This window comes from Pecten maximus, chromosome 5 (genome assembly GCF_902652985.1).
Source record: "Pecten maximus chromosome 5, xPecMax1.1, whole genome shotgun sequence".
Taxonomy (NCBI): domain Eukaryota; kingdom Metazoa; phylum Mollusca; class Bivalvia; order Pectinida; family Pectinidae; genus Pecten; species Pecten maximus.
This window is the reverse complement of record NC_047019.1, coordinates 7,728,529-7,850,424: the sequence shown is the minus strand read 5'-3', so window position 1 is coordinate 7,850,424 and position 121,896 is coordinate 7,728,529. Positions and strand designations below refer to the sequence as shown.

At 37.3% G+C, this 121,896-nt stretch overlaps 4 protein-coding genes and 2 long non-coding RNA genes across 10 annotated transcripts; all 6 read right to left on the bottom strand.

The window, feature by feature from the left end:
• Positions 1 to 3,220: 3,220 nt before the first annotated feature.
• LOC117327027 lies at positions 3,221 to 8,296 on the bottom strand. The gene is made up of 2 exons (XR_004532563.1): positions 6,866 to 8,296; positions 3,221 to 6,834 (listed from the first exon to the last, which is right to left on the bottom strand). It is a non-coding gene; the product is annotated as an uncharacterized LOC117327027 (long non-coding RNA).
• A 24-nt stretch (positions 8,297 to 8,320) lies between these two features.
• On the bottom strand, positions 8,321 to 73,798 carry LOC117327025 (putative N-acetylated-alpha-linked acidic dipeptidase). Of its 5 annotated transcripts, XM_033883838.1 has the most exons (21): positions 73,642 to 73,798; positions 72,600 to 72,727; positions 29,175 to 29,360; positions 26,875 to 26,943; positions 26,066 to 26,222; positions 25,237 to 25,365; positions 24,364 to 24,489; positions 22,964 to 23,138; positions 22,459 to 22,555; positions 16,150 to 16,239; positions 15,340 to 15,425; positions 14,631 to 14,750; positions 13,987 to 14,069; positions 13,363 to 13,494; positions 13,073 to 13,161; positions 12,547 to 12,640; positions 11,598 to 11,728; positions 10,318 to 10,442; positions 9,713 to 9,794; positions 9,090 to 9,182; positions 8,321 to 8,714 (listed from the first exon to the last, which is right to left on the bottom strand). In XM_033883838.1, exons 2-21 carry the CDS (start codon positions 72,692 to 72,694, stop codon positions 8,525 to 8,527), a joined length of 2,349 nt encoding a protein of 782 aa, XP_033739729.1. In that variant the 5' UTR covers positions 72,695 to 72,727; positions 73,642 to 73,798; the 3' UTR covers positions 8,321 to 8,524. The 5 variants fall into 5 exon arrangements, with proteins under 5 accessions (XP_033739729.1, XP_033739733.1, XP_033739730.1 ...); XM_033883842.1 differs by lacking the exons at positions 72,600 to 72,727; positions 73,642 to 73,798 and adding an exon at positions 69,086 to 69,970 and having other exon boundaries at positions 8,325 to 8,714; XM_033883839.1 differs by lacking the exons at positions 72,600 to 72,727; positions 73,642 to 73,798 and adding an exon at positions 53,287 to 53,342 and having other exon boundaries at positions 8,325 to 8,714.
• On the bottom strand, positions 66,237 to 66,809 carry LOC117327026. The gene is made up of 2 exons (XR_004532562.1): positions 66,673 to 66,809; positions 66,237 to 66,642 (listed from the first exon to the last, which is right to left on the bottom strand). It is a non-coding gene; the product is annotated as an uncharacterized LOC117327026 (long non-coding RNA).
• Positions 73,799 to 77,554: 3,756 nt separating the features above from the next.
• Positions 77,555 to 90,004, bottom strand: LOC117326739 (organic cation transporter protein-like). The gene is made up of 8 exons (XM_033883461.1): positions 89,862 to 90,004; positions 86,048 to 86,264; positions 84,757 to 84,817; positions 82,888 to 83,056; positions 81,871 to 82,083; positions 80,862 to 81,088; positions 79,686 to 79,867; positions 77,555 to 77,974 (listed from the first exon to the last, which is right to left on the bottom strand). Exons 1-8 carry the CDS (start codon positions 90,002 to 90,004, stop codon positions 77,768 to 77,770), a joined length of 1,419 nt encoding a protein of 472 aa, XP_033739352.1. The 3' UTR covers positions 77,555 to 77,767.
• An 11,705-nt stretch (positions 90,005 to 101,709) lies between these two features.
• LOC117328539 lies at positions 101,710 to 103,958 on the bottom strand. The gene is made up of 4 exons (XM_033886072.1): positions 103,802 to 103,958; positions 103,106 to 103,243; positions 102,803 to 102,849; positions 101,710 to 101,894 (listed from the first exon to the last, which is right to left on the bottom strand). Exons 1-4 carry the CDS (start codon positions 103,875 to 103,877, stop codon positions 101,853 to 101,855), a joined length of 303 nt encoding a protein of 100 aa, XP_033741963.1. The 5' UTR covers positions 103,878 to 103,958; the 3' UTR covers positions 101,710 to 101,852.
• A 1,569-nt stretch (positions 103,959 to 105,527) lies between these two features.
• LOC117326738 lies at positions 105,528 to 108,293 on the bottom strand. The gene is made up of 5 exons (XM_033883459.1): positions 108,125 to 108,293; positions 107,445 to 107,582; positions 107,141 to 107,187; positions 106,241 to 106,275; positions 105,528 to 105,534 (listed from the first exon to the last, which is right to left on the bottom strand). The coding sequence occupies exons 1-5, from the start codon at positions 108,198 to 108,200 to the stop codon at positions 105,528 to 105,530; spliced, it is 303 nt and encodes a 100-aa protein (XP_033739350.1). The 5' UTR covers positions 108,201 to 108,293.
• Positions 108,294 to 121,896: the final 13,603 nt, after the last annotated feature.

Genomic DNA, 121,896 nt, shown 5'->3' with positions numbered 1-121,896 from the left:
AAGAAATGTGGTATTTTACTTTCTGATTCTTTTTGATGTGTTGACCAAAATAAAATATTTTAGTTTACAGCAAACAATTTTTCTTCCTACAATTATTCAAAGTTATTGATTTAACCTAGTTTTGGTATTGGTTTGACCTAGTTTTGGAATTGATTTGACCTAGTTTTGGTATTAATTTGAACTAGTTTTGATAATAATTTGAAGTAGTTTTGGTATTGATTTGACCTAGTTTTGGAATTGATTTGACCTAGTTTTGGTTTGGTTTCAAATAGTTTTGGTATTGATTTGACCTAGTTTCAGTATCAATTTGACGTAGTTTTGATAATAATTTGAAGTAGTTTTGGTATTGATTTGACCTAGTTTTAGTATCAATTTGACGTAGTTTTGTATTGATTTGAACTAGTTTTGGTATTGATTTGACCTAGTTTTAGTATCAATTTGACGTAGTTTTGTATTGATTTGAACTAGTTTTGTATTAATTTGACGTAGTTTTGTATTGATTTGACCTAGTTTTGTATTAATTTGACGTAGTTTTGTATTGATTTGAACTGGTTTTGTATTAATTTGACCTAGTTTTGTATTAATTTGACCTAGTTTTGTATTAATTTGACCTAGTTTTGTATTAATTTGACCTAGTTTGGCAATAACATCATGGAAACATAAGCGTAATAGGCATTTTTTTTTTATTTCTTCAGATAAGAAAATCACCCGTCCTAAGCATGTCAACCCATAAAATTATTAGTTGTTTGAGTGCAACTAACACTACTAACGCCTTAATGCCATATATTACAAAAGACAGGGAGTATGTTAAAGCTGAACTTCTGGTTGAATAGTTTTATTTGTGTACTTTGCGCACGTGCCTGTTCTATATCAAACAAAAACACATAAAATCTTTGCGTGCAGGCAAAATAAATGCATACCCTACCATGTTTGTTGACACTTTAGACGCAGTCGACCGGTGGGATCGATACTGGAGCATAAAATAAACTAATTTTACGAGTTTTATACCGTCTGTGGAATACTGAATACCATCGCGTACACTGTTTGATTACGTATAGAATGTCTGCAACGTCTCTTTAGCTATTTATCAATGTGTGTTTGACATGAAACACCAGTCAATCTTAAACAAAAAGACGTTCGCAAGAAGTGCCTAGAAATGATACATCAATGTCTCTCATTTCAGCTAGAGACCGAAAATGCAAAGTTAGGGAATTGACTCGTATTGATCATCAAGTTTAGATTAGAATTCATGGATCGTTGTTAATTGAACATTGTTATGTTGAGTACGTGTATACATATAAATGTTTTATATTATTTCAAGTATCGTAAACGAAATGTTCGGCGCCATGGCTGATTTCAGTACGTTCTCATATTACTAACGATGTATATTTCAATAGAAGCCAAACAAGCATGGTTATAGTGTGATGTGGAAATTTAACCCCTGCTCCGATAGAAATGAAAACCAATACAAAATTATTCCACAAATGTTAAAATGTGTAGAAAAGCAAGCATTTTACAAAAACAAATGATCATACTTTTTTTGTAAACTCCGAAATCTGATCTGGTGTCAAACTTGATGTTATGATACTTTAGTGCGAATATGACCTAGATCTGTTTAGGGTTTCAAGAAATATATGAAGTACACACGATTTTGACTGTAGAAAATGTTGACTATCATCCTTTAACTAACCTTGACCGACAACCACAAAAATAAATACCAAGATGTGAGAATCAGAAAGAGGAGAATGGCGGCATTGTCGTGTATGGGTAAAACTGGCACTCGCTGAATAAAATGGTGAATGAAAAGAGGAATCGGTACCTGAATTAAACAACTGTCTAGATTTTGCGCAAAATTACCGTAAAAACATACGGTATTTGTATACGATATGCCTTTTTTGTATATTTTTCTGATATACGAATGAAGGAATGCCCTTTAACTATGCCATGTAGAACTTTGTTCAGCTTTAAGAATGCAACAGACATTTCCAAGTTGTTATTTACTTATATACGGAAGTGAATCATTGTTGCATTCGGGGGGCCGCGGTGGCCGAGTGGTTAAGGTGTACCGACACTTTAATCACTAGCCTTCTACCTCTGGGTTGCGAGTTCGAAACCTACGTGGGGCAGTTGCCAGGTACTGACCGTAGGCCGGTGGTTTTCTCCGGGTACTCCGGCTTTCCTCCACCTCCAAAAGCTGGCACGTTCTTAAATGACCCTGGCTGTTAATAGGACGTTAAACAAAAACAAACAAAACAAACCAAGTGTTACATTCGGCATAATACAAGAACCTAAGGGGTAAAATCGGGGATGACCTTCCCAATAACAACACAACGGGATCTCGCAATATGACTCGCTTAATACAGCCTCGTACTTTTTCCTTATTATTTTTTTCAATACACTGAAGTTAATGATATATGATAACAGAGAAAAAAATAAGTGAAGTATGTATACATGGAGGTTTCAGATACCAACTTTTGCTTACAGCTTGTAGTTTCGTGCAACAGGGTGTTGTTATTCAAGTTTGACTCCCTTGTTGTGTGGTACAGTACATTGGTTGTACAGATGTATATTATTTTGAAAATAGTCAGCAATATAGGTGTCTTTGTTTCATGTGCACCTGCATTATTATGTCAAATTACATGAAGAATGATTATGTGACGTTTCATAATATGTAAATAACATTCGTTTGCTTATCTGCTATTATATTTGTATAATGATATACTTATTGAATATATTATGTACATAATATATATTCTGGACTACTTTCTTCAACATCTGTTAACGATTATTGCCAACGAAACAAATGACTGTCTATGTCATCATATGATCATGTTACTGGGGAATATATAGTACATTTGTACTATGCATTGGGGTGGTGTTGGTGAATGGTGGTTGCTTGTTGTAGCTGGTTGGTGTGGGTGTGGGTGATTGGTATGGGATTGAGTGTGGGTGATTGGTATGGGATTGAGTGTGGGTGATTGGTATGGGATTGAGTGTGGGTGATTGGTATGGGATTGAGTGTGGGTGGTTGGTATGGGATGGAGTGTGGGTGGTTGGTATGGGATGGAGTGTGGGTGGTTGGTATGGGAGTGCGTGTGGGTGGTTGTTGTTGAGGGTGTCGATAACGGAAGAACCTGATTAAAGTTTTCGAAAGTGACAAAAAGCCTAGTTATTGTGAACCAAAACCGATATATGTATAATAAAAACAGGACATGTTACGTACTAGTATACTTTTTAATCGACTCATATTCTGGATTTCATTCTTAAAGAGATCACAGTTATCCCCAACACTTAATACACACGCCACACATAAAATGTTCATACCTATATCACATCACACATATGTGCATTTGTAACACATAGTCTTGTCCCATTTACATTACATGGTCAGTTCCAATCACAGAGCCCTATAATTTATTTGGCGCTCGGGCGCGAGGACTGATATGTATCAAAGCTTGATATGAAAAAAGATATCGAAATTACAATGATACAACTTTTACACTTAAACGTCAATACAAACTTTGATTACAAGAAATACACTAAAACTTCATAATCTGGCTGGTGATTTGACTGCGAGTGTTTTGTTTATACATCACATACGTCACTCAAGACTTAGATTGATGTCATCCCTGTGATTCAGTGATTGATGACGAGATGTAGTGAAAACAGGTTCAGCGCATGCTCATTGGCGACATTGCATGGTTACTAAATAACAGTATGCCTTCGGCGAATTAGTTATCGACCGAAGGGGGAAATGATAAAAATAACCAAGAAAATCTATATTGTTTGTAGTTTATCTAATAAATTAATGTAACTGTTCCATGTTCTATGTCTGTATGTGATCATTTGTATTTACTTGTGCCCGGATAGATGGGCGAATTACCTCGAAAATTCGTCAATTTACTTGTCTGTACTGTTGTTATCACTTCATTGATCATGTATGTTAATTTAGTAATACACATCAAGCGGAGGTCTGTTTATCCTGTAAGGCCCCAGTACCTATATTGGACCATTACATCTTACTTACTTTAGATATATCTATCATTTTTGTCCTACACACAATACAATGATCTTAACCTCGACAATAGATTTTTTGTGTGACAATGATGAAGCAAATGTTTATTCTATCGCTAGTAAAGTGACGTCATAACTGGTTACGTCACAAAAAATGCGATGAAAAGTTGTGTTGTCGAGTTTTTTGTTTTTCATTGTATATTACTTCGTCCGAAGGGATCAGGCATTCCTAACAATTTTATTATATATATCTATATATACATGTAGGTATAATCATATAGTTGTTAAAAAGCAATTAATTATTGATGGCGGATAAACTCGTTCTGGAAATAATAAATATCATTGATTATATATATTAAGATCATATGTACATCTACTTAATGTAGTGTGTAGCAACAAAATTATATTGAAAAATATCAAATGTTATACATAATTAAGAAAATGTGCCATTGATATTGTAGCAAGAAGGATGGGGTACAAATTATGACAACGATGAACACACTTGGTTTGATGTTCAGCATTACCCACACTTAAACATATTTCATTTTTACTGACTGCTTACATTCAATTACACGATTATTGAATTTAATCATTGAAATTATTAATTTACATATAACAAATGACGTGGATGTACAATTATGCATTGGATTTAATCATACACGCGACCGTGACTGTATATTTCATACTCATTAAAGCGACTATAACTGTAGATTTCATACTCATTAAAGCGACTATAACTGTAGATTTCATACTCATTAAAGCGACCATAACTGTAGATTTCATACTCATTAAAGCGACCATAACGGTAGATTTCATACTCATTAAACGAATGTTTTTTCGTATGAATATGAAATTCTATAGATATCTGTTTACGGATTAAAATATTCTTTTTCTCTCAGGACCTACCGAATTGAAATGTTATAGTTCTGTTCTAGTTTAGGTATTTATAATACATGGTTGAGGACCCTTTTTAATTTTTCTTATTAAGTAAAATTCTTCGTTTTAAGACATATATGTTTGAAAAATGTTACGACTGATAAAATTTTCCTACCGTGATTTTACAGTTATAGTCGTTTAATATAAGTAGTATAATTTTGTATTGACGTTGGTATTCATTGCTATGTAAAATTGTAAAGGTTTTTAATATGATAATTCAATTAATCTTGATCTACATAACTAGATATTTTATATAAAATTGTGCTATAAACGATATCGGCGATCTCTTGAATGGAATTATGTATACATAATTAATAAGAAACACATTATTTGACAAAATAAGATACATTTTGATGTACATAATTATGCGCCTTCACATATGTGACAAATATAACAAAACAGATGAATGTCATATTGTCAGAACGTAACGTAGTGAGAATACATCCTTTGGAGTAGCCAGATTTCTATTTGAACAAACCAGAGTTTGAAATCGAAAATAACCCAAAATATGGTTTCAATGTCTTGATTCACATCAAACTCAAGTAGAATATCTCATTTCAATAGTTAAAGATATTTAGCATGGGTAACAATTTTATCCAAAAATAAACTTTTACCCATTGGTATGACCTTCCCGTTAACAGACTTAACCACACAGGCATCCAGCACAAGACATACATCCTGTCAAGTCAAATTTCAGCTTAACCATTAGGCTAATGTCTAACCAGAAGACGCAAACTCTTCCGGGGCAACTACTTCTATTCTTCTTGTAATTTTCAGGAGTCTTAATGCAAAGATTATGTTTATTTTGCCCCCATTCAATCGTTTTGAATTTTGATCATGGTTTATGATTTCGGTATGCTTTGTTGCTTTTGTTTATATTTTCCCCTCGTTAAATCGATTTTGAGTTTGAATGGTGGTTTCCTTATGAAGACGGTGTACTTTTGACCGAGACGCAACTATAATGTGTTTTGATCTTAGTAACCCGGGGCAGCATTACAAAATGATACAACATAAAAAATAATAATTTGAAGAAATTTTCCAGCTGCAGATTTTGGAGAGATAATAAGATTCACAAGATGTAAATTTCATTTTTGTGATATTAAGTTACTATGAAGTAAGGTTCAAAACAAATTAATAAATGAAAATTAATGCTAGACCACTTAGCAACTGTTATGAGGAGAATAAAAAATATGTCAACTTCGTTAGTGGATAGTAAGCCATTTCCAAAACTTTAACCATGAGTTGGAGGTAGAAACCTGGTCTTATTGTAAGGGACAGATCGTATCTCTTACAAAAGACGCAAACGACATCTTAGGCAAAAATTTAAATAAATTATATTAACCTTGCAGCTAATTATGAAAGTAATGATGGTCGCAGTAAGATATTGTTTAAATAATTATAATATAGCGGTATACATATATTTATGTATCAAATTGTCATTTGGAATGAATAAGCGCATTTAGGAATATATACATAAAGAATAAAAAGAATAATTTCAATAAGCAAATATGACTACATATTTAGCACCAGCATAAATAGTAAATAATAGTAATAAACAGTAACAACTGTAAAGTATTCATCACATCAAACAACAAATAGTAGATAAAAAAGGACATTTATCCAAAGTGTTCTTACTGTAAAATACCTATATTTCGCGTGTGATTTATTTTCGCGTTGATACGCGAGTAGAATCAATCGGGAATTAAAATCCATTCTATTTTTTGTACGAAAATAAGCTATCGATTACCGATAAAGGTCTATGGCAAAGTTCATTGCTCAGCTTTCTCATCATTCGCGAATATAAAGAAATTTCTAGACCAGACCAGCGTTCGTGAAATCATAATTTCGCGAATATGTATGGTGAGGTAAGTTCGCAAAATGAAGCTTTTGCGAAATTTAAGTGCTTTACAGTAACAACACAAGCATGATGCTTTGAAAATAAATCAATAGGTAATATACCTTATTATATTCATAATTACGGATATCTTATCAAAATGAATAATTATATGTTATTTATAAATATGAATTCGATGATCTGTATACAATGATTAAAAGAAGAAAAATCATATAATGTACACATCTTTAAAATGATAGCTGACACTTCTCTTCGTGCGATTTAAGTACATTCATTTGATTCTAAAGCAGCAAAATTTGCAAATAAAAATACAAGAGGTCCAATGGTCCGATACTACATACTTCGAGAATATGCCAGGATATCGTGGTAGTTATGACAACACAAAACAAAGGGAAAGTTCAGAACCGTAGTTCGTCTATTCACACTCAAATGTTATCTTTAATCAAACAAAATCCAGTGCCTATCAAACTTAAATGTTCAAGGCCAAATTGGTTAGGATCCATGAACGAGAGATTCTAAACTAGCAGCATGACGGAGGCAGTGTCATTGCATAAGCTTACGAAATGAAGTCATAGCAAAAATTACAAAATTATCCACCAATAGCATTTACATAATTATATCACAGATATGTGTCAATGTAATGTAATAACCCTATCGATGAGTCTAATCAATGACGTCATTTCCTGCCAAGAAAGTCGCATGAACTGCTTCTGTGACCGTTCCCATAGTAAGAAGTCCCATGACATCACAACTTGGACGTTTTGGTTACACACATTCAGTTTTCAACAAAGTGTCGATTTTGCAGTAAAGTGGATAACTGGAAATTAGCAGCATCTATTATGATATACAATAGTCTTGTCATGGGTATCGCAGATTTTGTTTACACTGCCAATACCACGAGTTCGACTGTATAGAGCACTTACAACACATACATATTCAGCAGGAAAATCGAACTATCACATATTCCAAATTTCAATACTTTCGAGAACTCGATTTATGAAAAAAAAATACATCTAATTTATCATAAAATGTTTGTGTGTTTAAAAGCTAAAAACAAATAAAAACATGTCGATAAAAATTCAGGCAAGGTCAACCTATTCATAAAAGTTTTTTCTAGTATTCTGAGACAGCCTATATAAGTAGATTGAAAAAAGCAAACAAACCATGTTAAAAGCATTTCGATGCAGGTGGGATATTACTGTGGGTAAACGTTTTCATCAATATGATGATTTCATTATACTACACCGGTAAAATGTAATATATACGTCCTCAATCCTTGAATTATTCCTCATGGAATGACGGAGAAATGTTCCATGGTGTTCAGATTGTGATGACGTTTACAGGTGCTCAAAACTGAGTTACAACGTCAATCATATCGCGGGAAGATTAATCAGGATATTTTCCATATTTTGTTTATTACTAAAATGATTTTTTCCGATTTTTTTTTTTTACATTAGAATGAATAATAAACAATCTCTCTCTCTCTCTCTCTCTCTCCTCTCTCTCTCTCTCTCTCTCTCTCTCTCTCTCTCTCTCTCCTCTCTCTCTCTCTCTCTCTCTCTCTCTCTCTCTCTCTCTCTACATGATTTAAAAACATAAAAAAAAACATATAATCATATATATTTATCAAAACATGAACATTGTAAAAACAAACTATTAAAATTCATAACTATTACGAAATTGATCCACTGTACATAAAGACATGAAACGGAAGTAGAATTATAGCCCTATATCATCCAGTGTGTTTGCTGCCGATTGGATGGTGTATGTGGCAACAGACACCTGCTGTTTTAGCAGACTCCATTTGTCCGTCCTGTTGTTTACCTGGATGTCATGCATAGTATCGACAACTCCCGGGAAACTGTTGTCGGAGTAACTATCGTAAAGGCTGGGGGCAAACATAACGTGTCTGAAACATGAGAGAAGACGATTATTCAAAGCATTTACAAGCCTATAAAACAAAATGATTAAAATACATGTGTTGTTCGCCTGCATGTCTGAAACTGTATTACTAAGGCATCGCTCTACTCTACTTGAATTTTAAACAATGCTCCCTTTCCTATAGTAACCCAAATGTCTATTTTAGTGTTCTTCTCCTTAAGTCTTTAACATTACAATTGTTTGCGATAAAGATTTTTACTTCAATTAGAATGGTAAACATTTTATGTCGTATTTTATTTCGGTGTTTTTAAACAGTGCATCAGTTCACGGTTGAAATAGTTGCCTTGGTAGTGACATCTTGGTTACATTAAGTTGTGTATAGATAATAAATAAATTAACATACTTGTATATCCTCCTCTCCGGAAGACCTTCTGGATCTATGAACGCTCGCTCAAACTGGATCATTTTATCATTCAGCATTCGGATAGAGAGCGGACTGTAGGTATTAAGTAATTATCAAACAATTAATCGGAATGTATATTGTATATACTGTGTACATGATTATCGGCACTTAATTTACTTTCATGCTAAAATAATGGTGCTCACTCGACCAAGATGATATGAATAACATTGCATATCTCATTACATGCATGAACACAGGCAGTAATATATATTTATACATGTTGCATAAATATAATATATACTTTTGAAATGCAATATCAAAATTTAAGAACTTTATTAAAAACTGATAAAATGTATGTGTCTTTTGCACCTTCTAATCTAGATTTTGGTATTTCTTTTTATTAATTTCGGGTTTCCTTTTTAGTCGCATCCTATCATTAACACTTTAAGCCCTTATCATCACTGACGATTCCTAGAACGAGGAGACACCTGTATGGTGCAGTATGATTTGTTTTCTACTGAATCCTACACTCAGTTTGTATCAGAATGCTAATATTTTTGTAACCATTGCTGTTTCAAATTATAAAACGATTACGTATTTGGGAACATTACGGCGTGACGTACCTTGTATCATTCAGAGACTGAATCTTTTCTTTAAAGGCCTTTGTGCTTGCAGTCAAGTTCGTTACTGCTGAATCAAGAGCCTCTGTATATAAAATAAGATGATTAAATCAATGTTCCACTTTACGACACCTAGACAGAAAGAAATATTTGTAATATATTCAAAAGTAAACTTTATTTTACAACATTGCGAAACAAGTTATATTAACCGATTCTTATCACTCTTGTTGGCCAAGAATCGCATAAGGGGTTTTAGTGTTGGAGGAAAACGCAGTTCCATAAGGAAACCAACGTGGTCGGGCAGGCTCCCCCTATAACTTTTCACGTCCGACATGGGAATCGAACCCTGGTCGCCTAGTTGAAATGCAAGTGTGTTACTATGCCGCCCAACTACACATAAAAGTGTGTATACAGTCATTAAAAACTCGACAACTTGGCTAACAGGCAATGCAAGGAGGTGTAGATAATGGTTGAAATATTTATTTCTTATAAACTCACATGATGGATTTTCGATATATACTTTGGTGTAACAGTGCATAATATTCATATTTCAAAGAATAACATTTCAGCCTATCAATAATTACAAATTTCATTACATTCGTACTCACGTATGTTAACATTTTGTTGGCTCCATACTTCGCTGAAATCCTTTTTTAAACTGGAGACAAATTCTTGGATCGCAGTCGCATACCGGGTAGGATCGAACGGCAGAAGTTCCACATTAGAAAGGTCCCTGGATCATATTAACATTACACAAATAAAATACACGTACAGCCGAACATCTTTATCTCAAAGCAAGCTGGGTTATGGAAAACAAAAGAGAAACAACAAAAAAACAATAAAAACAAAACCAAAACAAACAAACACACTAAAGCTTCGATATATCCATAACATTCGGGTCAACGGAGTTTATTTTGCAATTATTTTTTTACTTCGAGTTAAGCGGGGTTTACGAGTTATCAGAGTTTGAGACAACGAAGATTGACGATATTTAGATGAGGGTACCTCTCCATATGCTGTAGTGAAATAACAAATACCAAAAATCTAAGTATTGTACTCCAGACTGTTACATTTAAATAAAGATAAATCAAGATGAACATTGAGCTTACCTGTGTGTCTACTGTTAATAATTATTTGATTGATCATTTCTAAGAGAGTTTACAGTGTGTAATGGTATAAATATCAGGAACAAACTCAATTCGAAACACAACCGAAAACCCAATTAGCGTAGAGCTGACCAAAATAGAATAGCACAACTACATGTATTTGTACGCAAACGTGTCTCTTATTCAAAGATATCATTATTTGCGATAAAGTTGGTGTTTTGGTATCATGAGAACTAAAGGAAATATGCGAAAATTTTATATACGTGTGGAAAGAAATTTGTTTCCTGGCTGGGTTAATCGCTCCGTGAACAGGTAGGATAATTTTGAGGCGGGGTATCATTGTAGTAGCTGGTGCCTACCACCCAGAACAATTAGAGTAGAGAGTAATTAGAGCGTCGAATCACGCACCTCGGATCATCATCTGAGGTTACGTGGCCGGCGTTCTAACAGATAGAGCATCTCCTGACCATATCGTGATACAGGAACCAATATTACTTCATAATTAAACATATGTTTTTGTTAGTATTGGAAACACGCATGCTACTTCACTGTGAATTAATTTCATGACAAAAATAGAATATCGAAGAGTAAAATAAACCGTCATAACTCTAAATCTTTTAAATAAGGCAAACTGTCAATATATCTCCAAACACGAGATGTATCAACATGGCGACCTTTAAATATGAGAAGAAATCAAATTTTACTTGTAATAGAGGATGAAATACAATGCAAAGATGTAGACTGTGAAAAAAGATGATACTGTTTGTGGTTACATAACTCACCATGCCATGATGGACCACATCTGGGCCATAGCTAGGGTATAGTTGAAGTTCGGATCAATAAAGCGAGTGAACATCTCGAACGTCTCATAGGCCGAGTGGTAGGTCGGATACGACAAAATATCCCATCTATTCTGGAATTCCAAAGTTAATGACGATTTGAATACAGTCTAGAAGCCGTGGGCAAATGAACACCTTACATAGACACCGAACAAGACAAATGTATCCTTACAAAGATGCCTAACAAATTATTTATGGCTTTTTTTATCATTAAATTAAAAAAAAAAATGTTGGAAAACCGGATGCGATATTTTTTTTCGCTGCAATTTCCGAAAGCTCGTTCGACTTTGGTTTCCATTTACATAACTCCAATCCACTTTTTCATTTCCGTTATACGATTTGGCGGCCCCTAAAGGAGCAACTCAACCTTCCACTACCGCCAAGTGGATATCGCTGAAAGTCTATTTTCATTTCCACTTTCTTTTCTCAATATAAGTAGTTAACATAAGTAACAAGAAATATCTTAAAAAAGATAAACGACATAGTTTAAATGCTGGTAGTTATAATGTAAAACTGTTTTTGAAATAAATCAACGAACTAATGGGTTTCAGCACGGATAACAAAATTATATCAGTTTGAATCATTTTTGGTGATGATAAGACTGCATTTGAATCAGGAATATGATTTTATTAATGTCTCATTTGAAAAGATACATCGACTTATTCAGCTTGCATTCAATCTTAACTTTGTTTCGTTTTTAACTGCAGATCTGCATTTTGCATCTACCGCTACATTGACATATTTCATCTTGACCAGTAACGCCACCTGTCGCGTCATATCCGGGGCCAAAAGAATATTATAGGCTATGCCGAAAAAGCCAATATGGCCGGATAACACAACACGTCACTGTGTCCGTGTCATGGCGATGGCGCGTAGGTAAAAGTATACTTACTTCGTCGTACGTAAACCACATGTCGACGCTCGGGACACCTGCCCGTTGGTAGAAGGTCGCCATATCGCTTCCAGATCCTAAACTGTAGTAAACACTGCAAACACCAGTAACAAAGTATCTTAATATGTATTTTAAACAAATATTATCAATACGAAAGTATTGGTCGAGACATGAAAGCAACACAGACATATTGAAGACAGCAGAGGATTGCTTTGTTTTAAATATAAAAAAAAGCTTTTCATACAAATCAGGAAGAAATAACTGTCCGAATTGACCTCATATCGTTATTTTTAGAATTCCATAGTTTCTTTTTTTAATTATTTGTTAACACCTACGTGGACATAAATTTGAAGTTTAATATAATTGACATGTTAAATTGATTGACGTCTCATAAACGTAATGTTACACTTTTGTGACCACATAGGTCATTATCTGATAAAGGTAGTTAGAAAAACGAGCAACGAAACGCCACACATATGCAGCAATTTGGATAAGTTGAGAGCGTAACCCTACACGAGTTGTCTACCTTGGTTCAGTTCCGGCATTGTTAGGTGTTCGATCGTTCCAGACATCGTACAGTGTCTTAAAAGGAGTGTTCTTTTCGGGATTTGGTACCTTGAGAAAACAATGTGACAGTATTTAAAATAAGCCTTAAACAACACAATGAGATACCTTTGTCCTAATACTGTACAATATGTATTCAGATGAAACAAACACCTTCAGTTAGTCATGCGATAACAATTAATCCCACTCTCTTGATTTCTATTTTATATACAAGAATATTACCCTATATAATCCGATCTGAAGTGGACCTACTTTTTTGGCGGATTGATACAATGAATCCTGCAGCAGTGGACTGGTACCTGCTGTGAGAACATACGGGTAGTCACAGGCGTAGTCAACGTTGAGGTAAGCGACGGTGCGTTCGTATAACACTTTCATGTATTCCTGTTAAAGAGGAACACAGGTCATAAGAATCATAGTTTAATCATAAAAAAAATATTTTTTTACGATACTGATTTCATTTTTCAAATATTTATTTGGTTTAGGTTGAAAATTTCAGAAAATGTTTATATCAGACCTGTATCGGTCATATAGTCTTATTGTATACCCACTTCACGGAACACAACCCGATATGACAAAATATGAGCAATATATATACAGTGGAACTTCGTTCACTCGAACTCGACGGGACCACCAGAAAACTTCGAGTTATTTGAGTGTTCGAATTAAGCGAGTTGTCATTTTTGGTGCAAAGTTTGATAAATATTTGTCAACATTATATAAGCATTATAACTCCGCTCTGTCGCTCATCAGTAATATGTAAAGACTGGTCAATACATGTAAATATATATGTAATATTTCGTTCTGTAACTCGTAGTTTGGTGTAGCTTTGCCGATATAGTCTCGATAAAATGTATATAAAAAGGATGAGCTCACCTCCACCCATTCCGTGGAGCCTATCAGGCCGTGCTCCTCTGCTCCCCACGACCCGAAAACTATTGTTCTGCGAGGCCTTAAACCTACAACACATGGTACAGTATAAGAAATATTCGTACATATGTACATACCACAAATGAAGTCAGCACACACTTTTTGCGAAAATTATATTCCATATCATATCAAAACAGTGACATTATTTCACTTTACCGGTATATCACATTATGTTAAAACAGTGATATTATTTCACTTTTTATCACATGATGTTAAAACAGTGATATTATTTCATTTCATATAATTTCAAACAGCGATAGTATTTCACTACATTTCATACAATCTTAGAACAACGATATTATTTCACTCTATTTCATATAATGTAAGAACAGCATTATTATTTTACTATATTTCATATAATGTAAGAACAGCGATATTTTTCACAATTTATCATCTGCTAGCAAAGTAGCATTACTTCATAAAATTTTCCATGATTTTACAAAGAAAGCACACCCAATATTCCAGATAATACCACGATCGATTTCGATCACGTATACGTATCAGTTAATGACGTCAAGGTAAACTGACGTCATTTATTAATTATTGTCACTACGTACAATTATAGTTTGATAACATAATGATGTACATACCTTGCTTTAGCATGTTTCCAAGGACACGAATGATTTCCGTGAGGGCGGCAGATCCGGAAAGTGGGTCAATAGCTCCGAAAACCCAGGAATCATGGTGGTTTCCCAACATAATATAACGATCTACAAAAAAATAAAAAAATAAAAAAATAAAACAAATTAAAAAGATAACAATTAACAAATAAGACCCCTTTGTATTGATTTTTGTATGAATTCAATTGTAATTCGACATTATAAAATTAGCATTGCCAAAATCGAAAGTCTTCGTGTGTGTTCCATCAATAACCTTGGAGGCTACAGACAGGTGCAAGATTATGTCAGGAAATCTTACATTTTGTTGGCATGTAGTAATTAATTCTTGTTGTAGATTATGAATCGTAATAATAGATTTTAAAATGAAAAAAAAAATAAACAGAAAGATTTATATCTAAGAGGAATGAGTCCCTGTCAGTTTATCACTGTTTATAGAAAACATATTATTGGGAAAGAAAATCCTAGTTTCAAAATGGAGGCTTCCTCATACGCCCGAGGTCACGTGACGGGAGTCACATTCACGGAGCTCTCAGTGCATTTATAAAAGACCCCATCTCGAATCTTGAGGAAGCAGGTGTTTGATGATTTCCGAAAGAGAAAATGTCAAGAGAAATGTCACCAAAACATCGAGACAATAATTATATAATATAAAGACATTACTGGTGAATCAATGTCATACCTGGTTCGACCTCCCCGCGAATGTAGCCGATCACGTTCCTAACTGTCTTTGTCTCCTCGAAGTTGTTTACGGTGAGACGAGCTTTTCTGTAGAAAATGAAACCAGTGAAGTTACATTATAGTGGAAAAAGATATTCACTACATTTCTACATGTGTAATATCGAAAATATTTATTCTAGAAAAGTGATATTTTTCAATAGCGAAATATATCAGGGTTTTTTTTATTTGACCAATCAAAACACTGCTTACAAATGACAATGGGAGAACCTGGTCGATTTTAATTTGCTATAACTGTAACGAACAGAATACCAATAATATCTTCAGTAATACCATACGCACGAGTCGTACAATATATTTGGTATTACTGAAGACACTGTTAGATATCATCTATGTTATAATAAACTCGACATAAAGATCACTCCTGCGAAAAAATTAAGGAGACACCGACTTTGATAAATCATCAAATTTCACTGAGAAACTAGACTTTTATTTTGTGAGCAAAATCACGCAATTTTCTACAGTTATTTATCATTGCCAATTATTGTATACCTATAGTACTATGATGTTTGTTTTTTTTCATTTATTTATTTATTTTGGAAATCCATATAATCATGCTAAAGCAATACATGTCTCCAATCAGCCCCTGCTAAAAATAGTAACAGTGACCTTGACCCCAAAACCCTGAATCTAGAACTTGACCTGTAGCTACGCATATTGAAGTTACTATACATACCACCTTTCATCAACATATCCGGTGAGGGACACATGAAATATAAATATTGATATATAAATGTCAGTAAAGTATACGTACAACGTGGAGTTTGTAAATCCAGGTCCAAAGCGGTACGTTATTGGTAATCTGCCTCTCCATGTTTCGGGAACTTCCGGCCCAGTCATTGCACTGTACACAAGTAGAACATGTTATAGACAGACATAACTAATAATAAGGTAGTGTGACGTTTTCTTACAATAAAACACGTCGAGATAGAGATACAAACATCTGGAAGAAAAACAGACTGAGCCTCCATCAAACATATAAGGTAAATAGACTGTCATTGGCAATTCGTTTCAGATATCTAAGTAACATTTATATTTTTTATATCCATATTTCACAATCATGAGAGTGATTCTCGATCTGCGGTGATAGATTTGTAAGATGGCGAAAACGAGGCTTTATGGGGAGTGGCTGGCAGATTAAGTATCTTCTATTCTATATATAGTTCTTGTTGGTCCTCTTTTGACATTGTACTGTTGTTGTGACGTCATTAGGGTAGGGTAAGGGAATATCACACAAACAGAAATGATATGAATACAACGGTCCTGGGTCATAAAAAAGGAAATATCAACCTAATTAAGCATTGATGTCATTTTTTTTAGTTTCATCGGGGTATGAGACAAATTTTGTTTGCAAACTGTATGAATCCGCGTAGCGGATTCTTACAGAAGTTTGCAAACAAAATTTGTTTCATACTCCGATGAAACTAGAAAAATAATTGACATCAACGCTTATAATTAATTTCTGAAAATGATTTTCTAATTTAAAACATTTTAAAACGTTTTATGTACAATTTTACTGGTTTAAAATGGGATTATTTTTCTCAAATCAATACGCAACGACAATTGTCGTATTGTGACGTCACATTTTTCGCGCCATTCTCGGAATTTCTTTCATAGAAGAATGAAAAGAATTTTTCGACCAATCACATTTGAGTATATACCATAAAAACAAAGAAAAATTAATTATTCAAAGATACAACTAGAACATATGTGTTTGTATACGACATCGATTATAGTTAAACCTCATCTCCTCTCCTTCCCCAGTGTCTTTCACTTGATTTGGTTAATACAACTCAAAACATGCATCCCATAATTGCCATTTTATTGAATGATGTATTGTGATAAAATTTCAACAATAGTTTACCAACAATTTAAAACATATTTTGTAGACAACTCAAAGATGACACACGAGATATTTCTAGAAAATAAAAAAATACCAACTTTTACAAAGCATACGTCTAGAGTAAGCATGAATTAAATGTGAACAAATGAAAGAGTGGAATGAAGGAGATAGAAAAGGTACAGGAAATTGTTTAAAAATGGTGTCACAAGTGCATGAATTCCTAGGTAGGCTAGCTTCCAGCACAGATAGAGACTGGACGTGTTTCAGTTCATGATCTAAATATGGTGACAAGTGGTGTGTGGAAACTGTGACACAAAGTCATTATTGTCCAAATACAGACGTAATGCAATGATCACACTTACATCGTACAACCAATTATCCTAAACGTGTCTGTTGATCAAAGTTTGGTATATTTACTGAACCGATCGTCGCGAGCTCTCAATGCCGAAAAATCATACTTGCACGGCCTATGACATCGCCACGCGAAAATATATTTTCATCAAGACTGACAGCGCGAAAATATCCACACCGCGAACAGTTTGGAGGCTGACTAAGCGAAAATTTCAACGCACGAAAATATTCACTTTTACAGTAGCATATCCAGTGATATTTTCACAAACCTATAAATCACTATTCTAGTGCAATTAAACTAAAGTAACCTGATCATTTGATGGTATGAATCATTGTCAATTATTTCGGCAAAGTATGCGAAAAATTGCACATACCAGGTGAATTTAATCAACTCATATGGACCACATAAATTATTTTATATTGTACCCTAGCCGTCATGTTCACAATTGTCTGTATGCGTAGCACACAGTAGGCGGATTTGTTTGACCAGATTTGACTCTATTAATAGCATAAACGCATACACACACTCATTTTATAAAGGTTTGTAAAATATCGTCGGATTCATTATCTAGATTACCATTAAAGTATGTGGAGATATATATATTATAAGAGATAAATATATGATATGCAGGTCTTCATTTCAATATTCATCAACAGTCAACACATACACAGGTAAGTAGTTTTTATACTGTACAGTTAATACATTTCATTGGGCTAATATTTCGCGGTTGTCCCAGTCGTAACTAGTTCGCGGGTGTTGGTATTCTATACTATTCATGTAAACACGCCTTGTAAACACTCTGCATAATTTCGCGCTATATTTGATAACCGCATATATAGCGAAAATGAATATCTCGCGAATACTACCAGCTATGCAGTAATACTTGCGCGAGTTTTGGCATTTCTTCGTTTGACACAATTAGAATGTTCTTAATGATGGTACTCTTTGTTTGTTTGACCACCCAATGAACAGCCAGGGTTATCCTGAGGAGGGATCTCCTTGTAGTAGCTGGTGACTACCTCACTGAACAACATACGAGAGTCCCGTCGCATGTCATCCAGAGCAATTAGGGTAAAATTTCTTGCCCAAGGACACAACAACGAAAGCACAGACCGGTCCGCTTCTCGACACGGGTAGAGAGTTTACAATCATGGTGTAACTACGATTTGAAAGTTCAGGTATTGAAATGATATTAGTTGATTGATATTAGTTGATTGACAAGTGTAATCAAAAGCTCAAAATATTGAATAAAGGTTTGATAGTGCGCAATCTAATTTAAATTAGGCTTGTAATTTCCACTCCTCTACGATACTCTACGATACTCTACGATACACTTCAATACATACTTTAGTGTAATTAAAAGCTCAAAATATTGAATAAAGGTTTGATAGTGCGCAATATAATTTAAATTAGGCTTGTAATTTCCACTCCTCTACGATACTCTACGATACTCTACGATACACTTCAATACATACTTTAGTGTAATTAAAAGCTCAAAATATTGAATAAATGTTTGATAGTACGTAATTGACAACAAGGAACATGTAAAATAGCATTTAAGTGGACACAATATCAAAACACTTCAAAGAAATGGAGAGACAAGATAAATACCACTTGAAGGAGACAGCAGGAAGAGAGAAACAAGCCACGTGACCTTACGTCATATGCTTGTAAGAGGGTAATCAAGGAGCATACTGAATCAGGAAGACGTTTGTGACGATAATTATGATACTATACGTATGTGTTAAAGCGCGTCAGCGTGCACTATGGGTAAGATAAATGTGGAAATCCCCCTTATAGAGACCAACCAACCAATTGTTTTCCCATAGACCTTAGTGTTAACGTTTTGGGTTATTTCATTCAAATTCTTGAATTGAATATGACGATTATGGCTTATAAAAAAAGTTTAGGGTCTGATATAACACCTTATCAAAAAAAAAGTTGGGTCCTTCAGCTCAAATTTTCTCCAGGGTAGCCATTTTGAAAATAGGTGAATTTCGCAGTAAAAATTCTCAAAAATCTTAAATGTTTACCTGTTTACTATTATTACGTGAACTTTTGGGAAAAAAACCAATCGGACTTAAGAAATTTATATCAACATTTCTTATTGATAGTTACCTATCAGGCTACATATCTATTTTCTCACTTCATAACATAGTGGCCAATCAGTGGCTGCCAGACATTTTATCCTTGGCTCAACGTTCTATACACAGGGGCTGTTTCAAAACTATATTTTTTCAATAATTTTCCTGTTGACACGAAACTTATATTTGTACAGTGGTACCATTGTTGACTGTCACGGGGCTAAGTACAATAAGGACACAACCAATTGTTTGTATGTTGTGAGTAAATATGTAGGTCATTTCATATTCACAAACAGGAAGTCAAAGATTTATATATAGATTACGCGGTTACTTCCTCGACCAAGGTTTGTGGATAGAGGGCGATATCTCTTTGTCATTGGGCATCGCGTCATTTACAAGATACTTATTACAGGGTATCGTGATAGAGGTCAAACCGCAGGCAATATCAATACAAAGGTCATTCACATATAAGTACCTCAAATGTGTTTCGAAGGACATTCCTTTAGCATATAATGCGTTCACTATTTGGCGATAGCGTATGCATGTTACGATTAAGAACGAGACCCTTTTAGTACCTTGTACTTGTCAGTAACATTATAAAAATCTAAAATTAAATATAGAAATAATGTATTTAGTTTTTTGGAACCTATATATAAACAAAGGGAATTCATTGGATCCGCAATGGTTATTTATTCTCGTGAAAAGAACAATGTTCATCGAAAAATGAAGGGGGGGGGGGGGGGGGGGGGGGGGGGGGGGGGGTTACATCATTATCCTGTTTCCTTCTCCTTCTGAGATATCATATTAATGAATTTGTATTAATTAGTTTCTCAAATCAAACGGTCATCTGTTTTCACAAACACAAATCATCTGAACTTGATAAATCCCCGTTCTTTTTCAAGGAATGAAATCATTAAACCGCTGTAATCTGATTGGCTAATGATTCACTATTTGTAATTTTCTATTTTTATTGTCATTTCCTCAAAACTTAGTTTGAAGTGTTTCATATATCACACAATCATTCATATCTTCAAATCGTTATGTTGAAATTCCTTCCTTAACTACGGTGTAGTCACATGTACTATCAAGTAAGATACAGCCTTAACTTATTGGTCTTGTGACAAACTCATAATGTACGTAGATGTACATGTATATAACTAAAGACAATGTTCCACTTCTGACTAATATATACATACATATGCAGAGAAAAGTTTCCAAAATTTCAAATGAAATTCAGGAAACCAGTCCAAGATTTCCTCTGGTCACTTACGAGGCGTGATAAAGAATATGCAACTTGTTCCGTAATTCTCTGGTGGAAATGAAACGAATGTTATGTTCTGTTTCAGACGGAAAAAAGAGAGTTGTCATTATGGTTAGATTTTGGATGTTTTTAGATATTTCTTTTGACCTATTTCGGGTTTTGCCGTCCCCTTCTAAATACCAATACTTTGATCGTTTACATCACAAAACAACTCCAAGAAGGACGAAGCAGCTATATGATGTCCTAACATCACTGACGAGTTCAAGAAGGACAAAACAGCTGTATGATGTCCCCAACGCCACAGACGAGTCCTAGAAGGACGAAACAGCTGTATGATGTCTTTAAAATTACTGACGAATCCTAGAAGGAAGAAACAGCTGTACAATGTCCCTAACATCACTGACGAATCCTAGAATGACGAAACAGCTGTAATATGTCCTTAACAACATTACTGACAAGTCCTAGAAGGACGGAACAGCTGTATGATGTCACTGCCATCACCGACCAGTCCTAGATGGATGAAACAGCTGCATGATGTCCCTAATATCACTGACGAGTCCTACAAGGACGAAACAGCTGCATGATGTCCCTACCAGCACTGACTGGATATAGAAGGACGGGACAGCTGCATGATGTCCCTAACATCAATGATGAGTCATAGAAGGACGGACCAGCTGCATGATGTCCCTAACATCACTGACTAGATATAGAAGGACGGGACAGCTGTATTATGTCCCTAACATCAATGATGAGTCATAGAAGGACGGACCAGCTGCATGATGTCCCTAACACCACTGACGAGTCCTAGAAGGACGGAACAGCTGCAAGATGTCCCTACCAGCAATAACTAGATATAGAAGGACGAAACGGCTGTTTGATATCCCTAATATCACTGACGAGTCCTAGAAGGACGGAACAGCTGTATGATGTCCCTACTAGCACTGCCTAGATATAGAAGGACGGAACAGCTGTATTATGTCACTAACATCAATGACGAGTCATACAATTGTAGAAGGGCGGTACAGTTGTAATATGTCCCAAACAACATTACTGACGAGTCCTAGAAGGACGGAACAGCTGTATGATGTCACTGTCATCACTGACCAGTCATAGATGGACGGAACAGCTCTATGATGTCACTAGCATCACTGACGAGTCCTAGAAGGACAGAACAGCTGTATGATGTCCCTAATATCACTGACGAGTCCAAACAGGACGTAACATCGGTATAATGCAGTTTGCTTTAAGGCATTACTGAATCTCTCATTCTTTTTATAGCACTTTGTTATAGTTATATGATAACTAAAACGGTAATGTTATCACTCCCTGATTTACTCCTTGGTGATGTCACAATACGTTTGACGTCATGAATCTATGACATCACTATTGAAACAATTTGAACCTGTTACTAATGACGGTCGCGGTATGTTTAATTACACTAGTGGTCACAATGTATCCAAATGGTTTTTAAAACTGCTATATTCAAATAAATGCAGTTCATATAAATGACATATCGGTCTCACCCTAAAAAGTGTTTTGCGTCTCCGTAGCCAATCGGCTGTGCAGGAATGGTGGAGTCTGCGATCCAGCTTTCACTCTTCGGAATTCGGTATGTATAGTCTTCAATGGAAATGTTAATTAAAAATACAGCTGATTTTATTGATCAAACCTGGGACAAAATAAAACGAAATGTCCAATATTTGTCGATTTCCTTATGACTAGATAACTTGAAATGGTGACAAACCAATGGTATATATACTGATTATGCTGTTATTATAATACGTTGTATACATCAAATTATAACGATTATTTTTTGACATTTTAGGCAGGGATTCCAAACCTTTCTTAAGACGGTTTAATATTCGATTTTATTATTACAATACGAACTATAAGTTAAATTTGTACCAAGTAGAGATTGAATCTTCGACAAATTATAAACATTTATTGGGTATATTTTTTTGTTTGTTTGTATGTCCCTCTGTAAGTTTAAAAAATAGTGACTCAACTTGTACAAGATTATATTGTTACCTTTTGCGGGATAAAACATGGTGAGCATGTCTCCATCGGGGCCCGTAGTTCCTCTCTGAACCCCTGACCCGGGGAGCCACCAGCTGTTGGGGTAGGTAGTATTCCCCATGTTGAAGTCTTCGGGGTCCGTGTACATAATTATACCGGTAGCGTTGAACTGCTGGGCAATTTTTACCTACAAAAATCCCTTTTCATCAGTTTCATATATACGCATTAGAAAATAATTAAGCACCTAAACCGAAACAACCCGTTTACCACTGTAATCTTTTGTTTCTTGACAACACTCCTTTAATCTATTGTTTATTGACAACACTCCTTTAATCTATTGTTTATTGACAATACTCTTGTAATCTATTGTTTCTTGACAATACTCTTGTAATCTATTGTTACTGACAATACTCCTGTAATATATTGTTATTGACAATAATCCTGTAATATATTGTTTATTGACAATACTCCTGTAATAATTGTTTATTGACAATACTCCTGTAATATATTGTTATTGACAATACTCCTGTTATAAATTGTTATTGACAATACTCCTGTAATATATTGTTATTGACAATACTCCTGTTATAAATTGTTATTGACAATACTCCTGTTATAAATTGTTATTGACAATACTCCTGTAATATATTGTTATTGACAATACTCCTGTTATAAATTGTTATTGACAATACTCCTGTAATATATTGTTATTGACAATACTCCTGTAATATATTGTTATTGACAATACTCCTGTAATAAATTGTTATTGACAATACTCCTGTTATATATTGTTATTGACAATACTCCTGTAATATATTGTTATTGACAATACTCCTGTAATAATTGTTATTGACAATACTCCTGTAATATATTGTTATTGACAATACTCCTGTAATAAATTGTTATTGACTATACTCCTGTAATATATTGTTATTGACAATACTCCTGTAATAAATTGTTATTGACAATACTCTTGTAATATATTGTTATTGACAATACTCCTGTAATATATTGTTATTGACAATACTCTTGTAATCTATTGTTTCCTGGAAATACTGCAGTTATCGATTGTTTCTTGACAGCACTCCATAAACCATATTTGCACATTGATATAATTCTAGTAAGTCACTTTAAACTAAAAAAAAATTAACATAACTTTATTTAATTTTCAAATGTGACATGATATATAGTTGATTGACTGATGTATTCAATAAAACCGAAAGTTGTGTATATCACATGATACAATAAAAGTGAATAATGTGTCCCAAATACAGTTCTATATCAAAGACATTATCAGGAAATGAAGAGACAAATATTTAGAGAACAGCCCCGAGGAAGCTAAAACAGCTGATCGGGAGGAGTACCAGTACTATCTGAACATGCACGTGCGGAGAGTTGCCCGGATCACCTACCTTGTCACCGCGAAAGATTCTGCCATATCTGGCAATGACAATCTTTCCTTCCACGGAGATAGATTGGTTGTCTCGGAGGAAGACGAAATCTTCGATACGACCATAGTTCACGTACACCAGATCTCCCTGTTACACGTAATTTATAAACAAATCATATCATGGAGTCAAGTCGGCCACCACCGCAATGGCCGTTTGCGCAATTTATCGATGAAACATGTTGCAAAGATGATTTGAAATTTGAAACAATTGCGACAAAGCATATTATAATGCAATGTACCTGTTATGTGAATATGGTATTTCAAATAACACCGGTACATAACTACAGCGAATATCTCTGGACATTTGAGACGAGTTATGTTCCTGGTATTACATTGTGCATTTGTATGTGAATGACAAAGTTATTGTTTATTAATACACATAAGAACATTTTCCATGGCAATTATTACTTTTTAATGATTGTTGCATATTAAATTATACACACAAAATATATTCCATTCATCAGGGACCCCACCCCCACCCCTTACACGCCACAACGTCTTACCCCCTCCGCCCTCGCCTCGCAACACAGTCCTACTTCGGCCCCATACCCCCTACCCCATCACTCAGTCTTTTTTTTTTATCTCCGCTACCCCCGCCAGACAGTCTTAACCCGCCCAATATCTTGCCACATAGCTTCACTTCCGCTACCCCGCCCCCTTCCCCGTCAAACCATCTAACCCCAGCCCCTTGCTTTCGCCCCCTCCCCCCACTTACCCCTTCCCTCCATCCCTATCCCTTACCTCCGCTACCCAGGCACCACATCCTCCTTGCTTTCGCCCCCCAACCCCCACCCCCACCCCCCATTAACCCCCTCCCTTCATCCCTATCCCATACCTCTGCTACTCCAGCCACGGCGAATGCATTGAATGGAGGGACAACTTCCGTGTTATTTCCCTCCGCATCTAGCGGCGCCTCAAATGTAGCAGCCTGAAACACTACGTTATCTTGTGAGATCAGTTGTACCTGCAAAAAATATCGTATTCCACTATGTTTCACGTTTCATAAACACAACAAGGTCGCTCAAGGACGTTACATACATATATGTATAGTATATCAGTGTTGAAATCAACCAAAGAATTCGTCTGTTACGTAGGAGCGACTTAATTACTGACAGTTCTAACTAAACCTCGTTATCCCGTCAGAGGTGATTATGAACGTCCTGAAATAACTTCGACATATCTGGAGTATTCGAAATATCTTGAGTATATTTTATATAGATTTTTTACTGTTTGAACTGAATTTTACGAGTTAAGCTGGGCCTTCGAGTTATAAAAGTTTGACAATATACCAGTTGCTGCAATTTCTCTGATGGCTTTTCGGGTTTGACAGACCACAGCAGCGTAACGCTAAATTTGAAATCATTTAAATCATTTGTCGCGAGCCTTCATGTTTGTCGCCACATACTCCAAAGATTTATTCCGGCTCCCAAGAAGTATTTTACTTTACATTATAACTCTAATACACTTATACAGGAGTTTGTTGATGCATTTCAACACTTTCACCAAGAACTAAACATTTAGAAACTAACGCTGACGCCGGGTGACACCATAAGCTGCCCTCTATCCGAGAGGCGAGCTAAAATAGCGTTTTTACAATACGGTCTGTTGATTCCTTCTTAATGACGTCATTGTGAATTTTTCTCAAAGATGTGATACCAACTCACCGTATTGGGGTTTGTCCGGTTCGGATATGACATTAAAACGTCATACGGCGTTACTCGTACCATGTCCAATCCGCTGCTACGCCATTCATTGGCTATGATATCGATTATTTCATCGCCTCCTGCAGTTCCGGACATGCGCGGTCGACTGGTATATCGTCTGAAAAAGACGGAACAAGTATTAGCTTCCCCCAAAGCAGTATTTGTTAGTAAGCAGTTAGAGTAAACATTGAGATAGATATGTATGTTCAAGCTGGCGTAGTTATGCTGAGAATATATTTATGAGATATATGGTTTGGTATCAAGTGCGTTCACGAGCGGACAACTGTTACCCTGCTAGTTGTTGGTCAGGTGGTAATGTAGAGTTTCTCTCATACGCATATAAGCTATCTATTTCCGACATACGCAAACCAAAGTGCCACCGTGTGTACAATATCAGAACAGTGCCTGACAATCCCGCTCAAACATTCGGATCCCTCAGATTTTATCAACCAGATTTTGTTTGCAAATCAGTTCCCAAATGGTACCTCTACGAATGGTGACGTCACAGACAGCAGATAATCAATCAGTATGAATAGAGAATGCTAGCGAGCCAAGCAAAGTATAAAGACTATTTTATCCATGTGCAATCCCCACAATACCCATGGTACAGCGGCCAATCGCCCAATATCTCTACCCTTACCCCCAATCTCCGGGGATACCCCAAGTAGGAAATTATATAGACCACATTTTAGACAGATTTCAGTTGTCAATCGAATAAATACAATGTAATACCATTTATGTTTTACGCTGGATATTTGATGATATCTTACCTGAGATTCTCCTTGATATTATTACTGTCCAAACTTTTCAATAACACGTCGACTGCATTTTGAGTTTGTCTGCAAAAGAAAATATCGGTAAAGACCTTACTGTATAACATGAAATCTTCATGGTGTAAACATCTTCGTGGTGTATAAAGCTACGCAATGTATAAATCTGGGCGGCGCCTACATCTTCATGGTGTATAGATCTTTGCGGTGTATAAATCTGCATGGTGTATACATCTTCGCGGTGTATAAATCTTTGCGGTGTTGAATCTTCTTGGTGTACAAAATCTCCTTCGTGTATTAATCTTCTTGGTGTATAGATCTTCGCGGTGTATAAATCTGCATGGTGTATACATCTTCGCGGTGTATAAAGCTTTGCGGTGTATAAATCTGTATGGTGTATAAATCTTCTTGGTGTATAAATCTGCATGGTGTATAAATATTTGCGGTGTATAAATCTTCGCGGTGTATAAATCTGCATGGTGTATAAATCTTTGCGGTGTATAAATCATCGCGGTGTATACATTTTCGTGGTGTATAAAACTTCGCGGTTATCACGATATATAACTAAACAGCGTGCAACCAGTGCTTGCTTTCTGGTAGATCATTACTCAGCCTATATCGATACATGTAGAACCACCAATATAATATTTATTTTTGCTTTCTGCTCTTTCAGCGTTCACTACATTTTATTCATCGCGAATCCGACACGACAGGGAATAATTCAACGACGTCGCCACAAAACGGCAAAGGTACATTTGTACATCCTTGTGTTAAGGAATTTGTAATGTAATTCAAACTCAAAATCAACAAAAAAGAAAAGGTAATTTGGTGTGGTTTGTTTTTGTTTATCGTCCTATTAACAGCCAGGGTAATTTAAGGACGTGCCAGGTTTTGGAGGTGGAGAAAAGCCGGAGTACCCGGAGAAAAAACACCGGCCTACGGTCAGTACCTGGTAACTGCCCCACGTAGGTTTCGAACTCTCAACCCAGAGATGGAGGGGTGAAAGTTTACTTACATTGTATATATAAAAAAAAAACTCATGAAAAAGTACAGGTTTGAGTGTCATTGAACATGTCGAGGTCCCGGTGGACAAATTGGCGATCGGTCACCTGTGATTTATCTCGGGCTTCTAATTTACATTTATTTCCAACCAAAGGGGCTTGGGTTCGACCTCTAGATTACATATAACTGGTAAGGGCGGGAATATCATCTTTCAAAATGCAAAAATAAACAAGTCCTGTATTTTAAAAGTAAGTGATCTGGGGATCGGTCCGGCTTATTTTTTCATTCTGTATCATAGAATGTGCCAAGTCCCTGTGACTCCAACATCTGTATCACGTTTGAGTTATATAAATTAACCTTACAGCGTACTCCGTGTATATGTTTCGTGTCTGTACTACATATCGTGACGGTCTTAGTTTTAATAGTTTCCGTTACTGACCAACACAGGACCGTAAACACAAGGGCGATTGAAATGCTCATGACACCTGTTGGCACAGAAAAATATATCGCGTGGCGAATAGGACATGTGAAGCACGCGACTGACACGCGCAAAACCACGTCATATACACAAAAACTAAGTATACAGTATGACAGACCGTCACATTTCAATGTGTACAATAGCTGATACACTTAAAATCTCTTTATGTCATCCGGCCGACTTCAACCTATAACGTATATATACTATATACATGTACTATCATTTCATATTGTGAACCTCATAAATACATATGTATGTGTAATTACGGGTAATAGAAGGTCTGACGGCGCTCGAAAGGTTTTGATACTTGAACTTTAAATGCTGCCATTTGGTCGTATTTGGACTATTCAAATATCAGATACGACAAAATTATATGGATAAGTAAATGCTTGTGTAAACAGGTAAAGCTTGAAACGTACTGATCAGTAAGTAAGATACGCAAAATGTTTAAAGAATTCAGAACAAACGTTAAATGTGTAGCATTCTTGACATTAATGCACCTATTTTGGAAAATGATGAACAACCACAGGTTTATGTGCTTACACGACAGCTACGCGCCTGGGGTAGATTAAGTTTCTTGAACATTCAAACAATTCAAGTTCCAATAAAAATGTATGGTCAAAAAAACCTTACTTACGTTCGTATTCATTCAAAACGAGAATTTATTAAAAAATGATTAATTAAAATAGTCATCACCTAAAGGTGTAGTTTGTCATTGGGTTCAATGTCCAGAATTTCCCCTTTATCTGATTTTAATGTATCATGATATATTATTAAAGATTATATTGTTTGTTCATTATAAAATAAGAAGTACACGTACGCCTCCTTGACTGGACCGTTTCCGTTGACGTGAGGCGTATCCGAACTGGAACCTCTTGCGGCGTATCCGATCCCAAATCCAATCCCCAGGCCAACAAGACACACACATATCGCGCCCAGAACGAGGCGGGAACGGACGGATTTCTTCTTTTCGTTGTCCATCGTGTTGATAGAGAGATTGGAAAACCTGTTGAAGTTAAAAATAAAACAATGATAATAACGTTGAGGGATGAAGTCAGAACGTACATGTATTAAAGCTATCTTTGTCGTTTGTTGGCTTTGACTTTAAATATATTTTATTGCCAAATGGAGACAGACGATTAGGTACGAGTTGTTTCAACTTACAGACGCCCTCTCCCATCATGCAAATAAATTTGATTACATGGAACATTGAGATAGGCATAAGCACATAGAATATCTGACGAGTTCGCAAGACAGAGGACATCATTCAGATTCTTTGTTTGCTTAAGTTTTTTAACTCATCACAATTACATAACATGTGTGCTTAATAATTGAATCAGTTTGTACATACAAGAATACACATCAAAATCTATTGCTGGATTTGTTTGTAGTTCTGTAAATGTCGTTTGTCATTTGTTATACTATAATGATGGGAATATATCTCCAACCAACAGTAAGTACAGCCATCTCTGAATCAGGGATCAAATAATTCATACCGCAAATGTACAAATTTTGGCGATAATCTTATTTTAGCGGGTTTTTTTTCCCCTCGAAATAGTTCGTTAGATATACATAATTGCGCTAATTAAACCCTATCTATAGTTTTTCCTTCGGCAAGAATTTTGAGTGCGCTAATTTATCATTTCGCTAATTCGATTAATTTCGGTTATGCGCTAAAATGTATGTGCCGAAATACGTATCTTCACAGTAAGCAATATGGTTGTGAATGAAATCCCTGATACAACACTCGTCAGTTACTGTATTGCTAATAATATTTGCGAACGATTTAATTTCGCGGTCATTAGATAGAGCGCGAAAATACATATCCAATAATGATATTTAAGGTTTCATATTTTAACTTAAAGACCTGTCAAAAACGAATCTTTAAACTTGTTTTCGTTTGCAATGAGATTTTATGAAACTCGTCTCGAAGCTCTAAAATTTACTTGCAAAGGCTCGCAAAAACGAAAAAAAAATATAAATAGTCAAGACCCGTTTCATTAAATTTCATTTGGAATGAAAACCCATTCAAGATCCTTTATATACAGAACATAGTTGTATCGATGAAGAACTAGTTAGCCGAAGGACAATTTTAACATGAAAAAAAAAAATAAAAAAATAGCCAGTTATATCATTTAAGGAGAATTTTACTGGACAGTTAGTTTATACATGTATATACTATGTTTGAGTTTCCCGACAAAGCAATTACAGCAGGTCATTATCTTAGTGACGGATCCAGACGCCAATTGTGATGGTTTCTGGATTTCACGAGACGATGATTAAAGAAAATATCCAGGTGGCAGCCGGGTAACTTCAGAGGAAAAGGAAATAATTAGATACGCATTTATGCTTTTCAGCAAATCAACTGTAAAATATTTCGTATGCAACATCCATTGTATTGTAAGCATCCTGTACTGTATACATTGTGTAATAGCGATTCTCGTGTTGGTAGGCCATAAACTGTACTGTATACATTGTACTGTATAATAGCGATCCTCGTGTTGGTAGGCCACAATCTGATTAAAATCAGCTGTTACATGGCTACGTTTACTATGCACTACGCCTGAACTGTACAGTATACACGTGAAGTGACAATATTAATATATTATTAAATATTTTAGTCCTACATTCCAGCATACTATTGGCCTAATATCAGGTCTTGGTGACTCTTGGCTATGGCAAGATTAAAAAATATTTCAACCCTGTGACCTTGAATGTAGGTCAATGTCATTCAGTTGAACAAACTTGGTAGCCCTACAACCCAGCATGCCTACAGACAGGCCCAACCTCAAGTACCTGAGCCTCTTGGTGTTTGAGAATTCGTTTAAAGATTTTAGCCTATTTGACCCATGTGACTTTGAATGAAGGTCAAGGTCATTTATTTGAACAAACTTGGTAGACCTTCACCCCAGCATGCTACAGGCCTAATATCAGGTCCCTGGGCTTATAGGTTATTGAGAAGCAGTCGTTTGAAGATTATAGACTATTTGACCCATGTGACCTATAATGAAGGTCAAGGTCATTTATTTGAACAAACTTGGTAGCCCTTCACCCCAGCATGCTACAGGTGCAATATCAAGTCCCTAGGCCTTTTGGTTATTGAGAAGAAGTTGTTTAAATGAAAAGTTGACGCCGGACGGACGGACGGACGACGGACGCCGCACCATGGCATAAGCTCACTTGCCCTTCGGGCAGGTGAGCTAATAAATGTGAAGGATATGTTAAGTTCTTTTATAAAAGTGAGGATATGTTTTTGATTTAAACATATTTTATTGCCTTTAAACAATTGGATCGGGCACAAGTTTTTCAACTTATACAAAGCCCTTTCCTTACAATGAAACTGTATATATTTACAAAATTCAAGATGGCTTATTTACAATACTAAAATACATTATCTCACACTATCATACAGTCACACGTGGAGAAACATCATGAGAGAGAGAGAGAGAGAGAGAGAGAGAGAGAGAGAGAGAGAGAGAGAGAGAGAGAGAGAGAGAGAGAGAGAGAGAGAGAGAGAGAGAGAGAGAGAGAGAAAGAGAGAGAGAGAGGGGGGGGGGAGAAAGAAGGGGAGCATGTTATTTATTATTCAATATTATAAACATATATAATGTGAGTAATCCTTTCCGACACCGACGGCAAAAGTTAATTCTAACACTATTCAATGCTCACAACTTTTACTTATGTCCATCACTTCCCGTGCCTTGGTTAGCGTCCTCCTGGTCATTCCGTACTTTCTTGTATATTCGTTTCTTTGTTGCCGCCGACGTCGGAAAAGACCAAATACAAGTAAACTTATACATACTTTCAGAGTTTTTTTTTTTAAAACTTATCAAAGAGAGAGAGAGAGAGAGAGAGAGAGAGAGAGAGAGAGAGAGAGAGAGAGAGAGAGAGAGAGAGAGAGAGGGGGGGGGGGAGGATGTTAGGAGTTAGAATCTGTTAGAGTCATTGATAAATTGCTGAGTGTGCATAAAAATCAATTCGTTTTCTTGCTCAGAAAGAGTCATGTCTCCAAAAAGAAGTAGATTTACGTTGAGAGGAATATAGCGGTTTAGATGGCGGAATAGTGTAATTCTTTGTTCCGCATAAGATTCACAATCAAAGAAGAAGTGGTTGGTATTTTCAATAGGAAAGCCACAATGACAACGTTGATCAGTAATAAGGTTGGCTCTAAATAAATGATTTCTTAATGTACTAGCCCGATTTCTTAACCGTGTATGTAAGATATTAGTTTTATGTTTGCCATATAAAAACAAATTTGGTACCTGTGGTAGGTCAGAATTACGAATGGCATTTTTAAAGGTTAAAAATGAAACAATGTGCCGAATATCTAAGGGTAATTGATTCCACTGTCTAATTGTTGAGGGGAAAAAAGATAGGTTAGAAGATTCCAATCTGTTCTTAGGCAAGATATAGTTTTCTGCATTGCGAAGATTATATTCAGAATGATCAGCAACAATGGGCGGGAGTAGAGTATTTAGATATTAAAGAACAATTGGAGTTTTCGACGGGAACGCCGTTGGGATAAAGGTTCCCATCCCGTTTCAGCATACACGGATGGTCTGCTTGTATATGAAGGTAGACCAGTGATAATTCGGCAAGATTCTAGCTGTAATTTTTCTAAAGGATATGTAAAGTTCCCATATAAATATTAGGGACATGTAAAGTTCCCATATAAATGTGGGAATATGTAAAGTTCCTATATGAATATGGGAACATGAAAAGTTCCTATATAAATGTGGGAATATGTAAAGTTCCTATATAAATGTGGGAATATCTAAAGTTCCTATATAAATGTGGGAATATATAAAGTTCCTATATAAATGCGGGAATATGTAAAGTTCCTATATAAATGTGGGAATATGTAAAGTTCCTATATGAATATGGGAACATGTAAAGTTCCTATATAAATGTGGGGAAATGTAAAGTTCCTATATAAATGTGGGGAAATGTAAAGTTCCCATATAAATGTGGGAATATCTAAAGTTCCTATATAAATGTGGGAATATGTAAAGTTCCTATATAAATGCGGGAATATGTAAAGTTCCTATATAAATGCAGGAATATGTAAAGTTCCTATATAAATGTGGGAATATATAAAGTTCCTATATGAATATGGGAACATGTAAAGTTCCTATATAAATGTGGGGAAATGTAAAGTTCCAACATAAGTGTGGGAATATGTAAAGTTCCTTTATAAATGTGGGAGTATGTAAAGTTCCTATATAAATGCGGGAATATGTAAAGTTCCTATATAAATGTGGGAATATATAAAGTTCCTATATAAATGCAGGAATATGTAAAGTTCCTATATAAATGTGGGAATATATAAAGTTCCTATATAAATGCGGGAATATGTAAAGTTCCTATATAAATGTGGGAATATCTAAAGTTCCTATATAAATGCGGGAATATGTAAAGTTCCTATATAAATATGGGAACATGAAAAGTTCCCATATAAATGTGGTTTATAGTGATTTAAAGTGAGGATACATGTATGTAAAGTTCCCATATAAATGTGGGGGACATATAAAGTTTCCATATAAATGCGGGAATATGTAAAGTTCCTATATAAATGTGGGAATATGTAAAGTTCCTATATAAATGTGGGGAAATGTAAAGTTCCTATATAAATGTGGGAATATCTAAAGTTCCTATATAAATGTGGGAATATGTAAAGTTCCCATATAAATGTGGGAATATGTAAAGTTCCTATATAAATGCGGGAATATGTAAAGTTCCTATATAAATGTGGGGAAATGTAAAGTTCCAACATAAATGTGGGAATATATAAAGTTCCTATATAAATGCGGGAATATCTAAAGTTCCTATATAAATGTGGGAATATGTAAAGTTCCTATATAAATGCGGGAATATGTAAAGTTCCTATATAAATGTGGGGAAATGTAAAGTTCCAACATAAATGTGGGAATATGTAAAGTTCCTATATAAATGCGGGAATATGTAAAGTTCCTATATAAATGTGGGAATATATAAAGTTCCTATATCAATGCGGGAATATCTAAAGTTCCTATATAAATGTGGGAATATGTAAAGTTCCTATATAAATGTGGGAATATCTAAAGTTCCTAAATAAATGCGGGAATATGTAAAGTTCCTATATAAATGTGGGAATATATAAAGTTCCTATATAAATGTGGGAATATGTAAAGTTCCTATATAAATGTGGGAATATGTAAAGTTCCTATATAAATGCGGGAATATGTAAAGTTCCTATATAAATGTGGGAATATGTAAAGTTCCTATATAAATGTGGGAATATATAAAGTTCCTATATAAATGCGGGAATATCTAAAGTTCCTATATAAATGTGGGAATATGTAAAGTTCCTATATAAATGTGGGAATATCTAAAATTCCTATATAAATGCGGGAATATGTAAAGTTCCAACATAAATGTGGGAATATGTAAAGTTCCTATATAAATGTGGGAATATCTAAAGTTCCTATATAAATGCGGGAATATGTAAAGTTCCTATATAAATGTGGGAATATCTAAAGTTCCTATATAAATGCGGGAATATGTAAAGTTCCTATATAAATGCGGGAATATGTAAAGTTCCTATATAAATGTGGGAATATGTAAAGTTCCTATATAAATGTGGGAATATATAAAGTTCCTATATAAATGCGGGAATATCTAAAGTTCCTATATAAATGTGGGAATATGTAAAGTTCCTATATAAATGTGGGAATATCTAAAATTCCTATATAAATGCGGGAATATGTAAAGTTCCAACATAAATGTGGGAATATGTAAAGTTCCTATATAAATGTGGGAATATCTAAAGTTCCTATATAAATGCGGGAATATGTAAAGTTCCTATATAAATGTGGGAATATCTAAAGTTCCTATATAAATGCGGGAATATATAAAGTTCCTATATAAATGTGGGAATATGTAAAGTTCCTATATAAATGTGGGAATATGTAAAGTTCCTATATAAATGTGGAGATATATAAAGTTCCTATATAAATGCGGGAATATGTAAAGTTCCTATATAAATGCGGGAAACTGTAAAGTTCCTATATAAATGTGGGGAAATGTAAAGTTCCAACATAAATGTGGGGATATGTAAAGTTCCTATATAAATGTGGGAATATGTAAAGTTCCTATATAAATGTGGGAATATATAAAGTTCCTATATAAATGTGGGAATATCTAAAGTTCCTATATAAATGTAGGAATATGTAAAGTTCCTATATAAATGCGGGAATATGTAAAGTTCCTATATAAATGTGGGGAAATGAAAAGTTCCTATATAAATGTGGGAATATCTAAAGTTCCTATATATATGCGGGAATATGTAAAGTTCCTATATAAATATGGGAACATGAAAAGTTCCCATATAAATGTGGTTTATAGTGATTTAAAGTGAGGATACATGTATGTAAAGTTCCCATATAAATGTGGGAATATGTAAAGTTCCCATATAAATGCGGGAATATGTAAAGTTCCTATATAAATGCGGGAATATATAAAGTTCCTATATAAATGTGGGGAAATGTAAAGTTCCGATATAAATGTGGGAATATCTAAAGTTCCTATATAAATGTGGGAATATGTAAAGTTCCTATATAAATGTGGAAATATATAAAGTTCCTATATAAATGTGGAGATATATAAAGTTCCCATATAAATGCGGGAATATGTAAAGTTCCTATATAAATGCGGGAATATATAAAGTTCCTATATAAATGTGGGGAAATGTAAAGTTCCGATATAAATGTGGGAATATCTAAAGTTCCTATATAAATGTGGGAATATGTAAAGTTCCTATATAAATGTGGAGATATATAAAGTTCCTATATAAATGTGGAGATATATAAAGTTCCTATATAAATATGGGAACATGAAAAGTTCCCATATAAATGTGGTTTATAGTGATTTAAAGTGAGGATACATGTATGTAAAGTTCCCATATAAATATTTGGGATATGTAAAATACCGATATATTAATATGGTGGATGTGTAAAGTTAATTCCTATATACATGTAGAGGTATGCACTGCTTCCACTTAGGAGGGAAGGGAAGAGAAGGACATATAGGAGACGAGAGAGAGAGAACGCCTGAAGAAGGTCACTGCCCCATAGACAAACAGACGTAACTGAGAAACATTAAAACATTGTGTTTGTAACACTGACAGCGGCATTCAGTAGGCATGTCAACATGTTTGCCATCAGCTGCACATACATTGAGAATGTGTATACGTTACTTTTGTAACAGGCACATTGCTGTAAGCTATCTAATTCTATACGTAAATCTGGTGGTGTTCGGTTTAAAATCGTAGCCAACAGAAAGTAAATATCCGTTAGCTTTCTTTTATGTAAATTCGATTCGTTTATAGTTATGCAACTTTTCGTAATAAATGCTTTTTTTTATTTATTTATTTTTTTTATTATCGGGTTACTGAGCGAAATTTTCTTAATATTTACATTATGGACTTTAAGAAACTGATGCACGTGCATGTTTATTGCATGCGATGCTAAACCCACTGTCCTGAATACATGCAATCGACGGCACATTTCAAGAGTGAAAAACGGTTTTAGCATCAATTAACAGGACAGGAGAAATCCGGAATGCTTTTAAAATTAGTTTGAACAAGCGTGCCAGTGAACATATCAATTTTATCACCGATACCTTACAAACACACGGGCGATTCTGTTTCTGATCTCTGTCTGGGCGTCGGTACAGAATTGCTTCTGTACATTGTATGTATCAATTTAAACCGTTTTTGTACGCACGTGTGGGGTTTTTGCACGTGCTGGTAATGACGTCACTATCCGATCAGTGCTCCCTTAGCTCATTTGCAGGGGAAGCACGAGCTTACCATTTTCTTAGTTATCTTAGGCGTTGTCACCTACAATAAGTCCTAAATCAAATAAACGATATACTGAATGGCCCTGGTCTATACAACACAGAATGCACACTATTTCCTGTTCCGGCCTCACTTTTAGAGATAATTGTATATTACATAACACAGTGTTTATTGTACATTCACTTCCCTGAACGAATAGGGCGTGGAACCGAATTTTTAATATTGGTTTTTTTTTTTTATGCATCTTCTGGTACGTACTGAATACCAGATTGAATTGTTCAAAAGTTGTTTTTTTTGTTTTGTTTTTGTTTTTGTTGATACATATTGTGGAACAGCTATACAAGAATATAATACAATGGTACTTTTGATACTAACACTGCAATCAGTATACAGGTATCTACTGTTACGACACATCTTGCGCACATTTCTTTCTCAGATAATCAAAAAGGCCGTTTTTAAAAACAGAAATTATATAAATTATATTGATTTTTTGGGATTTTCAAATATCATCTAATCACAAAGAAACATTCTAAAAAGAGATAAATACTAACTATCCATTTTTCATTTTAGCTTTAAATTCAAATTAAAATACAGAATTTACTTTTTAAACACTTCGAATAAAAAAGCCAGAGAAAATGTTTTAGGTTATTGAGTGTGGAATAACAATCTTAAATTGTCTTCTATACTCTTCTTATGTTACATGTACGTCCCTCGGAGCTCAACATGTCACATGGGTTGAATTGTTAAAGATTGCGTTGGATTACCGGCAGACTGCTGCATATATATACATATATATATGTATTGTATAACGTTCACATTCAGGATATCACAGCGGTCACTTTTCCCAGCGATTAACGCAGACATCATAACGTTATATGAGGAGAAAAGATACAGCGCATGTCGTTAGAGGCGGCTAATGTGGAGCCCCATGCAGAAAGGATGTTTGGTTTTGTGATCTCTCCCAAGGCCTGGATACAATCATGTAATTATTTACTTCAAACATACGTCAGCATATAAACCACGTGGTCTTTCTCCAAAACGTTCGGTTTTTCCACCTCGGCCAACAAAAGGGGAACAAAAAATTGACAGAACTCATTTTAGAATGTTGCAAAATAACTCAATTAAATGAAATTAAAGCGATCAATTTACGAATTTTAGTGACTGTTATTTCCGTGCACGAGTGTCGAAACTGACACCGCTTTCCACAATTCATTAACCATTGTTCAAAATCACATTTCGATACCTGCTATATATGTTTGTTTAAAAGGTTGTGTGGGAAATTGATTTGGCAAGTGTCATAAAAACCGGCAACCATTCAATGTCAAGTATACATGTAATTAACGTAAGGTTAAGTGTTCCTCGGCATTCTTCATCATAAATACCACATGGCAAGTAATTTAATATATCGGGGGGAAAAACCAACATGGCTGATCAGAATACATGATGTTTAAAGCATACACTTCTTCCTTCATTATTTCGTCGAGTTTTTGTACAAAAAAAACTTAAAACAATATCTTCTTCTGATAATGGAACACTTAAACACAAGACTGATCAAAATACTTTCCTTGTATCAACATTCAAACAAAACGACTTGTGTTTTAAAATAGACTGAAATCATAATGGACAAAACTATTACTAATCCACGATGCACAAACGAGTTTGAACTATATATATCTAGTTGCTGAACTAATTTGAGTGCACGGAGGAGTGTGGGCGGTGTGGGGTGTGAGAGTTAAGGCACAGTGAAAATCATAGCAAAGCATCTTAAAGAAACAGTGGGCAGTGGGTGGTCGGGTGACACAGTGGAACATTTTTTTTATGTAACACACCTGCCTTTCCGGGATCGCACGTGAAAAGGTATGATGTCACCTGCTCGACTAAGTGGGTTTTCCCGGGGTATTGCGGTATCCAAAGTAAGACCCCTCGCGCGCTTCCTTCCGTGCCGACAAGTTATTAAAACGTTTTACATAATTGTCTCACTTTGCGGACACTGGTATTATAGTGTTGTCGAGGGATGACATAGTACCGAAGCTGGAACTAGACAAGGCTACAACTCTATGTATATAGAGTTTTCAAAAAAAAAAAAAAAAAGGCAAAAGTATTCTTCCATTTTCTTTGCTAATATCAATAAAATTTAACAACCGAGGAGCTTGTCAGCTTTAGCTCTTTTCGTCGTCTTTTATATAACTCGTTTCACAATTGATGATAAGTAAATAAAATTAACATTTAAAACAATTGAACAAGTTTAATCACCGGTACGCATGCCAGAATTTCCGACTGGTCAGAACAGGACGACCTTTGGGACTGTGTTATGCGAGACTGACTTAACCGAGGAATAGAATTAAAGACCCGATACAAAATCTTTCAAATGCTATATTTTTGACGCATAAGGATTTACGGTAAACTATTACGACCTTTCGGCCTTTCAGCGGACGGGAAGATGAGGAGAAGAGAAGACAGAGTGATAGGTGAGCAAAGCAGGGGAGAGTGGGGCCTGTATCTACAGGTATGATTTTGAGGAGGCTCCTTTTCAAAATAATTGACCTATCATTAACTTTGATTAGGGACGTCATATCGCGATCGTCTAGGATGTCCGGTTGTGAACAGGGGTTACCGAATTTTGTTAATAAATACAATAACACAATGTTGGCCGGTTATGATTGGTATCCGGAGAGGGAGTGGTGATTGGGGGCTATGTCGTTAAGTTTTAGGTATTTTTATACCGTTATCAGTTAGTCTAAAACTTCAAAAAAAAAAAAAAAAAAACACAATTTTGCTTAAACTTAAAAAAAAACAACAAAAAAACAATTTTGCTATGGTCGCAAACAAAAACTAATGATGATGAAGATGATTGGCTCTGAATTGACTGATGAAAAAAAAAAGTCTCAAAAGAAAAAAGACTTTTTTTTCTGATTGGACCAATCAAAACAATGTAATAATGCACCACAGAAGAGCTATTGATAGAAGACCGCAAGGAATTCTGGGAGGGATTGGGAAGTCCCGGTATATTTTGCTAATAATGTAATAAACATAATATCTAACAGTTTCTTCAGTTATACTAAATGCATTTAACTCGTGAAATGTATCCCGGTATTACAGATCGAAGACACTCATAGATATCCTCTATATCCTATCATAATATTTGATTAACAATGTTGGTGACGTCATTTTTGTCTGACGTCACTACATTATGTGTACTTTTGACGTCAGGAGCAGGTATTCCGCATGGAATTGATCTATCCAAAAATAGCATTTGTACTGTATTTAGGGTTTTATACAGCCAAGCAATGACGTTCAGCACACCTGTGTGTAATGAAATAAAATCATTGACAGGAAAACGTTATTCTGGATACAGCTTTGATCATCAAAGTTTCAAAACAACCCCAAATCACAAGAGTAGCTAAAGAACTGTACAAGAGTAGGTGTGTCAAACTTCGGCTGAGTGACATTTATGTAACTTCAAACAAGTATATGCCCTCTACTAGATCGACTGCGGGTGTTATATAAATCAAATAAAAAATATATCAAAACATTGAGATAAAAAAAAATTGATAGCATCTCTTCCTCCTGTCCGTGCTCCGGAAGATGTAAAAACAGGATGTAATGGGATAGAGTTTAGACTCGGTCTACCTACATCTCAGTGAGGTTTATCTATATACATGTATCTATCTACTGTATATCGTGCATGGTACGTCAACGCTTGCTTACGCAAGGATTTTCATTCAACGAAGTGTAATAGTATAGTACACGAGGACTTTTGGTCCCGGATATGACGCGACAGGCGCGTTACTGGTCAAGATTAAGTATGCAGAATACAGATATGCAGTTAAAAACGAAACAAAGTTAAGATTTAATGTAAGCTAAATGTAAGCTTTTCATATGACCCATTGATAAAATTATATTCCTGATACAAATGCAGTCTTATTATCACCAAAAATAATTCAAACTGATATAATTTTATTATCAGTGCTGAAACGTATTTAATTAGCTCGTTAACTTATTTCACCAGCAGTTTTACATATAACCACCAGCATTACAACTATGCGGTTTATCAAGAAATATCTTTAAAAAAAATATATTTCTTGTTTAATCCTAATGACCTTCGTACTGAAACAAATCAAATTCATTTTTTCTCGAGGTAAAAGAAAATTTCACACTTTTCTTCTTCTTTACACATCATACAGTTATATCAAATAAAACAGACGTTGCTTTTGTGTGGAAATTTCGGAGATCATATGTCTTTTAAACATTGACTAGCACTTTAACTTTTTGCTGATATTTACGATTGGAAAGTATTACATTGGTAACAAAATAAAAAGTGCCTATAAAACCATTGTGTTGATACATATTGTAAGTATGTTTATCTTATCAGTATATAGGTACATATTCGTATATACAAAGTATATATAGTTATTTGAAAATTTTCCGTCAATAAACAAAATGGCCGTGGGGGGGGGGGGGGGGGGGGGGGGGGGGGATGGCTGCAGCGCATGGATAATGGATATTTCAGTAGTCATAGGAAAACACTCTCAATATTTGGATATTTTCTAAAAATAGTAACAGTGAAAGCATAACTTTAGATAAAACAAGAGGTCTGGAGGGCCTGCAGCGCATAAATATTTCAATAATCATGAGAAAACGCTCTAAAAATCAGATATATATCAAAACTGAGTTTTGGGTAAGACCAACATGCACTTGTACAAAATTGACCCGCCTTAACTCAATGATGCTCTATACCAGATTTGGGGAGATTTCAAATATTTTTCCTTGTTATCTATATTTGATAGCAAACCTTGGTCAGTACGCTGATTTAAAGGAAATGTTCACAGACGGCAGATTGGGGGGTGGGAAGGGATAGGTGGGACATGATAGTCTACCATTCCAGGGACACATGGCGGCCGGGATTAGGGAGCAGAGGACGATCAGGACTAGGGAGGTACAGGACGGTCGGGACTAGGGAGGTAAAGGACGGTCGGGACTAGGGAGACACGGGACGGTCGGGACTAGGGAGGTAGGCCTACAGGACGGTCGGTACTTGGGAGGTACAGGACAGTCGGGACAAGAGAGGCACAGGACGGTCGGGACTAGGGAGGTAGGCCTACAGGACGGTCGGGACTAGGGAGGTAGGCCTACAGGACGGTCGGGACTAGGGAGGTACAGAACGGTCGGGACAAGAGAGGCACAGGACGGTCGGGACTAGGGAGGTGCATAACGGCCGGGATTAGAGAGATACAGGACAGTCGGGACTAGGGAGACACAGGACGGTCGGGACTATAGGGAGACACAGGACGGTCGAGACTATAGAGGCACAGGACGGTCGGGACTAGGGAGGTACAGGACGGTCGGAACTATAGAGGCACAGGACGGTCGGGACTGGGGAGGTACAGGATGCTCGGGACTAGAGAGGTGCATAACGGCCGGGATTAGAGAGACACAGGACGGTCGGGACTATAGGGAGACACAGGACGGTCGAGACTATAGAGGCACAGGACGGTCGGGACTATAGAGGCACAGGACGGTCGGGACTAGGGAGGTACAGGACGGTCGGGACTAGGGAGGTACAGGACGGTCGGGCCTAGGGAGGTACAGGACGGTCGGGACTAGGGAGGTACAGGACGGTCGGGACTAGAATGGTACCGTCCGTCCAGGGAGGGGGGGGGGGGGGGGGCGGCGCAAGGACCATCGGGACCAAGGGGCCACAGGGGTCGGGACAAGGAGGCACAGCAGAACAGTCTGACATTTTCATAGTACAGTGTATATATCACCAGCACCCCTAGGCTACTCCCTCGATCCTCTTCGCCATTAAAGCGAGACATGCCATAGAAGCTAAACACATAGAATATTAACGGGTATAAGAAAACCATAGACAGAAAAATAAAATGTAAATTAATCACATTTGATAAGAAAAATAGTTTTGTCCATAATATTTGCCGCCTTAGCTTACCTTTGCATAATGATTCTATCTTCCGCCTGTTACACAACACTTAACACAATCCAATGACTTACTGTACTGGCCGAGCTCCCAGTACGCATGTGATGCGTATACAACAAGTAGAGCTGTTAGGCTACGTAATGTTTAGAGATTAACGAAATATGATGAAAAATATAGCATTGTTATTATAATTCGCTGTTATTTACTTTACATCTGCTCGCCACCTGTCGGTTGTTTTTTGTTAGGCATGTCGGCCAAATACAGTATCATATACATGGAACATGTGTAGTTAAACTGTGTGTTAGTGTATACTAAATTATCTCCCAACGCTGGTGATTTGGTGACTTGATTTTCAATATATATGTTAATTTAGTTGTGGGTTGACACTCCATATTTTCATGTAATATAACAAGATAGAACACTTTTGTCACGTGTTTTGCTGTGAACCTTGACCCTCCTGTTACATTGGAAATCCGCATGTCATCGCAAAACGGATTACACTGTATTAATAGAATTAATGCTACATCACGAGGTGTAGTATATAAACATTTAGTCGATAATTTTTGTGTACAATTTTATCTAAGTAAGCCCATTGATAGTATTTATAAAAAGTGTCTAGCTAAATTAAGACTTTCGTCACATAATTTAAATATAGAGTATGGCAGAAAACATAATGTTCCTAGGGCTAACAGATTATGCGATTGTTGTAATTTAGAGGAAATTGAAGACGAGTATCATTTTTTACTACAATGTCCATTTTACTCTGATCTTCGTCAACAATATATTAAACGTTATTATTACAGAAAGCCAAGTGTTTTCAAATTAGTCAAATTATTAAGTGTGAATAATGTTAAAGAACTAAATAAAACTGGTAAATTCATCCATTTAGCTTTTAGAAAAAGGGCAGAAAAGGTTAATAGTTAAATATTATTTTGTTAAACTAATGAGATGGATAAGCTTACAATATTATGTTGAACACTCTCCGACCATGTAACTGTTTTATTGTATACCTATGCATTTCCATGTTGTTATTTTCACTTATGGGCCGATAGGTCCTTGGAATAAATTGAACTTGAACTTGAAACTTGAACTTGTACGTATACCCAACATGACGCGGTCAACGAAAAACCAGCACGTATATAATAGACGTACAGGGCTGATCTGTTACCTACATGTACCATACATGTACCATATCGTGAACTAAGGTTTTTCCAAAACCACAACTTTGTCACATCTTATTACATGCTAATTCTGTTTTCGGTTACGCAAAACCTTGCGGAACACTTAGGGACATTTTGCATTACTTGATCGTAAGTGTTGATAACATCCGAAGTCAAAACTCGAACCTACATCGGCAGGTGAAACACTTTACAAGACACGTGGTTAATCCTACATATGTCAAAGGTTGATTGATTGATTGATTGATTGATTGATTGATTGATTGATTGATTGATAATTGATTGACAATTGATTGATTGATTGATTGATTGATTGATTGATTGATTGATGTAGAAACATTAACGAGAAAATCAGAAATATTACTTAGTGAAGTAGGACCATAAGTAAACCTCTATATAAGGCCACGAGTAGTTAAGACAATTGATACTCATATCAACTCGTTCTTACTAATTAATTGCACTAATCAACGTCCAGTACAACATTTGGGATCGTTGGCCCTGACACCCGACTTGGCCGTACTTCGCTTTCGGCCCTGGAGTTGTACGCCAGCCAAAACGAGGGAACATGGAGTTTTGTCCCCTGACCGACAAAATTATACAGCTATTCAATTACTGTATTGATACTTTACCGTACACATGTCGGCTTTGATATGTGTACAGTATTAGTACAATGTACTTGTTTATACTAAATCTAGATACTGGCTATCTGTATGTACAATTTACATGTATCCTCTATCCCCTGCCGTAATTGCCTTTGTCCGGGAACCAATCATGCAAACCAGGAAGTTCAGGATATTTTTTTGTTATAATTGTATTGCTCAGCTAAATTGTATTGCTAGATTATCTCCCCCTAGTTTTAAACTTGAACAGACATATCCTAGGGACCAAAATCATAAAGCTCAATCTTATCTATAATTTTAATATTCTAGAGACAGGGGGAGATGTATCTTTAGGCGTACATGATCACCTATTCAAAAATTGTTTGGGAATTCTCCAGTGGCGATGGCGGTGATACAGAAAATAACAATGTTATATCCGAAATAGGTCTTTATACCAACAATTGGATATATAAACGACATATATGATCATTTCATAACGAATTTTATTATGGGTAACATTGGAGCAGTAGGTTACCAGAAATCCCATTGTAGATTGATTCCCTGCTGGTAGTAAAGAGCGATTAATTTCCGCGAATCACAATTGCTCGCTAAATACGCGAATATCAAAAACGCACGCGAAAATCAGATTGTTTACAGTAGTTCCTGCTCACTGTTTGGTTCAATGAGGGGGCAACAAGAAATGTGTAACAGTCTGGTATACAATACAAATCATCGGCGATTATATTTACTAGTATGCTGGCTTCCAGATTGGGCAAAGTTAACGCATCACCCACTTAGTAAGAATAAGTCTAAAATGTCAATCCGAGGGAACGGATATACTTGATCAAATGCGTTTTTGACAGCTGTTTTTGACGGATTATATTTAAGTCTCCGTTGGCAAATTGGAAAACAGCTAAATAATTGAATGAACTTGCGTGTAACACAACTGTGACACTTAGCCAGCGGACCTAGCATTGAATGCATGCTTCATCATTTTTATTATTATCATTAGTATGTTAATTTGCTAAATTATAAATATATCCTTATTTTTATATCTATATATGCTAAGTGGATACTTAAACTGGTCTAGTCACCCCGAAGCAATTTAATTACATTAGCTAGAATGAGAACATAAAAAACCCTAACATAAAAAAACTCTAGATAGATTTTACGTATAGCATTTGACACTATCGACCAAAACGAAGGCACTGAAAGCGCCCACAAGTTAACGTGAATAGTACTTCGCACTCGGTTAATATTTGATTATATCAGGTTGGTATAACACCATACTGACCTCACCGAAGGTTCATAACTGATTAATATCAACCAATGACGGAAATATGTATTTAAATCAGAATATATATCTATATATACATGTGTAGTTACTTGTATTATGCACTGTATGTATCCATCTTCATGTCATGCTTATTTCTTTTGTTTGTCACAAATGTCCGCATGTCACACATTTTCATGTGTCTGAGTGTATCAATAAAAAATCTTGGAAAATCTTGGAATCTTGGCTAACTTGGTATATGGGCCAGGGATATTAACCCGAATCAATATCGAGCTTGATATTACTTTGAGTTACATGTACTGTAGCCATCTTCTCTAGGGGGCCGCGGTGGCCGAATGGTTAAGGTGCCCCGACACTTTATCACTAGCCCTCCACCTCTGGGTTGCGAGTTCGAAACCTACGTGGGCAGGTTTCAGGTACTGACCGTAGGCCGGTGGTTTTCTCCGGGTACTCCGGCTTTCCTCCACCTCTAAACCTAGCACGTCCTTAAATGACCCTGACTGTTAATAGGACACAAACCAAAACTAAACCGAAGCCACCTTCTCCTGAAATATAACCCCTTTACTGTAATATTATCAGCAGGAGTAGACTGTATGCTCAGATTTGATATAGAACAATGAAAATTTGTCCATAGAATTGTGGGTTTTACTCAACTAACCAGTGCGTGGGATATATACAGGTTAAAAACCAGATATACACAGATCCATTCTATCCATCTTTGTTCTTTGACCAAGCATTCTTCATCGCAAAAACAATAAGAGATACAAATAAATAAACAAACAAACAAACAAACAGGCCTGCAAGCACATTCAGCCATAGATGACATTCTTACTTTTAAAGTTTACACGTGTATACAAATCTAACATAAAAGAGAACTTACCGTATTATGTAGATATTCTTTCTCTATGATACCACTATCCTTCCAGAATTAATTTATATATCACTGGGCAATGTTAGTGCTTCCAATACGTATACAGTTTGTCACCCAAACTACAACATCCTACACAAGATTTGATATTTAACAACTCTAATTGATCCAGTTTCCTATAGGTTAGGTCCCTGGGGTTTTAGTTTCCGTAAGTACACGTGACCCACAAGGCTTATATAAACAAATAACAAGTATTTTAGATAATATGTCAAGGTATTATGAATTAAATTTTAAAATGTTCTGGGAAACATATAATCCATCCAGGAAACATATAATCCAAATCCAAAGACTTTTACATTTTACCTGTGAGATAGAGTTAAGGGTGTATGTTACATATATATAAGATACAAAATGCCCCCAATTTATTGAGCTATAATTTAGTATATATTTCTTCATATACATTAATCAGTATATGTACATTGTACATCAGAATTGTTTAAGACGTATGCTACTTTTTTCAAACGTTAAATAATGTATTTAACCGGCTCTAGCAAACCAACCATTCCCTGAAGTAACTAAGGGAGATAATGCTAAAAGTAAGAGTATTGGAATCAGAACATGAAATCGAGTCACATTCGTTCGTCTTGGAATAAAGCAAAAATATAAATGATCTGACATCCTTTGATTATGAGCTAGGATTTTAAAATGAAAAAAAAGGGGGGGGGGGGGGGAGGGGAGGGGAGGGGGATATATATGTATATCACTTTAAAAGAATAATGATAGACTATTGGTAGAATAAGTGGAGAAAACTGTAAAAAACATATTTTGTAAAATGATTTTAAATATCTACAATACTCTTTAAAGCTATTTGGATGCTCCTAAAATTGGCAGTGCGATACGAAGATTTTAACATAGGTGATCGCGTAAACGAGTTGAACGCGCGCCACACAAATAAGTTCAAGGTCGGGGTAGACGGTTATAGCCTTCGGAAGAGCTCAGCGACTCCCCCAAATAAGAAAGCTGATACCCACAGGTCATTGTGATTATCTGTGATATATTGGTGACCTCTCCTTTCGTTTAATCCCTGAGGAGTTTGATTACCTATGATGTATTGGTAATGACCCATTAAAAGTCTTTCTGTAGTACAACTTCCGGTTGTTAATCAACTCTGTATCAAATTCTCATTGTAATTTATTCGCAGTACTGCACTTAAATCTGATAGCCTCGTTGAGGTTGCTCGCGGGAAAGTACGTTTTCTACGTCTTGCTGTGATTCCCGGGAAATAGAACGCATTCGATTCACTCAGAACGGACTTTCTAAAACTTACTTCGAGAGAACGATTTATTCCATTAAATACTACTGCGTTAAATAAAATATCACACACCGTTTTTGTGAACTCGGAGACCATCTTTTTATATTAACACTTTCCAATACGATCTAATATAAAGTCTATTCTTATGAAAAATTCCAGATCACATGACAAAAAATATGACGTCATTTCCGCTGTTTACCGTCAGTGCTTCAACGTTAACATTTCATATCACGTCAACTCAGGGTACAACTTTGTATTGATGATTTAGAGGATTGTAACTTTAATGTCTTAAGCTCTTCCGGTAATTAATTAAACGCGAAAGAAAATCTTCTGAAATTTCATTAAGGATTTATTTTAATATATCTAAGCTCGTCTCTCGGGGAGCTGTCGTCTCCCCGGTTTCGGCTTCGGTGTCAGCATCAGTTTCTAAATGTTTTTTGTTTATGTTTTATAATACATAAATAACGGCTTAATCCGACCGTAATGCGCTTACTTAGTAAGGTGTGGGATTGCACCGATACGCATCGAAAAAGGTCGTTATCACAGGCGCTTGCGTATAGAATGTTAATTATATTTTTATATTGAAAAACAACAAAACTAACAGTTTATACGCAAGCCCCTGTGGTCATTATATATGTATAAGAGACTACCTTTGAGAGAAAGAAAATGTTTTATGCATAAAAGTTATTATAATGTAATTTGGGTGTCTTCCCACTCAGCCAACATATCCTATTTTAACATTGGGGGTAGGAACAATAGAGAACAATAGGCACTAATTACAGGTAAGTTATAGCCTGTTTAGGAGAAGTACTTGATTCTCAGGTTACCTGTGTTACCCGTATTACCTGTGCTACATGCTGTTATCAGTTTGTAGATAATGTATACTAAATGTATATGTATCACAAATACTTTTATTACATTAAAAAAAATTAAAATAAAATAACTCAAATTTTCATAAATTACTGAAAATAATTCATTTTTCTATATCTTTCATTGTTAAAAATTTCACACTTTATCATAATTATTATGTCACATTATCAATACCTTTAAGTCAACGTTACCTGTTTCATTGTAATATATAACAGGTATATATAATGTACTTAAGAGAAAACGATTAAAAACAAAACACTTTAAATCAAATTTTAATAGTTAAAGTAAAACAAATCATGTATGATAGTGAAACTGATTGAGTAATAAAGCACAAATCAGTTTAATCCTAGAAAGCACGGATAAAGTTCACAATATCACCAAAGTCAATTAATCATATCGGCGGTTCTCATATATGCAATCTTCACATACGAAATTATTCACGTAATAAATAGTTCAATCTTATTATTACAAATAAATACTAGTCTATATAATTGTCACTTCCTTTAACACGAGTATATGGTAATCATAACCATTGCAAGTTCAAGTTGCTTTATGAAATTGAATGTTAAATTACGCTTGTATATAATGTTTAGAATACACAAGTTCAATTTCTCAAAGTATATCATAAACACTTAGGTCCTTTTATGAAATTGAATATTAATGTTCAGGAAACAGTAAGTGTTCAGAGAAAAATAACTAATGGATCTGGTAAAATGATTGGACCAAGGTGTATACTGTTTATTGTAATTTTGAGGGAATAACAATTGGTTGTTTTTGTGTTGGTTACATACACATACTCTTGTAAACAGTTTTGACTACATATCATTGAAGTTTATGCCGTTAACTCTTTATGTGATTTAAACAAAATGCACCTTTATTTTTGTTGAAACAATAATTCCATTTGTAAGAATTAGTTGCTTATTATAAGATAGTAATCATATCTAATTGAAAGGGGAAAAAGAACAAGGGAAAAAATGATTGAAAGTACACTGTATATCATTGTTACCTGTATATGGTGCATTTTTAATTATGAAAGATTTTCCCGTTATTTCATTTTTGAAGTGTTGTGTACTATCATTATTAATATAAGTAATAAATTATCAGTATATGTATTCTGTTATTAATACGTACATATGAATGTATATTTTTAAAGGTATTCTTAAACATTTTCATCACTTTTATTGTTAGTCACCTTTGAGTCCCATGTATACGTATACTGAAACAGACTATATCTACATTTTCCACAGGTAAACTCAGGTAATGTTTATATAGCAAAAACAACATGTTGGCTGAGTGGGAATGAACCGTAATTTGTATGATGATCTCGGATCGAGTCAATTGCAGGGGGTCAGTAATATTATCACAGGCGATCTTTTCGATATGAGTAATAGCAACCATTGGCAAGGCCCTGTACCAAAACATGTTTTAACATTCTTAATCAACTTTCTATATAATTGAGTCGTAATGTGTTTTTAATGCCAATTTTAATTATATTGGCAAAGCTCTAACGTAAAGCGGTTCAATATAGAGTGTGTAAGCACTATAAATATCACACAAGTTATTTATTTCTTCGACTGGAGTAATATATTTCTGTTTGTTCGGCCCTGGGATGGGAGATTTGGAGATTTGTCGGTAGGGATCGGCTCAATCACTGTCGCTCATCTCACATCCAGGGCCAAAGTTTTATACATCTTAAACGTTTTGCCAATTTATTTGATTATAAAAATATCAAAATGCTACTGATAACTTTTAATTTGTAATTATGTAAATATGTTTACTTTATAGAGTCTTGTGAGATAGGGGATGAGTAAGTGTCGAAGTCTAATGGTGGAGCGGATGTAAAGGTGGGCGAGAGGACTTATTTTAAAGTTTGTAATAATTGAACTTTCTACTTATAACACTTCAATAAATTAATTTAAATAATAATTTAATTGAACTTTAAGGAAGCTCTCGCAGTAAATGTTTAAACATAGAAGACAAACTTCTGTATAATGATAGAACGGACATGAGGTGTCGGCGTCACCGTTGGGTTCAACTGTTGAAAGACATCTGATTCAGTAAACCCTTTATGATTGTAATATACAGCGGTACTTATATTTGGTTGAAGGGTTGCTGTGGGATTTTACCACCTTCCCCCGTGTTTTATAATAATGCCAATTCCAAATGCTTACTAACTGTACTCAATCTCTGTGGAAATATACTTTCATTGATTTTTTTTAAATTTACGCCGCTGTATCAGCCAATCAAAAGCGACGTCATAAGAAGCTGAAAACATACATTTCTTAACCAATGGAAATGCTTGTTACACGCAGGATATTAGATTTTTCTAATGTATTTTTAATGAAAAGGGTTGTTGGGTTTGCACAGTGGTAACACACTTGTCTCACACCTAGGCGGCCCGGGGATGGATTCCCCGACCGGACTTCGAAAGGTATGGGGTCACCTGCCCGACCACGTGGGTTTACCCCGGGTACTCCGGTTTCCTCCCACAGTAAGACCCCTCTCGGGCTTCCATCCGGGCCAACAAGAATGATTAATATAAGTTAATATAACTTGTTCCACAATTGTCGTAAAATATCAAAGTTTACTTCATGTATGTCAAAATGGCTTATATTGTAGCTGGCATTTCATTTATGAACATTATACTTTTTCTGGAATCAGGACAATTGTGTTGTCACATCAAATTGACACTAACAATTAATTTGGCAGTCATTCAACACTTGATTAACAGGAGTTTTATATTTAGAAACAGACTATAAGTTGAATATTAAGTAATGCGTTTCCAATATCACTGATAAAACATCTATCCCGGAGGTGACTTGAACGTGGCGTTTATTTTTGCATGTCATTTTGAGCGAAATCGTGATATAGTTATGCGAGCTCGAATAGAATCTTGCGGTTTTCAATGTCTTTATACATTTATAATTTAATACGATCTTACGTGACAAATTGAAAAGTTATTTTGTTCATTAAACTTACCTAATGGGACACACCCTATTATGATCGCAATTTTGGAAAATTTCCATTAATAAACTGTTACTAGTATTCCATTCGTTAAAACAATCTCAATCCGTTTTCGTTCTTCAAAGCAATAATAAAAAAAAAAGTTTAACAAAGGCTAATGTGTACGGTATAAACATATAAAGGGGGCCTTATACAACTCACAGGGCTCACTTAGGGGAGCTTGCTATAACTCAAACAACACATAATCCACTTTATACACAATCTAAGTCGAGGGCTTGCTACAACTCAAACAACACATAATCCACTCTATACACAATCTAAGTTGAGGGCTTGCTACCATAGTGGGAGCTTGCTATAACTCAAACAACACATAATCCACTCTATACACAATCTAAGTTGAGGGCTTGCTACAACTCAAACAACACATAATCCACGGTATACACAATCTAAGTGGAGAACTTCCTACAACTCAAACAACAGTTTTGTTGGCCATTTTTAGGTGGGGTCTCCTGGTAGTAGTTGGTGACTACCTTCACTGAACAACATACGGGAGGCCTGTCGCATGCCAACCAGAGCAATTAGGGTAAAGTGTCTTTCCCAAGGACACAACCACGACAGTAAAAAGCGACCTGGCCCTCAGCTTCCCGAAAAACACAAATCGCCACGTGTGGGGAGCGTCGATCGAACCACGCACCTCGGATCTGTATCTGAAATTACGTGGCCGGTGCTCTAGCTGACTGAGATATGGCGCCCCCTTCAGTTCTGTTCAGGAACAAGCTATGTCATTCGAAAACGGAACTTGAATTGCAACTTGTTTGATATTTGTTTCTTTAAAAAACTGATGTCTGAAAACACGTATTATATAGGAACGTGTGTGTATATATATGTACATTTGTATATTGTTCATGTATCACCGTGAATTACATTTCTATATAAACAGGCTTACAATAGTTGTCAATACTAAATCCATTATCATGTATCAAATAAATACCTGTACAGGTAAGGGTATTTGTTAGATATAGATATACGTATGTTAACACAATAGTATGATTATACAATAGTAATAAGTATGAACTTACTTGATATCTTTTCTGTCAATCATCATTCACTATACGTTCAATCCCAAAATACAGTCCAACTTAAGTAGCTAGCTACACACTGATCAAGACACAAATGATTCCAGGTCGAAGAGACGCTTGGGTTGACTATTAAGGCGGAACCCTCTCAATATAAGTGCACGTATGTTCTTATAGAGTTTAAGAGCTTTAATGAATAATCCCAATCTTTTGGTCCCTCCCCTACTAGACACCCACACTGTACTTTCCAGCATCAAAGAGATTTTCAACGATCTATCCGAACTCGCCTTAATTATATATGGTGCGTCATATTAATTCAAACTCGAGTCCAAAATGATCTATGTAGATTTTGAAAACAATTTTATTTATTTATTTATTTATTTATGGGTTTTACGTCCGCTATTACGGCCTTACGGCCTTTCAGCTGACGAGAACAGATAGGAAATTGAGTAGAGTGGGTACGGTATGGAGTGAAGGGAGAGAGTGGGAAAGAAGAGAAGGGAGTCGGTTGGAGAACTTATGGGTAATTTTGAGACGACTCCCAGAGTCCGAATGAGTCCTAACCTGGCACTGTTTAGTAGCATTTACGCCTACCCTATCGAAGATGAGTGGAGAAGAGAGGGTCCTACCCTTTATGTAAATTTGGTTTATCGAAATTTTGACGTCCGTCTAATTAATACCTAATAAATGATATGAAAATAAAATATTGGCCTAAAAAAACACCTATCCTCTGGGCCGGCGTTATCACACCTACTCTTCGTCGAAAGACCTCAGAGGGATCTTTATCGTGCAAGTTGGACATTCTTACACGGGGCACCGTTTTAAGTCCCGTCCGACGGACTAGGTGTTAGTGGTTAGTGGTTAGATTTAAGTGCTGGTGTCTTATTTTTGGTGTCCTCGCTTGTAGCCTTCTTCGGTGTCTCTCTGCATTGGATGCCCTGTCCTCTTTGCCAAATGTCTATACTTCTTTTAGATCCACACAATTCCGACATTACTAGGCTATACACATTCCGACGTTTTATTATATTGTGATTCGTAGAGTGAGGATTTAGTACTGTGGTGGGGGAGAAGTAGTGATGGATGCGGGGTGATTATGGTACAAAACATGTTAGTAGGGTTTGTTGCAGGCCGAATGGTGCTGGGAACAATTTGGTATATGGTTTTTTTTTTTGGGTAGGTGGTTGGTGGGTCTAGCTAGTGGGTGGGTAGTAAGAGGAACAGGGTGAGGGCTGGGGTGGGGTCCTATATATCCCTGGGGGTTGGTTGGGACGTGTATGTGTATTGTGTTTGTGGGTGGTGATGGTTTTTTTGTTCCTAGAGTGTTTTCCTATTGCGAATGTTTGTTGTATGTTAGGTTTATGTGATAAGACAGTGCTCACTTAGGATGTTAGTTAAGTGCCCCAGCAATGAGGACGCGACTGTAAAATACACATTGGACTTTACATACTTGTGTGGAGTATAGTGTGTGTTGTATGCTAGGTTCATGTGATAAATTGATAATAATAACTAACTAAGATTAGATATAAAGGTGGTTAACAAAATATAAAAAATATAACCCGAAGCAAAATATAATTATCTTATTAAATTAAACAAAGTGCAAAGAATAAAGGTCGTTTTGGGGCCATCCTACAACCAAGGACACGCAAAGCGATACCCCGAATTAACAAGAGCTGTTGGAGAACAGCATAGCTCGTCTCGCAAATGTTTGTCAATAAATAATTAAAGTATATTAATTGGAATGGTTTCTCAAATTGCATTAATAATGTAGCAGGGTCAAGCTGTTATTTTATTTGTATGTCCGCGCCCGCCGTAAAGAACACCCGAGTTGTATGTCCGCGCCCGCCGTAAGTGTTCGCTATCGTGTTCCTAGTTTGTCCGCGTGTCGTATCCCGTTGTGTGGTTCATATAGCGTACAGACGCGTACGTATTGCGTTTTGTTACTCGTGTTTATGTGGTTTTCTACGTTTGTATTCTATGGTGTGGTTTTGTACGTATTACGTAAAGTTGTGTCAGTTGTTTTCATTGGTCAGTGTTTTGGTCACTTGGCGGGTATTTGTCTTTGTCTCGGGTAGGTGTCAGTTCCGAGTTGGACTCGACGACCGTACGGACGTGTCTGGAATGTAAGTGTTGTCTTTGTTTGAAAGATGTTTTAAGTCTTTTAAATATTTAATTATCATCTGTATATCTCCATATATTAAGCTGACAAAGCGTTGTTAATGCTTTGTATTGTAATTTTGGTGATAATTTATATGTCATAATGTACGTGACAATGAATCTTTTCAAGGTCATAATAGTTTCATGTATTCTTTGTAAATTAACGTTCTAGTCTTTAGACTAAGAAAGTGATACTTAATTATTTATACTTTGTTTACAGTTTGAATTTCTCATAGTATTGGGAGTTTCGCAAGGTCTGTGTAGATACGGATCTGCGCCACACGCAGATGAATATGAATATTTGTTATTTGAATTACTGTAGTAATTAATAAGTGAAAGTAATGGTATTAGTATTTATAGTAATTTATCTATCATTAAGCAACTATCGTATTTATAGCGGATCGCTGTAATATAAGACATCTTTAGTAAGCGTTGTGCTCTAAATGTATGTTTAATCAGTGTCAGTGTATACGTATAGTATGTATGTTATATCGATTGTTATTTTGTTACAGGGTTATACATGTACCCTGGTACATTCTCGAATAAATGACATAGACCTCACCCAGAGTGTACGTTATTTGTATACAAACATGCACCTCTACTACAATAATATTTATATTGTTTACTTGATCAGATTATGTTTTGTGAATTCATGCAATTTTCAAAACCATACCAATTTATATATATATAAATTATTTATTGGCAAACATTTGGGAGACAAGCTATGCTGTTGTAGATTAAATGAAGATATTAAACACAAATGTAATTGCTTTTGGACATATTTCTTCAATTTTTTGACAACATATCATAATGAGAGTTGTCTCCCTTGAAAAATGTGGACCGGTATAAATTGTCTATTGTGACGTTTTCATATTGTTTTATATTCAGTTTCACCCCAAGAAGGGATAGTGTAACTCCATAAGGACTCTTCTACCAAATATTAGCACCCTAGTACAATCATAAAATGATGTGTTTAAAAGCTTTCAACATTTGCACGAAAATTTTTAAAAAAATGTGTTTTTTCCTCAAAAATATATTTCAGTTTAACTCAGGAAAGGGATAGTTTAACCCCACAGGGAACCTAATACCATGTATAACTATGCCTTTCAACACTCACAATATAAACCTAACACAAAGTCCAAAGATTTAAAAACAAAAAACAAAAAAACACAGATTTAAAAAGAAAACATCCATTTTTTTTAAAGTTTTACTCCAGGAAGGGATTGTCTTACATAGGGACTCTATTGCCAAATATCAGCACCCTTGTACAATTATATAGTGATGTATTAAAGCCTCTTAACACTTGCACCAAAAACTTAACGCAGAAATATTCTAAGTCCAAAAATTTGAAAACTCTGGTTATTTCCCAAAAAAATCTTTTAGTTTAACTCCGGCAGGGGATAGTTTAACCCAAGAGGGAGTTTATTACCAACTATCAGCACCCTAGTACAATTATAAAGTGATGTATTAATACCTTTCAACACTTGCACCAAAAACTTAACGCAGAAATATTCTAAGTCCAAAAATTTGAAAATTCTGTTGTTTTTTTCTTCAAAAAAAATCTTTTAGTTTAACTCTGGCAGGGGATAGTTTGACCCCCACAGGGACCATATTACCATAAATTACTATGCAACTTTACAACACAAAACAAGACACATTTCAATGATTCTTACTTCAAAACGTTTTTTTTCTTTTTTTTTTCCCTTTTTTTCTCTCTCATATTTTTGATACCAGCTCATTTGAGAATCGTCTTTTAGGAATAGGATCTTAGATGGTTTTTGTACATAGAATAAAATAAGACATTGTAAAAAAAAAGTGGTCCTCCGATACGCTCTTGTCAAAAAAAATTTGAATTCGGGAAAACTCGAAAGTTGCAAATATCAACTTTAGAGTCATATAATAAAACACCCATTGCAATTTAGACTGGCCACCAGACCCTAAGTTTTTTTTATCTAGAATTGCCAAACTAAATTCTAATACTAGATTATCTCCCCCTAGTTTGAAACTAAGGATCAGATATATCCTAGGGACCAAAATCATCAAGCTCAATTTTATTAATGATTTAATATTCTAGAGACAGGGGGCCAGTCTTATTGCAATTAACAAACTTTTTTTACAAATAGGAAAACATTGATAGTCTGTATCTGTATTCAAATAGTTTGTAAAACGTAGGATTTCGAGAAATATGAAATTACATCAATATAGACTGAATTCTCTTGCTGATCTAAATAAAGCTTTCGTATGATACATACAATCCCACAATGCAGTGCGAAAGCTTATGATCTAATGGAAACAAAAATGGCCGAACGAAAACGTGCTTGAAGGAAAACGACACCAGAGAGTGCGCAAAAAAGAAACAGAAATGATTATGACAATGACAAAGTCCGCATATATCTTTGGGAGAAATGATAGATCAATGGAATGTTAGATGAAATGAAAAAGTCCCCATCTCACTTGACGCCGTACGTACAATGTATTGTAATTGGCCCAGTTGGGTAAAAGTACCACTCACGGACGAAATCGGACAGAAGTAGGAACATTATTTTTTATTTTTGCTTATTTCAAAACGGGATAATTCGAAGAAAATCTATCTTTCTGCAAAACACTTAATTAAACATTCGATCTTTAATAAACCCGTTGTTGAGACGAAAATGAATTGATAGTTCGGGTACTACATCAGTGGGGGGAAAACACATGACCTTTAACATACATGTAAATATATGGCAACACTAAAAGTCCGATAATGGCGGGGGAAGGTGCCAGCTCACGGTACGTTTGATGTTTTTAAACTCATTTACTGTACCGATATCAACAATTTGATAAGTACACGTGACCCGTAACGCTTAACACTCAATGGATATACAAAAACGACATCACTATGTGCTGTAGTTATTGCAAACACTTCTACACAATTTGGTGTAGAAGTGTTTGCAATAACTGCAGCATATAATCAAGTCTTTTGTGTATATCCATTGTTGATATAGATACAGTAAATGAGTTTAAAAGCATCAAACTTACCGCAAGCTGGCACCTTCGTCCGCCATTATCGGACTTTAGTGTTTCTATATCTGTTACAGGTCACGTGACGTGTTTTCCCCCACTGTACATGTAAGTACCAAATGTAGCGGTGTTGATGTTGCCCCGCTTTCGATATGTACCCATGATATTGCGTCATTCTCTTTAATATACAAGTTTCAAATTCTATTCCGGATTATCTATAAACAAGAAATATCTTAAAAAAGATAAACGGCATCGTTTTAATTCTGGTTGTTATAATGTAAGCTGCTCGTGACATAAATCACCAAACTAATGCACGGATAACAAAATTAGATCAGTTTGAATCATTTTTGGTGATAATACCAATGCATTTGAATCAGAAATATAATTCTATTAATGTGTCATTTGAAAAGCCTAACTTTCTTTTCGTTTTTAATTGCATATCTGCATTTTGCATTTACCGTTACATTGACCAATCACATGTACTTTATCTTGACCAGTAACGCCACCTGTCGCATCATATCCGGGGCTAAGCGAATATTATACGGCTATGCCGAAAAACTGTTTTCCTGGTCAAGCTGGACACTAGGTTGTCCAAAAAAACAGAGAAAGAAGAAATGGACTGACATCCGGAGGAAAAATATCCATGTGTTGGAGATTGTACCGATAATTTATTACGCGGACTAATACAACCTAAGTCCTTTAAGTGTTAGATAGCCATATAACTGTCGAGGAAGTGACAGTTGAAAAAGTTCTTATCGGTGTAGGACTTATCAGTACGATGGCCGATAGTTGCCGAATATAAATATGTTAAGTATCTTTATAATTCAAAATAGCCGACATTTATTTTCATAAATTCCAAAAATGTACCAAACAGAAGTATCTATGGCACCGCGGTGAACTTTTTATAAGTCAACGTACATAAAAATGTGGCATTTTATAAATTCAATCAAATGTGTTCAGCGGGTATCGGCAATCGTGTTAAAGCGTTAGTCTCAACGGTAAGGAACACGACAAATTTTAGTAAATGCTGAACTTTGAAAAAATATACTGAAAGATGAATTCAGAAAGCTGTCGAAACAAAATTTAAAAAGAAAATGAAAACAGAAAAAAAAATAAATTACCTATTATCAAGTATGCTTACGTTAAGTACTGCTCCCTCATCATAAACGGTAACTAACAATGAATAGTCCCGTTTGCGGCCATTGTCCAAAAACTCACTTCCGGTGTTCGTTTAGCTACTACACAATATGCTTCTTAACTGAACCCCTCGCACGCGCTGTCATCATAGTGTCCGACTCTGTCGTGCGTTTGAAATGAGTAATTCATTGATTGGTATATCGTTAGTCATGGTGACTGATTCACAGTGCTGCAGTGCTAACATCACGCCACTTAAAACTCTAGGAACCAAGTAAACGATTTGGGATGCACCTTCTCCGACAAAGACTGATACAGATCGATTTGAAGCAAAAGTAGACTACTAAATATATTATATAGTACCAAACGTTACATCATTTACAGTATAACCATGCTTAAAGTTTGAGCTTCTAGTTCTATATTTTAGAAGCTTAAGCCAATAAATAATCAATGTCATATCGGAGTGATTCGATATATCGTGTTTAAAAGGATTTTCATAATATATACTGTGTTTATTTTCAGGAACTATTAAAGTTTGGATTTTCCCCTTCTGTTAATAAAACATCACCTATCTCACTGGTGAACCTTCTATACAACAACATGGCCTAGTGTCCCTCCTATACAACAAAAAGGTCTAGTGTCCCTCCTGAACAACAACAGGGTCTAGTGTCCCTCCTATACAACAACAGGGCCTAGGGTCCCTCCTTTACAACAACAGGGCCTAGTGCCCTTCCTAAACAACAACAGGACCTAGTGTCCCTCTCCTAAATAACAACAGAGTCTAGTGTCCCTCCTATACAACAACAGGGTCTAGTGTCCCTCCTAAACGACAACAGGACCTAGTGTCCCTCCTATACAACAACATGGTTTAATGTCCTTCCTAAACAACAACAGGGCCTAGTGTCCCTCTTATACAACAACAGGGTCAAGTGTCCCTCCTATACAACAACAGGGTCTGATGTCCCTCCTATACAACAACAGGGTCAAGTGTCCCTCCTATACAACAACAGGGTCTAGTGTCCCTCCTATATAAAATAGGGCCTAGTGTCCCCCTCTATACAACAACAGGGTTTTGTGTCCCTCCTAAACAACAGCAGGGCCTAGTGTCCCTCCTATACAACCACAGGGTCTAGTGTCCCTCCTAAACAACAACAGGGCCTAGTGTCACTCCTTAAACAACAGGGCCTAGTGTCCCTCCTTTACAACAACAGGGTCTAGTGTCCCTCCTAAACAACATGACCTAGTGTCCCTCCTTTACAACAACAGGGCCTAGTGTCCCTCCTATACAACAACAGGGTGTAGTGTCCCTCCTATACAACAACAGGGTCTGATGTCCCTCCTATACAACAACAGGGTCAAGTGTCCCTCCTAAACAACAACAGGGCCTAGTGTCCCTCCTATACAACCACAGGGTCTAGTGTCCCTCCTAAACAACAACAGGGCCTAGTGTCCCTCCTATACAACCACAGGGCCTAGTGTCCCTCCTAAACAACAACAGGACCTAGTGTTCCTCTCCTAAACAACAACAGAGTCTAGTGTCCCTCCTATACAACAATATGGTATAGTGTCCCTCCTAAACGACAACAGGGCCTAGTGTCCCTCCTATACAACAACAGGGTCTAGTGTCCCTCCTATACAACAACAGGGCCTAGTGTCCCTCCTAAACAACAACAGGGTCTAGTGTCTCTCCTATATAACAACAGGGCCTAGTGTCCCCCTCTATACAACAACAGGGCCTAGTGTCCCTCCTAAACAACAACAGGGTCTAGTGTCCCTCCTAAACAACAACAGGGTCTAGTGTCCCTCCTATACAACAACAAGGTCTAGTGTCCCTCCTATACAACAACAAGGTCTAGTGTCCCTCATATATAGAACAGGGCCTAGTGTCCCTCCTATACAACAACAGGGCCTAGTGTCCCTCCTATACAACAACAGGGCCTAGTGTCCTTCCTTTACAACAACAGGGTCTAGTGTCCCTCCTATACAACAACAGGGCCTAGTGTCCCTCCTATACAACAACAGGGCCTAGTGTCCCTCCTATACAACAACAGGGCCTAGTGTCCCTCCTATACAACAACAGGGCCTAGTGTCCCTCCTATACAACAACAGGGTTCAGTGTCTCTCCTATACACCTATTCACCCCCACGCCCCCCGACACCCCCTATACCCCCTCCGACCGCACTCCTATCCCCCAAAACACACGTATATTTATCATTATCAAGCGCCTGTGGTCGAAAATTAGGGCGATAATTGGGACGGAGAAATACATCAATGCGTTGCTAAAGGGTTTAGCAATTGAAATATTTGAAATATTTCATCTGTTACCAACATTGTGTAAGTCTTCATAGATAAAAATTTAAACAATCGATCGTCGTTTCACAGTAACTATGTTTGACAAAACGTTGATAAAGTTTGCTTCGTCATCGCTGCATGCATCATGTCATTTATTTAGAACCGAAAGAATTTGAGTGACATATCGTATTGGCTAGACAGTCGATTAAAGACCATTTAATCCGAGTGATATATTGATTAATCTATAAATACATTATATAAATCAAAGTATTGATGGTCCACACACATATACCGTGTATTCCTTAAACTACCTTGAACACACCCCTCTCATATATTCTTTCTCCAATTTCCTATATGAACCAACCAGACGAAAATGCGTTCATAAGTCTATAAATGCAACTGGAATATTTTTTTTTAACTTCTTGCCACCCTTTATATCATAAAAACATTTAAATAAAACAATCATGTTGTTGCCATCAAATGCAAGTTGTTAACATCGGCCATACGGGCTTTAATATCATCGCAACACACAGGGTTATTTTAGAACGAGTGTCAAGGGGCACACCAACTGCTAGGGTCACATGAAAGATATCAGGGTGATATGAGGACGGTGTCTATGGGAACACCAACAGTCAGGGTGATATGAGGACGGATGTCTATGGGGACACCAACAGTCAGGGTCATATGTGGACGACGTCTATGGGGACATCAGTAGTCAGGGTTATATAAGGAAGGTGTCTATATATGGGAACACCAACCGTCAGGGTCATATGGGGACGGTGTCTATATATGGGAACACCAACAGTCAGGGTTATATGAGGACGATGTCTATGGGGACACCATAAGTCAGGGTTATATGAGGACGGATGTCTATTGGGACACCAACAGTCAGGGTGATATGAGGACAGTGTCTATATATGGGAACACCAACAGTCAGGGTCATATGAGGACAGTGTCTATATATGGGAACACCAACCGTCAGGGTTATATGAAGACGGCGTCTATATATGGGAACACCAGAGGTCAGGGTCATATGAGGACAGTGTCTATATATGGGAACACCAACCGTCAGGGTTATATGAAGACGGTGTCTATATATGGGAACACCAGAGGTCAGGGTCATATGAGGACGGATGTTTTATGTGGAACAAGTCGCCTTCTACGACATGCTGTCATGCTCTCCTCGCGCCTTCATTCAAGGGTTTCGCACACATTACAGGTAGGTATAATCCAGAGCGTAATAAACTTGTGGTATGCTTACATTTAGTCAATTAATAACTTAATTAATACATGAACATAATTATATACATATTGTATGGTGATAAATGGTCGAATTACTTATCGCTAATAACTTATCCCACGAATATGGACATGTCGCCATTTTTACTAGGCAGTATGGTGCTTACCCCAGCCGGTGCCGTTGTTTGATTTAAAATCAATCATGGTAATTCATTTTATTTCAGTTGTACATGTAAGTATATATGGAGTTCATCACATCACATGTGCGTGTTCGTAGGTGAAAATTCACAAGACCCCGTACATGTCTTGTCTATGATGAACAACAGGAAATACGATTGTTATACCAAGGCCATTTTGGCAAGATATCGACGGAAACGGTTAATGAAAGACATCTTTAAAATCGCCCCAAACATCATTAATCTTTCCATTCCGTCCCAACGCCCGAAATTCTCTCCGCCTTTCTCATATATCATCGCTGTTATCCGAGGTGCAAACCATAGTTTTGACGCATGCGCAAAAGTTCAAGTAAATTATTTCATATTAATGTATTAAGATCAAATTTGACAAGCATCAACATTCATGATGATATAAATTGGTGACCACAGAAATCGACATGAATTACTATAGCGATTAGAAACCATTGTGCTTCCAATCAATTATATTCGAACAAATCAAATCAATTTGTATCATGTCGGTAACCATTTCAAACCAATAGAAAGCAAATCAAATGAATATATTTGTATTGAGACGCGACCCATTGAGAAATGTATTCCCAAATACTTTTCCTACTCACTCAGTGAAGAAATTGATTACTGCATTTTACCTTATATGGTCTGCACTCATGTTGGCAGTGGTATCTCGATCTATCCGGGATTATATTCTTCCGCTTGTCACTCCTGATTCAATTGTCCGAGTATCCCAACACAAACCACACTCGATTAAATTTCACGATACTGGCAGTACATATGTATAAGACGGGAACCCAAATTGATTTACAATGTACATCGCCTAGCAGACGTTAAATTTAGATAACAAGTGCATGTACATAAGCAATTTGCATACTGCCTCGGTTTCAAAATCCAAGGTAAATCTAATGACACGTTAGGTTAGAGTGACACATCGGAGTTGCACCTTCCTGAGTTGTATGGTTTTAGTTTTACACGCATGTCTCCAAAGCTCTTTAATGGAATTTACTGACTCACACCTGGCACTTGGACTACTTGTTTTATGGATATCAATATTGTCTGATCGTGGCTTAGGTAGAGTACACTGTCTACCTGTTGATGATTTTATTGCCTCTGACTTATACATGTCGCAACACTACATGTATGTTGATACTACACGATGTTACATTTCATACAAGATCTTGAGAATTATCGCCTACATCATCCTCTGGCGAAAACATTGTCAAGGTTATAAATATCACAGCATCTGCTTTTAAATGAGTTTTTTGTTTTTGTTTGTTTTTGTTTTGTTTTGTTTTGTTTTGTTTTTTTTTTTTTGGGGGGGGGGGGGGGGGGGGTGTTTTTTGTTTGTTTGTTTGTTTGTTTTTTTTTTTGTTTTTGTTTTTTTATTTTTTTGTTGTTGGTTTTTTTCACGAATATTTGAAATACTGATTTACAAATGGTAAAAGTAAACTGCACTGTCTCCACAATATGTCATTTACCCGGAATATATGTACGTATATCTTACGTAAGGTTAATTCATTGAATTGTACTATAACAAAGTTATAGTGTGTATGGAAGTACGATAATAACCATGGCTCTGTGTGCGAGGTAGTATATAGCCTTAACTTAATCAGTAATCTACAACACAAATCACAGCTGTATTAGAAGGCATACAGCCTTAATTTAATAAATAGTTATGGACTTATATAACCTTGACTTATCACAAATGTGTAGCGTAGCATACAGCCTTTACTCTGTCACAAATGTGTGGTGCAACATAGCTTTAACTCTATCCCAAATGTGTAATGTAACATATAGCTTTAACTCTATCTCAAATGTTTATTGTAGCATATAGCCTTAACTCTATCACAATTCTGTAATGTAACATATATAGCCTTAACTGTATTACAAATGTGTAACGTAGCATATACCCTTAACTCAACCACAAATGTGTGGTGCAACATAGCATTAACTCTATCACAAATGTGTAGCGTAGCATATACCCTTTACTCTATCACAATTGTGTAATGTAACCTATAGCCTTAACTCTATCCCAAAGGTGTAGTGTAACATAAAGCCTTAACCTCTATAAGACATTAACGAGCGGGGTAATTTTACATTAATTAAATGATTTTCATTTCTAGTACACATCGTACATGTACATCTTACTTTAAAACGACAGCTCATTTACGAGGATCCGATCAGGACAAAAAACGGGGGGGAAGTTATGCGGCTTAATCAAAGAGAAATAATCCTAGCTTTGTAATTTAAATTGTTAACCTTGATGAACTACGCATCCTTGTATAAATGTTTTAATACACGTACTATAATTTTCTTCCGGATATTTGTTGTGCAATATTAATAAAGATACATGTACATAATGAGGTTTGGGCTTGTTATATTGATTTTAAAGCAGTTAGTGTAATGAGCTTCCAATACCTAGTTAATTACACAGCCATTAGCCAGCAGCCAGCCAAAGTTTCTACTTGAAACTTCGGTTGCCATTAACAGCTACACATGTAAAATAACGTATTGTAGAGTTCCCGATTACGATAACCCTTTCTTAATATGTAGGAGCAATAATTCAAATAAACTAGAACAAGTTCAACTTGAGGCAGCAAGAATCATTACCGGCATGCCATCTTTCTCTAGCAAACAATCTCTATATAAAGAATCCCAGCTCCAACCTTTATCTGAAAGAAGAAAGTTCCGTAAACTTTCAATGATGTATAAACTCCACAATGATTTAACTCCTTCCTATTTCAGCAATCTTCTTCCTCCAAGAGTAGGTGAACGTAATTCGTATAATGTTAGAAATAAAGAAAACTATACCGTTCCAAATTTTCGATTGTCTACTTCTTATGAATCCTTTATCCCATCTTCTGTTAGGTTATGGAATAATTTACCTATTGATATCAGAGAACAGCCATCCATTAGTAGATTTAAATCCAAAATAGAAAACAATCGTGATATATTACCTATTTATTATCTAACTGGAAATAGAAAATTAAATGTTTTACACACAAGGTTAAGACATGTTTGTAGTAGCTTAAACTATGATTTGTATAGAGTAAATATAATTAATGATACAACCTGTGCATGTGGTAATGAGTGTGAAAACGTGTATCATTATTTTTTTGATTGTATATTATACAGAAGAGAGCGTGAAACTTTATTTGATAATCTCTCCCGCTATTGTAATGTGACTCTTAATGTTATTCTCTGGGGTTCTCCTAAGCTATCTGATGAACAAAATGGCTATATTTTTCAATATGTTCAAAATTTTATTAAATCCAGTAATCGATTTTAGGTCATCTCTCTCTCTCTCTCTCTCTCTCTCTCTCTCTCTCTCTCTCTCTCTCTCTCTCTCTCTCTTTAAATTAACTGGCATTAACATATTTACTTTTCATTCTGTCCCTCATCTCTGTCTTTTCTTACATCATATACAAATTTTATATACTGTATTATATTGTAAATTCATATTATGTACATAATGATTATTGGAAGAAGGCGTTTTAAGTTGCGATAACTTGTGCCCTATTCCTGTTGTTATATTTAACAATAAAACTATGTTTAAATCAGAATAATTCAACAGTATTCACTCATGTACGAAACTTGTGTGTCGAGTTGCACGTCCAAAAAAGGTTAGGGAACGAATATAAATGGGAAAAAAAACGAAACTGATTTAATTGCAGTCATTTTCATTCTCCACAAAGGTAAAATAAATGAGAAAAAAAGTGAATAAAATGAGACTACACAACGAGTGGTTTACCAGGTACAATATCTTTAAAGCTCGTGCTGTTTTTTGTTTGTTTGTTTTTGTTTTTCTTATTTCAGAAAAAAATATGATTAACCAGTGTTGAAGAAATACAACTAATAACACAACTACCAGTTTGTGTGACCTGTTTCTACAGAAAAATCTACTCAGAGGAGTGAGGACGAATTGACCCGTTTTGTGTCAACTTATGTTCTTTTCATAATATTAGTCGGTGCGTAAGGATATTGTCTGAAGTGAAATTTCGGAAATTATTTTGCAAAATTGCCATTTTGGAAATGTGTGGAACTATTGCAATACATTATAAATCCTAACAAATAATTAGCAAGTTTATCATTTCCAAAACAATAAATTGATAGGAATCTATATAAAGAATAAGATATCACAAAAAATAACTGCGAACTACTTTTTTTACCGTGAAGCGGCCTTCAAGTGTTAGCCAATCAAAACTCATTGAACAACGTGATAGAAAAAGTAGTCCCGTGGTCAAAGGTTGTGTTAACCAATCGAAACGTATTTAGAATTTATCCCAAGTGTGAGATAAACTGTTTGTTAATTCATAGTTGTAATGATTATTCAATGTTCTGTGAGTTGAATAACTCCCACTTATTGTGGTGGAAAACATATTCTTCACTACAGGTGCCCCTCACCTGTATACACTAACCCGAGTTTCCTCTGGCCCTGACACCATGTCTGGTGTAGGCCAGAGGAAACTCGGGCTACTGTATACACTTGAGCAAACTTTAGTTACATGTAATAGCGTTCCATGTATACCTAAATGTGTTTAATACGAAACACGTTTACTTCAAAATACCAAACATTTTGATTTACAGTTTGAGCATTCTTCTTAGTAATTACTGAATATATTATAACTATCTTCGCACAACCAATATTCTTTTTAAAGCTAGGTGTAAAGCAATTGAAAGCACATCATTTTAAATTGTACTGAAACTGGTGATTATTCGACAGACAGGAATGCGGTTCGATACATCTTTCGTGTGTCAGTAATTCCAATCAGTGCCTGTATTAAGATGTTTACACCGGGAGTCACAATCTGTTTAGAGTTTAGGTACACATACAGATATCAATCAGCAAGAACCGTCAAGACTCCACACTCCATCGTGATCTGAGAATTTTTTATAGTCTAATTGGTTTGGATTATTTTGTTTAACGTCCTATTAACAGCTAAGGTCATTTAAGGACGGCCTCCCGTGCGTGCGACATGTATGCGTGTGGTGAGTGCGTATGTGTGTTTTGGGAGGCTGCGGTATGTTCGTGTTAAGTCTCCTTGTGATAGGCCGGAACTTTTGCTGATTTATAGTGCTATCTCACTGAAGCATACTGCCGAAGACACCCAGCAGCACACCCCACCCGGTCACATTATACTGACAACGGGCGAACCAGTCGTTCCACTCCAACTATGCTGAGCGCTAAGCAGGAGTAGCAACTACCATTTTTAAAGACTTTGGTATGTCTCAGCTAGGGGACAGAACCCAAAGCCTTCCTCACAGCGGCGAACGCTCAACTAAAGGCCAAAAGTGAGGCAGTGTCAAGGGAGACATTAGGAAGAAGAAAGATTTTAAAAAAGAAGAGAAAAGATAAGATCCCAAGTTTAGTCGCCTCTTGCGATCATGCAATTGGGGCAGCAGGTACAATTCTTACGCCCTACCTGCAGGGCAGTTATAGTCTAATATTTATTTGAATAACACATTTTCATACTTCTTTTTGAAAAAAATAATTTTGGTTGTTTTATTTATCAACTGTTTTTATATATATTATATATATATAGTTTTATTATTATTTTTTTTTTTTGGGGGGGGGGGGGGGGGGGGGGGGCATATTTAAACTATGTAATCTATATTACAGAGACCAGTGCTAAGAGCGCCATAAAACTATGTAGGCTATAACACATTCTCAGGTCCCTAAGCATAACCCTAGGTCGCGAAAATGGCCACAATTTTTATGCAAAGAAACTTTTCACAATTCAAACTATTTGATTTTATAAATTATGCAAAGAGTTAAATAAAACCATTGCACCTACCTTACCCTGCTTGCTGAGGAGTGAGAGTGGTCTAAATTGGTTGCTGTCGATATCAAGTTTGTCACTGACCCGTAACGCTCGTATGTATTTATGAGCTACGTATGCACAGTGTACTGTGGTACGTGTGATACGGACACTTATAAACCGGAAGTACAATGTGGCTGATTTGGGTTAATGACCGGTTACGGTTGACATGACTTTTGGTATATCTGTATTATTCATATTTGTACATGTACGGTGTTTAATTAGTATTCTTTAACGTCCAATCAACAGCTAAGATCCTTTAAGGACGACCTACCATGTCTGCCAGATGCATGCGTGTTTTAGAGGCTGCGGTGTGTTTGAGCGGAACTTAGACCGGTTTAAAGTGCAGCTTACTGGAGCATGCTGTCGAAGAGACCCAGCAGCACATCCCATTATACTGACAAGGTAGCGGGCGACCCCAAAATGCACAACAGGAGCTGCATCTCTTGGCCTGGGGACAGAACCCAAAGCCTTACTCACAGAGATGAACGTTCAACAAAAGGCAAAAAGTGAGGAAGAGTCAAGGGGGACATTAGGAAGAACAACGTTGATAGAAAGAAGAGAACATTATATACCTCTCATATTCTTTCATTATTTTTTGGGGGGTATTTTTTTGACACAATTAAACGACGGTTTTACATTCGCTGAACGGACAAATATGAATAAAATAAGCTGCAAGATCGTTAATGATCGTGTATAATTTAAGGCTGTGGTATGTGTGTGCTTGTTTTCTTGTGATAGCGCCACAGGGGTTTGACGCGTTCCCTTGACATAGAATGAAATTGATCCAAGGCTTGAGCTATATACAACGAATGTACCTCACCCAAGCCACAGGCGTCTGCTTTTGGTTAGTATTGATAGGGGGGGAAATCTGACCCTTCTCCTACGTGTATTACATGTATATCAAATAGTTGAAACAGAAGGAGTGGGGGCTAATATATTTTCTATATTAATACTAACCAGAAGCAGACGCCTGTGCCGAAGCATACTGCCGAAAACCCGACCGAGGCCATTAAAACATGAATGTCCTACTTCCAAAATGACCCTCTTTATTGGGGCCAACGCGAAGACCCAAACGTGGGAGTATTTAACCTAAATGTTATTTTGCAGTTGGTATTTTCTTGTGACTTTATTTTTAATTCATTATTTAGATCATATATTAGGAGACTGACACATTGGTCAAACGTTGAAACAGATCGCGAAAAAAAACCAAGCAAAAACAAATAAACCGAAAACATTAAAAAAAAACCCAGCAAAAAGCAAAAAGCAAAAAAAAAAAAAAATCCCTAAACAACAAAACAAAAAGGAAAAACAACAAAAAACGTTGAATAAATACAGTTTCAAAAAATCCCAAACATATTTTTTTCTTATTAAAACAGGATCACATGACTTTACTTTTATAATAAAACCCAATGGAGTAGCCCGAGTTTCCTCTGGTCCTACCAGACATGGTGTCAGGGCCAGAGGAAACTCGGAGTACCAATGGAGGTACTGTACATTTATTTGACTTAATCTCACCAGGAGTTCATTCAGTGCAAAAGTTTTTTACTCAAGTACTTTTGACCGATTTGTACTGAACTACCGGCTACATCCTAGTGTGTGACTTGGTGTAATTCCATGCCGATATCAAACTTAATTTGATTCCAGACCACATTTATGTCTACATCAATTATTCCCAGATGCTGAAGTAGTTTTAAACATTTTCATCAATCTTTTTTCCTAGACATTAAAGTTAGTATTAATATGTCAAAACCAAGAGATATTTCAAAGATATCAGATTTACTGTATCCACATGGATCTTGACGAATATAAGGGGGTTAGTAAAGCTAAATAGAAATTGTCCTCAAGCGGTTACAAATTTATGTAATATCGACTGTATTTTGGACGTTATCAAACACATAAAAATAAAATTTAAACTGTTTTTGATACTTTTAAACATTCGTAGCATTTTACAATTCACGCTATCTTTCAGGTCACAGGGGCCTGACGCGTTCATTACCCAGTATAAAAAAAATAACCAAAGTGCCGACCCCTAGATCTCTTGTTAAAGCTCTAGTTCAATTTTTATTGTCAATGATAAGTAATCTAGGGGCCGGTCCTGGGGTTGATTTTTCATTCTGGGTCCTAGTTCCCTGTGGTTCAGGTAACAGCTTAATATCGCCGAGTGTAATGGGAAGTGCATGTATGGTATTGGTTTACAACTTAACGAGATACTTACAAGTACATGGATATCGATAAATCTTGAGTTGTGTTCACGTTATTAAATAATGTCTGGGGTTCTGAGTGCCTTTTCTAGAGCATTCGGTATATTGATAATTTGATACATATTAATCAAATATGAAAAGCAATCATGAGTTTATATGTTAGGTTTTTTTGGGTTTTTTTTCATTTTCATTTTTCTAGATAAAATCACCAGTGAAGATGACGTCATACGCCGACGCAGCATATCACGCACTTATAATGCACACGTTGTGCGAGATCTGTTACTCATTTGACTATTTCTGTGTATTAATTACGTTATCAAACTTCCGGTCTGTAAAATTTTAAAAATATGTATTCCTCGTTATCATTGAAGAGTACAACGAATTATGGTAGATTGTAGTATTCATTCGTTATCCCTGGAAGTCATGGTTTACCGGGTAAACTACGATAACATGACCGTGTGCAATAAAGTGTGTAAACCTTTGTAACGGTTTTGAGAAAATTATCTTTTCGGGGTTAATAAATCCTCGTATTCACCTGAAACGGGTTAATAATTGTATCACAGTTTACATATCCTCTACATGTACCTATATATTACTATGAACAGATCCGCTAATAATGTAAGAGGAGTGGGAAAATCCATGACCAGATCGGGGTTCGAACTCGGGACCTCCGAACACTAGCCGGATGTTACCAGGTGAACTACCTGATCGCCGAATATCGATCGGTCCAGTTCCGCCACAATACAAAACTAGCCCAAATATCATAAAGAAATCACTGAATGTCCCTTGAGGGAAACCACTCCCTAAGTAAGGTTCCCGGAGGAAAACGTTATGAAGACACGGATAAATCCCTGTAAGGAGAAATTCTCTATAATCTGAACTGTTGTCTTTCATTAAGTTTTTTTTCCTTCGGGGAAAACCCGAATGTGAAATTGTATTCTGGCTCCATTCACCTTCATGTTAAGAAAATGTTTATCATGGAGACATCACATACTGATGGATTTGTTGTCGGACGTAATGCTACCAGAGTCACGTGCTTACGGTACATGTAGCTGGAGTGAAAGTGTGAGATTCGCCTATTATGGACCAGTATTAAAATGTTTCGATTGTCATTAAAAATGGACAAATTCCTTATGGTTTGCTTTAGACAGCAATAGTTATCTTGTATTTACTGTACTTCTACCCCGAACCGTGTTGTACATTTGATATGATATATATTTATTTGTAAATCTGAATATTAGTATACCATAAATGTTAAACCACTACCAGGCTACTGGGACACTTACGTCACTTCCGGATCACCACGCGTGGTTTTCCTGTCCTTCTTTATTTCGTTTTCATCAGCATTTCGTAAGCGTGTGTATCTGTACGTCATTCGCATAGCTTTGTATCGACTCAGTGATTCTCAAATTACCTACAAAGTATATTGATGTTGCGTTTTACCTCATTTTGTAAGGGACTCTTAAAAACAATTAATCTCATATATACCAAAAATATGCGACTATGTCAAAATAATATGCCAAAAATATATTAACATGCTACAAAATATGCTAATATGCCAAAGATATGCAAATATTTCATTACTGGTTTCTTTGTAAACCAATTTTCTCATAGAATATGTGCTACATCATTTTAAGTTGACGATAGTTCTGACATCTCCGACGAATATTTCATTAGTAATAAAGAAATCACTGCTGTTAAAATGAAACAATTGAACACTTTAATATGCTTATACGTTCATTATCATCATCATCATCATCATCATCATCATCAGGGGCCGCGGTGGCCGGGTGGTTAATGTGTCCCAACACTTTAACACTAGCCCTCCACCTCTGGGTTGCGAGTTCGAAACCTACGTGGGGCAGTTGCCAGGTACTGAGTGTAGGCCAGTTGTTTTTCTCCGGATACTCAGGCTTTCCTCGACCTCCAAAACCTGGTACGTCTTTAAATGATTCTGACTGTTAATAGGACGTTAAATAAAACAAACCAAACCATCGTCATCATCATCATCAGCAGCAGCATCGTATTTTATAAGATATACAACCAAACAATTCAAGGGAGCGGAGAAAAGTGATGTTTATAGATACTGTAGGTGATATATTATAGAGGACAAAAACGGATTTTTCAGCTGTATTCCGGCTGGAACGAGGAAGTACATACGAGTTGTCTTTCTTTGTATTTTGGTGAATTGTACGTGTGTGTTGTGTTTTTATGTTCCTGTAGATCAATACATGTACACCAAACTTTAAAACAGTCGGTTAATATTACAATGTTACTTAGAACAACTTTACGGCCATCACCACAATCGATGAATATTAATTAATTTACCTGCACCTCCGAGACAGATGTTCATTGCCATATCCAACACACATACAGCTGTAAATTTAGGTCCATGTCATGATCAGTTGATCAATATATGTCTATAATTCAAACACACACGTCATTAATTTAATGTATGACAATCCCTAATCCTTAAGTGCAGTTTAAACACAACATCCGTCCGTTCTACATACACACACAACGATAAACAAACTACACGTACAGTTAAACCACACGTGTACCAGTGTCCTGTATTGGTACGCGTGTCTTTAACACACCACACTTCCGTTTTTACGTTTGAGTAAACTCGTCACCAGGTCTACAGGTAAATTACAGATAAACTACAGGTAAACTAACGTAGTGTTACACGATATTGGCTCTCTCGTGACGTAGATATTTCAACAACCAACAGTAAAACATCCTTAGAACTATCTGTGTTTGTTAAGCAAAATATCTAGATTTAAAATTTCTTTATGCTGGTAAGGTCATTGACTCATTGTACAGGTGGTGTGCACGGTAGCCCAGCGACACCATTTGTATAAAAAAATAAGTAAATTTTGTATTGATAAATTACATCTAAGTGAATTAAGAAGCGAGAGTCTACCGCCTGTTGGGATGGGGAATTGCAATTATTTTAGTCTTTAAAAAGATTAAAGGCCATGTTGATTTTAAAAATACATGTAGCATACTTAACCATCATATCGAGAAATCATAAAAATGCTATGAATTAACATATGAATGCATTACCTTGACTGTAAAGCCTATCTCTTTAATTTTCGTCGTTTTGGTTACTCGCGAATAAGTCAAATTAGGTGAGTTCGCGAAATTAAGTACTCGCGAAATATAAGTGATTTACAGTACATACGTACATGTATACAAGCTTATCCTCACGCACACACACATATATATATATCTCATCGCCGACTCGTCGCGTGGGGACAAGAAATATTTATGTTAAACCACAAAGAGTTCAGGATATATGATTGATATGTATATACAGAGGTCTACTGGATTTACACCCCTCGCAACACTCAAAATGATATCGAGACCGTCGTTTTTGTGCTTCTTATGTTGATAAAATGAAGAACAAACTTTTTTTTAATGTTTTTTTTTATGTTTATAAAACTGAAGCAGCTACAGTTGTGTAATTGCTATATATGTGTTGGTTTTTGATATATGTATATATACGTGTAGGGAGTATATAGAGGACCAAACTTTTTTTTTTTATGTTTATAAAACTGAAATTGAAATCCCGATAAGTCTAGCAACATGAACCATGCATATGATGAATTGTCCATCTTTAACAGAATGAAATGTTTTTGCTCGATTCAATTATTGATTCATCGTCTTTGCACGCTTATAATCGGACACCGAGCAATATCTGGAATTTACCTCTTTGGTGCTTGAGTTGAAAAGAAAACATTTGTCCTGTAATTGAACATTTACATGGATACAAAACTGCGGACAAGAATTTGTTGTTTCTTTTATTTTTGAAACCATATTGTTAGTTGAGTTTATCGCCCCTTAAATTACCAGGGTCACTTTGATGCGCGGTCTCTTTGTAGTAGTTGGTGACTACTTTACTGAACAACATTCTTACTCACGAAATATACAAACTTTATTTTTGGTTGTGATCGCTTAGGATCAGAAATTTATTTTGTGTACTATGAACAAGCCAATGAGTCGTCAACACAGTTTAACTGTCGTATATATTGTAGTATTTTGTTAAAAAGTTTATTAAATAATCCTGGGCATGTGCCATAATTCAAATACAAGAAGATTATTTGATTTTTTTTTTCTTTTATAATCTATCAAAGTACCTCTTAGAATGAACTATAACGTAAACGGCGGCTCTCTTTGGTATAGTGGAGAGAGACTGGAATACTGTCACACATGTTATTTAACGTTACAGGAAATACGGCAAGAGAGATTGGTGCTCGCAGAATGTTACGGTGTGTGACGCCAATGATATATTTCCACAAGAGTTTAAATCTTGTGAGATGAATATTGTTACACAGTACCACGTTTTGTAATAACTTGCTTTGTTTAAACTTAGAAACAAGATCTTCTCCTTCTTAATTTTCTTAAATCCGTTATTTCACATCAAGTGAAGCACAATCTTTCTGCATTTTTCGGGAAAGATAATTGACTATTTTGCATGCAAAGTTGAGGTTCAATTATGATCATTTAAGAGTAAATCTAACTGAAACTTGTGGTAATCCCTGTGAGAATGCCTACCATTGTTCCTCTGTCCTCCTCATTTTAATCAAATAAGTACATCTACATTTTTTCAAATTTACAAAATTTAAATCTGGAGGTCGTCATTTATTTAAATTTACTGCCCCAAGATAATGAAAATCTGCCGGTAGATGTTAACACAGACATTTTTAGAAGTTTGCAAAAATATATGAAATCCAGCCAAAGGTTTCGGTAATATGATATGATATACACATTTTGTTGTTGTTGTTGTTGTTGTTGTTGTTGTTTGTTTTTAGTTGAATTATTTGTATAAAAATTGTATTCATTGTGATCATATTATGCTTTTTCTCAATATATACACTATGTATTGTGGATGGGCCTTAGTAATGTTGTAACAACTTGCGTCTTATCTGCTTTAGAAGCAAATAAGGTATGTTAAAATCAAACTAATTTCTACACCAGTATTTGTTCTTGTTTGTTTCTTTCAACAACTTAAGTTGTCCTCACAGTTTCTTCACAAGTATTTCCCTTTAATTTGTGGCAGTAGGCCCCACACGTGGGGTGAGGTGAGGAGCAGCATCTGTACCACTTCCGGTACCGTTATCACGTGAACAGTGAGGCTGAGAAAATTACACACTTAACAAATCTTCTCCGAATGAAATCTGGTTCAAGGAATGTTTGATTTTTATAAAACTTTAATTTTTTTTGCATCAATTGAACAGGCGGTTTATCACAACACTGTGCTCCACAGGCTGGTAGGTTTTTTTGATAGAAATACCTCACGGAATTAAGACATACCTCATGGAAAGTAGACATACCTCAAGGAGCTAAACCACATATCATGGAACAAAAGCATGACTCACGGACCCAAGACATACATCACGGAATCAAGACATACCTCACGGCGCCCAGACATACCTCACGGAACCCAGACATACCTCACGCGGAATCATGACATACCTCACGGAACCCAGCCATACCTCACAGAACCCAGACATACCTCACGGAACCCAGACATACCTCACGGAATCATGACATACATCACGGAACCCAGACGTACCTCACGGAACCCAGACATACCTTACGGAATCAAGACATACCTCACGGAACCCAGACATACCTCACGGTACCAAGACATACCTCACGGAACCCAGACATACCTCACGGAATCAAGGCATACCTCACGGAACCCAGACATACATCACGGAACCCAGACATACATCACGGAACCCAGACATGCCCCACGGAACCCAGGCATACATCACGGAATCAAGGCATACACTACGGAACCCAGAAATACATCACGGAACACAGACATACGTCACGGACCCCGACATACCTCACGGAACACAGACATACCTCACGGTACCAAGACATACCTCACGGAACCCAGACATACCTCACGGACCCCAGACATACCTCACGGACCCCAGACATACCTCACGGACCCCAGACGTACCTTACGGAACCCAGACATACATCGCGGAATAAAGACATACCTCATGGAACCCAGACAAAGCTCACGGACCCCAGACATACATCACGAATCCCAGACATTGAGACTACATTATGTACGTATTATCAAATTTCTTTCACACTACGCCTTATTTAATCATTTTTCTCGTGCATATAGCAAAGCTGTACCAAATTAGTAATAGTTACGAGATCTTTTGAAAACTACGAAAATTGAATCTCATAAAAATGTCATGATTTTACTCTATTCTTTAGGCTGTAGCTTACCTCCAGGTTAATCTTAACGTTTGAAATATTCAAACTTAGTTTAACGACGTCTTACTTCTATCAATATGATATTAGAACTGCATGTACGATACAATATGTATAACTTCAATATTATTTTCTATCACGTGCAAACCTTCATGGTGTACACGATCGCGACCACATCTCCGCTGTTCTGTAAGCCATTTACAACTTTATTCTACAGATATGTGACTATTGTGTCTGGAGCAACGACATTTTGGCGAGTTGGTTTATTTTGGAGGGTTGCGAACTGATCCCCCATGTCACTCATGCTGTCTGGAAGTTTAGTGTTGAGGGTCTCTGGGAGGAAACAGGACAGGACTCCCGCGACCAAAGACAATACACCGAACGTAAGGGATGTGCTACTAACCTCGCTGTTAGTCCCCTGAAACAATAGGAAGTAAAAACATTTGTTCAAAGATATCATCATTTTAAGTTGTTAGTAAGATAATTTATCCTCAAACAGTTTTCTATTTAAAGGGGCGACTTAGCAGAAATAAATAGTGACAATAAGACTTTTCGTGCCATTGCCTCTTCAAAGTGAATATGTGTGTACAAAATGGGGCGATTCAGCCCAAATACAAAGGGATAACCTTGGACTATTTCGTCATTACTCATTTAAAGAGGCTTACCCGCAGAGATCAGAAAAATTGGCTAATAGAAAAAGATTTTTTACACATGACAGATTGTTGGAATTGTTGAGTTTTTCATTTTATTTTCCTTATAAAACGCTGAAAAGTGATATTAAAACCTCATTTTTTAAATATTATTTATCTAATCGCAACCCGCAATAAGTCCCCGCTATAAAGTGGAGTCTAATTTGATTGACACATCAAAGAAACAAGCACGTGCACAGTGCCGCACAGTGATAACTTCAAAGGCAGCGGCGATTTACAAAGAAGATTTGCCGTTATATTCCATACATTTCCCTCTCAGGTTGAGTTTTAAAACGTCTTTTAAATACATATTCTGTAATTGTTTTCAAGAAATAAAGTCGGAAAGCCTCTAATTTTGTCACATAGAAACGTGTACCGAAGTTTATTTAGTGATCGGAGATGTGCCGTTTACCGGTCTGTCAGCGTGTAAGCCTCTTTAACGGCGAGTTCTTCATATAAATATAAATATTGAAATTAGGTTTAGTGTGGAAATGCAGCTCTTCTGGACCACATATCGCATGCTCTATAAATATATAAATATATGTTTACGAGTTTTAAAACACTGTTTATCTCGGTTAAAAACCTGAAAACTTCAATATCATAGTTAATTTGACATGGAAAAATCTTTATTTGAATTTTGGTCATTTATACGAAAAACATCTGTCTTCAAATTCAACTTTAGTAGATACGTTATCAGAAAAATGAAGAGAGAAAATGGAGGAACTCTTTATGTCTGCTTTGTGTCCGCCAGTCCGCCCTTCTGTACTTCATCTTGTCCGGGGTACCCTATATTATATCTGTCACTAGAACTTTATATTTGGATGGCGATTTTCTTTATTCCTGATACAAAGTGAAAAATTCTTTAGAGTTTATTCGTCTAACTCCTCTATATATATTTTTTTTAATTTATCAGTGTCTGCAGTTTTCTGATAATTTGAGGATATAATGCAAATAAAAGTATAATATTACGATGAAAGTTTTTTTTTCATATTTGTCGCATTTTGTATCGTTCTCGCTCTAAATATTTCATCTTTGATCTGCTTCTTGTCGAATTAAAGCGTTTCTATAATTTCAAAACATAATGAATGTTTAAATTATGACACAATTACAAAAATATTCTGGATAATAGAATATATACTAATGATGCTAAAATTAGAGAATCAATACCATTTGTTCATAGTTGCAATTAAAAACGGGAAACAACTCACTAATTACGAGGAGTCTCTAATGTCATTTTATATAATCCGGCGCGCGCAGAGTTGGTGTCGGTTCCAATTTTAGATGCTTATTACATAATTTGCTTATGGGTTATTGATGAAACTTAGCAAATTTGACGGAAATAGAATGCAGATATTCTTATAGAGATTATGAATTTAAGCTTGGTAAGGTTTTACATCTATAAACGAAAAACATAGACAGTCTTTAAATGTTGGAACTCACCAAGGCAGAAATGTATGGAGCAATGATAGCTCCTATTCGAGTTGCTACATCAGAAACGGCAAGTATAAAGCTTCGAATTGTCGTCGGAAATAGTTCACTGGTGTATACGAAGATATTAGCCAGCACCGCAGAAATACCCATCCTTCCAATCGCTGACAGACCAATGATCAGCCAACCGTTGTCTGAAAAGGAGAACGCAACAATATTCACGTTTGATTTTTACCTGTGCAAAGTTTCTTTATCGCAACAGTATGAAATACTTGTTTCAAATTCTCCCTAACTTTGCATTTTTACTTTCCTTCCAGTCGAATTTGTGAGTATCTATATTTTCCCTTTCACACTTTTCTACACTTATCAGTGCACTTACACTACTGACAAGTCCTAGAAGGACAAAGAAGCTGTGTGATGTCACAAGCATCACTGAGGAGCCCCAGAAGGACGAAATAGGTATATGATGTCCCCAGTATCACTGACGAATCATAGAAGGGCGAAATAGCTGAATGATGTCACTAACATCACAGACAACTCGTAGAAGGATGAAACAGCTGTATGATATAACTAGCATCACTGAAGAGACATATAAGGCCGCAATAGTAGACGTATGCTGCTTCTAACATCATTTCCGAGAAGTAGAAGGACGAACAAGCTATATCAGGATTAGCTTGAATTTGTTACGTTATGGAGACATTACACACACACACACACACACACACACACACACACACACAAGATTGTACTCTATATCAACCGCGAATTAGTTGATGAGAAGAGGACATTCTGGTCTAAATAGTGTTATAGTTCCGGGGATTCATACCATATACATTTTCGACTCTTTTCTCTCAGAAATTATTACGCCGCTGTTTCAACCAATCAAAAGCAACGTTACAAACACCGATGTCGTCATTTTTTTTTCATTAAACGCTGATAACATACATACATATCTAAGGTATTGAAAATGGTTGTCACCAGCAAGATTATATTATCAGAAAATGAATAAACTATTGTTCAGGACGAATGTGTTGTCATTTCATTTAAAACGATATAAATAAGTTAAATGTATTGCAGGAATTTTCCCTTCATGTTGTCTCTGAGTATTATTTATCTAAACAAATAACGCAAAGAGCACAAGACTTTAAACATTGTCAATAAATATTAAACAAAATGAACGTAAGTTACCTTCGTCTGCATACATTGATATCAGGGTAGAGGACACACAAGCTGTACCGGCGAATAAGAAGCCGCCAATGTTGAGCGGCTTGCGTCCAAACCTTGTGTTGATGAACAGAGAGGAGACGTACGCGACCATTTCCAACACGGCGTAGATGAGAAAGTTCAAGTAGACATTGTGGCCTATCCGGCCAAGACTAAACGTCAAACCATAATAGGACAAAGTCAAAATAAACCTGAAACAGTGGAACGATTTACACTGGAGAAGTATAATCTAATATTCATCTCACTTATTGATATTTAAGACTCTAAATTCTAGCTCTAAATATATGTATAATATTAACATAGATATGTATGCGCTTATTTTTCTAAATTTTCACAGATTATATATTTCTTTCTTCGCTTCAGGAATATAGACATAGATACATAAAAGATAACATATGTACAGCCATTTAACTACGCAATATGCTTTATGCTTGGTTTGCTTATTTTGTTTAATGTCCTATTAACAGCCAGGGTCATTTATGGACGTGCCTGGATTTGGAGGTGGAGGAAAGCCGGAGCACCAGGAGAAAAACCACCGGCCTACGGTCAGTACCAGGCAACTGCCCCCGTGGGTTTCAAACTTGCAATCCAGAGATGGAGGGCTAGTGATAAAATATCGGGACACCTTAACCACTCGGCCACATGCTCCTAGATGCAAGTTTGATAATATTTCTAAGATACAAATATGGCACAATAGGTAGTTCTATCCATACCCCCATCTAAGGGTCTAATACTGTAGATACAGCATATAGACGATTTAGGTCCTACTTATAAATTGATAAGACAATTACAGGATAGTTTTGATGATAATATTTATATGTAGGAATTATAGAGAAGGTAAATTTTAATACGCCTTGATACATATTTATATTATCGTTTATCTGCATTCTCCTTACAGTAAAACATTGTCGTATACATATTTGGTGTGGAAGTTATAATGTTTCATTTTAACGCTCATTAGTGAAATACGTACCAGAGAATTAGAATCACAATGAATCTTAACAATAGTCTGTATGATTTAAACACAGGCATTATCTCACTCCTGCTTTTGTGATCTTCAAGTTTCACTTTTGTCATGTCTATTTCAGTCCGTTTCCTGTTCACCCGAGCAGCGCGGCGTACTATTTTCATTGCCTCTTCGCCCTTTCCTTTTGAAAGCAGCCATCTTGCTGATTCCGGCATGAAGCTGAAAATCATTGATTCTCATAAAAATGGTTACACTTCCAACATCATAACTCAGCTAATCAATGACATATTTTTCTCATTAATTCATTGAAAACTTATACTAGTTTAATTTGGAAACATGATTAAGTTCTTTGAATTCTTCCATTTTATTCTTAATAACACTGCCTTTAATTTGCCGTCAAGCACTTAAACAGGCTTCCGTTATTACAGTGAGGTTATTTAAGCAGGGCTCCCATGCTGCATTTGCGCACCATATATCTTGTTGCCATAGTAGTTAATGACAACAATAAAACAACGGTTAGTGCCTACCATTTTCGTCAATATTGAAAACTGGACCGCCTTATTTCAATGTTCCATGACTAAAAACAGAGCTGAAAAAATGTGTTTGGAAGAATAGGATAACCAACACTGTTCCTTTTTTCAGAACTTTATTTCTTAAATTTGACGTTATACAAAATACATTCTTCAATTGATAAACTACCTTGTCCTACAGATCGTCATATTGGCGGGAAGCATAAGTGACCTTTACCCCATAGGTGTTATAGCTTTAGGCACAGGATGTTAAAGGCTTATGGTTGCAACTGTCTCTTTGCATTGTGTCAATGGGATTCCGAAAAAGCGGAGCAAATGATGATGCGAGTAACGTAACCAAATATAACTAAGTTGACCTTGATTAAGAGGTCAATAACTGAAATAATTGTGTTAGAAAACAGTGCTATACCTGGCACTGTTAAATCATTTTTCATGGAAATGAATAAATCTTATGATTATGTTTTCCCTGTATACATGGAAGTTTTACACTTACAGCCAGTAAAAAAGAAGGATGACTCCCGGACTGGATACTACTAGCTCGAGTTGTCGCCAGTCCCGCAGGAAGTAGGCGACGCCACTTAAAATCACTTCCCCTAAACACCATGCTAGCTTGACTGCAACAGTTGCGTGAGACCTGTGATCTGCGTCAACAGTTTCAAAAGCTGCAACAACAACAACAACAACAACAACAACAATAACAAAAAATCAATGCAATGACTTTCACTAGTCAAAACAACAGTGGTAACAAAAACGTTAAACGAGAGATAATATATATGATTTTGTTAACATATATATTTCAAATCTAATTTGAAGATTCGTAAATAGTAATACTGAACGAAGCTTTATAAGTTTGAAAAGTTTTAAAGCATTTGTTAGAATACAATAATATTTTCATGATTGGAAACTGCATTCTTAGAGGCTTAAAATCAACATTCATTTTTCTTATGAGAAAAACTCCGAGACTTACCGATTATCATAGCGGGACCTATATAGCCGGTAGTAGCCGTTCCCGCGAGGAACCGAAGGGTAACAAACATCATATAGTTAACAGACCACGTACAGACTAGAGATGATCCGAAAAGTAATATCGCGCCGCTACACATCACAATTTTCCTTCCCCATCTAAAATAAGATTAAACAAAACAGAGTCAAACAGAAACGTAGTGTATTAGGTAACGGAATGACTGTTTGAGAATACATCGCTTTAAACTGAGCTTGGCAGTGAGATATCAGACATTAAAAGAGTTCCACAAAGGGAGACAACACATAAACTGACTATGAACTATACATGTACACACGTGGATGGTTGTAAATAATATATATATCATATACATTTGTGTATATATAACAGTAGATAGGTTAGATATCCAGCATATTTCAAATGTATTGGTAATTTTGTGTATGACAAGTGTTAATTGAAAAGGGGCCCGTAACAGATCCCTCCCCCACCCACCCAAACAAAAAACAAAAAACAAAAAAACCCGCAGTTGATCCGCAGTTGTTAATCAACCTAAGAGAAACCACATTATTGTTCTTTGAAGTCAGAATATCCTTAAACACAATATTCCATTGATATTGAAAATATTGATTTTCACCTATCAGAAGATAACAAATGTTGTATTTGTTGTATGTGAGCCATATATATTTACATGTCCAAGTTCCCGGGAACCTATTTTCGTTACAACGTTTTTTTTTAATTCATCAAATTGTAACCCATCAGACGAATCCAGTTCATTACCACGGTAACCAAACTATTCAAAAATGTTGCCATTGGTTGAGGCGTCCAGCACTCAAATTTTAGCAAAGTCAGGCTATACCTAAATATCCACAAATCAGACAAAATTGGAGCCATTTTCTAAAATCCAGAAATAAAAGTCACAGATGCCTTTTTAGTGTCATCAGTTAAGTACATTCAGTGCTTTGATTGTTTAATATTCTAAATGGAGTACGTCAAGGCACTCTTAAGGCAGTCAAACTATATGTTTGGTCACAAACACATTGTGTTTATCATGGCATACCAAATCGACATATCAATTTTTATGTAAATAAAAAAAATCTTAATCAGAAGCAACCGTTCTGATGATGATGATGATGATGATGATGGGAGGAGGAGGAGGAGGAGGAGGAGGAGGAGGTTAAGTCACAATCTCAAACGAGAGCTAGGGTATCGACTACCGAACAACTAGACATATCAGAAAAGAGTGATGAAAATTTAGTAACATGATATTCATCAAATTAGCATCCACAAATTATATAGATGAGTCGTTTCAGGAGAATGGGAATGACTATCATATGCAAATAAGGTGCAGTTTTACTTACGTGTCCCCAATAATGCCGAGGATGATTGATCCGAACAAATTACCTCCCATAAACACCATGCTGGCATGCTGAGTTAAAACAGCATCGTCGCACACTAGACCAAACTTCAGGAAAATAAGACGAGAAGATCAAATATCCATAATCTGTGCATGTATGATAAAAAGGAAAATGTTAAGTAAGTAAGTAGGCTATAAAGGTTGGATAAGAAAAGCATCGTGAAATACTAAACCAAACTTCTGGGAAATAAGAAGAGATCAAATATACACAATCTGCGCATATGTTCAAACAACTATACAATTTTGAAATGAGAAAAACAATTTACAGAATAAATGTGTTTTTATCAAATACTAACAGTACTGAACCAGTTATCTAGGTGAAATGTTGCCTTTTGACGACGCGCCTCCATTCTGACAGTGCGGTTGTACTATGGTAAACATGCTTGTAGCGTCCATATGAATATTTCGCGATAAATAATAACCGAAAGAATATCATATCCTTCCTGAATCATGATAAAGTCCGATGTGTTACACACACATACTAGTGGGTTGAAATAATGTAGATTTAAAAACCAATATTCTAGTAAGTTATGTCGATAAAGATTACAAAACTAGTTTCTGATATTTCTGATGTTTTTGAAATTGTAAAATTACGCCACGAAATAGCCAAAGGTGTCGATGTTTTCAAGCTCAATGTTAGTTACCAAAGCGTTATAATAATGGTACCATATCGCCAATCTCATTTTTATCTTTGATATCAAAATCATAACAGTTACCATTAGTATTTCAATGAATGTTACCAAGGTCCCTTCTTGCATGTTTATTTTTGTAATATTTATTAAACCTATTTAAATGATTGATAAATCAAATTTTTTGACATTGTTAAAACAATTCCCACATAGTTGAGAATGATACTGTAAATCAAGTATACATAGTATTTTGCGAGGGATTTATTTTCACGTTAATAGGCGAGGAGAGTCAATCGCGAATTCAAATCCTTCATTATTATTTGTACGAAAATAACATCTGTTAATGGCGGCTAAGCAATGGGTTACCAAAACAGGAGTCTTACGTAGTTTATGACTTTAATACTTCATATTCACTAATTTAAAGTAATTTCTATATCAGTGTTCGCATAACAATGTATTCGAGAACATGTCTGAAGAGGCAAGTTCGCGAAATAAAGTATTCGTGAAATCTTAGTGAGTTAGAGTAGTTTACAACTCATATTCCCCGCCGAGTGAAATATCGAACACCACCCATATTTGGTTATGTGAGTGAACTGATCACACGTCCACACCATATTTAGTGAACGTTAATGATTACAAGTCTACTTACATCAGATATAGGGGAACTGGTCAGCTCACTCGTGTCGAATGACCAGGACGTACAGACTTCTTTCTCCGTGATGTTTGTACGATTGTAGAACACCTCCATTGAGCACTGTGACGTATTCAGTGTTACATAAGGTGTGACGTCATGTACATATTTGGCCTCCATGTAGCTTGTAATGTTGACGTGTTGCTGTACGCCGTCGTTCACCTTTGCCTGACATCTATTAATTTGTAAAGAAAGCAACATGTAAATGCGCTAATTTTGGCGCGCTCTAATTTTAGAACATCAATAAATTTTAACATAAGCACCATTATGAATTCATAATAATTATTCTCGAAAACAAAACACAATAACGTAATTAACGGAGATATAATTGAGCGAAAAGCGATAAAATACATGTAATATCACTGCGAAAAAATATACGTTAACATTATCACACATTTTTTTTATCAAACTTGATTAAATATCATTGAATAACATAATACATCTTCATATTCTCTAGGGACTAAACGTCTTCGCAACAGCTAGAATCACTTAAGAGTGGTGTCCGTACTAGGACAAGGAAATCACTGTCTTTATTCTAATTAAAAAAAGGGAAGATTTTACGTCGTCATAACCTTCAGTGCCATTGTTTTTCCGACGACACACAAATCAACTTGGTTTTCGGATCACAAAGTGAGACATATTCTCAGCATCTCTTGAACCCTATCTAAATTACATCAGTACCTGGATGAACACCAATATGCTCAAGCTTAATTAGGAAATTTTTCAGCACGATAAAGGTCTCCAGATAAAGGCTGTTGCCGAAACTATTGAGGCAGTCAAAGCTGTGAGGAACTTTGGTGCATGGAAGACTTGGGTACATAATCATGCTACTTTTCTTTAAGCCTGTAATCATGCTTTGCTCTTTGATGCATCCGAAACACTAATTTTGCCCAGAACACTACAGGCCGTACTGGAAAGAGGAATTTGGTTTATTTTGTTTAACGTCCTATTAACAGCAAGGGTCATGTAAGGACGTGCCAGGTTTTTGGTGGAGGAAACCGCAGAACCCGGAAAAAAACCATCGGCCTACGGTCTGTACCTAGCAACTGTCCCACGTAGGTTTCGAACACATAACCCAGAGGTGAAGGGCTAGTGATAAAGTGTCGAGACACCTTAAACACTCGGCCACCGCGGTTCCTGGAAAGAGAAGCACAGCACACCAGTGCTTTATCCATTACAGGCCACAGAACAATGATTTGATATAAACATATTTTCAGGAACTTTCCACTCTCCACCTGCAATCACGATCACTTCGATCGGAGACAGAATCCTTGCTATTCGTTCCTAATTATCTTACCGTGATTTATGGTAACCGATGATATGGAAAGATCACTTTGGAAAAGCTTACCATTTGCTAATAGGAAGTCGAAAACCTTAGCCACATCCAATGAGATTCAATTTTGCCCGTTTAAAAATGCTTTTTCAGACTTTCAAGCAGATGTGCTGTTCATATTATAATCTTTCTGCTCAAGGCGATACATGTTATATGTTCTGTTCAGTGTGTCACCACTTGAAATATTATTTAATTATGTAATGTGAAACGTATTACAGTAATTTTGTTTATCAGATAGTGCGCTATATAAGTGTGGATAGTTCATTATAATTATATAATCAAGCGATACTGATGCAATCTGACGGTGCATCTTATACCCTACTCACAGCAGTACTGGATATTAGACATATGCAATGATTGTATGTAAATAAAGAATCTTAAGCATATATAAGTTTGAAGTCTCTAGAAAATGTTGATATATTTACGTCAGTGGAATGGCTTTTATTTAAAGTACAACGTACAATTCCTACATGATTTGAGCTTGGAAGACATTCTGCTTTGGCTCAAAAGTGTCCTAGTTACTATATTTGGCAACCAGACTAGCTGACTTTATTTTAAGGATTTTGTACTGATGTTGCTTTTATTATTTATAGCAATTACAATGAGTTGAAATTCATTGTTTATTTTTCATTATGATTTGTGTTTTTGACAAGTCTCGTGATAATCATGAACACTTACTTGCAAGTAAAAAGCAATATAAATTAGTCGAATGGAAGCGTATTTTATTGTATAGGAGGGAATAAGGTGATATGTTGGAGCATCTTAGAAAAACAAACCCTGCATATTTTTATATAACTCGTCAAATTAAAGTGTTAATCCCACAGTACAGCTGTCAAACTTTTATAGTCATTTTAAGGATTTAACGGTTAATGATGATGATCAGGCCCAACCAAGAGTTTTGCTTGACAATGGGCTGGCAGTGTTTGATGAACTGGACCGGACTATTACTATTGAAGAAAGCTAAACATCTATCAATTGTCTGATAAAGAGGCAAATCCCATGGTATGGATGGTATTCTTAACGAATATCTTATTGAATTCAATTGTTATCTGAATCCTCTTTTGTTGATTATTTTTAATATCTTGAATTCAGGTGTTTTCCCTGAGGCTGGGTCAGATGCCATCATTACACCTATCTATAAGAAAGAAGATCGTAATGACCCCAATAACTACAGAGGCGTTAGTCTTCTCAGTTGTGTGGTAAAAGTTGTTACATCTCTTTTAAATACACGTCTCAAAAAATGGTCAGGAACCAATAATGTGATTTCAGATATCCAGTTTTGGATTCGCCCTGGCGTAAGCACTGTTGATGCTATCTTCGCACTACGTGCTATTATTACCAAATCCTTTAACAATAATAAAAGCTATGCTACAAATCACTGTATAGTCAGTAAAATCAGGTGTCACTCTTTATGGGAGATGTTCAGATTTTGGGCCTAGCCCAAGTCTAAATCATGTCGCCAATTATTTTTCCCTATACGTAAATTATTTTGAAAATTATTTTATCGAATCTGAAGCGAAAGATTACCAGTTTGGAGAGTTAAGCCTTTTTTCCGATGATTTGGTCTTGTTTGCTAAAACTCTGAGTGACTTACAACATATATTTGATAAACTTCGAAACTATTCTCAAACATACAACCTCACTGTAAATTTGGAAAAAAGAAGATGGTTTTATAATGGTGAGCAGTTCCAAGTCGTAAACCAGTTCACATATTTCGAAGTTGTTTTTAGATATAACAATAGGTTTGACAAAAAGAGCGAATAGCTGTATTTGCACTTTTTTCTAAATGTAATTCTATGCATTTGTAAACCTGTTTGATTCATATGTGAAATGTATACTATGCTATGCATCTGAAGTATGGGGTGCCTTCAACTTGAATTTTGTAAAATGATATTAGATGTTGCAAGAAATGAAACTTCGTGTAGAGTTTATGGCGACATAGTAAGACGAGTATCATTTATCTGTTAATTTGACAATTCATTTATACCCTAAGATCAAGATGTATCAAAATATATACAACTAATTTCATTTCACTAATTTATCAATGCTGAGTAAATATAATGTATATGATACTAAGCATCTACACATTTTATTTTGTCTGTTCTACACTATTATCATGCAGTTCCCGCCAACTGAACAGTGTATGAATTGTTATACATGTTTATACTGATGAGCTGTAAAGCTCAATGTTAATAAACAAATTAACAATTGGCAATTGACAAAAATTGACAAAATTGACTAGTGAATCACCCTTGTTTACCTTTCTAAAATGTGACTTGAACAGGATTTGCCAATAATGTTATGTTCAAGTGTCAATGGTGAAGCAGAAGACGCTTAATTTTCCGGAACATCAGGTCGGATTGTAATTTTGTTCATATTTTGACATTTTTTACAGGAAATAACTGATCTATTGTCATGTTTTGACAGGAAAAAACTTACCGGTGGTCATGTTTTGACAGGATAAATACCGGCAGCATTGCCTGGATAGATATAAGAATCTGCGGAAACATCACCAACAAAATGAGTAATTTTTGGTACCGGCCAAACCCTCCAACTTCTTTCACTATGTCATCAAACTTCATCCTGACGCTTTGGTTATTTGCAAAAAAGTCTTCAGAAATAAAGAAAAAATTACAAAACAAGACTGTCCCACTGACCTTATTTGATATCTATACATACTACAGGTAAGGATATAGAATGTTTGCTAATGCGCGATAGCCGTTGGCCGATGTGTTAGAATAAACAAAACATAAAAATGCTGTTAGGTAAACAAACCTTTGCATTGATATGGTCACAGGGATAGTCGGCGACAAAATTACTCGAGGCAAATGTCATAGCTAGAGAATACCAACTTCGACATACTAAAACTTTCAACATGGGTAAAGTCAGCAGAAATCTGTACTGCAACAACCCTTGTGACCTTTAAATGGGATAGAATTAGTAGCGTTACTTACTATTTGTTTCTTTTTTTCATTCGAAACAAACTACATTGCGTTAACTTTAAATAGGAAAAAAAATGAAAAAGAAAAAGAAAATGTATAGACTTTCGATCGGATATACAATTTACCTTGTAGACCTTCACAACACAATAGACTCAACATCAGTACCTTATCTTGATATTTAGTTACAACGTTGCCAGCAGAGACACCTTACATCTAAGATGTACTATTAGCATTTTCGATTTCCAGTTTATTAATTTTCCATTTCTTGACAGTAACATCCTCGCTTCCAGTTGTTTAAATACCCAAGGGGTTGCTCACATTATCTCGGTTTGTGTGAGGGATGTCAACTACTGGCGATCATAAGACTAAGGCTCCTAGACAATACAACGAATATGTTTAAACAGAAGAAAATTGGTGAAGAACATGGGATAGTTTTATGGTTGAAACCATGATCTCGTTACCTTGATTGGCATTAAGTCACTCAGACGCTCATTGATATACCTAGTGATTCCGTTTTAACCCCCTTAGTTCCAAGCTTAAAATGTAACTTGTGCAGGATGTCGTTGATGAAGCTGAAGACGCTTGTATTGCCGGAACTCCTGGTATTATTTCTCCATGTTAGTCTATATTTTGGTGTATCATTTTTCCTTGTTTTATCGAATTGGAGTTTGAATTATGGTTTCGTTATTATTACTAATTCTCTGAGATTGGTTTTTTGTTTTTTGTTTTTTGTTTTTGTTTGTTTTTGTTTTGTTGTTACCATTGGTTATGTTTTGACGGGATAAATACTTGCAGCATTGCCTGGGTAAATTTTAAAATCTGCGGAAACATTACCAATAAAACGAGTTATTTTTGGTACCGGTGTAACGTTGAAAATGGACCCCCGTGGAAAATGGAACCGGGTTCCATTTTCAACGTTGAAAATGGAACCGGGATGCCGTGGAAAACTGACCCTCCTGTTGAAAATGGACCCAATCAGGTCTCTCTTTTCCACGTGTAGCCTGTTGAAAACGGAACCCGTTGAAAAGTGAGCAACATGTACATGTTTCTTTGAATGATAGCACTGTTATAAGATACAAGTCTGTATACAATTATTTTGATCGATATTGATTAACAATTCGATCTTTGGTGACCCATATAATGACCTTTGGTATATCTTTAAACTGTAGTATAATATGCATATAAAATGTATACAATATTGACAATTTGACCTGTGACCTTTGGTGACCCATATAATGACCCTTGGCATATCTTCAAACTGTAGTATATTATGCATATAAAATGTATACGATATTGATCAACAATGGTAAACAATTTGACCTTTGACCTTTGGTGACCCATATTATGACCTTTGGTATAACTTATCACTGTTATCAGATATGCATATGACATGTACGCGATATTGATCGACATTGGTTGATAATTTGACCTTTGACCTTTGGTGACCCAAATAATGACCTTTGGTATATCTTCAAACTGTAATAGGATATGCATATAAAATGTACACAATATTGATCAACATTGGTAAACAATTTGACCTTTGACCTTTGGTGACCCATATTATGACCATTGGTATAACTTATTACTGTTATCAGATATGCATATGACATGTAAACGATATTGATCGACGTTGGTTGATAATTTGACCTTTGACGTTTGGTGACCCATATAATGACCTTTGGTATATCTTCAAACTGTAATAGGATATGCATATAAAATGTACACAATATTGATCAACATTTCACCTTTGACCTTTTTTGACCTATATTATGACCTTTGGTATAACTTATCACTATGATAATTTTTTCATCTAACACATACACGATATTGATCGACACATATTGACAATTTGACCTGTGACCTTTGGTGACCCATATAATGACCTTTGGTATAACTTTTTACTGTTATCAGATATGCATATGACATGTAAACGATAATGATCGACATTGGTTGATAATTTGACCTTTGACCTTTGGTGACCTATATAATGCCCTTTGGTATATCTTCAAACTAATAGGATATGCATATAAAACGTATGATATGATCGACACGGATAAACAATTTGTCCTATTAAACGTTCGGTTATTTATTCATAAACTGAGATCCGCTGTAACATTTGAATATGGAACCGGTGTAATTTTAAACATATAATATGGAAATGGGTCAGTATGTTGTGGGGTCCATTTTCAACGTTGAAGATGGAACCGTGTCATTTTAAACATATAATATGGAAATGGATCAGTATGTTGTCGGGTCCATTTTCAACGTTGAATATGAAACCGTGTAATTTTAAACATATAATATGGAAATAGATCAGTATGTTGTCGGGTCCATTTTCGACGTTGAATATGGAACCGTGTCATTTTAAACATACAATATGGAAATGGATCAGTATGTTGTCGGGTCCATTTTCAACGTTGAATATGGAACCGTGTCATTTTAAACCTATAATATGGAAATGGATCAGTATGTTGTGGGGTTCATTTTCAACGTTGAATATGGAACCGTGTAATTTTAAACATATAATATGGAAATGGATCAGTATGTTGTCGGGTCCATTTTCAACGTTGAAAATGGAACCGTGTCATTTTAAACATATAATATGGAAATGGATCAGTATGTTGTGGGGTCAATATTCAACGTTGAATATGGAACCCACAATATACTGACCCATTTCCATATCATTAGTTTAAAATGACCCCGGTTCCATATTCAACGTTGAAAATTAAGCAAATTTTGTTTGCAAACTGTATGAATCCGCGTAGCGGATTCTTACAGAAGTTTGCAAACAAAATTTGTTTCATACCCCGATGAAACTAAAAAGAAAATGACATCAACGCTTATAATTAATTTTTGAAAATGATTTTCTAATTTAAAAACATGTTTTATGTACAATTTTACTGGGTTTAAATGGCATTCTTTTTCTCAAATCAATACGCAACGTCAATTGTCGTATGGTGACGTCACATTTTTCGCGTCATTCTCGGAATTTCTTTCATAGAAGAATGAAAAGAATTTTTCGACCAATCACATTTGAGTATTTACCATGAAAACAAAGAAAAATTAATTATTGACGATTAACATCGTATACGTAAGAGTATGCATATCAAATAACAGTTTGAAGTTTATACCAAAGGTCATTAAAATTGACACCAAAGGTCACAAGTCAGATTCTTCAAAAATATGGACCAATGTCGTGAACACGCCATATGCGTATATAGTTGAAAATTACACAAAAGGTCATTATATGGGTCACCAAAGATCATAGGTCAACATGTTTCTCAATGTCGATTCATATCGTTTTCATGCTATGTGAATGTTATATAGCAGTGATAAGTTATACCAATGTTTATCAAATGGCTTACCGAAGGTCAAAGGTCAAATTTTGTTTCAATATTGATCAATATCATATACATTTCATATGTATAACCTATTACAGATTGAATATATACCAAAGGTCACAGGTCAAATTATCAATAATGTGGACCAATGTCGTATACATTTCATATGCATAACTTATAACGGTGATGAGTTATACGAAAGATCATTATCTGGGTCACCAAAGGTCAAAGGTTGAATTGTGTACCAATGTCGATCAATATCGTGTACATGTTAAATGAATATGTTATAACAGTAATGAGTTATTTCAAAGGTCATTATATGGGTCACCAAAGGTCAAAGGTTAAATTGTTAATCAATGTCGATCAATATCGTATACATTCACTATGCATATCATAATTTAGTTTGAATATATACCAAAGGTCATTATATGGGTCACCAAAGGTCACAGGTTAAATTCTTAATTAATGTGGACCAATGTCGTATACATTTCATATGCATATCTTATAACGGTGATAAGTTCTAAGAAAGGTCATTATCTGGGTCACCAAATGTCAAAGGTTAAATTGTTTATCAATGTCGATCAATATCGTGTACATGCCATATGCATATCTTAAAACAGTAGTAAGTTATACGAAAGGTCATTATCTGGTTCAATTAAGGTCACGGGTCAAATTATCAATCAATGTCGATAAATGGTATACATGTATAGGGACATCTGATTAAAGTGATGCTAATGGTCATTATCGGGGTCACCAGATGTCACGAGTTAAAGTGTTAATCAATGTACATAATTATTATATACATTTTATATACACTTCTCATAACAGCCTAATGTGATATCAAAGGTCACCTAAGGTCACGGGCCATTTTATTTTACCATTGTCCTTTAATATCGTTTATACATTGTAGCATGTAAGCATATCTATCGCAACGTCTATGACAATATAAACTGGTACCGAGATCCAATACTTTCATGTGGTTCAATATTCAACGGGGTCCATTTTCAACGGGTATGTAAAGAAAATTTAATATTTAGTTCCGTTTTCCACGGCATCCCGGTTCCATTTTCAACGTTGAAAATGGACCCGGGTTCCATTTTCCACGGGGGTCCATTTTCAACGTTACACCGGCCGTACTTTCCAACTCCTTTCAGACGCCATCAAACTGCATCATTTTGGATCAAATCCAAAAATGCCGCAGAAATAAAGAGTGACTGTACAACTGAAGTTACTTAATATCTATACATAGCACAGGTAAGATAAAAAAAATGTCTGACATTGCGCGATAACCGTTGGCCGACGTGTAAGAATTTTTTTTTTTAAATATGAAAAAAATGCCCCTACTCAAACAAACCTTTGCATTGATATGATGACAAGGATACTCGATCGGGATAGGTACCGCAAAAACCATCTCGACCTTTTAACGGGGTGAAATGAGAAGAGATATGTAACAGAACAACCCACGAGACGTTTTAACAAGATAAAATGTGTAAGGATATGTACTGCAATAATTCCTTTAATATTTTAATAGCGCTAAAACACCAACGTGGTCGAATTCGTAGTGATATGCACTGAAATAACCCACGTGACCTTTAAACAGAGTTCATTCAAGTACGTTATAGTTATAATAATTATAGATGTTTCCAGGAAAAATACATTGAAATTCCCAACAGAAAAGTCACTCTTGTGGTGCGATGTGTCAAACATTCGATTAGTAGAGAGAGCCCTGTTATTTATACTCCTACAATGTCAACAACAACAACAACAACAAAAACAACAACAAAAACAAACAAATAAACAAACAAAATAAACAAAAACATACAAAACACAAAAACAAAAACAAGCAAACAACCTAGCCAAAAAAAAAATAAAGTAATAAAAATTAAAAAAACAATACCAAAAAACATAACATATAAATCAAAATAATAAAAAAAAAACCACAACAACAATTAAACATTCGAACCGGATATATTTAACATTGAAAAAGTTGGAAGTAATGTAAAATGTATACCCCCCTATGTATACATACTTAACACAGACCTAATTAGTGTTGGAGACTAACAACAGATTCATTGGGACAAACAACAAAACTAATTATAATACAATGGCAGTATATGATATCAAAGTGTTGTTTTAGACGAAACAACAGTTGATACCAAACAATATTGTAATACACAACAGTTGCTTGTTACTCATGATTTGACTTCAAACTACTCGCTGGTGACAATGCTGTCGTTCTCTGTTGATGAGTCTTCTTTTCCAAGAAACGCGAATGACGTTAAAAGTGTATCGTTGTGAATTATAGAGCGAGTATTTCGTTTAACATACGACTAAGGCTCAAGGAAAGTACACAGTAGTTGAACTGTTAAGCATGACTGAATCGCTTTTAGATAACATCTTTGTTGAGCTTAGTGACCAGATCTCAAACCCCTAATTCATCTCCACTAGCTCCACCTATATACAATAACTCCCAATTTTACACAGTTCTACATATTTACAGCATCCACTGTAGATTCTATTTGTACTCAATTCATATCAAGAGTAAACAAAATTCAGGTCGCATATTCAGATAACATATCAACATTATCACTGTAGGGCTATCCTTGCGTCAACAATCATATCTACTGTAACTTCAATTGTACTTATGTTATCGACAACCTGGTTTCTAAATACCTAAATCAGTTCATATCTATAACATTGCTATTTGGTATGTCCTAAAGAATATACTAGCTGGACCAAAGCCACTATATTCATTTTTGTCTTGATTTTCTCCAAAATATTAAAGAGTACTATTGTAAATTAGTGCAGATGAATATAGACAAATGTGCAAGGTGGATATGGACATAATTGATCATCCTTGAGAAGTCATACATTCATCAAGGATAGCTGGCTTGAAGATAAGTACTTAAAAGGGTATGTAATAAGCATCAATATACTAAAACATTTACTGGAAGGTCACGGTGTATGGCTTTTCAGAAAAAAAATAAGGCAGTATATGTAGAGAAAAAGCATCGTATTGGAAGGCTACACATATCAATGGGGACATTTAAATCTGCTTGGTCGAATTAAACATCTACATATTCATGAAGAGGATAATTATAAACATTGTGCAAACAGACCTAGAGTATCCAACAAATCTGAATTCTTATAAACAGTGGGCGACTGTATCCGTGTAAACCCCGTTACAAAGAGTACATAAAAACTATATTTATCCACATATTAGCAACAGATTTGCAAATTCTACTGACAGTAGGGTAACACTTGGAAAAGCACCAAACGACTGTGGGCATCAGTTCACGATGAAGAAATTTGAGTCTATCAAACCCATGAGAACTATCTAGACGATATTCCCAGTCATTTGATTGTTTGCGAGGAAGGACATATTTTATCAGGGTTTTCCAATTGAATTAAAAGGGATTTCAATTGTTGTACTTAATAGGATACCCAGGTATGTTTTGTAAACACATAGGCGCTTTTGATACAACCAAAACAAGAACAGTTGCTAAGACGTACACTTTGTCTTGCTTTTGCAAGGAATTGAAGCTAACATTGTTCCTCTTAAAGGTGTGTGACTATAAACCTAACATATCAGATAAAGTTCTTAAGAGGAAACTCTGGATCAAGACGACGCTAGTCAGAATTGGTGAGTGGTACGTAAATCAGTCAAAATCAATAATTGATAATACAATTCGGTATCAATTGAGGTTTTTTAAAAACCGATAAGTATTAGTTGTTTAAAGATATTTGTAGACTCTTCACGTGATTGAGTTGATGTAAGGACATAGTGCACTAAACAATATAATTTTACGTATTGTATAGACTAAACGTGAACGATAAAAGAGGCGTAAGAGGTGTAAAGGGCGTAAGAGATGAAAGAGACACAAGCGATCAGAGGCGTAAGAGATCAAAGAGACGTAACATAAAAGAGACACAAAAAAGAAAAGGGGCACACGATGTAAAAGACACGTAAGAGGTCAAAAAGAGGTGAAAGATGACAGAGGCGAAAGAGATAAAAGAGGCTCATGGAACATAACGGTCACCAAATATTAGGTTTATAATTGTTTGTCCTTCTGGAAGACGTTTACAAGATTAAAGCATATTTGAAATAGTTTGCCTTGAATGAAGCTCAAGGTCATGCTCATGCATTTGAACAATCGTTATGGCAATTTACCCCAGCATGCAATAGGTTCAATATCAGGTCTTTGGGTCTCTTGGGTATTGAGAAAATATCTTTTTAATATCTTAGCATATTTGACCCATGTAGCCCTCTATGAATTTCAAAGGTCACCCATTTCAACTACCTGGATAGCTCTTCACCCTAGCATGCTTTAGGTCAAATATCGTGTCTCCAGGCCCCTTGCTTAGTGAAAAACAGAAGTCATTTACAGATTTAACCTATTTGAACCATGTGACCTTGAATAAAGGTCAATGTCATTCATTCGAAAAATATTGATAGCCAGGTCAGGTCACGTCTCTAGACATCTTGGTTAATGAGCAGGAATACTTTTAAGATTTTAGCATATCAAACCCAGTATGAAATAGAGACAAAAGAGGCGCGAGGGATAATAGAAACATAAGAGATAAAAGAAACGTAAGAGATAAAAGTGATGTAAGAGATAAAAGTGATGTAAGAGATAAAAGAAACGTAAGAGATAAAAGAAACGTAAGAGATAAAAGTGATGTAGGGGATACAAAAAGACATAAATCGATAAAAGAGACGAAAGGGGAAAATGGCATAAGAGATAAAAGAGACAAAAGAGGCGTAAGAGGGGATAAAACTAAATGAGTTGTTAGAGATAAAAGATAATTCCTGTCCAGTCAATGTTTATAGAGAGTGACCAACCGTTCACACTGTCCGATTTTCTACGTCACAAGCATATTTTATTCTTCTGATAACACGTTATCGACGGACAGTCTAACAAATAAAAAAATTGATATACATCTTTTACCATGCATGGTCGACCATTTGGTATAAACTGGAAAACAGGATAGTATATGTGAAATATTTTTAGCCATCGTTCCAACGCTAGGAAATATATTTTTATCACTAAGATATATATTCATTACTCGTAAACAGTGGGTAATTGTCATGACTCACAAGTTTGTACGAAAATATTTATTTAAAATCCTGTTTTAATTCAGTTTGAATTGTGTGTCGAATTATTATTCTAACACATGGAAACTGACCAACATCTGCTTTAGAGTAATTTGAGTACACAATAGCCACGGTCAGTCAGCCGATAAAAAACAGCTTTTATTGATGTTTGTCGCTACTAGCTGACCACCGCCATCATTTGATCGTCCTATATATCATGTTCAACAGAGCAAAGGTACCAACAAAGAAAGATTTACATTGTGTCGGCATCAGTAAGGAATAATCTTGATTGCAGTATACGTAATCGCCAGTGTTAGAAGCTACAAACAGCGTCTTGCCGTTAAAACCTTGTGATCAAACAACGATCGCTTCTCATAGAGGTAAATATCTGTAATGTTTAAGGGTTTGGTTTGTTTTGTTTAACGTCATATTAACAACCAAGGTCATTTAAGGACGTGCCAGGTTTTGGAGGTGCAGGAAAGCGGGAGTACCCGGAGAAAAAACACCGGCCTACGGTCAGTAGCTGGCAACTGCCCCACGTAGGTTTCGAACTCGCAATCCAGAGGTGGAGGGCTAGTGACAAAGTGTTGGGACACCTTAATCACTAGGCAACCGCGTCCCCTATGTTTAAGGGTAAGCAAAATCGATATGATTAAGACGAAGGTAGTTTTTGTCGATGAGGATTATGGTGCATGGTATATAAACACACGTTTTATGTTAATTTCTTTATTTGCTAAAAGACGCTGTCCTCAGTATCGACCCCTTGGAAGGCGTGTAGTCTAATTTACCACTCTCTCATTGTTTGGCCATCTCGCACTGTCGCATTGACTCAATCGCAGATGCGACATGATCGGAAAGCAGTTACCTTATTATGAGGGACTCATATTCCTACATCTTTATATATTTACATTCCGTGTTGCATTTGCCCTATATGTCGTAATAAGCCAAAATGTATTCATGAGACTGTATACTACAATTTACAGTGATTCGGTCAGTGTAGGAATACAGCGTCAGGTGTTGTAGGTTAAAATGGCCGCCAGTTACATTCGGCCTAGGGAGCTTTCGAATGCTGGCGTTTATCTATATAAACCACCACAAAAAATAAAGCAACACGAGTTATGAGAGTAATTTAATAATACAAAAAATGAAGTCGACACAGAATTATTATAAGCGCTATTCTTGATCTATACAAAGTAATCAAATTGGCAATGTCGTCACACACACAGGGGCTCGTTGCCGAATTTTCAGAAATGCTAAACACGACAACATTAAAAGTCCAGCATTTATAAAAAAAATCTTGTGAAAAATCGGCAGTATCGACATGGTTTCCGGTTGTGTATGCATACTGAATTATATTGATGTGGTTATTCACTGATGTCAAAGGCCTACCTTACTCCAAAATCGAGCCCCTGTGAAGTTGAACATCGTCTGCTAAGTAAGCGACTCTGATGCGACGGGTTAGACTGGAATCGGTTTCGAAAGAAATATCCTTGGAATTGTTTTCACCTACTGTCAAGACGACTTTCATTTAGAATTGAAAAGCTGATATTTCTCCAAAAATAAGGTAAATCCAGTCGCTAGAAACATAAGTGTTTCCGAGGAATCGAGTCTGTCCTGTGCAATACCGGTTCAACGCCGCATCACTTCTAAATGTTAACCGTATATCATTGCGCCGAAAAACGGCTTTATTTTTAAACAATCGGAAATTATGCAATTGTTAACAATTTGACGATATCTACAAACGTATATGAAATATAATATAACGCCAAATTTGTTCAAAAACCATTTTATGTGAATGCTCTTAATAACGACATGAGGGACTATATCATTCCTTCTGGAAGTTTCGGCTGTTCCGGTATTTGAACTTGATGACGTCAGTAATAGGGAAATCGGCAAATTTAAACGCGTCTTAAGCTACAGTAAATAAAAAAAAAATATTAATGTAAATATAAGCATTGAACTGTTACCAAATGATAGTATACAGTCGATATGAATACAATTTGGGTGACAGATAAATAGTTCATGTCGCCCTGACGGGCGACATTCTATTTATCTGTCACCCAAATTGTATTCATATCGACTGTATACTACCATTTGGTAACAGTTCAATGCTTAAGTATGATCCAATAACAAATTCAACGATCAGACAATGCTATCGGCTTTTTTCTTTTTTTTTTCAAAATGGCTGGTTCTCTTTCTCTATGAATTACAGACATATCAAATGTCAAACGTGACACAAAATTCCTATAGGCTGGGATCAAAACAGTATGACTCAATCGATTCAGGGGAAAAACAAATTTTGACAAATATTTTTTAAAGTAAAAAAGATCAAGATACAATTATTGCCTTTGTGTTCGGTGTACACGAGACTATACGGACCTGGTCAAACGTTTGTTCATCGAGGCCGCAGGCGGACTCTTGACCAGGTCCGTAAAGTCTCTTGTACACCGAACACAAAGGGCAATAACTGTTTTGTAGTATGGCCAACTAAAATGAATGATTGAAAAAATCCCAAGGCCCGATCCAGTCCAAATCATGTTGACTAAAGTTTTCAAAGTCGGCATGCAGACTGACCTTTGGAACTTAAATATGGCCAGAATAGTCTTGTTGCACATGAAGTATTTGTCCGGATGTTCAATAAATCTATTTTCTTCAAAACGCTGTTGGGGTATCTCATCTACAATATTGTAAACAAAGTGATGCCAAACAATCGTTTGTGTCAGCATTATGATTGGCTTTTGTCCAAAGCAACACATTGTGTGATTGGATGCAAAGATTGCCGATCTGTTCGTGCTAAAAATAGCACGAACGGGTCGGCAATGCATGGGGAATTTCCCACCTCTGCTATTTTAAGCACGAACGGGTCTACTTATTGATGGGTACTTGTGAAGGTAAGGAAACACTCAAGCCATATTACAATGTTTATTGCTGAATGTTTAAATTGTACACATATATGTATAGCTATTCGTAAATATTCCGAGAATTCAGAGTCTTTGAATTCCAAAATTCATGATTTAGTTTGGTAATATTGAACTGAGGCGCTCTGTATCTCTCACTTCTTCCGTCCAATTAAGTCTCCAAACAGGCAGCTTAACTAGAAATACAAAGAAAATTCATGTCGGTTTGATTAATTTGCAAGTTCTAAAGATCTTTTAAGTCTCTGTTTTGCCTATATCAAGTCCTTTTGAGATCCTTATACAAATATACAATACGCGACTTAACGCATAAACGAAATTTTGCGATCCGTTTGACTTGGATCCACATCCATTTGCATATGACTTGCGTGAGATTTGCGTATGCATTGCTCAAAACATAGTGTTCTTGTTGTGTGCTACGTATGCATGGCGCATGCCGAGGGTATCTCAAACGCACCTCATGCCTAACGCACTTCCGACGAATGCCAAGCGGCCGATTGATTAAAGATGCCGCTTGGCCGATATAAGTAAGTCCGATATACGCAACTCATAGCTCATTCAAAAAACAAATTGGCGTATTACCGCACATGAACCGCCTATGCCCTATTAACACAGAGTACTCGTACCGCGCTCGCGAAATGTGGGACCGATGTACTGTAGTAAAAATGTAGGTTCTGCGTAAATGCGGGCTTACATACAATGGTTGTTATCGAACAAACGCACAATTTGGATAAACAAAAGTGTGCCAGAGCCATTACGTACTGTAAACTATGAAATTCTTCGTGTGTAATTTATTTCGTGGTTTGAAGCTTTGAAATTATTTCATGAGTACAAAGTGGCTCTCAATATAATATAAAATAAAAAAAACCATACAATATTCATTTTATATCTATTTGTGGTTTCATAGCTACCGCGAAAACAGCTAAAGTTTATACACCACGAAAATATCAGGTTATACAGAAGATTCAAGAAAAAGACAACATTATTTGTACTTCTTCTATAAATATACCTATTGAATTTGTATATAATTTATCGTATATAATATACTGTATTGTATTCACAAAAGATAAGGACGGGTTTTACTTACTGAGTGACAATCGCCACCTGTCCCTGGCGAATGTGTAGCGGCAACCGCTAGAATAAAAACAAATGCATTCAGCAATTAACAATATTGTTCATCTTGTGATATTGGTTTTTAATCTTCATTTCACATTCTACATTTAACCGTGTAATTTTGTCACTTCCTTATATGGTACTTTCCCAAGATTTAAAACAAGTAGCTCCTTGAACGAACGATTAGTCGGGATATGTCAATGTGGACCAGACTACATTTACTATGTTTTCCATTTTGCTGACAAATCGCACTTTACTTTCTATGAATAATACAAACCCGTGGACATGTCATAGCAATAGTCGCCACAGATGTGGTGGCAGCACTTGTATCCACTTCCGCATCCGCTGTCACTGAAACAATGAGGCTGATAGGCGCAGCCCCATGCGATGTTTGGGTCTTGCGTTGGGCAAACAGCTTGTAACGAAGCAAAAGGGTGACTCTTAAATTTCCATATGTGAATTTATAGATAAATGCTTTATCAATCAAATGCATATTCAAGCATAAAAAAATCATTTTATTGTATATGTCACTAGGCCTAGTGAAATATACCCTGGGACGCTTTTCATGGGCATTGGCTGCGCCAGTCAAAAATCTAATGTGATGTCATAATATTGGCAATGACGTAAATTCTGAATGGTGTAGCAAAATGGCTGGTTCCGTATGATTTAATAGTCCTACACATTATTTTGACCAGAAAACCTGCGTGTCAAAAAGTATGTCTTCTGAATTATGGAATAAAAAGCATCTTTAATTTATTTAAAGGATTTAATAAAAGCACATTTAAGTTTCACTTTGTATTTTATTAAGAAAATACGAGGTGGGGGTAGCTTTCATGATATAACAGAAACAATATTGCTCTTATTATTAGTACAGATATAACTGAGCTGGTGTACGGAAAACGAAAGTTACATATTATCAATATACGGATTATAGGGTAATAATGTACGTATTATCGAAATTAATTATACTTACAGTTGCCTGATACTAGTTGCCCGGATGTGCATATCATCACCGATACCAGCATAACACATAACGCATAAGTCGTCATTCTGGTCCTTCTGCTAGAATCGTCTGATTTGACCAATATAATAGCTCGAATGTCAAACCTTTACACTGTTATCGTAACACTTTTAATCCTCGTATCTATATCCAAGAGGTCAGTTATCAAAAAAGTGCCGTGTAAGTCGAACAGATAAGTATTGTGATTACAATATGGAGGTCACACGGCACAATGGAGTAGTAAATAGGTAAAACCAATCCTACGTTTTGTCATTGAAAAGGCTTATCAGTTGTAAGATAACTTACTAAATTAAAAACAAAATGTGTCAATGGCTGTATGTAGTGTATGACTGTAAGAATTCGTGTGAATTCTTCACATACAATGTAAGTTGCTAAAAAAGGGTTATATTATGTAGTTCTTAGGTCACTTATTATCTTTAGGTGTAGTAATAATGTAGAGGCATGGAACACTACTGTCAGTACAGTCTACCTACCAGTCAGTCAGTCCGTCAGTTAAGGTAGTCAGTCAGTCAGACAGTCAGTCACTTAAGGTAGTCAGTCAGTCAGACAGTCACTTAAGGTAGTCAGTCAGTCAGACAGTCACTTAAGGTAGTCAGTCAGTCAGACAGTCACTTAAGGTAGTCAGTCAGTCAGACAGTCACTTAAGGTAATCAGTCAGTCAGACAGTCACTTAAGGTAGTCAGTCAGTCAGACAGTCACTTAAGGTAGTCAGTCAGTCAGACAGTCACTTAAGGTAGTCAGTCAGTCAGACAGTCAGTTAAGGTAGTCAGTCAGTCAGACAGTCAGTTAAGGTAGTCAGTCAGTCAGACAGTCACTTAAGGTAGTCAGTCAGTCAGTCAGACAGTCACTTAAGGTAGTCATTCAGTCAGACAGTCAGTCACTTAAGGTAGTCAGTCAGTCAGACAGTCACTTAAGGTAGTCAGTCAGTCAGACAGTCAGTTAAGGTAGTCAGTCAGTCAGACAGTCAGTCACTTAAGGTAGTCAGTCAGTCAGACAGTCACTTAAGGTAGTCAGTCAGTCAGACAGTCAGTCAGTCACTTAAGGTAGTCAGTCAGTCAGTTAAAGCAGTCAGTCAGTCAATTTAGGTAGTCAGTCAGTCAATTAAGGTAGTCAGTCAGTCAGACGGTCAGTCACTTAATGTAGTCAGTCAGTCAATTAAGGTAGTCAGTCGGTTAAGGTAGTCAGTCGGTTAAGGTAGTCAGTCAGTCCGTTAAGGTAGTCAGTCTGTCAGACAGTCAGTCACTTAAGGTAGTCAGTCAGTCAGACAGTCACTTAAGGTAGTCAGTCAGTCAGACAGTCACTTAAGGTAGTCAGTCAGTCAGACAGTCACTTAAGGTAGTCAGTCAGTCAGTTAAAGCAGTCAGTCAGTCAATTTAGGTAGTCAGTGTGTCAATTAAGGTAGTCAGTCAGTCAGACAGTCAGTCACTTAATGTAGTCAGTCAGTCAATTAAGGTAGTTTGTCAGTCAATTAAGGTAGTCAGTCGGTTAAGGTAGTCAGTCAGTCAGTTAAGGTAATCAGTCAGTTAGGTAGTTAGTCAGTTAAAGCAGTCAGTGAGTCAATTAAGGTAGTTAGTTAGTCAGTCAGTTAGGGTAGTCAGTCAATTAAGGTAGTCAGTCAGTCACTTAAGGTAGTCAGTCAGTCAGTTAAGGTAGTTAGTCAGTCAGTCACCTAGGGTAGTCAGCCACTTAAGGTAGACAGTCAGTCAGTCAGTTAAGGTAGTTAGTCAGTTGGTTAAGGTAGTCAGTCAGTCAGTCAGTCACTTAAGGTAGACAGTCAGTCAGTCAGTTAAGGTAGTCAGTCAGTCAGTCACTTAAGGTAGACAGTCAGTCAGTCAGTTAAGGTAGTCAGTCAGTTAGTCATTCCGATCAAGGAGTCCGAACAGCCAGGTCTTAAGAGAACGGTTGTCTAGGACGACACCAACATCCAAGGTCATATAAGGGCAGGTGTCTCAAGAAACAAACATCAAAGGTCGTATGAGGACGGTTGTCTGGGTAACACCAACATCCAAGGTCGTATGAGGACGGGTGTCTCGGGAACACCAACATCCAAGGTCGTATGAGGACGGGTGTCTGAGTAACACCAACATCCAAGGTCGTATGAGGACGGGTGTCTGGGTAACACCAGCATCCAAGATCGTATGAGGACGGGTGTCTCGGGAACACCAACATCCAAGGTCGTATGAGGACGGTTGTCTGGGTAACACCAGCATCCAAGGTCGTATGAGGACGGGTGTCTGGGGAACACCAACATCCAAGGTCATATAAGGGCAGGTGTCTCGGAAAACAAACATCAAAGGTCGTATGAGGACGGTTGTCTGGGTAACACCAACATCCAAGGTCGTATGAGGACGGGTGTCTGAGGAACACCAACATCCAAGGTCGTATGAGGACGGGTGTCCAATTAAGTCTCCAAACAGGCAGCTTAACTAGAAATACAAAGAAAATTCATGTCGTTTTGATTAATTTGCAAGTTCTAAAGATCTTTTAAGTCTCTGTTTTGCCTATATCAAGTCCTTTTGAGATCCTTATACAAATATACAATACGCGACTTAACGCATAAACGAAATTTTGCGATCCGTTTGACTTGGATTCACATCCATTTGCATATGACTTGCGTGAGATTTGCGTATGCATTGCTCAAAACATAATGTTCTTGTTGTGTGCTACGTATGCATTGCGCATGCCCAGCGTATCTTAAACGCACCTCATGCCTAACGCATTTCCAATATAAATAAGTCCGATATACGTAACTCATAGCTCGTTCAAAAAACAAATTGGCGTATTACCGCACATGAACCACCTATGCCCTATGAACACAGAGTACTCGTACCGCGCTCGCAAAATGTGGGACCGATGTACTGTAGTAAAAATGTAGGTTCTGCGTAAATGCGGGCTTTTATACAATGACTGTTATCGAACAAACGCACAATTTGGATAAACAAAAGTGTGACAGAGCCATTACGTACTGTAAACTATGAAATTCTTCGTGTGTATTTTATTTCGTGGTTTGAAGCTTTCAAATTATTTCATGAGTACAAAGTGGCTCTCAATATAATATAAAATAAAAAAAACATACAATATTCATTTTATATCTATTTGTGGTTTCATAGCTACCGCGAAAACAGCTAATGTTTATACACAACGAAAACAGCAGGTTATACAGAAGATTCAAGAAAGAGACAATATTCATTTGTACTTCTTCCATAAATATACCTATTGAATTTGTATATAATTTATCGTATATAATATACTGTATTGTATTCACAAAAGATAAGGACGGGTTTTACTTACTGAGTGACAATCGCCACCTGTCCCTGGCGAATGTGTAGCGGCAACCGCTAGAATAAAAACAAATGCATTCAGCAATTAACAATATTGTTCATTTTGTTGATATTGGTTTTTAATGTTAATTTCACATTCTACATGTAACCGTTTAATTTTGTCGCTTCCTGATATGGTACTTTCCCAAGATTTAAAACAAGTAGCTCCTTAAACGAACGATTGGTCGGGATATGTCAATGTGGACTACACTACATTTACAAAGTTTTCCATTTTGCTGACAAATCGCACTTTACTTTCTATGAATAATACAAACCCGTGGACATGTTATAGCAATAGTCGCCACATATGTGGTGGCAGCACTTGTATCCACTTCCGCATCCGCTGTCACTGAAACAATGAGGCTGATAGGCGCAGCCCCATGCGATGTTTGGGTCTTGCGTTGGGCAAACAGCTTGTAACGAAGCAAAAGGGTGACTCTTAAATTTCCATATGTGAATTTATAGATAAATGCTTTATCAATCAAATGCATATTCAAACATGAAATATCATTTTATTGTATGTCACTAGGCCTAGTGAAATATACCCTGGGACGCTTTTCATTGGCATTGGCTGCGCAAGTCAAAAATCTAATGTGACGTCATAATATTGGCAATGACGTTAATTCTGAATGGCTGGATCCGTAGGATTTAATAGTCCTCCACATTATTTTGACCAGAAAACCTGCGTGTCAAAAAGTATCTCTTCTGAATTAAGGAAAAAAAAAACATCTTTAATTTATTTAAAAGATTTAATAAAAGCACATTTAAGATTCACTTGTATTTTATTAAGGAAAGACGAGCTGGGGGTAGCTTTCATGATATAACAGAAACAATCTTGCCCTTATTGTTAGTACAGATATAACTGAGCTGGTGTACGGAAAACGAAAGTTACATATTATCAATATACGGATTATAGGGTTATAATGTACGTATTATCCAAATTAATTATACTTACAATTGCCTGATACTAGTTGCCCGGATGTGCATATCATCACCGATACCAGCATAACACATAACGCATAAGTCGTCATTCTGGCCCTTCTGCTAGAATCGTCTGATTTGACCAATATAATAGCTCGAATGTCAAACCTTTACACTGTTATCGTAACACTTTTAATCCTCGTATCTATATCCAAGAGGTCAGTTATCAAAAAAGTGCCGTGTAAGTCGAACAGATAAGTATTGTGATTACAATATGGAGGTCACACGGCACAATGGAGTAGTAAATCGGGTAAAACCAATCCTACGTTTTGTCATTGAAAAGGCTTATCAGTTGTAAGATAACTTACTAAATTAAAAACAAAATGTGTCAATGGCTGTATGTAGTGTATGACTGTAAGAATTCGTGTGAATTCTTCACATACAATGTAAGTTGCTAAAAAAGGGTTATATTATGTAGTTCTTAGGTCACTTATTATCTTTAGGTGTAGTAATAATGTAGAGGCATGGAACACTACTGTCAGTACAGTCTACCTACCAGTCAGTCAGTCCGTCAGTTAAGGTAGTCAGTCAGTCAGACAGTCAGTCACTTAAGGTAGTCAGTCAGTCAGACAGTCACTTAAGGTAGTCAGTCAGTCAGACAGTCACTTAAGGTAGTCAGTCAGTCAGACAGTCACTTAAGGTAGTCAGTCAGTCAGACAGTCACTTAAGGTAGTCAGTCAGTCAGACAGTCAGTTAAGGTAGTCAGTCAGTCAGACAGTCAGTTAAGGTAGTCAGTCAGTCAGACAGTCACTTAAGGTAGTCAGTCAGTCAGACAGTCACTTAAGGTAGTCAGTCAGTCAGACAGTCAGTTAAGGTAGTCAGTCAGTCAGACAGTCAGTCACTTAAGGTAGTCAGTCAGTCAGACAGTCACTTAAGTCAGACAGTCAGTCAGTCACTTAAGGTAGTCAGTCAGTCAGTTAAAGCAGTCAGTCAGTCAATTTAGGTAGTCAGTCAGTCAATTAAGGTAGTCAGTCAGTCAGACGGTCAGTCACTTAATGTAGTCAGTCAGTCAATTAAGGTAGTCAGTCGGTTAAGGTAGTCAGTCGGTTAAGGTAGTCAGTCAGTCCGTTAAGGTAGTCAGTCTGTCAGACAGTCAGTCACTTAAGGTAGTCAGTCAGTCAGACAGTCACTTAAGGTAGTCAGTCAGTCAGACAGTCACTTAAGGTAGTCAGTCAGTCAGACAGTCACTTAAGGTAGTCAGTCAGTCAGTTAAAGCAGTCAGTCAGTCAATTTAGGTAGTCAGTGTGTCAATTAAGGTAGTCAGTCAGTCAGACAGTCAGTCACTTAATGTAGTCAGTCAGTCAATTAAGGTAGTTTGTCAGTCAATTAAGGTAGTCAGTCAGTCAGACAGTCAGTCACTTAAGGTAGTCAGTCAGTCAGACAGTCACTTAAGGTAGTCAGTCAGTCAGACAGTCACTTAAGGTAGTCAGTCAGTCAGACAGTCACTTAAGGTAGTCAGTCAGTCAGACAGTCACTTAAGGTAGTCAGTCAGTCAGACAGTCACTTAAGGTAGTCAGTCAGTCAGACAGTCAGTTAAGGTAGTCAGTCAGTCAGACAGTCAGTTAAGGTAGTCAGTCAGTCAGACAGTCACTTAAGGTAGTCAGTCAGTCAGTCAGACAGTCACTTAAGGTAGTCATTCAGTCAGACAGTCAGTCACTTAAGGTAGTCAGTCAGTCAGACAGTCACTTAAGGTAGTCAGTCAGTCAGACAGTCAGTTAAGGTAGTCAGTCAGTCAGACAGTCAGTCACTTAAGGTAGTCAGTCAGTCAGACAGTCACTTAAGTCAGACAGTCAGTCAGTCACTTAAGGTAGTCAGTCAGTCAGTTAAAGCAGTCAGTCAGTCAATTTAGGTAGTCAGTCAGTCAATTAAGGTAGTCAGTCAGTCAGACGGTCAGTCACTTAATGTAGTCAGTCAGTCAATTAAGGTAGTCAGTCGGTTAAGGTAGTCAGTCGGTTAAGGTAGTCAGTCAGTCCGTTAAGGTAGTCAGTCTGTCAGACAGTCAGTCACTTAAGGTAGTCAGTCAGTCAGACAGTCACTTAAGGTAGTCAGTCAGTCAGACAGTCACTTAAGGTAGTCAGTCAGTCAGACAGTCACTTAAGGTAGTCAGTCAGTCAGTTAAAGCAGTCAGTCAGTCAATTTAGGTAGTCAGTGTGTCAATTAAGGTAGTCAGTCAGTCAGACAGTCAGTCACTTAATGTAGTCAGTCAGTCAATTAAGGTAGTTTGTCAGTCAATTAAGGTAGTCAGTCGGTTAAGGTAGTCAGTCAGTCAGTTAAGGTAATCAGTCAGTTAGGTAGTTAGTCAGTTAAAGCAGTCAGTGAGTCAATTAAGGTAGTTAGTTAGTCAGTCAGTTAGGGTAGTCAGTCAATTAAGGTAGTCAGTCAGTCACTTAAGGTAGTCAGTCAGTCAGTTAAGGTAGTTAGTCAGTCAGTCACCTAGGGTAGTCAGCCACTTAAGGTAGACAGTCAGTCAGTCAGTTAAGGTAGTTAGTCAGTTGGTTAAGGTAGTCAGTCAGTCAGTCAGTCACTTAAGGTAGACAGTCAGTCAGTCAGTCAGTTAAGGTAGTCAGTCAGTCAGTCACTTAAGGTAGACAGTCAGTCAGTCAGTTAAGGTAGTCAGTCAGTTAGTCATTCCGATCAAGGAGTCCGAACAGCCAGGTCTTAAGAGGACGGTTGTCTAGGACGACACCAACATCCAAGGTCATATAAGGGCAGGTGTCTCGGGAAACAAACATCAAAGGTCGTATGAGGACGGTTGTCTGGGTAACACCAACATCCAAGGTCGTATGAGGACGGGTGTCTGAGGAACACCAACATCCAAGGTCGTATGAGGACGGGTGTCTGGGGAACACCAACATCCAAGGTCGTATGAGGACGGGTGTCTGAGGAACACCAACATCCAAGGTCGTATGAGGACGGGTGTCTCGGGAACACCAACATCCAAGGTCGTATGAGGACGGGTGTCTGAGTAACACCAACATCCAAGGTCGTATGAGGACGGGTGTCTGGGTAACACCAACATCCAAGATCGTATGAGGACGGGTGTCTCGGGAACACCAACATCCAAGGTCGTATGAGGACGGTTGTCTGGGTAACACCAGCATCCAAGGTCGTATGAGGACGGGTGTCTGGGGAACACCAACATCCAAGGTCATATAAGGGCAGGTGTCTCGGAAAACAAACATCAAAGGTCGTATGAGGACGGTTGTCTGGGTAACACCAACATCCAAGGTCGTATGAGGACGGGTGTCTGAGGAACACCAACATCCAAGGTCGTATGAGGACGGTTGTCTGGGTAACACCAACATCCAAGGTCGTATGAGGACGGGTGTCTGGGTAACACCAACATCCAAGGTCGTATGAGGACGGTTGTCTGAGGAACACCAACATCCAAGGTCGTATGAGGACGGGTGTCTGGTTAACACCAACATCCAAGGTCGTATGAGGACGGTTGTCTGGTTAACACCAATATCCAAGGTCGTATGAGGACGGGTGTCTGGGTAACACCAACAGCCAAGGTCGTATGAGGACGGGTGTCTGGTTAACACCAACATCCAAGGTCGTATGAGGACGGGTGTCTCGGGAACACCAACATCCAAGGTCGTATGAGGACAGTTGTCTGAGTAACACCAACATCCAAGGTCGTATGAGGACGGGTGTCCGAGGAACACCAACATCCAAGGACGTATGAGGACGGGTGTCTGGGTAACACCAACATCTAAGGTCGTATGAGGACGGTTGTCTGGTTAACACCAACATCCAAGGTCGTATGAGGACGGGTGTCTGGGGAACACCAACATCCAAGGTCGTATGAGGACGGGTGTCTGGGTAACACCAACATCCAAGGTCATATCAGGGCAGGTGTCTCGGAAAACAAACATCAAAGGTCGTATGAGGACGGTTGTCTGGGTAACACCAACATCCAAGGTCGTATGAGGACCGGTGTCTGAGGAACACCAACATCCAAGGTCGTATGAGGACGGTTGTCTGGGTAACACCAACATCCAAGGTCGTATGAGGACGGGTGTCTGGGTAACACCAACATACAAGGTCGTATGAGGACGGTTGTCTGGGTAACACCAACATACAAGGTCGTATAAGGACGGGTGTCTGAGGAACACCAACATCCAAGGTCGTATGAGGACGGTTGTCTGGGTAACACCAACATCCAAGGTCGTATGAGGACGGTTGTCTGGGTAACACCAACATCCAAGGTCGTATGAGGACGGGTGTCTGGGTAACACCAACATCCAAGGTCGTATGAGGACGGGTGTCTGGGTAACACCAACATCCAAAGTGGTATGAGGACGGGTGTCTGGGTAACACCAACATCCAAGGTCGTATGAGGACGGGTGTCTGGGGAACACCAACATCCAAGGTCGTATGAGGACGGGTGTCTGGGGAACACCAACATCCAAGGTCGTATGAGGACGGGTGTCTGGGTAACACCAACATCCAAGGTCGTATGAGGACGGGTGTCTGGGTAACACCAACATCCAAGGTCGTATGAGGACGGGTGTCTGAGGAACACCAACATCCAAGGTCGTATGAGGACGGTTGTCCGGGTAACACCAACATACAAGGTCGTATGAGGACGGGTGTCTGGGTAACACCAACATCCAAGGTCGTATGAGGACGGGTGTCTGGGTAACACCAACATCCAAGGTCATATAAGGGCAGGTGTCTCGGGAAACAAACATCAAAGGTCGTATGAGGACGGTTGTCTGGGTAACACCAACATCCAAAGTGGTATGAGGACGGGTGTCTGGGTAACACCAACATCCAAGGTCGTATGAGGACGGGTGTCTGGGGAACACCAACATCCAAGGTCGTATGAGGACGGGTGTCTGGGGAACACCAACATCCAAGGTCGTATGAGGACGGGTGTCTGGGTAACACCAACATCCAAGGTCGTATGAGGACGGGTGTCTGGGTAACACCAACATCCAAGGTCGTATGAGGACGGGTGTCTGAGGAACACCAACATCCAAGGTCGTATGAGGACGGTTGTCCGGGTAACACCAACATACAAGGTCGTATGAGGACGGGTGTCTGGGTAACACCAACATCCAAGGTCGTATGAGGACGGGTGTCTGGGTAACACCAACATCCAAGGTCATATAAGGGCAGGTGTCTCGGGAAACAAACATCAAAGGTCGTATAAGGACGGTTGTCTGGGTAACACCAGCATCCAAGGTCGTATGAGGACGGGTGTCTGGGTAACACCAACATCCAAGGTCATATAAGGGCAGGTGTCTCGGGAAACAAACATCAAAGGTCGTATGAGGACGGTTGTCTGGGTAACACCAACATCCAAGGTCGTATGAGGACGGGTGTCTGGGTAACACCAACATCCAAGGTCGTATGAGGACAGTTGTCTGAGGAACACCAACATCCAAGGTCGTATGAGGACGGGTGTCTGGTTAACACCAACATCCAAGGTCGTATGAGGACGGGTGTCTCGGGAACACCAACAGCCAAGGTCGTATGAGGACGGGTGTCTGAGTAACACCAACATCCAAGGTCGTATGAGGACAGGTGTCTGGGGAACTGCAACATCCAAGGTCGTATGAGGACGGGTGTCTCGGGAACACCAACAGCCAAGGTCGTATGAGGACGGGTGTCTGAGTAACACCAACATCCAAGGTCGTATGAGGACGAGTGTCTGAGGAACACCAACATCCAAGGTCGTATGAGGACGGGTGTCTCGGGAACACCAACAGCCAAGGTCGTATGCGGACGGGTGTCTCGGGAACACCAACATCCAAGGTCGTATGAGGACGGGTGTCTGGGTAACACCAACATCCAAGGTCGTATGAGGACGGGTGTCTGGGTAACACCAACATCCAAGGTCGTATGAGGACGGGTGTCTCGGGAACACCAACAGCCAAGGTCGTATGCGGACGGGTGTCTCGGGAACACCAACATCCAAGGTCGTATGAGGACGGGTGTCTGGGTAACACCAACATCCAAGGTCGTATGAGGACGGTTGTCTGGTTAACACCAACATCCAAGGTCGTATGAGGACGGGTGTCTGGGGAACACCAACATCCAAGGTCGTATGAGGACGGGTGTCTCGGGAACACCAACATCCAAGGTCGTATGAGGACGGGTGACTTGGGAACACCAACATCCAAGGTCGTATGAGGACGGTTGTCTGGGTAACACCAACATCCAAGGTCGTATGAGGACGGTTGTCTGGGTAACACCAGCATCCAAGGTCGTATGAGGACGGGTGTCTGGGTAACACCAACATCCAAGGTCGTATGAGGACGGGTGTCTGGGTAACACCAACATCCAAGGTCGTATGAGGACGGGTGTCTGGGTAACACCAACATCCACGGTCGTATGAGGACGGGTGTCTGGGTAACACCAACATCCAAGGTCATATAAGGGCAGGTGTCTGAGGAACACCAACATCAAAGGTCGTATGAGGACGGTTGTCTGGGTAACACCAACATCCAAGGTCGTATGAGGACGGTTGTCTGGTTAACACCAACATCCAAGGTCGTATGAGGACGGTTGTCTGGGTAACACCAACATACAAGGTCGTATGAGGACGGGTGTCTGGGGAACACCAACATCCAAGGTCGTATGAGGACGGGTGTCTGGGTAACACCAACATCCAAGGTCGTATGAGGACGGGTGTCTGGGGAACACCAACATCCAAGGTCATATAAGGGCAGGTGTCTCGGAAAACAAACATCAAAGGTCGTATGAGGACGGGTGTCTGGTTAACACCAACATCCAAGGTCGTATGAGGACGGTTGTCTGGGTAACACCAACATCCAAGGTCGTATGAGGACGGGTGTCTCGGGAACAACAACAGCCAAGGTCGTATGCGGACGGGTGTCTTGGGATTGCCAAGAGCCAAAAACGTTTGAGGGCGGGTGTCTAGGGAACACCAACAGCCAAGTTCGTATGAGGACCTAGGATACAACGAGGACACTAATAGTTAGGGTCATGAGGACGGGTGTTAAGGAGACACCAACTACCAATGTCATATAAGGACAGGTGTCTCGGAATACCAACAGTGAAGGTCATATTAGAACAGGTGTCTAGGTAGACATCAGAAGACAGGGGCATGTCAGGATTGTTGTATAGGGGAAAGCCACCGCCAAGTTATACATTTTTATGAGGACAGGTGCCCGTACACAGCAGCAGCCTGGGTTATTTGACTGGTGTCTAGGGGACACCTAAGTCGAGGTCATATTATAACAAGAGCTCCTCAAGCGGGTGCCTGATACGCTCGTCACTGGATAAGCTATTCCCAATATATATTGAACATAATTGCTTCTTGTTGTAGTGAACACAATCTTGTCTACACAATGCAAATATTTATCAGCAAAAGGGGCATAACTCTGCTAAAAATAATCACAAAATTTTGTAACACGAACTCGTTTGAGCTTTTGCAGTATATAATATTTGATGCAAGTTTCATATAAATGTGTAGATAACTAAAGGTAAAAGAGTTATAACAAAAAGTAGATAATGAATGAGCTTTACCTGAGCAAATATACAATGCCGTTATGCAATAGGTGATACAACATAATTAACTTTAGATGTATTGTGCAAAATTGAATAAAAACAAATAAAAAATTCTTGCATTTTCTACACAATGCCCAAATTTGGCATTAAAAGGGCCAGAACTCTGCTAAAAGAAATCTCGAGATTCAGTTACACAAACTTGCTTGAACTTTTCTGCCATACAATATTTATAGCAAGTTTCATAAAACTCCATTGATAAATAAAGGCTAGAGACCACTAACAAGTAAAAGTAGACGGACGGACGGACGCACGCACGAACGCACGCACGCACGCACGCACGGACGGACAGCGCAGGGTACACCATAATAAGACCTGTCGTTGATGGGCGAATAAAAACAATATAAGGATAGGTGTTTTCAAGAAGATATAATAGAGAGGCCCGAGGTGTTTTCCGATTGATAAGAGTTTTGTGACGGAGATGTAGAAAAAAACGAATGATATCTGGGGGCAATGATAGGACACACAAAATTAGTTGAACTATAAATCTGGTGTGAATAGGAATTCAAATGTGCAATAAGCATAAACAAACAATTCGAGTTATTGTCGTAATTGTATGATTAACATAATGATAACATAGATAAACCAATGCTATCAACACTGTATAAAAACTGTCAATTTGTTTGTAAAGGTAAGATGACATGTTCTGATTTTCTTTCTATCTCAAAAGAAAATCACAATTTCAATGTTTTCATTATCGTTAACCCACGTAATTTCCGGAAACATATAGGAATGTGTATTTGCAACACAGGTGCCAATGAATTTTCTTAAAATACAACTTTGAAGCAAATCAAATGAGGTCACACTGCGAAACAAGTGTTTCCTCGGATTTTTTTTTTTCTTTTTTTTTTTTCACTTTTACCTTGGATTCATGATATTTTCCGAGGAAAATACCTCTTTCATCGGAAAGTTATAAATAAAAGCCGCCTTGCCACTAGTTGGCAACGATCACAACGGCATTTCTTTTAAATTATACTCCATGTCTGTCATGTCTGATCAATGTCGCTAATGGAGACCGTGGTGGCCGAGTGGTTAAGGTGTCCCGACACTTTATCACTAGCCCTCCACCTCTGGGCCGCGGTGGCCGAGTGGTTAAGGTGTCCCGACACTTTATCACTAGCCCTCCACCTCTGGGCCGCGGTGGCCGAGTGGTTAAGGTGTCCCGACACTTTATCACTAGCCCTCCACCTCTGGGTTGCGAGTTCAGAACCCTTGTGGGACAGTTGCCTGGTACTGACCGTAGGTTGATGGTTTTTCTCCGGGTACTTCGGCTTTCCTCCACCCCCATAGCCAGGTACGTCCTTAAATGACCCTGGCTGTTAATAGGACGTTAAACAAAAGAAACCAAACCAAACTAAAACAATGCCGCTAACAGGCCACATAATAGCCTTCCCTGGGTAGCTTTGTTTCTGGTATGGTGCAAATAATTAACGATTTGGTAGCTTGTATTTATTGGCAAGATCAATGCAATCTGGGTGACAGATAAATAGAATGATGCTGAATGTTAAGTTAAGTTAAGCTATTCCCCTGTTTGTTCAATTGAAAGAACGGCACATGAGAAATCGATTTCATTGTAGTGTTTGGTTTGCATTCAAATTGTTCTTAGTCGAAATCCTTGCTAGGTTTGAATCGCCCGCAACGCATTGCCAAACATTTTTTTGACGCTGACGGAAGTGACGTCATGGGATCTTGGCTGCATTTATACAGTGATCAATACCATCTGGTTTAACACAGGAGTAATGGGAGACTGTCATACAGAATGTAAATATTGACGGATCACTGTAAATTTCCTCCTACATTATTTAATCACCGTAATTACAACACTAGCATTTCCTTGTCTTTGTGTCTTCAATACACCCATAAGTTAAAGTACGCATCGCTTTTTTATTACTATGGCCCTTTCAGGTCACTCGCACATTTAGTAAGGCAACGTGACATGTAAAAATGAAATAACATTTACATCGTTAGACATTTTTGCAAAGTGAACGCCTAAATCACTCTTTAATTAATGTAAAAAATTATACATCAATATCAATAAGTACTGTGCATTTCACGTTTCTCTTAAAAATCATTATTATTGGGAAAAGGCTAAACCAAGGCATTTTCGTTTTATTATCCAACTTCTTCCCTAATTTGTCGCGCGAAAATCATTTAAGTGCACGGGGAAGTCTATGTTCATGAGTTGATTTCTTTTTTATCAATTTTTATATTGGTTACAAGGTTTCATTTCGAAAACAGATCCGCTTTAGTATCGAAAGGCTGCCTAGAAACGAAAAAAAAACCGTCTACATGACCCTGAATAAACCGCGAAGCGACAAGGTTAATTTTTTTTGTTTTGTTTTTTTGTTTTTTTTGTTGTTTTTTGTTGTTTTTGTTTTTTGTTTGTTTGTTTGTTTTTTGTACTCTGTACTAAATCGCACCGGTAGCCAGCGCAATGAATAAAGCAATGATGTGATGTGATGTGATGTGACGTGATGTGATGTGACGTGGTGTGGTGTGATGTGGTGTGGTGTGGTGTGATGTGGTGTGACGTGATGTGATGTGACGTGACGTGACGTGACGTGACGTGACGTGACGTGACGTGACGTGGTGTGGTGTGGTGTGGTGTGGTGTGGTGTGGTGGTGTGTGGTGTGGTGTGACGTGACGTGGGCGTGGCGTGGCGTGGCGTGGCGTGGCGTGACGTGCGTGACGTGATGATGTGATGTGACGTGATGATGTGATGTGATGTGATGTGATGTGATGATGTGATGTGATGTGATGTGATGTGATGTGATGTGATGTGATGTGATGATGTGATGTGATGATGTGATGTGATGTGATGTGATGTGATGTGATGTGATGTGATGTGATGTGATGTGATGTGGTGTGATGTGATGTGATGTGGTGTGATGATGTGATGTGATGTGATGATGTGATGTGGTGTGATAATGTGATGTGGTGTGATGTGATGTGATGTGTGGTGATGTGATGTGATGTGATGTGATGTGATGTGATGTGATGTGATGTGGTGTGGTGTGGTGTGGTGTGGTGTGGTGTGGTGTGGTGTGACGTGACGTGACGTGACGTGACGTGACGTGGCGTGGCGTGGCGTGGCGTGGCGTGACGTGACGTGGTGTGGTGTGGTGTGGTGTGGTGTGGTGTGGTGTGGTGTGATGTGATGTGATGTGATGTGATGTGATGTGATGTGATGTTGTGATGTGATGTGATGTGATGTGATGTGATGTGATGTGATGATGTGATGTGATGTGATGTGATGTGGTGTGGTGTGATGTGATGTGATGTGGTGTGATGATGTGATGTGATGTGATGATGTGATGTGGTGTGATAATGTGATGTGGTGTGATGTGATGTGATGTGGTGTGATGTGATGTGATGTGATGTGATGTGATGTGTGTGTTGGTGGTGTTTTATGTGTTTTTGTCTGTTTCGTGGTGCTGGTGTTGGTAAGTGAGTGGGTTTTGGTGGCGTTGGGTGGGTTTGGTGCGTGTTGGTGGTTGTGTTTGTTTGTGTTATTTGTTTGTGTGGTGGGTTGTGGTGGTTTTTGTGTGTGAGTGTGTGGTATGATGTTGGTAGTGTGATGTGATGTGATGTGTTTTGTGTGTGTGATTGTTTTTGTGTGGTGATGGTTGTGTGTTGTTGGGTGTGATTTGTGGTGGTGAATGTGGTGTGGGTGGTGGGAGTTGGTGATTGTGGGGTGTGGTGATGGGGGTGTGGTGAGTGATGAGGTGGGTTTTGTGGGTGTGATGGTGTGGTGTGATGATGTGTGGGTGTGTGTTGGTGTGTATTGATGTGGGTGTGTGGTGATTGTTGTGATGTGGTGTTGTTTGTGTGTGTGGTGGTGTGGGTTGTGGTGTGGGTGATGGGGAGGATGCGGTGGGGCGAGGGGGGGTGGAGGGGGGGAGTTAGAGGTTTGGGTTGGTGGGTGGGGGGGGGTGGGGTGGGATGGTTTTTGTTTGGTGGTGTGGGGTGGTGTTTGGTTTATGTGGTGCTGTGGGGGTGGTGTGGTTTTTGGTTGGGGTGGGGTGTGAGGGGGATTAGTGGGGTGGATGGAGTGGTGGGGGTTGGGGGTGGTGTGGTGTGGGTGAATGTTGTGTGATGTGAGTGGGGTGTGTGTTATTGAGGTTTTATGTGATGAAAGGATGTTTATGTGATTGTTGGTTTATATGATGGTGTGGATGTGGTGGAATGTTGGTTAAATTGGGTGTGTTTGTGTGTGTTATGTGATGTGGGTTTTTTTTGTTTGTTTTTTTTGTGGTTTTTTTTTTTTGGTGTGTGTGATGTGATGGGGGTTGATCGTTTGTGTTTTATTTTATCCTTTTTTTGGTTGGTGTGTTTTGTTTTTTTTGCTTTTTTTTTATTTGTTTTTGGGGTTTTTTTGGGTTGGGGGTATTGTGTTTTGGTTTGGGGGGTGGCCCCCTTTTTTTTTTTGTTGGTTTTGGGTTTTTTTTGGTTTTGGTTTTTGTAATTTTTTTGTTTTTTTCCCCGCTGCTTTGGTGGTTTGTACCCCTTTTGGGTTGTGTGTGTGTGTATGCGTGGTTGGTTGTGGTGTGGGTATGTGGTGTGGGTGGGTGAGTTGTGATGGATGGGTGTGTGTGTGTGTGTTGGTGTGTGGTTTTTTGTGGTGTGATGTGGTGTGTGGATGTTGTGTGGTGGTGTGGTGGTGTGTGTGTGTGTGTGTTGGGTGTGTTGGGGTTTTTGGTGTGTGTGGGGTGTGGGGGGGAGGTGGGAGGGGGGTGGGGTTGGAGGGGAGGGAGTTGGTGGTGAGTGGGGTTGATGTGGTGGGGGTGTAAAGGGGGATGGGGTGTGTGATTGGGGGGATGTGTTTGTTTTTTGGGGTGTGGTGTGTTTTGGGTGTGTGTGGGGGGGGGGGTGGGGTGTGGGTGGTTTGGGACGTGACGGACGGGGGGCGGGCGGGGTCGGGGGGCTGACTAGGGGGTGGGTGGGTGGTGTGAGTGGGGGGGTGTGTGGGGGGGTGTTGGGAGGTAGGAGTGTGATGAGAGGGGTTGGTGATTTTGGTTGGTGTTTTTTGGGGGGGGTGGTTGTGGGGTTTTGAGTGATGTGTGGGGGGTGTGATGGATGTGTTTTGTGAGTGGGTGAGTTGTGATTGTTGGTGTTATGTGATGATGTGTTTTTGTTGGGGGTGGTGTGTGTGGGGTTTTGTGATGTGATGTGTTGATTGGGTGATTTTTATTGTGATGGTGTGTGTTGTTTTGTGTGTGTGTGGTTTGTGTGGTTTTGTGTGGGGGTTTATGTATGTGTGTGTGTTTGTTGTTTGGGGTTTTGTTTTGTGTGTGTTGTTTGTGTGTGTTTTTGTTGTGTGTGCTGTGTTTGTGATTTTGGTGTGTTTTTGATTGGGTTTTTGGTGGGCCGTGTTTCTGGTTTGGTGAGTGGGTTTGGTGTTCTGTGGGGGTGGGTCATTTTTGGTTTTTGCTGGGTTTTGGTTTGGGGTTGTGTTGGGGGTTTTGGGGTCCGTTTGTGGTTTGGTGTTTTGTCCCTTGGGGGGTTGTGGTGTGTGGCAGTGAGTGGGGGGTGGGGGCTTGCTGGTGGGGGGGGGGGCGGTGACGTGGGGGTGTGGTGGATTGGGGTGGTGTGGGAGCGGGTGGTTGGTGGGGGATGTTTTGTTGTGTTTTGGGGGGAGTGTGGGAGTGGTGGAGTGCTGGTGTGGGGTTTTGTGTGATGTGTGTGTGATGTGATGTGTGATGTGTGTGATGTGGTGGTGTGGTGTGGTGGGGAAAGAGGAGTGAGGGTGGTGGGGGTGAGGGGGGGGAGTGGGTGGTGTGAGGATGAGTGGTTGAGTGTGGTGAGGGTAGGGGTTTTTTGATGTGGTGGATGGAGTGATTTAGTGGGGGGTGGTGTGGTGTGGTGTGTTGTGGTGATGTGAGTGGGTGGTGGTTGAGTGGAGGGTGGTGATGGAGTTGTGTGGTTGGTGGTGGTGGATGTGATGTGTGTGATGATGTGTGTGATTGGGAGGGTTGGGGGTGGGGATGTGTGTGGGAGGTGTGTGCTTGGGGGTGGTTGGTGTGGTTGCTGTGGTGTGTTTGTGTGGTGTGGTGTTTGTGGGGTGATGTGAGGTGTGATTGTGGTGTGGTGTGGTGTGGTGGTGTGGTGTGGTGTGTGTGGTGTGTGTGGTGGTGTGGTGGGTGTTTTGTGGTGGCGTGGGTGGTGGGGTGATTGGTGTGGTCGTTGGGGTTTTGGTGGTTGGT

Coding starts and splice junctions, on each gene's coding strand:
- LOC117327025 (XM_033883838.1), bottom strand. CDS start 72,694: ATGCGAATGACGTACAGATACACACGCTTACGAAATGCTGATGAAAAC. Junction 26,944..29,174: donor AACGGTCCAGTCAAGGAGGC/GTACGTGTACTT, acceptor TTTCTTTTGCAG/ACAAACTCAAAATGCAGTCG. Junction 11,729..12,546: donor TGTGGTTTACGTACGACGAA/GTAAGTATACTT, acceptor TTGGAATTCCAG/AATAGATGGGATATTTTGTC.
- LOC117326739 (XM_033883461.1), bottom strand. CDS start 90,004: ATGAAGTTTGATGACATAGTGAAAGAAGTTGGAGGGTTTGGCCGGTAC. Junction 86,265..89,861: donor CTGTCAAAACATGACCACCG/GTAAGTTTTTTC, acceptor ACAAATTAATAG/ATGTCAGGCAAAGGTGAACG. Junction 82,084..82,887: donor ATCCTTCTTTTTTACTGGCT/GTAAGTGTAAAA, acceptor AATGATTTTCAG/CTTCATGCCGGAATCAGCAA.
- LOC117328539 (XM_033886072.1), bottom strand. CDS start 103,877: ATGACGACTTATGCGTTATGTGTTATGCTGGTATCGGTGATGATATGC. Junction 103,244..103,801: donor GCAACTAGTATCAGGCAACT/GTAAGTATAATT, acceptor CTTCGTTACAAG/CTGTTTGCCCAACGCAAGAC. Junction 101,895..102,802: donor CAGGTGGCGATTGTCACTCA/GTAAGTAAAACC, acceptor TTGTATTTCTAG/TTAAGCTGCCTGTTTGGAGA.
- LOC117326738 (XM_033883459.1), bottom strand. CDS start 108,200: ATGACGACTTATGCGTTATGTGTTATGCTGGTATCGGTGATGATATGC. Junction 107,583..108,124: donor GCAACTAGTATCAGGCAATT/GTAAGTATAATT, acceptor CTTCGTTACAAG/CTGTTTGCCCAACGCAAGAC. Junction 107,188..107,444: donor TTGCTATAACATGTCCACGG/GTTTGTATTATT, acceptor TTTTTATTCTAG/CGGTTGCCGCTACACATTCG.